This window comes from Podarcis muralis, chromosome 9 (assembly GCF_964188315.1).
Source record: "Podarcis muralis chromosome 9, rPodMur119.hap1.1, whole genome shotgun sequence".
NCBI lineage: Eukaryota > Metazoa > Chordata > Lepidosauria > Squamata > Lacertidae > Podarcis > Podarcis muralis.
This window is the reverse complement of record NC_135663.1, coordinates 44,011,905-44,144,430: the sequence shown is the minus strand read 5'-3', so window position 1 is coordinate 44,144,430 and position 132,526 is coordinate 44,011,905. Positions and strand designations below refer to the sequence as shown.

The window sequence follows — 132,526 nt, the reverse complement described above, 5'->3', positions numbered from 1 at the left end:
TTCATGAAAGAAACACATACAATTACAGAGCATCCACGCCCCCCAAAATATTCGCCATGCACCCCAGAGCCTAAGAAGGGAGAGGGGTTGGGGAATCACTAGAATAGCATATTGTGTGCCAGAATATACAAGCTAATCATATTCCCATGGCATCCTATGCAACAACAATGCGGTTTCTATAAAAACACACACGCACACTGAACTGAAAAGGAAAGGAATGGAACTGAATTCCTATTTATTTGAGCCAATCTCTCCTAGGATCTCTTTGGCATGTGTGTGAGCACATTTCTCTTTTTGGAGAGAAGGCGGGAGAAGGAGTCTTTATTGATTTCTTTTCCGCTCTTACTGGCCCACCCAAGTACATTCAGGCTGGAAACCTGTCGCCAAAGAACCGGCTTATTAGTTCAAATTCACGTGTGACTTGAAGCCCCAGCAGCACCACAGGTCAATAATAATATAATGAATTAATAATAAGTGCTTTTTTCTAGAAAAATAGGCGCCGGGACTCACCATGAAGTTACAGTAAGTGCCACACTTTTTAACAACAAAAAATAAGATATTGGTACTCAAAGTACCCCCTCCCCCGCAAATCACTGATTAATAATAATAATAATAATAATAATAATAATAATAATAATAATAATAATTTTATTATTTATACCCCACCCATCTGGCTAGGTTTCCCCAGGCAGTTTACCCCACATTGCTTCCTCATGTCACCAGGGCTTTCACAAGCCCCATGGGTATGCCATGGAGGGGACTGGCAGATCCCAAAGAAGTGGGAGAATGGATCAGGCAGTCAGAACTGGGTGACCCAGGGAAGTGCCTGAGCAGGATGGAGGAAGGTCAAGGCCTCAAGAAAGGTCAGAGCTGGTGGAGCTGGCTTGTGATTAAAAAAGTCAGGAGCTGGATCCTGGAGAAGGTTCAAGCAGGCTGTCAGAGAGGTGTCCCACCTTGTGACGTCAGATGCCTCTAGTCAGGCGTCTCCTAAAAGGTAGCTGTCATCACTCCCAGCCCCTCCTGACAGGAAGGAGCCTCCCTCCAGCAGAGGCACCTGAGAGGAAGTTGGAGACGTGAGCCAGCACCTCTGTCCTTGTTGGGAATCAAGCCCATATCAGGAGAAACTGGCAACTCTCCCAGGCACCCGGCTTGATCTCCTGTTGACCTCCCTGTCTGCATTCCCCAGCAAGATCCAGGCTAGGTCGCAATAGGCGATCCTTCCCAGCGTGAGAAGAACACCCCCCCCCTCTTTCCTGCCCCCCCCCCGGCAGGGGAAAGAGATAGACAGAAACGTATTTACATGCCTTTATTTCTGTCTTTGCAGCGTTACAAACAACATGACTGCTCTCTTCAAACTCCAGCAGTCGAGAGAGAACAAACACTTCCTGTCCAGCTCATATTACACTCTGAGCTAATTCTGGTGCCCTCTGCACTGTGAATTGACTGTCCCTCTGTTTCCCACGGAACAGTCCCAACGTTCCATCATGTGATGTTTTCAAGCTACCAGCAGCTCACGGCTGCATTGCTTCTATATCGTAACAGTTCTCAAGGACATGGAGATTCCAGCATTGACATAAATGAACCTCACAGACCCAGCCCACTGTATAAAAGGTAGAGGTACCCCTGCCCGTACGGGCCAGTCTTGACAGACTCTAGGGTTGTGCGCCCATCTCACTCAAGAGGCCGGGGGCCAGCGCTGTCCGGAGACACTTCCGGGTCACGTGGCCAGCGTGACAGCACTGCTCTGGCAAGCCAGAGCCGCACACGGAAACGGCGTTTACCTTCCCGCTTGTAAGCGGTCCCTATCTATCTACTTGCATCTGGGGATGCTTTCGAACTGCTAGGTTGGCAGGCGCTGGGACCAAGCGACGGGAGTGCACTCCACCGCGGGGATTCGAACCGCTGACCTTTCGATCGGCAAGCCCTAGGCGCTGAGGCTTTTACCCACAGCGCCACCCACGTCCCTAGCCCACTGTATAGCAGTGCCCATTTGCTTGCCCAGAGCAGAAATGCCTGTTATTCACCACACTGAGATTTGTGCCTGCACCACTCTTCAAAAGGAAGAGGTAATGGCTGGGAAGCTTCTTGGATCAATGTCTCTACTTGCACTTAACCTTGCAACTCACCCTCAGGGCATTTAATCTTTGCCTTGCCTATGTACCACTTATATTTGTGCATTGGGCAGAAAGATAAGCAAGAACATTTGTGCCGTAAAAAGTTACAGGATTTCAGCAGAAAGTTATGGGCTATGCACTAATTGGAAATGAAATGGTCTGGCTGCCCCCAAAACGTTTGCAGGCACAAACATGACTGAAAACAGATTTGTGTGTGAGTGGCCAGAGAGCATTACGAGCACAAATAATAAAATAATTTGTTTTGAAGGGAAGTAGTTCTCTCTGCAATAGAAGAATTAGGCACTTTGTGTGAATGTGAAAGATGTCACTAAGGTGCTTGGTTGAACAATACTGCAGAAGGGAAAATACTGAAAATCTGGAGAAAAAAACTAGAACACACATAATGATGCCAAGAAGTATTATGTACCATCTTCTGGTCAGAGTGAAGTATAACAGACCAAGGAAATCCCCAAACCAAGCACAGAGAAGAAAACACACAGAACATGCAAATGTGAATTTGTTCTTTGTTCAAATACACATCTAGTATTGAGACTTGTTTGAAAACTGAGACAAATAAGACAGGGTAGATACAGTAAACATATGAAGTTTAGTAAACACAAATGTTCACGAGAAAGACTTCATAGGTTTAAAGGAATTTGGGCAATAAACTAAGTGTTAGGAGTCACTCCCAAACCTGGAGGTTGTACAGTAAGGCAAATTGATTTTTATTACAAATAATGAATATTATGGAGAACAATAACTGGAAACAAATCTATTACTTTTATTAATAGATAAAAGGAGAAGAGCAGCGGAGAATATAGGATTGTTTCTGAAATACTGTCATCCAAACTTTTTCTCCCCCGAAGAATAAAATTCTAGAAACAGCAGAGTGGAAAGCAAAGATGTTTGAATAAATGCCTGTGTAGTTTTTTACCTCTCTCCTGCATACAAACCTGAGATATGGTCAAACAAGAGCTGCATTCGCTCATTGACCACCTTCAAGCAATAACATGCTCATGGGTGGGCAGATAAACGGGTCTCTTACCTCTGTACAGCAGGATACCACCCGCACCAAAGTCAGAAGCTTATACCCTCCCACTCCAGCCTCCATTCAGACAAGCAAACAACATGATGACAGTTCAAGAACACAATCCAGGCAGGCAAAAGCCCTTCAAGAGGGTACAGAGCAGGGTCTATGAAGGGTATTGGCCAGGGGAGTGTAGAGGGCCCAGAGGCACATTTGATCCCCAGGCCTAAGGTTTCTCATCCCTGATGTATATTCTCAGACACTAGTTATGGTCAACACCCTCGTTTTCTGAATGTTATAAAGGAACAGGAAAACATAGCTCAAATTCCAATATATATATCTATTTATTTGTTGCATGGTAAACATGAAAATGTCAGACTACCTTTACAATTATTTTTTTTTGCCAACAACAAGTGCAAAATATAGCAATCATTCAGTAGTTTGCAAATATTTATTTATGAACATTAACTACATTGACACAGTTAATTTAGTAAAAGAGAATAGAAAGGCTCATCCCAGCAGATTAAGAAGAAGGGGAGAAAAAAAGCTTCCTCTCTCAAATCTAAATTTTTTCTAACACCAGACTAAGAAAGGTTTTTTAAAGGAAACAAATATTAACATGTGCAAATACTCCTCTTCCGGTATTTTTCCTCCCAAGGAAGTTCTACTCAGCAGCTCATTAAACCAGTTTTTATGGGTATGCTTCAGAAGAAACTTAACTTCATATATCCAAATACTTTACAAACAGTTCTATCCAACTCTAATGGAAACTTTATTCTTTTACAAACTTTGAATTCTAAATGGATACATTGTTCTTTACAAACATTCAAATTTGTGGCCTTCATCTTTAACCTTTACTTAAATATATATGCTTCACTTACATATAAAATAGAAAATGCATTCATTTTGGGAAGATAGGGCCGTTTCCTCTAGCACACAGCTAGGGCGCAGCCGGCTTGTTCTTGGGCTCCAGTTAAAAGCATCATATAGCTTTGAATTTGCAGAGGGTGTTAAATCTTCTAGGCTTAACCAAAAGTTTATGGTAGTTATGTGCATTTGTCAAGTGCTCCTCCTTATATTTCTGCTGGGAAATTTATTTGGTCTTCTTTTCCACCATGCACTCTTGTTTCTCCAATTTCTCTCTGTAAGAATTGTACTGTGAGTCGGTACCAAACAGTTTATCCCACCACGTGAAGGTTGAAGCATAGTTGCCAATGAAGTTCATATGGTGGAAGTCATGGAATCGAGCCCCAGCATAGAAAGGCACCAAATGCAATGGATTCAGAGGAATGTCGTAGCCGCTAAGGAGAGAAAATAAGAGAGAGGAGAATTTACAATACAGATACAGAAGACACTGCTCGCATTTCCATTCAAGTGAAGCATTGCTAAAATCAGAAGCAAGTCCCACTGAGTTTAATGGGGCTTACTCTCTTGTAAGTGGGTATAGGACTACAACCATAGACATTTACCAGTTTCCATATTAACTTGGTTGTAAAACCCCTGAAGTTCCTGGACTATGCAACTGGACAGCATACTTCTGAAGCTGTAGAAGTAACATCCGCCATGTGGTATTTAAAATGTGTTTCTTACTTCTGTACTGATGATACATGCTTTATATATAGTCCCTGCAAGGAGGTCATGTAAATATCTTAGCACAAAGTGTCCACAACACTATACCAAGCAGAGGAATGAAATAGCTGAATAATGTGGGCTCTCTCTCTCTCTCTCTCTCTCACACACACACACACACAGTCTGGATTCATAGCTAGATTTTGCTGGGAAAGTATTCAATAAATCGGGGTGGCCAACCTATGGCTCTCCAAATGTTGTTGGACAACAACTCCCAGCAACCAAAAATTATGGTTAAATGTTCTCTCTAACCATAATTTGTTTCACTTGTTCAGACATCACAAGGAATTCTAGTTAGCTTAACATTAAAAAGCTTTCTATCTGCAATAAATAAATAAATAAAATAAAATATTTCATTTATAGCCTTCCCATCTGGCCGTGTTGCCCCAGCCACTCTGTATCTATCTTTGACATGTGAAAATAGAGGGGAATAGGGAGCATGTGAGCCTAAGGCTCATTTAGGTAGCATAGTTTCCAGTTGTATCTTATCATTTCTAGTTACATCTTAATCATACTTAATAGAGCAGCTTTTATGTGGAACTTAAGGTGACCCTACTTGCTCAAAGAGTATCAAATTAGTTTGTAAGCTTGTCATCTAAAGAATCACGTGCAGTAGAATCCTCTGAATGTTTATGCAAGCTCTACTAAAGTCACTGAAACTTACTCTAAGGTAGGTATGCACAGGATTTCAGTCTTAAATACATGCACTTTGCATAAGGACATTTAGAGGAAATCCTGAATAGTTAATAGATTTTTTTTTTTTTTTTAAGTCATTTGTCTAGATTTTACCTGGTGACTTTGGGTGGTATTCAACGAAGTGTGACTTAGAGTACACCTAGATGACTAATTTAGGTCTAATACCCCAAGTAACATGTTGTTGAATACAACCCTCTATATTTCTGATGAATATGACCAGACTGAACAGCGAAAGTAGATTACCTGTGGACGTCAATGGTCTCCAGCAAGCGACAGATCACCCATGCCCACAGAAGAATCACGTGATTGCAAAACACCATTATTCCAATGAAAAACCCACCTCCAAGGATAAGGATTTCCAGAGGGTGTGCATATTCAGCTTGCATTCCAAACGGAGCCTATGAAAGGAGGAAGAGGGGAAAAAAGAATGCTCTTTTGTATGCCAAGACATAAATATACTTTACAGCTAACCTGAAATGTATACAGTGGGTTACAAACTTAATTTGTTTCGGAGGTCCGTTCTTAACCTGAAACCGTTCTTAACCTGAGGTACCACTTTAACTAATGGGGCCTCCTGCCGCTGCTGCACGATTTCTGTTGTCACCCTGAGGTATAGTTTTTAACCCGAGGTACTACTTCTGGGTTAGCGGAGTCTGTAACCTGAAGTGTTTGTAACCCGAGATACGACAGTACTTCCTGCATGGCCAGATTGTTCTAGCAGAATTCTCCCCCTCTCGCACTCAGATCCTGGTTTTAATGTTACATACAGGTAACAGAGGAATGAGTGAACTGCATTTAGCTCCACTCCAACTCTTTATGGCTACAAATTCTGGACTGCCCCTGAAACACTATAATTTCACTAAACCATGATTACTTAAGACGACAGAATAAGAACCCCCTGTAAAATATTCAGAATGGAAGCAAATCGTAGCTTATATGAAAACTTTACAGTGATGCTTTCCTCACCTTCAGATCCCCCTGAAGAGGTTTTCTGAGTCTTTAGTCTATGCTCCCTACTGAGTGTTATTTCAGTAATAGAAGCTAGCTATTCAAAAAAGCAATTGGAGGGTGGTTGTTAGGGAAACCACCCAATGTAGATTGAAACCTTACAGGTGGGCTTTAGCTCAGTAGTACAGCACAGTGATGCAGAAGGACTAAAGTTCAGTCACTGGTCTCTCTGTTTAATAGGACCTCAGTAAGTCAGGAGACTGGAGAATTGCTGCTGGTCAGACTTCACTACAAATATACTAGGTCAAAGTGGGTTATGTTCCTAACCTACATAATCATTATCAGAATAACAGACAGAGATCATTTGTAGGGGAAACCAGCTGAAGGGATTTTTGTATTTTATAGCCAGTCATTGGTGGGTAAGAAGTTAGACATATTCAGAGCACAGCATTTAAAATGGCAAACTATTTTGAGCGATCAGTTTCGAAGTCTGTCCAACTACAGCAATATTAAACTCTTGATGAAAACAGTTTGCTAAGCGTGCTGTTTTCTCTTCTCCCCTTTTAAAAAAAGAATAGCTAATGTATGCCTAGTGCTTTTATATGCTCACAGCATTACAGCATTAACTAGGTAACCTTCACCAAGAATTTAAAGCAATACATACCACAAACTCATGATGCACTTTGTGGATGTACTTATATATTCTCTTGTGATGCATCAGCCTATGCACAAAATAATGCCAGGCATCCTCAATCACAGAACATCCAAAACATTGAGAAAGTAGCACATACCTGGGGGGGGGGGCAGGGAAAGAGAAGCATTTGTTAAGACAAGAACCATAGATTAGGACTCCCTGTCTCCCAACCCAATTTTTGCTTTTGCAGTTCTATATCTGACTATAAAACCAGTTTTTCTTGTGTTGGAGAAAAATGTTATCCAATAGCTTGCAAGGCAGCAGCAGTCTACAAAGAATTGGCAAAAGTATATTTTACCATACACATAACCTTTGTACACAACCACTTTATTAGATAGGGAGGATAAGAGTGGCTTAAGAGATTACATCGTACACAAACACCGCTGTTGTGTATAATGCAATACACAAGGTTGTGTTGTGTGTCAAGCAACATTAATCTTAGAATAATTTAAATTGCTATAGCTGTGACCTACTTTGTATTGAGCATAAGATTGATAATTTATATTATTATTATGCTCAATATGAAACACAACACAGCCTTGTGTATTGCATCATACGCAACAGTGTATTGCTGACAACCAAAGTAGGTCACAACTATAGCAACTTTTAAAGACCTATAAAGAAGGCATGCAAGTAGAAACCAAGCTACCATGTACAATAGATATGGGGATAAAAATATAGCCTAAGTTGTAACATATGGGAAGATTCATAGTTACAGATGGGGGAAAGGTGTATACTGTATTCTGTTTGCTAATGAATGAAAAAATGCAAGTTGGAATTGTCAACTCTGGTGACATTGCTGGAAGCAAATCAGTTGTAATTTGTTGTTTTTCCCCCAAAAAGTTTTATAAGTTTTCCAAATTTATAACAAACATATCAACAAACATAAAAAGAAAAACACCAGAAAACAAGCAAGCAAACAAATATGCTAACTGTAGAAATTCCGCTTTTGTTATCATTGTTAGGTGACTTCCTCAAATCCCCCTGGCTGAGTTTCTATATAAATCATTGTAGCAGTTTTCTAAAACTAATTTCACATAAAATTTACTTAATCCATTAACATCTTTCTTTCTTGCAAATCATTTGTAATTTGTAATGATAAGAACGCTTTATAGGGAAAGCTCAGCTTGAAAATGACTGACTACTAGAAACTTATTATTATTTTTCTGTGCAGAACTTTTAGAAATCTTCCATATGCTGAAGTGCAGTGCTTGATCATAACAGGATTTGAGAAACACTGCATTTATTGAAGTACTTAACTGCACAGAGCTGTTTAAGTGAAATCCATCTACTTACCATCTTGGCATGCTTTCCCAGTCATAAGGAATATTAAAATATTCTGTGAAGTAATAGGTACCAAGTATCAGAGGAAACTGAATAAAAAAGTGATTGAACATAAGTGCCTTGAAACACTTCCATTGTCTTTCCCAGGTTTCTGGCTTATCCTGTAAACAAGAAATAAAAGTATTTTATAAATAGAAGTAGAATATTCCAAATTAATAGTACTTCATACTAAAATAGAAGAATACCTAAATTAACGGTAACGGAACATCAGCTTTGTCTTATTTGACACTGTTTCAACTGATATTGCCCCAAAATGCAGCAACACTGCTGCCTGCGATTATCAATGTTTCCATTAATATCAGATATACATTTCAATGTTGATTCCCTGTCAATTATCATCCTACTCCAGGTGTACTTGGGGTAAGGCGAGAGATAAATATTAAAGTAGTGTTAGAATGCTCAGATTTTTGTCTTTCAGCCCGGGAACAGTACTGCCATTTGGTCTGAATTTATTGTTAATGAATCAAGATTACAAATGCTATTTTCAAGTCAAAAGGAAACAGTTATGGTATGCATAGATCACAGCATCTATGGCATCAGAGCAGGGATGAGTAACCTGTGACCTTCCAAACATTGCTGAACTCCAGATTCTGTCAGCCCCAGCCGGCATAGCCCATGGTCAGGAATGAGCGAAGCTCATATATCTGGAGGGCCACAGGTTTGCCCACCCCTGAAACAGTTTGGAGCCTGTACTTCGTTTCAAGAAGGCTGCAGGAAATCAGCACAGTAAAGTAATCATGGTTTTATAACAGACTTCTGGGCTCCGGATCTCATTAGGAAGAAGGATAGTATGATCTATCTACCTTTTTAGTAGAAACTGGATTGAGAAGGCACCAGAATTCTATATGATACAAATTTCACTGACTTATTATTAAATACAGTGGTATCTCGGGTTACAGACGCTTCAGGTTACAGACTCAGCTAACCCAGAAATAGTACCTTGGAATAAGAACTTTGCTTCAGGATGAGAACAAAAATCGTGCTCCAGCAGCATGGCAGCAGCAGGAGGCCCTAGCTAAAGTGATGCTTCAGGTTAAGAACAGTTTCAGGTTAAGAACGGACCTCCAGAACGAATTAAGTTCTTAACCCGAGGTACCAGTGTATTGCAATACTCCAAGCTTTATGTTATTACATATATACCATTCAGGTATCAGGGTGTATGTCACTCGAGCAGATTTCACACACCGTTACTATTAAAAACAAGAGTGCCCAGGACTGATGCTGTATACAGGGGCCATGTTCTAGCTTAGTGATGGATAGCCTGAAGCTTTGCAGACTGCTCCAACTCCCATCAGCCCCTGCCAGCATTGCCAATGGTCAGAGATGACAGGACAATTTGGGGGACCACTGGTTCCCACCTGTGTTCTAGCCACTCTACAAGCTTCAGTGGGGGAAACTATCAACTGTACAATGTTATCTCCTTTCTTCATTTACTAGCTAAACAATGCAATCCTATGCATTGCTTAAGATAGAATCCTACACCAACTAACCTGTGAGTAAACCACAGTGACAATCACATCTGAGCAACTGTCACTGTGGCTTACTCACAGGTAAGTCTGTGTAGCGTTCCAGCTTAAATACATTTTTAACATTACCTCTTGTCCTTTGGGGTAGTGTGCAGGATAACAGTAAACATCTAGCAAATAATACTGTTATTTAAATAATACGTGGTTAAACTTGTTCAGATGTTCCACTTTCTACAATAACATATCAAAACATACACAAACACCCTATTTACTTGAAAGCCTGCAAGTTAGAGGCCAGACTGTCTAGGGCCTTTGCCTCATGCTTTTCAACAGTACCACCCAGAATTCAGGTTGGAAGTCAGCAATACGTACTCACAGATAGCTAAACTAAATATTTATATAAGAAATTAACCAAAATATGCATTATAATTATACAATCACATAAATAAGTGTAAATTGTTCCATGTTTGTTATAAAAGCAGAGTAAAGCATAAGATCGGGTTTTTTCTATCCTCTGAAAGAGGCTGCTCACAAAAATGTCACCAGTCGCAAGCTGGCAGAATATGGGAAGTGAACTCATGATCTGGGGGGCTCCAAAGTTATGCCACCTGTTGGAGCCATGTATGACACCAGAGCTGGAATTTTTCATACTAGACAACACTCCATCTTACCTGTTGTATTTTATACTTTTGCATGTAAGGTATAAACTGAAAGATAAATCCAGGCAAACATATTAAAAAGTAGGAAAGTTCATGCACGAGAAGTGATCCCCAGGTTGCAATCTGGTATTTGGTGTAGTTATTCAGCATATATGTCCAAGCATTTTTAAATGGCTGTTGTAGCGGATTCTCAGGCAAGAAAGAGTCTATATATTCTACAGCCAGGTAGGCAGAATTCAGTTTGCCAACACTGTCGTTAGTTGCCATCGTTCAGTTCTGGAACATCACACCCGTAGCTTCTCTGCAGGATTCTAGGAACAGTAAACAGACATCATGGTAAAGACACCATAACCAAAATGACATCGGCCAGCAACACAGTGTGCAGATGTTGACTTGCATAAAAATAGTAGGGGACAAGATCTATCCATTTCCATACTAGACAACAGATATCGCTGCATGCCCTTTGTCCTTGTCCGGTAGGAGAAGAGATTAATTCATACCTGCTTGCGCTGTATACATTGACAGAATCTCCTCTACCGCCTGACAAGAAGGAAATGTGCTGCTGCTTAATTAGGATGCCTTGGCCATAAATTGATCGATCATGCTAGTTATCTCTTACATAATAAAAAGTAAATTGAAAGCCCTGCTTGAAACTACTAGGATTTACCTCGAGAGAGCATCCAAGGTTTAACTACAAAAACAATTACAGTGGTACCTCATGTTACGTACCGTCCCCCTTACGAATGCTGCGGGTTACGCGCTCCACTAACCCGGAAGTAGATCTCCCTTGTGCGACCCTTGCCCCAGGACGCAAGCGGAAGTTGGGCTCCGGTTTTGTGGCAGCAGCAGGAGGTGCCATTAGGGAAAGTATGCCTCATGCTATGAGCGGTTTCGGGTTACAAATGGACCTCTGGAACGGATTAAGTACGTAACACAAGGTACCAGTGTATCATCTTTCCCTTCCTGATATGAACAAAGGACAGGTGCCAATGTTTACGTACCAATTTCAGTCCAAACCAATTCTTACCTATGTGGCATTGCTAATGCATCAGATTGAACAAAGTTTTTATAAGCATTCAATATGGGAGGTATAAGATCAAATTACATGCTTCTGGGTCATGTGGCCAGTATGACTAAGCCACTTCTGGTGAACCAGAGCAGTGCACGGAAATGCCGTTTACCTTCCTTCTGGAGCGGTACCTATTTATCTACTTGCACTTTGACATGCTTTCGAACTGTTATGTTGGCAGGAGCAGGGACTGAGCAACGGGAGCTCACCCCGTCATGGGGATTCAAACCACTGACCTTCTGATTGGCAAGTCCTAGGCTCTGTCCTAGGCAAGTCCACAGCAGCACCCGCATCCCTCAAGCATTCACATACATGCTTTCAAATGTATATGTGTAAGTTTGCTTAACCTGATGCAATAAAGTAACTCTTAATAAAGAGGAATTAAATGATGTGCTCTTCTAATTATTCAGTCAGGGCAAGAATTTAGGCTTGCCGGATAGAACAATCCTGACCCTCCAGAGTGGCCAATGGTCAAAGATGACAGGAGTTGTAGTCCAGCAACATTTAGAGAGCCAGAGGCTACCCATCCCCAATATGTGTGAAAATCAACTAACATTAAGAGTGCCACTACAAGAGAATCCCAATCCCACCTCGGCAATCAAACTGAGTGACTGCAGGCTAAGGTACCTGACCAGGGGAGTGAAATCCTTATCATGGCTACTCTGCCTTTCTGTACCTCAAGCCTTACTTTGTTATGCTCTTGATATTCAGGTAAATCTGTTTGGAGGAAGTTTATACCCCCCTCTTTGTCCAGCCAGGTACCAGACCAGACTGGCAAGTTACTAAAGTCTGAAATGATTGAGGTCTATTATTTATTTATTGCACACTTTTTTTTACATAAAAAGTAAACTCAAAGTGAACTGCAATGTATCAAATAACTTACCCAATCTATCTGCTATAATTATGTAAATTTCAACCTCCTAACAGTATCAGTAATCTATTCTTCTACCCAAATTACACGTTAAAGGGCGCAGGTGGTGTTGTGGTCTAAACCACTGAGCCTCTTGGGCTTGCCGATTGGAAGGTCGGCGGTTTGAATCCCCGCAACGGGGTGAGCTCCCATTGCTCTGTCCCAGCTTCTGCCAACATAGCAGTTCAAAAGCATACCAGTGCAAGTAAATAAATAGGTACTGTGTGACAACAAGGTAAACGGCATTTCTGTGAGCTCTGGTTTCTGTCACATTCTGTTCCATTGCATCAGAAGCAGTTTAGTTATGCTGGCCATATGACCCAGAAAAGCTGTCTGTGGACAAATGCCGATTCCCTCGGCCTGAAGCAAGATGAGTGCCACAACCCCATAGTCACCTTTGACTGGACTTAACGGTCCAGGGGCCCTTTACCTTTTTGTTATTACAAGTTAAATAAAAGAGATAAGACAGCTCTGCCTGCAAGTTTGCTTTCCAACAGCGCAACTCGATAGGGAAAAGTAATGGGGAGGCATGAAAAGCAAGCACTGGAGCAGTTATTCCTTTACTGGCAGACTGAGGGGGCCAGGCTGGTCTTCCTAGTTGCCCTGTGTACCCCTGCTAGTGACAGAGGCCAGAGCATGCCACCCACTGGTTCCTGTACAACACAAGACTATGACTGAAAGCAGATACACCCTAGCTCTGTGAAGCAAGACATAAGCATGCAAAACGATGAAACCTTATAGCACAATCTCAAGGATGTTTACTCAGCAGCACATTTATCTAATTAAACTGGGCTAATATTGTAGGATACAGTGGCTCGAGCGTCAGACTAGGCCAACTCCCTGCTCAGCCACAAAGTACATTTGATGTTCTTGGTCTAGTCATTGTATTTTACTTGTTATACCATAAATTTTCTATACTGCTTAATTATAGGTGGGAACCACTAAAGTGGTTTCCCACTATCCATCCTAACCCACCTATCCCAAAGTTTGGTTAGGAACAAGTTGCAGGAGGGGAATGCCTTCAGCTTCTTGGAAAAGAGCCGGTAAAAAATTCTTAAAACATGCTACCTCATCCATCTTAAAAAACTTACATAAAAACTAGACAGTCCATCAGTCAGGCCTGGCCAAGCTCATCAACCACAACAAACTAATAATATAAACTTTCAAGCCATGGTTTGCTTTCCTGTTCTACCAGGCAAGCAGCACTAGGCGAATCAAAACAGCGAAAATCGAAAACAGGCACCAGGAGAAAGAAATGCCTTCTCCTATAACTCACCTGGGCCAAATAACAACAACTAATAAAAAATAAAAATGCATCTCCCGAACCCTTAACTTCAGCTTTTGTCTCTGAGAGAGAAGTCGGTGAAGGGGGAGAGAAATAAAACGGAAAGTCACAAAATAACAGGACTGAGCGGCCAAGAAATGAATATTTTGGTGCCCATAAACAAAATGTAAAGGGGTTGCGTTTGTCGCCTTTTTCGGGTGGGGGTCTCCAAATGCAACCAATGAAAGGAGCACCCCCTAAAACAACCCGCCCCCCAAGGCGCCTCCGCACTCCATCCTCTTACCTGCGCCGAGGGATGCAGCAGCTCTGCCCACCGACGCTCCGCGACAAGGCCAGGCTCCCTCCGCGCCGGGTCCTCAAATACGCCTCCTCCATTGGCCGCGGAAGGAAAGCCCGCCCCGCTGCCGCGATTGGTGCCGCTCGAGAGGTCGGGACCGTCAGGCGTGCGCCGAGCAGGTCTCGGCGGGCCCCCATTGGGTGGAGGGATGGCGTGAGATTGGCCGGCCAATGGGACGAGGTGCCAGTTCACTGACGAAGAGGAGGGAGAGGAGCGAGATGGGTGGATGGAGGGGACGCGGGGCGGAAGGTAGCTATGCAAACTGCGCGGCGGCAGCACGTTCACCTGCTTCTCCTAATATCGAAGGATCGCAGCCTCTGCTCACGTGGTTTACTTCCAAGGAAAGCTGGGCATAAGACGGCAGCTTTCCGATGCAGCTTAGCTCCCCTGCCTCGCACTCCAAAATAAACCCAAAAGTAATGTTTGGTATTGTTTTCGGTTCATACAACCCCCCCTTCCTTTTGCTGGAGAAAAATTCAGATTATTTTTTTAATGGTACATGCGGAATCGCTTTCACGTTTCCCTTTTTTTAAACTGCCCATTTCATTGCTATAACCCAGCCTGGGACCTTATGGTACGGAGCAATTAGGTAAAAGGTAAAGATACTCCTGCCCGTACGGGCCAGTCTTGACAGACTCCAGGGTTGTGCGCCCATCTCACTCAAGAGGCTGGGGGCCAGCGCTGTCCGCAGACACTTCCGGGTCACGTGGCCAGCATGACAAGCTGCATCTGGCGAGCCAGAGCCGCACACGGAAACGCCGTTTACCTTCCCGCCAGTAAGCGGTCCCTATTTATCTACTTGCACCCGGGAGTGCTTTCGAACTGCTAGGTTGGCAGGCGCTGGGACCGAACAACGGGAGCGCACCCCGCCACGGGGATTCGAACCGCCGACCTTTCGATCGGCAAGCCCTAGGCGCTGAGGCTTTTACCCACAGCGCCACCCGCGTCCCCCACGGAGCAATTATAAATGATAAATAAATGAGAAAATCCCTAAGCCCATAGGTGGTCTGGTTCCTCTTGGCAGTGCCGGGTTTATGTACAAGCTAAACAAGCTACAGCTTAAGGCCTCACTCTCTTGGGTCCCCCCAAAAAAAATTAAAGGAAAAAACACCTGGATGTAAATTTCCAAAATATGATGTATAAAACAAATAAAATTAAACCAGCAAGAGTGTTTTGTGTTGTGTAGGCTCCTATGATGTAAGTAATGGGCTTCGCCTGCTAGCCTGCTCCCTAAAGTATCACATATAAAGGGCCCTATCATCAAAGCTAAATCTGGGCTTGCCTCTTGGGGCTTGGTCCTAAGTACTGGCAAGTGCTTCAGATTGCAGCTGTTCTTGTTCAACAGCAAACACAAGTTTGGTTACCTTATTCTCTGCTTTATGCCAGGAATCTACTGCTATCTTCCACATGCAATCACTGAGGCCAGCAACTGGCATTTATATATTATAAATATAGCATTCATTCAGTAGTTTGCAAATATTTATTTATGAACATTAACTACATTGACACAGTTAATTTAGTAAAAGAGAATAGAAAGGCTCATCCCAGCAGATTAAGAAGGGGAGGAAAAAAGCTTCCTCTCTCAAATCTAAAATTTTTCTAACACCAGACTAAGAAAGGTTTTTTAAACATGTGCAAATACTCTTCCACCAGTATTTTTGCTCCCAAGGAAGTTCTACTCAGCAGCTCATTAAACCAGTTTTTATGGGTATGCTTCAAAAGAAACAACTTCATATATCCAAATACTTTACAAACAGTTCTATCCAACTCTAATGGAAACTTTATTCTTTTACAAACTTTGAATTCTAAATGGATACATTGTTCTTTACAAACATTCAAATTTGTGGCCTTCATCTTTAACCTTTACTTAAATATATATGCTTCACTTGCGTATAAAATAGAAAATGCATTCATTTTAGGAAGATATGGCCGTTTCCTCTAGCACACAGCTAGGGCCCAGCAGGCTTGTTCTTGGGCTCCAGTTAAAAGCATCATATAGCTTTGAATTTGCAGAGGGTGTTAAATCTTCTAGGCTTAACCAAAAGTTTATGGTAGTTATGTGCATTTGTCAAGTGCTCCTCCTTATATTTCTGCTGGGAAATTTATTTGGTCTTCTTTTCCACCATGCACTCTTGTTTCTCCAATTTCTCTCTGTAAGAATTGTACTGCGAGTCGGTACCAAACAGTTTATCCCACCACGTGAAGGTTGAAGCATAGTTGCCAACTGAGTTCATATGGTGGAAGTCATGGAATCGAGCCCCAGTATAGAAAGGCACCAAATGCAATGGATTCAGAGGAATGTCGTAGCCACTAATGAGAGAGAGAGGGGAGAATTTACAATACAGATACGGAAGACACTGCTTGCATTTCCATTCAAGTGAAGCATTGCTAAAATCAGAAGCAAGTCCCACTGAGTTTAATGGGGCTTACTCTCTTGTAAGTGGGTATAGGACTACAACCATAGACATTTACCAGTTTCCATGTTAACTTGGTTGTAAAACCCCTGAAGTTCCTGGACTATGCAACTGGACAACATACTTCTGAAGCTGTAGAAGTAACATCCACCATGTGGTATTTAAAATGTGTTTCTTACTTCTGTACTGATGATACATGCTTTATATATAGTCCCTGCAAGGAGGTCATGTAAATATCTTAGCACAAAGCGTCCACAACACTATACCAAGCAGAGGAATGAAATAGTTGAAAAATGTGGTCTCTCTCTCTCTCTCTCTCTCTCTCTCTCTCACACACACACACACACACACACAGTCTGGATTCATAGCTAGATTTTGCTGGGAAAGTATTCAATGAATCGGGGTGGCCAACCTATGGCTCTCCAAATGTTGTTGGGCAACAGCTCCCATCAACCAAAAATTATGGTTAAATGTTCTCTCTAACCATAATTTGTTTCACTTGTTCAGACATCACAAGGAATTCTAGTTAGCTTAACATTAAAAAGCTTTCTATCTGTAATAAAAAAATAAAATAAAATAAAATATTTCATTTATAGCCTGCCCATCTGGCTGGGTTGCCCCAGCCACTCTAGAGGGGAATAGGGAGCATGTGAGCCTAAGGCTCATTTAGGTAGCATAGTTTCCAGTTATATCTTATCATTTCTAGTTACATCTTAATCATAATTAATAGAGCAGCTTTTATGTGGAACTTAAGGCGACTCTACTTGCTCAAAGAGTATCAAATTAGTTTGTAAGCTTGTCATCTAAAGAATCATGTGCAGTAGAATCCTCTGAATGTTTATGCAAGCTCTACTAAAGTTACTGAAACTTACTCTAAGGTAGGTATGCACAGGATTTCAGTCTTAAATACATGCACTTTGAATAAGGACATTTAGAGGAAATCCCGAATAGTTAATAGATTTTTTTTAAAAAAGGTCACTTGTCTAGATTTTACCTGGTGACTTGGGTGGTATTCAACGAAGTGTGACTTAAGAGTACACCTAGATGACTAATTTAGGTCTAATAATTTTACTATGTCTACCCCAAGTAACACTTTGTTAAATACAACCCTCTATATTTCTGATGAATATGACCAGACTGAACAGCGAAAGTAGATTACCTGTGGACGTCAACGAGCGCCAGCAAGCGACAGATCAGCCATGCCCACAGAAGAATCACGTGATTGCAAAACACCATTATTCCAATGAAAAACCCAGTTCCAATGATAAGGGTTTCCAGAGGGTGTACATATTCACCTTGCATCCCAAACGGAGCCTATGAAAGCAGGAAGAGGGAAAAAAAGAATGATCTTTTGTATGCCAAGACATAAATATACCGGTAAAAGGTAAAGGTACTCCTGCCCGAACGGGCCAGTCTTGCCAAACTCTAGGGTTGTGCGCTCATCTCACTCTATAGGCCGGGAGCCAGCGCTGTCCGCAGACACTTCCGGGTCACGTGGCCAGCGTGACAAAGCCACATCTGGCGAGCCAGCGCAGCACACGGAACGCCGTTTACCTTCCCGCCGGAGTGGTCCCTATTTATCTACTTGCACCCGGGGGTGCTTTCGAACTGCTAGGTTGGCAGGCGCTGGGACCGAACAACGGGAGCGCACCCCGCTGCGGGGATTCGAACCGCCGACCATGCGATCGTCAAGTCCTAGGCACTGAGGTTTTACCCACAGCGCCACCCGTGTCCCTTAAATATACCGGTACTTTACGGCTAATCTGAAATGTATAGTGGGTTATGAACTTAATTCGTTCCGGAGGTCCGTTCTTAACCTGAAACCTTTCTTAACCTGAGGTACCACTTTAGCTAATGGTGCCTCCTGCCGCTGCTGCACGATTTCTGTTCTCATCCTGAGGTATAGTTTTTAACCCCAGGTACTACTTCCGGATTAGTGGAGTCTGTAACCCGAAGCGTTTGTAACCCGAGATACGACAGTCCTTCCTGCATGGCCAGGTTGCTCTAGCAGAGTTCTCCCCCTCTCGCACTCAGATCCTGGTTTTAATGTTACATACAGGTAATAGAGGAATGACTGAACTGCATTTAGCTCCACTCCAACTCTTTATGACTACAAATTCTGGACTGCCCCTGAAACACTATAATTGCAGCTGGTAGCATAGAACCATGATTACTTTAGATGACAGAGTAAGAACCCCTTGTAAAATATTCAGAATGGAAGCAAATCATAGCTTATATGAAAACTTTACAGTGATGCTTTCCTCACCTTCAGATCCCCCTGAAGAGGTTTTTCTGAGTCTTTAGTCTATGCTCCCTACTGAGTGTTATTTCCGTAATAGAAGCTAGCTATTCAAAAAAGCAATTGGAGGATGGTTGTTATGGAAACCACCCAATGTAGGTTACAGGTGGGCTTTAGCTCAGTAGTACAGCACAGTGATGCAGAAGGACTAAAGTTCAGTCACTGGTCTCTCTGTTTAATAAGACCTCAGTAAGTCAGGAGACTGGAGAATTGTGCTGGTCAGACTTCACTACAAATATACTAGGTCAAAGTGGGTTATGTTCCTAACCTACATAATCATTATCAGAATAACAGACAGAGATCATTTGTAGGGGAAACCAGCTGAAGGGATTTTTGTGTTTTGTAGCCAGTCATTGGTGGGTAAGAAGTTAGACATATTCAGAGCACAGTATTTAAAACGGCAAACTACAGTTGTACCTTGGGTTAAGTACTTAATTCCTTCCGGAGGTCGTTCTTAACCTGAAACTGTTCTTAACCTGAAGCACCACTTTAGCTAATGGGACCTCCCACTGCTACCGCGCCGCTGGTGCACGATTTCTGTTCTCATCCTGAAGCAAAGTTCTTAACCCAAGGTACTATTTCTGGGTTAGCGGGGTCTGTAACCTGAAGCTTATGTAACCCGAGGTACCACTGTATTCTGAGTAATCAGTTTCAAAGTCTGTCCAACTATAGCAATATCAAACCCTTGATGAAAACAGTTTGCTAAGCGTGCTGTTTTCTCTTCTCCATTTCTACAAAAAGAATAGCTAATGTATGCCTAGTGCTTTTATATGCTCACAGCATTACAGCATTAACTACGTAACCTTCACCAAGAATTTAAGGCAATGCATACCACAAACTCATGATGCACTTTGTGGATATACTTATATATTCTCTTGTGATGCAGCAGCCTATGCAGAAAATAATGCCAGGCATCATCAATCACAGCACATCCAAAACATTGAGAAAGTAGCAAATACCTGGGGGGGGGGGCAGGGAAAGAGAAGCATTTGTTAAGACAAGTATAATAGATTAGGACACCCTGTCTCCCAACACAATTTTTGCTTTTGCAGTTCTATACTGACTATAAAACCAGTTTTTTTTGTGTTGGAGAAACATATTATCCAATAGCTTGCAAGGCAGCAGCAGTCTACAAAGAATTGGCAAAAGTATATTTTACCATACACATAACCTTTGTCCACAACCACTTTATTATATAGGGAGGATAAGAGTGGCTTAAGAGACTACATCGTACACAAACACCGCTGTTGTGTATAATGCAATACACAAGGTTGTGTTGTGTCAAGCACCATTAATCTTAGAATAATTTAAATTGCTATAGCTGTGACCTACTTTGTATTGAGCATAAGATTAGTAAGATTGATAATTTATTATTATTTTTATTAATCTTACTAATCTTATGCTCAATACAAAGTAGGTCACAACTATAGCAATGTAAATTATTCTAAGATTATTGGTGCTTGACACACAACACAGCCTTGTGATTGTATTATACACAACAGCATATTGCTGACAACCAAAGTAGGTCACAACTATAGCAACTTTTAAAGACCTATAAAGAAGGCATGCAAGTAGAAACCAAGCTACCATGTATAATAGATATGGGGATAAAAATATAGCCTAAGTTGTAACATATGGGAAGATTCATAGTTGCTGGTGAGATATTTTGCTACTTTCCCCCCTAAGGAATTAGTGAGAAATGTTTCAAATACAATACAGATGGGGGAAAGGTGTATACTGTATTCTGTTTGCCAATGAATGAAAAAATGCAAGTTGGAATTGTCAACTCTGGTGACATTGCTGGAAGCAAATCAGTTGTAATTTGTTGTTGTTTTTCAAAAAAGTTTTATTAGTTTTCCAAATTTATAACAAACATATCAACAAACATAAAAACAAAAACATCAAAACAAACAAACAAACAAACAAACAAACAAACAAACATATATCCTAACTGTAGAAATTTCTCTTTTGTTATCATTGTTAGGTGACTTTCTCAAATCCCCCTGGCTGAGTTTCTATATACGGTAATTCATTGTAGCAGTTTTCTAAAACTAATTTCACATAAAATTTACTTAATCCATTAACATCTTTCTTTCTTGCAAATCAGTTGTAATTTGTAATGATAAGAACACTTTATAGGGATAGCTCAGCTTGAAAATGACTGACTACTAGAAACTTATTATTTTTCTGTGCAGAACTTTTAGAAATCTTCCATATGCTGAAGTGCAGTGCTTGATCGTAACAGGATTTGAGAAACACTGCATTTATTGAAGTACTTAACTGCACGGAGCTGTTTAAGTGAAATCCATCTACTTACCATCTTGGCATGCTTTCCCAGTCATAAGGAATATTAAAATATTCTGTGAAGTAATAGGTACCAAGTATCAGAGGAAACTGAATAAAAAAGTGATTGAACATAAGTGCCTTGAAACACTTCCATTGTCTTTCCCAGGTTTCTGGCTTATCCTGTAAACAAGAAATAAAAGTATTTTATAAATAGATGTAAAGATAAAGGTAAAGGTCCATACGGGCCAGTCGTGTCCGACTCTAGGGTTGTGCGCCCATCTCACTTAAGAGGCCGGGGGCCAGCGCTGTCCGGAGACACTTCCGGGTCACGTGGCCAGCATGACAAAGCTGCATCTGGTGAGCCAGCGCAGCACACGGAAACGCCGTTTACCTTCCCGACAGTAAGCGGTCCCTATTTATCTACTTGCACCCAAGGGTGCTTTCGAACTGCTAGGTTGGCAGGCGCTGGGACCAAGCAACAGGAGCGCACCCCGCCGCGGGGATTCGAACCGCCGACCTTTCGATCGGCAAGTCCTAGGCACTGAGGCTTTAACCCACAGCGCCACCCGCGTCCCTATAAATAGAAGTAGAATATTCCGACTTCCGGGTTGGCGCCATCGATTAATGGCAGATTCCCTCCGAGCTCCGGAGGGAATCGGCTCTGCAGAGCTGGGTCTTGCCGCTGCGGCGACGTAGGGACCCTTAAAATCACAGGCGCAGAAGCCTGTGAGCGTAGTAAATATGGAGGTCTGGCTGGTAGAAATATGGATCCTGTTGGGCCGGAGCTTCTTCGAGATTTGGAGTTTAACATCAAGGACTATCAAAAAGACCGGCAGAGAGGAACTGAGAGAGAATTGAGAGCCTTGGACGTGAGATCTCCAGATTTTTGTCTTTCAGCCTGGGAACAGTACTGCCATTTGGTCTGAATTTATTGTTAATGAATCAACATTACAAATGCTATTTTCAAGTCAAAAGGAAGCAGTTATGGTATGCATAGATCACAGCATCTATGGCATCAGAGCAGGGATGAGTAACCTGTGACCTTCCAAACATTGTTGAACTCCAGATTCTGTCAGCCCCAGCCGGCATAGCCCATGGTCAGGAATGAGCAGAGCTCATATATCTGGAGGGCCACAGGTTTCCCCACCCCTGAATTAGTTTGGAGCCTGTACATTGTTTCAAGAAGGCTGCAGGAAATCGGCACAGTAAAGTAATCATGGTTTTATAACAGACTTCTGGGCTCCGGATCTCATTAGGAAGAAGGATAGTATGATCTATCTACCTTTTTAGTAGAAACTGGATTGAGAAGGCACCAGAATTCTATACGATACAAATTCCACTGACTTATTATTAAATACATTGGTACCTCGGGTTACAGACGCATCAGGTTACAGACTCCGCTAACCCAGAAATAGTACCTTGGGTTAAGAACTTTGCTTCAGGATGAGAACAAAAATCGTGCTCCAGCGGCATGGCAGCAGCAGGAGGCCCTAGCTAAAGTGATGCTTCAGGTTAAGAACAGTTTCAGGTTAAGAACGGACCTCCAGAACGAATTAAGTTCTTAACCCGAGGTACCAGTGTATTGCAATACTCCAAGCTTTATGTTATTACATATATACCATTCAGGTATCAGGGTGTATGTCACTCAAGCGAATTTCACACACGGTTACTATTAAAAACAAGAGTGCCCAGGACTGATGCTGTATACAGGGGCCATGTTCTAGCTTAGTGATGGATAGCCTGAAGCTTTGCAGACTGCTCCAACTCCCATCAGCCCCTGCCAGCATTGCCAATGGTCAGAGATGACAGGACAATTTGGGGGACCACTGGTTCCCACCTGTGTTCTAGCCACTCTACAACTTCTGTGGGGAAAACTATCAACTGTACAATGTTATCTCCTTTCTTCATTTACTAGCTGAACAATGCAATCCTATGCATTGCTTAAGATAGAATCCTACACCAACTAACCTGTGAGTAAGCCACAGTGACAATCACATCTGAGCAATTGTCACTGTGGCTTACTCACAGGTAAGTCCGTGTAGCGTTCCAGCTTAAATACATTTTTAACATTACCTCTTGTCCTTTGGGGAAGTGTGCAGGATAACAGTAAACATCTAGCAAATAATACTGTTATTTAAATAATATGTGGTTAAACTTGTTCAGATGTTCCACTTTCTACAATAACATATCAAAACATACACAAACACCCTATTTACTTGAAAGCCTGCAAGTTAGAGGCCAGACTGTCAAAGGCCCTTTGCCTCGTGCTTTTCAACAGTACCACCCAGAATTCAGGTTGGAAGTCAGCAATACGTACTCACAGATAGCTAAACTAAATATTTATATAAGAAATTAACCAAAATATGCATTATAATTATACAATCACATAAATAAGTGTAAATTGTTCCATGTTTGTTATAAAAGCAGAGTAAAGCATAAGATCGGTTTTTTTCTATCCTCTGAAAGAGGCTGCTCACAAAAATGTCACCAGTCGCAAGCTGGCAGAATATGGGAAGTGAACTCATGATCTGGGGGGCTCCAAAGTTATGCCACTTGTTGGAGCCATGTATGACACCAGAGCTGGAATTTTTCATACTAGACAACACTCCATCTTACCTGTTGTATTTTATACTTTTGCATGTAAGGTATAAACTGAAAGATAAATCCAGGCAAACATATTAAAAAGTAGGAAAGTTCATGCAAGAGAAGTGATCCCCAGGTTGCAATCTGGTATTTGGTGTAGTTATTCAGCATATATGTCCAAGCATTTTTAAATGGCTGTTGTAGCGGATTCTCAGGCAAGAAAGAGTCTATATATTCTACAGCCAGGTAAGCAGAATTCAGTATGCCAACACTGTCGTTAGTTGCCATCGTTCAGTTCTGGAACATCACACCCGTAGCTTCTCTGCAGGATTCTAGGAACAGTAAACAGACATCATGGTAAAGACACCATAACCAAAATGACATCGGCCAGCAACACAGTGTGCAGCTGTTGACTTGCATAAAAATAGTAGGGGACAAGATCTATCCATTTCCATACTAGACAACAGATATCGCTGCATGCCCTTTGTCCTTGTCCGGTAGGAGAAGAGATTAATTCATACCTGCTTGCGCTGTATACATTGACAGAATCTCCTCTACCGCCTGACAAGAAGGAAATGTGCTGCTGCTTAATTAGGATGCCTTGGCCATAAATTGATCGATCATGCTAGTTATCTCTTACATAATAAAAAGTAAATTGAAAGCCCTGCTTGAAACTACTAGGATTTACCTCGAGAGAGCATCCAAGGATTAACTACAAAAACAATTAGAGTGGTACCTCATGTTACGTACCGTCCCCCTTACGAATGCTGCGGGTTACGCGCTCCACTAACCCGGAAGTAGATCTCCCTTGTGCGACCCTTGCCCCAGGACGCAAGCGGAAGTTGGGCTCCGGTTTCGTGGCAGCAGCAGGAGGTGCCATTAGGGAAAGTATGCCTCATGCTATGAGCGGTTTCGGGTTACAAATGGACCTCTGGAACGGATTAAGTACGTAACACAAGGTACCAGTGTATCATCTTTCCCTTCCTGATATGAACAAAGGACAGGTGCCAATGTTTACGTACCAATTTCAGTCCAAACCAATTCTTACCTGTCAGGACTGGTCGTTGTCCTCTTCAGATCACCACAGAAACGCTTCTTGTTCTTTTATAAAACTTTTTATTGCGTATTAACAAAACATTCTTATAAACAGTTCTTAACTATTATTCCTCAGAGTCACTTCTTTCAGATACCTTCTGAGCTCTGCTTCTCCATGACCAGCCACTCTCAAAATGGCGAAGGCGCCTTTCCCTTCGCTTTCCCGCTCTTTTTTCTAACCTCCTGGCTAGAGCTGGCTTGTATCTCCCCTCCTCCGAATCTGAGCTAGAACTTAACCCTTGCCTTTCCTGTGAACAGCCGGTCCCTCCCTGTTGTTCCTCTTGCTCCCTTCTATTAGATTCACTGCTCTCCTCCCCCCCTTGGGGAATGCTTTCTCCCTCTGATAAACTGAAAACCTCTAACTCTTCCCTGACATCACCCCCTCCCCTAAGCCCCCCTTCCTCCTCCTCGCTCTCCTCTGTTTCCGAAGGACCAAACCCTATGAACTCTTCTTCCTCGCTATCTGTCTCTTCAAAAATTTCTTGAAGATGCCAGTTCTGGGGTTTTGGCTTGTGGGGATATCTTCTATGAAATTCTCTCTGCAATTCTGGAACGTTAATATTTTCTGCTGGTTCCCATGAGTTCTCAGACTCATCTAACCCTTTCCATGCAACCAAATACTGTAATTTCCTCCTACTTATTCTCGAGTCTAATATTTCTTCCACTTCGGTCTCCGCTTCACCCATCATGGTGGGAAAAGGAGGTGGTTCCCTTGAAATTTGATACTTATGTGCTGGTACAAACACTGACAATAAAGATCTATGAAATACAGGGTGTATTCTCATATTTTCAGGCAAATGAAGCTTGAAAGCGACTGGGTTAATTTGAGCCTTTACTTGGAAAGGTCCCAATCTCCTTGGTTCTAGCTTTTTACACTTCCCTCGTATTGGTAGTCCCTTGGTAGACAGCCATACCCAGCTCCCTACTTGGATTTCTTCCCCAACTCGCCGGTGCCTATCTGCAGCTTTCTTGTAAGCCTCTTTAGCTTCTTCCAAATCCTCTTTCAATATCTCATGAATGCACCTCAACTCCTCTATCATTTGTTCTGCTGCTGGTACTGCTAACTGCTCCTCTTGACCTGGGAATGCCCTTGGGTGCAAGCCATAGTTTGCCACAAATGGGGCTCTGCCCGTAGACACATGCATTGCATTATTATACGCAAACTCTGCTAGACTCAACTTCTCTAACCACCCGCTCTGCTGATAACCAGCATAACACCTCAGATATTGTTGTAGTGTTGCATTCGTTCTTTCAGCTTCCCCATTGGTTTGCGGGTGTCTCACTGACGTGAGGCTTAGCTCCACATCTAGTAACTGCATTAACCTCTTCCAAAATTGTGATGTAAATTGGGCCCCTCTATCTGAAATGATTTGTGATGGCATACCATGCAACCTAAAAATATTATCTAAAAACATCTTTGCAGTTTCCTGTGCGGTCGGAATTTTGGTACATGGTATGAAATGTGCCATCTTGGTTAGCATGTCAACCACTACAAAAATCACTGTTTGCCTGTGCGATGACGGTAGATCCGTTATAAAATCCATAGACACCACATCCCAAGGCCTTCCTGGCGTGGGCATAGGTTGCAACAACCCTGCGGGAGCTGCTCTGGGTGCCTTGGCTCGTTGACATACTTCACAACCTCTTACATATTGTGTTACTTCCTCCCTCAACTTTGGCCACCAGAACTGCCGTGTGATCTGATACAGGGTCTTTTCTCTACCAAAATGTCCTGCAGTCGGGTTATCATGATGTTGCCTCAACACTTTACCTCTTAATTCACCTGCAGGTACATACAGCACCCCTCTCCTGTACAACAATCCATCTTTTTCTTTGAAACCTTCCTCTTCCCCTCTACCTTTTCTCAGTTCCTCCATTTTCTTTTGCGCAAACTCATCTGTTACTGTCAATTGCTGGAATTCCCTGCCGTCCACTACTACGGCTGCACACCCCCACTGATCCGATCTCAGCATTTCTCGCAACTTGGGAGGTGCTTCCCCTTCCATATACTCAGGTTTGCGCGATAGCACGTCTGCACGAATGTTTTGATGCCCAGGTATGTACTCAATCCTAAAATTAAACCCAGCAAAAAACTCTGCCCACCTAATTTGCCTTTGGTTTAGCTGTCTAGCAGTTCTCCAATACTCTAAATTCTTATGCTCTGTTTGTACCACCAGCTGATGTGATGCCCCTTCCAAAAAATGTCTCCACACTTTAAAGGCAGCGTGCACAGCTAAAAGTTCCTTATCAAATATGGTGTAGTTTTGTTCTGATTGATTTAATTTTCTAGAGTAGAATGCACAGGGTCTCCAGTCCCCTTCCTTGTCCTGTTGCGGCAGAATGGCCCCAATAGCCCTGTCAGAGGCATCAGTTTCTACCTTTATACGCTTACTTGGATCTAGGTGCATAAGATATTTTTCTGAAGCAAACACCACCTTTAATTTATCAAAGGCCTTCTGTGCTTCCTCAGTCCATCTGAATGGCCCCTTGCCTCTTAGACAATCAGTGGCGCTGTGATTTTGGAGTAATTACCTATGAATTTACGATAGAAATTAGCAAATCCTAAAAACCTCTGTAGATCTTTCTTAGTTTTAGGTGCCTCCCATTCCACCACTGCCTGAACTTTACTGGGGTCCATGTGCACCCCTTTGTGGGAAATGCAATATCCCAGGAACTCCACCTTTTGTGTGTGGAATTTACACTTCTCTAACTTCACATATAACCTGTTGGTCCTCAATCTCTCTAACACCTGTGTGACATGTTTTACGTGTTCCTCCATACTTTCACTATATATTAAGAGGTCATCTAAATAAGAGACACAGAACTGATCCAGTATACCTGCTAAGACGTGATTGATGAAGGTTTGAAATACCCCTGAGCCATTTTGCAAGCCAAAAGGCATTACCAAGAATTCAAATGCACCATACTTAGTACAAAAACTGGTTTTCCACTCATCCCCTTCTCTGACCCTTATCAGTTTATATGCTCCTCGTAGATCAAGCTTGGTAAAGACTTTGGCTGACCTTACTCTCTCTAAGAGGTCATCTATACGTGGCAGTGGGCACACACGAGGCTTCATTTGACTGTTAAGGATTCTGAAGTCACATACTAATCTTGGTGCCCCTTCCTCACCTTTCTTTTTGACAAAAAAGACAGGAGCACCCCCAGAGGCCGTAGACTCTCTAATAAAACCTCTCTGCAAATTCTTTTGCAGGAACTCCCTCAATGCTGCAGATTCTACTTCCGACATGGCATATATCTTGCTTGGTGGCAACTGTGCCCCAGGGACTAGATCTATCTTGCAATCATAGGGCCTATGTGGTGGAAGTTTATCTGCTTCTTTTTCACAAAAAACATCCTGATAAGCCATATATTGTGATGGAATCTCACTTTCATTCCCCATCAACTTCCCTTCTACCTCTGTTCCCATTACTTCCACCGAGATTTTTCCCTTTTGCCCCAAACAATGTGTCATACAATATATCGAACAAAAAACCAAAGATCTTTGATGCCAGGCAATCACCGGATTATGACGATTGAGCCAACTCATGCCCAGCACCATTGGGTGCCCAGCTAGTTTGGTCACATGAAATGCCCTGGTCTCTGAGTGATGACCCATATCCATTCTCATTGGTGGAGTCTCATAAGTCACTTCTCCTGAAAGTAGCGGTCTGCCGTCGATTGTTTTCACTCGCAGTGGGAAACTCAAAGGTAACAAAGCGATTTTGTGTTCCTGTACCAATTTCTGGTCTATGAAATCTGCTGACGCTCCTGAGTCTAACAACGCCTCTACCTGGATGCTGTGTCCATTGGGTAGTTGTAGTTGCACCTTCACCGTTAGCCCTGGGATAGGTGGTTCCGTGTGAGAGCCTTCTATTGCTTCTCCATCCGGCTGCAAGCTCCCATTTCCAGCTGGGGACATTCGTTTCCCTGATGCAGTTCCTCTGGGCAATTGTCGTCTCTCATGTCTGCTCCAGATAGAGACTCCCATCCTTTACGATTGTGACATTGTCGTGCTAGATGCCCTTGTTTTCCACAGACAAAGCAACGCCTTGCATCTCTTCCTTTCCCTGCATTTCCTCTTACCATGGAAGAGGTAGTAACTGGGAGGGGTCTGGCTGCTCCTAATTCCATGGGCTCTGGCCGCTCTCGTCCTGTCACGTTGCCCGCTCTGCTCTCTGTACTTTCGATAATATTATTTTCCCGCCACCGTGGTCTCCATTGTTCCTTCTTTTCACTAGCCCTCCATTCCATGCGTAGGCTCAATTGCAGGCACGTTCGGACCAGAGAGTCCAAGGAACTAGGTTCTGGCATTTGGGCCAATTGGTCTAAAATCTCATTATTCAGTCCTTCCCTAAAAAGGGCTGCAACTGTTGGGGAATTCAGATCCCATTTTAATTTCTGCACCAGCAAACTAAAGTTGGACCAATAAACTCCCACAGTGTCTTTTCCTTGTCTCATTCTCAACATCTGCCTAGCTGTGGTTGTTTCATGCGCAGGGTCTAAGAAAATCGTGTCTAGATACTGCAGAAAAATTTGTAGATTTCCTAGGGCGGCATCCCTCCGAGATATGAGGGGTATAACACAGTCCTTAGCCCTCCCTTCCAAGAAATTAATCACATAAGCAACCTTCTCTTGCTCAGATTGAAATTCTTTATCCTTTATCTCAATTATGTAAGAAATTTCTGTCTTGAAAGCCATGTATTCAGAGCTTTCTCCCTTGAAGCTACGTGGACGTACAGTAAATGTTTTACTCACTCTATCTCCACACGTCGATTGCAGCATGGTTCTATGTTCTCCCAGTGCTGCCGATAGTACGTCGACTTGACTTTTCAACTGTAAGTTCTGTTGCCATAAGTCCTGTAATGTTAGCTGGAGCGCTGGGATTTCTCCTTGCCCAACTGGCGCCACAGCTCCATCCATTTTGGTTTCTCCTTCTTTACTTATAGTGAAGAGGCACAGAGCAGAAGGTATTCTGTCAGGACTGGTCGTTGTCCTCTTCAGATCACCACAGAAACGCTTCTTGTTCTTTTATAAAACTTTTTATTGCGTATTAACAAAACATTCTTATAAACAGTTCTTAACTATTATTCCTCAGAGTCACTTCTTTCAGATACCTTCTGAGCTCTGCTTCTCCATGACCAGCCACTCTCAAAATGGCAAAGGCGCCTTTCCCTTCGCTTTCCCGCTCTTTTTTCTAACCTCCTGGCTAGAGCTGGCTTGTATCTCCCCTCCTCCGAATCTGAGCTAGAACTTAACCCTTGCTTTTCCTGTGAACAGCCGGTCCCTCCCTGTTGTTCCTCTTGCTCCCTTCTATTAGATTCACTGCTCTCCTCCCCCCCTTGGGGAATGCTTTCTCCCTCTGATAAACTGAAAACCTCTAACTCTTCCCTGACATTACCTATATGGCATTGCTAATGCATCAGATTGAACAAAGTTTTTATAAGCATTCAATATCGGAGGTATAAGATCAAATTACATGCTTCCGGGTCATGTGGCCAGCATGACTAAGCCGCTTCTGGCGAACCAGAGCAGTGCACGGAAATGCCGTTTACCTTCCTGCTGGAGCAGTACCTATTTATCTACTTGCACTTTGACATGCTTTCGAACTGTTATGTTGGCAGGAGCAGGGACTGAGCAACGGGAGCTCACCCCGTCATGGGGATTCGAACCTCCGACCTTCTGATTGGCAAGTCCTAGGCTCTGTGGTTTAACCCACAGCACCACCCACATCCCTCAAGCATTCACATACATGCTTTCAAATGTATATGTGTAAGTTTGCTTAACCTGATGCAGTAAAGTAACTCTGAATAAAGAGGAATTAAATGCTGTGCTCTTCTAATTATTCAGTCAGAGCAAGAATTTAGGCTTGCCAGATGGAACAATCCTGACCCTCCAGAGTGGCTAATGGTCAAAGATGACAGGAGTTGTAGTCCAGCAACATTTAGAGAGCCAGAGGCTAGCCATCCCCAATATGTGTGAAAATCAACTAACATTAAGAGTGCCACAACAACAGAATCCCAATCCCACCTCAGCAATCAAACTGAGTGACTGCAGGCTAAGGTACCTGACCAGGGGGGTGAAATCCTTATCATGGCTACTCTGCCTTTCTGTACCTCAAGCCTTACTTTGTGCTGCACTTGATATTCAGGTGAATCTATTTGGAGGAAGTTTATACCTCCCTCTTTGTCCAGCCAGGTATCAGATATACAGACCAGACTGGCAAGTTACTAAAGTCTGAAATGATTAAGGTCTATTATTTATTTATTGCACACTTTTTTTTACATAAAAAGTAAACTCAAAGTGAATTGCAATGTATCAAATAACTTACCCAATCTATCTGCGATAATCATGCAAATTTCAACCTCCTAACAGTATCAGTAATCTATTCTTCTACCCATATTACACGTTAAAGGGAGCAGGTGGTGTTGTGGTCTAAACCAGTGTTTCCCAACCTTGTGCCTCCAGCTGTTTTTGGCCTACAATTCCCATCATCCCTTGCCACTGGTCTTGCTAGTCAGGGATGATGGGAGTTGTAGTTCAAAAACAGCTGGAGGCACAAGGTTGGGAAACACTGGTCTAAACCACTGAAGAAGAAGAAGAAGAAGAAGAAGAAGAAGAAGAAGAGGAGGAGTTTGGATTTGATATCCCGCCTTTCACTCCCCTTCAGCAGTCTCAAAGTGGCTAACATTCTCCTTTCCCTTCCTCCCCCACAACAAACACTCTGTGAGGTGAGTGGGGATGAGAGACTTCAAAGAAGTGTGACTGGCCCAAGGTCACCCAGCAGCTGCATGTGGAGCAGCAGGGAAGTGAACCCGGTTCCCCAGATTACGAGACTACCGCTCTTAACCACTACACCACACTGCTCTCTTGGGCTTGCCGATTGGAAGGTCAGCGGTTTGAATCCCCGCAACGGGGTGAGCTCCCATTGCTCTGTCCCAGCTTCTGCCAACATAGCAGTTCAAAAGCATGCCAGTGCAAGTAGATAAATAGGTATTGTGTGACAACAATGTAAATGGCATTTCTGTGAGCTCTGGTTTCTGTCACGGTGTTCCATTGCACCAGAAGCAGTTTAGTTATGCTGGCCATATGACCCAGAAAAGCTGTCTGTGGACAAACGCCGATTCCCTCGGCCTGAAGCAAGATGAGTGCCACAACCCCATAGTCACCTTTGACTGGACTTAACTGTCCAGGGGCCCTTTACCTTTTTGTTATTACAAGTTAAAAGAGATAAGACAGCTCTGCCTGCAAGTTTGCTTTCCAACAGCGCAACTCAATAGGGAAAAGTAATGGGGAAGCATGAAAAGCAAGCACTGGAGCAGTTATTCCTTTACTGGCAGACTGAGGGGGCCAGGCTGGTCTTCCTCTTGGTCTTGGGGTTTGGACTGGGTGTTCATCAGTACGCAGATGACACCCAGCTCTACCTCTCCTTTAAATCAGAACCAGTGAAGGCGGTGAAGGTCCTGTGTGAGTGCCTGGAGGCGGTTGGAGGATGGATGGCGGCTAACAGACTGAGGTTGAATCCTGACAAGACAGAAGTACTGTTTTTGGGGGACAGGGAGCGGGTTGGTGTGGGGGATTCCCTGGTCTTGAATGGGGTAACTGTGCCCCTAAAGGACCAGGTGCGTAGCCTGGGAGTCATTTTGGACTCACAGCTGTCCATGGAGGCGCAGGTTAACTCTGTGTCCAGGGCAGCTGTCTACCAGCTCCACCTGGTACGCAGGCTAAGACCCTACCTACCCGCGAACTGTCTCGCCAGAGTGGTGCATGCTCTAGTTATCTCACGCTTGGACTACTGCAATGCGCTCTACGTGGGGCTACCTTTGAAGGTGACCCGGAAACTGCAATTAATCCAGAATGCGGCAGCTAGACTGGTGACTGGGAGTGGCCGCCGGGACCATATAACACCGGTTCTGAGAGACCTGCATTGGCTCCCAGTACGTTTCCGAGCACGATTCAAAGTGTTGGTGCTGACCTTTAAAGCCCTAAACGGCCTCGGTCCTGTATACCTGAAGGAGCGTCTCCACCCCCATCATTCAGCCCGGACACTGAGATCCAGCGCCGAGGGCCTTCTGGCGGTTCCCTCATTGCGAGAAGTGAGGCTACAGGGAACCAGACAGAGGGCCTTCTCAGTAGTGGCGCCCGCCCTGTGGAACGCCCTCCCATTAGATGTCAAAGAGATAAATAATTACCTGATATTCAGAAGACATCTTAAGGCAGCCCTGTTCAGGGAAGTTTTTAATATGTAACGCTGTACTGTTTTTAACACTGATTGGGAGCCGCCCAGAGTGGCTGGGGAAACTCAGCCAGATGGGCGGGGTATAAATAATAAATTATTATTATATTATTATTATTATTATTATTATTATTATTATTATTATTATTATTATTCCTAGTTGCCCTGTGTACCCCTGCTAGTGACAGAGGCCAGAGCATGCCACCCACTGGTTCCTGTACAACGCAATACTATGACTGAAAGCAGATACACCCTAGCTCTGTGAAGCAAGACATAAGCATGCAAAATGATGAAACCTTATAGCACAATCTCAAGGATGTTTACTCCGCAGCACATTTATCTAATTAAACAGGGCTAATATTGTAGGATACAGTGGCTCGAGCGTCAGACTAGGCCAACTCCCTGCTCAGCCACAAAGTACATTTGATGTTCTTGGTCTAGTCATTGTATTTTACTTGTTATACCATAAATTTTCTATACTGCTTAATTATAGGTGGGAACCACTAAAGTGGTTTCCCACTATCCATCCTAACCCACCTATCCCAAAGTTTGGTTAGGAACAAGTTGCAGGAGGAGAATGCCTTCAGCTTCTTGGAGAAGAGCCGGTAAAAAATTCTTAAAACATGCTACCTCATCCATCTTAAAAAACTTACATAAAAACTAGACAGTCCATCAGTCAGGCCTGGCCAAGCTCATCAACCACAACAAACTAATAATATAAACTTTAGAATTTCAAGCCATAGTTTGCTTTCCTGTTCTACCAGGCAAGCAGCACTAGGCGAATCAAAACAGCGAAAATCGAAAACAGGCACCAGGAGAAAGAAATGCCTTCTCCTATAACTCACCTGGGCCAAATAACAACAACTAATAAAAAATAAAAATGCATCTCCCGAACACTTAACTTCAGCTTTTGTCTCTGAGAGAGAAGTCGGTGAGGGGGGAGAGAAATAAAACGGAAAGTCACAAAATAACAGGACTGAGCGGCCAAGAAATGAATATTTTGGTGCCCATAAACAAAATGTAAAGGGGTTGCGTTTGTCGCCTTTTTCGGGTGGGGGGTCTCCAAATGCAACCAATGAAAGGAGCACCCCCTAAAACAACCCGCCCCCCAGAGCGCCTCGGCTCTCCATCCTCTTACCTGCGCCGAGGGATGCAGCAGCTCTGCCCACCGACGCTCCGCGACGAGGGCCAGGCTCCCTCCGCGCCGGGTCCTCAAATACGTCTCCTCCATTGGCTTAGCAGGTCTCGGCGGGCTCCGATTGGGTGGAGGGATTGAGTGAAATCGTCAGACCTTGTGGGCCGGCCAATGGGACGAGGCGCCAGTTCACTGACAAAGAGGAGGGAGAGGAGCGAGATGGGTGGATGGAGGGGACGCGGGGCGGAAGGTAGCTATGCAAACCGCACGGCGGCTGCACGTTCACCTGCTTGTCCTAATAACGAAGGATCGCAGCCTCTGCTCACGGGGTTTACTTCCAAGGAAAGCTGGGCATAAGACGGCAGCTTTCCGATGCAGCTTAGCTCCCCTGCCTCGCACTCCAAAATAAACCCAAAAGTAATGTTTGGTATTGTTTTCGGTTCATACAACTCCCCCTTCCTTTTGCTGGAGAAAAATTAAGATTATTTTTTTAATGGTACATGCGGAATCGCTTTCACGTTTCTCTTTTTTTAAACTGCCCATTTCATTGCTATAACCCAGCCTGGGACCTTATGGTACGGAGCAATTATAAATGATAAATAAGTGTGAAAATCCCTAAGCCCATAGGTGGTTTGGTTCCTCTTGGCAGTGCCGGATTTATGTACAAGCTAAACAAGCTACAGCTTAAGGCCTCACTCTCTTCGGGGCCCCCAAAAGAATTAAAGAAAAAAACACCTGGATGTACATTTCCAAAATATATAAAAAACAAATAAAATTAAACCTACATACAGCAAGAGTGTTTTGTGTTGTGTAAGCTCCTATGATGTAAGTAATGGGCTTCGCCTGCTAGCCTGCTCCCTAAAATATCACATATAAAGGGCCCTATTACCTTACGTAGCTTAGGGCCTCATCAAACCTAAATCTGGCCTTGCCTCTTGGGGCTTGGTCCTAAGTACTGGCAAGTGCTTCAGATTGCAGCTGTTCTTGTTCAAGAGCAAACACAAGTTTGGTTACCTTACTCTCTGCTTTATGCCAGGAATCTACTGCTATCTTCCACATGCAAACAGTGAGGCCAGCAACTGCCATTTATGTATTTTTTAAAAGTTACTGCCTGCCCTTCATTATTGTCAGGGTTTGGTGTGATGTAACAAATTGCAATCTTAAAAATCAATTTATAGAACACACTGTCAGGCTGAGAACTAAAAACAGACGGGTAAAACACTCATTAAAACCCATAAAAGTCAGTAAAAAAAGTCTCCTCTCTCATGAAGTGTTTGTCCCTTATATAGTTGTAGGGAGAAAGCACTCCACAAACAAGGATGCCATGCTGGGGAAGTTTGCATCACCACTTACGGTAATTAGTCTCTAACAGATAACATAAAAAGATTCCCTCTGCTGATCTTGGAACACAGATAGGTTCAGTATTTCATGTATTTGAGTCACAAGCTCTCAGAGAAGGTGCAGTGTTTTAGATATTTGAGTTGCAAGCTATTTAAGTGTGTAAAGGTGCACAGCCATTTAAGGCTATAAAGGTGCAGCCTTGACTTAGGCTGGGAAATGAATAGATGGCCAATGCAGTTGTCTAAAGGTTAATGTACAGTGGTACCTCGGGTTACATACGCTTCAGGTTACAGACTCCGCTAACCCAGAAATATTACCTCGGGTTAAGAACTTTGCTTCAGGATGAGAACAGAAATCATGCGGCGTTGCAGCAGCAGCGGGAGGCCCCATTATCTAAAGTGGTGCTTCAGGTTAAGAATGAACTTCTGGAACAAATTACCGGTAAGTACTTAACCAGAGGTACCACTGTACTATGATTCATATTGGTTGTATAAGTCAAAACTCTGGCAGCCACATTTTGCACTCATTGACATAAACTAGACAGACCACGGCTACTTTTAAGCCTCCCTGCCAGAAACGTGTCCCAAGCGTGTTGTCACTGAAGAGTTAACACCATCCCATCCTCATAATGCAGTTCAGTGATGTGGTAAACAGCTCAGAGGTATTTCACTTGAGAAACCAGTTTGACAGTGACAGAATGCTTCTTGATTTTAAAAGGAAAGAACACTCATTTGGAGTGCTCTTAAGGGACTAGCCTTTTCTCTGACATCTAGTTTTCTCTGAAGGGTGGACCTGCATGTGGATAAGGAGAAACATTCAAACATGAGCTTGTAAGTGGTACAGCCCAGACACAGTTTACCTCCCTCTAAGAATCAGGCTAAAGAGGAGCCATTATTTCATATAACATATGCTTAAGTTACAGACTGCAATAACTAGTATATCAAGTAGTGAGCACTTTTCCTTTTAACACAACATTTCTTCAAAAAAATTTTTGTCTGGTGTGGAATGTAGTTATCACTAGTCATCAGGCATGGTAGCAACCCAGAACCTTCATGTGCAGCTGTTTCACATGGCCAAGATTTCAGATGGGGCAGCTCTCATAGCAAGCTACACATACGGACATGTCCATTTCTACACAACTTAAAGGTCTAGGAGTCCTGTTATATTTTGCATTTCGTCTCCCTATTTATACCCTTTCCTGTTTGTGAGGTCCCCATATGCATGTGGCTGACCACTGCTTCAACATTCTTCCCTACCATCTTATATAAAAACATCTTAATCAAATACCAATTTTATCCTTTCCCCCCGATACATACACAACATTCCTAGACAGCTTGTTGTAGCACTCCCTTGCTCTTAGTCAGAAGTTCCTAATGTTCAAAATACAGTGGTACCTTGGGTTAAGAACTTAATTCATTCTGGAGAGCTGTTCTTAACTGTCAGGACTGGTCGTTGTCCTCTTCAGATCACCACACAAACGCTTCTTGTTCTTTTATAACTTTTATTGTGTATCAACAAAACAATCTTATAAACGGTAAAAACAAAACAAAACTATTCTTCCTCAGAGTCACTTCTTTCAGATACCTTCTGAGCTCTGCTTCTCCGTGACCAGCCACTCTCAAAATGTCGAACGCGCCCTTCCTTTCGTTTTCCCGCACTTTTTTCTAACCTTCTGGCTAGAGCTGGCTTGTATCTCCCCTGCTCCGAATCTGAGCTAGAACCATAGGCGCCGACTCCATGGGGCCTGAGGGGGCCCGAGCCCCCTCAAAAATTCGTTTGGGGGGGCTCTGCCCCCCCAATAATTTAAGAAAATTATTTGGGGGGGCGCGAGTCCAGAGGGCCCAGCCGCGTCGTGCCCTCGGCCCGCCCCTATTGTCAGAGGCTCAGCGTGGAAGTGTTAACAAAGTTTCAGAGGGGGGAGCGAGTGGGGGGGACGCGGGGAGGGGAGGGGGTCCCCGCTTCTCCGGCCGCCTTGCAGAAGCGGCCACCGCCCGGCGGCTCTGCCTTTGCTCGCAGGCCTGCCTGGGGGCTCCCTCGGCTCCAGCGCTGAGCTGGTGGCCCCGATCCCGGGAGCAAAGAGGCGTCGCGGGAGCAGCTAGGCCTGCGCCAGGGCTCTGACCCGACAGCTTCTCCGGCTCCCCAAGCCGAGGACAGCTTCGGCTGTGAAGCTGCGCCTTCCGGGCTGGCCCCTTCTCGGCTGGGCCTCGCCTCTCCAGCTCCCGGTATGTGTGCTCCGTGGTGGTCCCCGCTCCTTCCAGACCCTTCCACCGCCCCCTGCCAAACTGGCTGTAGATACAAGAAGGGCAGCTGGGGTGGGCTATAGAGGACACTGCCTCCCCCTGCAGGGCTCATCTCTGGCAATTGGCTCAAGGAGCCCCCTGAGTTTTGGCATTGTCTCTCCGCCCCCCCCCCCCCCCCCGCTTCTCTCCAGGAGCTTTATGGAGCCGCCTGGATCGGGTCTGCTTTGGAGGAGGGGAGCCTTCCTTGACCAGCATGGGCCCCCCCAATATTTTTTATAAGTCGGCGCCCCTGGCTAGAACCTAACCCTTGTCTTTCCTGGGAACATCCCTGTTGTTCCTGTTGCTCTCTTCTATTTGATTCACTGCTCTCCTCCCCCCCCCTTGGGGAAAGCTTTCTCCCTCTGGGAAACTGGAAACTTCTAACTCTAACTCTTCCCTGACATTAACCTGAAACTGTTCTTAACCTGAGGTACCACTTTAGCTAATGGGGCGTCCTGCTGCCGCCGTGCCGCCACCGCGCGATTTCTGTTCTCATCCTGAAGCATGGTTCTTTTGCTCCAAGCAAAACATACTCAGTTCATCCAATCTGTCTTCCCAGACAGTTATGAAACAAAAAATACCTGTCTTGTTGAAGAGGGACATTATTTCATCACTTTTACATTAAATAGAAGTCCCAAACTTTAGGAAAAACAAATATGCAAAGTTTTATTAAAAGAAAAGAAGTCAAAATGACAATAGTTTTGGTCATATTTAAAGCATCCAGGAATTGTTTGTTTACAAACATTTTCACATACAGGAAGTACATAATTAATAGCAGCTAGTTACACAGGAAAAGTTTTAAATGCCATGCAAGTAAAACAGAGCTCCATACATTCATTATAAACCTGCCATTATGCCCATGCCAAGTATTAACCCTTATGACAGAGTTAAGAGAGATAAATCAAAACATAACAAAAGAGATCTTGGTAAATAGAGATCACCAATACATTAGTTTAAAACATTTTGGCATTACACTTGTTTCATGAGCATTGTATTGTATGTTTTCTGTGGCATTTGTTAAAGCATTGGTAAATATCAAAATATACACCTCTGTTTTACAACATAGTACTGGCAAAATTCAAAGTTCCGTGCAGAGTATAAATAGTATCATCAAGTTCCAAACAAGTATAAAGAAAGTCTACTTACACACACACTTAAATATGCACACAATAGTAATGTAACCAAAGATGATTTATAAAAGCATCCAGATTCTTGTGCCAGCTTGTAGTACTAAGCTGGGATTCAATATTCCTCCAAAAACCAACAGTTAATGGATATTTTTTTTCTTTGGAAAAAAGACACCAGGAAACACTATCTTTTACTTAAAAAAAAAAATCCAGTCAACCATGAGACACATGATTGGTCCTTAAGGAATTTTGTCCAGAAACCCAGCAAATCCAAATTGTAGTCAACACAGCCAGCTACATCTCAGTCAAATGCTGCTTTACATCAAATAATGCTACACATTGCTTCAAACTGGAATAATCTTCATTTTCATCCTTAATTGTCGCAGGCCACAGCTTCCAACATGTCTCAATGTGCTACAAGTTAAGAAGTGACTTGATGCTCAACCACTTCGACATCACTTGTTAAAGCTTGCTTCTACTGCATAATCAAGGTAGGGAGAAATCTTTGCACCAACTCACAATGGCTTGTCAATAACTGTAACACCTACAGAAAGAGAGAGAAAGCAGGACTTGAACTCTTATTCAGAGAAACATTCCTATATGGTTGTTCTAAAACTACGTAATTCACTTTATCGTGTTAAAACAGCCATGTAAAAATAAAGATGTGACTGGATTCTGTGGCTAGAAAGCAGGACTGATCCTAGAGTGGAGTTATGGAGTTTTGCTTCACATACATATTTCCCCCTGAAACTAAAACATTTTCCCTGAAGGGGGCTTTATTTGCTGTGCTTTTTGCTGTAGTGGGTCTTGGGCTATAATTATGTTTTAGTTCTAGGCTGGATGTCTGCTTATTTGCTATCTGTATTTAGTGAGCTTCATTCACCAAATAAAAACGAGTACAATTTACATTAAAACTGTAAAATAGCATCAGAAAACCACCAGTGGCAAAGTTGCCAAAAAAAACAACAACCCCAACAAACATAATGAAAATGATTTACAGGTGGTACATGACCCCAGTCAAGCTTGCAAAAATTTACCATTCGCCCAATAATAAATGCTGGAAATGTAATGAGACTGAAGGTACTTTTTATCACCTTTGGTGGACCTGCCCGAAGATTAAAGCCTTTTGGGAAATGATCTATAATGAAATCAAGAAAGTCCTTAAGTGGACTTTTCCTAAGAAACCTGAGGCTTTTCTCCTGGGCATGGTTGGCCAATTGGTGTCAAGGAAGGATAGGACGTTTTTCATGTATGCTACTACAGCAGCAAGAATTCTTCTGGCAAAGTATTGGAAGACACAAGAACTACCCACTCTGGAAGAATGGCAGACGAAGGTGATTGACTATATGGGACTGGCAGAGATGACCGGCAGAATCTGCGACCAGGGGAAAGAGACAGTGGAAGAAGACTGGAAGAAATTTAAAATATATCTTAAAAATTGCTGTAAAATTGAGGAGTGTTAAGATGTTAAGGAACTAAGAAATAGAGAATTGCAGCTGTAATCAATAAGTTAGAAAAAAGAATCTAATGAAAGTGATTTAAATAATTAATTAATTGGAGGAGTTGCTGAAGAAATGTAAAACAAGGATGCAGAAAAGGGGAGGTATGGGGAAGTCCGGGAAGTAAGGTGTATGAAAATAAGATTATGAAATTATACATGTTTATATGTTTGTATGTTTTTGATTTGTGTATTGTTTGTTTTTATTATGTGTTTGGAAAATCAATAAAAATTTATTATAAAAAAAACAACAAAAAACAAACAACCAAAAAACAACAACAGCACAGAACATCAGATCATAGCAAAGTAGAAGGGAAGACATCTACCCGGTGTGATTTTCTAGAAAAATAGGTGCCGGAACTCACCATGACCACCTCCCTCCTTCTCTTAGAATGGCAATAGCGCCCACCTGAGAGGTGCTGGACTTGAGTTCCAGTGAGTTCCAGCTGAAACAAAGCCTTGCATCTAGTCAACTAAAGACCTGGGTGAAGAGGTGTGTGAACTAACTCAGAGAGGAAGTCATTCGACAACCTGGAAGCCACCACAGAGAAAGTCTCTCCTGTCTCCCCGCCCCTCAAACCATATTTTGCCTGCACTGCCAAAATGACTTCCCAAACTGATCGCAACACTTAGGCAAGCTGATGTGGTAGGAAGTGCTCCTTCAGGTATTTGGAGCCCAGGTTATTTAAGCCTTTAGCAAATTGGAAACCAGTGCAGATCTTTCAAAGCCAGCATAATACATGTCAGGCTAGACACTCAACAGTAGCCTTGCTGCTGCATTCTACATTAACTGCATCATCTAAACAGTCTTCAAGGGCAGCCCCACAAAGAACATATTGCTAGTCTAACCTGGAAGTTATCAAAGCATACATTGCTTTGGCCAAAGAATCCCTTCCAAGTGGGACTGTAGCTGGCGAACCAGCCAGAACTGGAAATAGGTATTCCTAGCCATTGAAGCGAACTGTGTCTCAAGTGACAGTGATGGATCAAGGAGTCCTGCCCCCCCAAATGCACATTTTCCTTCCAGGGGAATGCAACACCTTCCAGAACTGACCATCTCCCTATATTCTACACTTGAGAACCTGCAGCACCTGAATTTTGCCTGGATTAAGTTTCAGTTTAGTACTCCCCATCCAGACTACTACCATCTCCATACAACTGACAAGCACCTGAACTGCTTATCCTGAGTCAGAGGCAACAGAGAGATAGATCTGGTTGCCAACTAACTCAACATCGCCTTAATACATCTCCCAGTGGATTTCTATAGGTGTTCAAAAGCATCTATAACTAATGCTCTTTGTATGGATTTTGTTTCATTATTTCTGGTTTATTCACATTTTATCTGTAATGAAATTGTCTTACATGTTGTTTTTTATGGACGCCGCCCTCAGAAAGCTTTGACTCTTAAAAAGGTGACATATACACAGTGGCGTCGCAAGGGGTGTGTGGTGCGGTGCACCCCAGGTGCCATGTCTGGGGGGGGTGACAAGAAGGCAACCCGCTGCAGCCGCATGTGGAGGATCCTCCATTCGCAGCTGGAGCCGTGAGTAGAGGATCCCGGCGCCAGTGGCAAACTGCTATGTACAGCGTGTGTGCAGTGTCGCACGCATGCGCTTTACGCAATGACGCCGCACATGCACTGTACATAGTGGTTTCCGCCGGCGCCGCTCAAGCGCCTTACAGATGGCGGTGGGATCCCTCCATTGCCACTACAGCCGCATGTAAAGGATCCTCCGTTCGAGGCTGCAGCTGCGAGCAGGGGATCCCAGCACTGTCCGTATAGCGCTGGAGCACCGGCAAACCGCTATGTACAGTGCACATGTGGCGTTGCTACGTATGGCACATGCATTATACGTAGCAACACTGCACATGCGCCCTACGTAGCGATGCCCTGCCCCGGGTGTCACAACGCCTTCGTTCGCCCCTGCATATACATATTTTAAATGAGCAAATATAAAGATGAGAGCTTGGTTTTCACCGCATACAGATGTTATCTGTGCTTAACTCCATTTATATCCCATCCATCCTCCAAGAGCTTCTAGACCCATTCACATAATACACGCTCACTGAGGGAGCATAATGCAGTCCACCTGCCCCTTCATTAACCTCCAGAAAAAGGGAGAAGACTCCTCCTTTTTAACTTATTCTTTATTACCTGCATAGCTTCTTCCTGTACTCATACATGACGATACCACCGTCCACTTATCTGTTGTAGGGTTATAATATTCCACTGTTGCCAAGTTACAGGAACCATCGTCTCCTCCAACTACATATAAGAGCCCATTGACAGCACAAACCCCTAATACAAAGCAGAAAAATAGTGTCAGCGCCTGGTTTCTTAGCTTACCAGGCCTCATTTGGTGCCAGGAGGTTGTAAAAAAGAAGCATTAAGGCCTTTCTAAGTGACAAGCTAAGTGCACAATTATTTATTTGATATGATGGGAATACCCCAATGTAGCATTTGAGGCTAGTGGTTTATCAAAATTCAAAACTGCCATAATTTTTGTCTGTTGTTATTTAGTTCTATGGTGAAAGTGGCTGTGTTAGTGTCATATACTGAATTATGTTAGATTTCTCATTACTCAAAGCAAGGTCCTCATTAGATAAATAACCTGGGGGGCAGATGTGGAAGCAATTAAAGCCCAAGCGAGTGTCATTTCTATTTTCAATGCTATATTAAAAGTTCTTTGAAGGCTGTAATATTTACCTGCATTTCTCCTACACATGTTCATATCTGCCACCTGTTTCCATGTATTGATGGTGGGATCATACACCTCAACACTTTTTCTGACTAAAGGACCATCATGGCCCCCTACTGCATACAATAAGTTGTTTAAGACACCAACACCTGAAAGGAGGGGGGGAAAGCAAAATGAGTTAACGTTAAGAAAAAGCATAAATCCCCACTTCTGGGGTTTTAGCAAGTACCAACAAAGTACCAAGGGGTGGGAGGTGGGAATCAAAAAAATTCAGATGCAATGAAAGTCACATAAATACTGTATTACATTATACGTTCACAGGCACCAACACATTCACAGACACGAACACACACTTAGTATGTACCTAGAGCTTGAGAGTTTTGAAAAATGTCTTCACACTTTCCCCCAGCAACTCTTACAGCCACCTTTAGGTCAGTTTGTTTATCCCAATATTACATGGTTTGCTGGAGCTGTGTGTGGCTTTGTTGAAGGTTCTATTGAGTTCATCAAAGGGGCAAACTTTAAACTAATGAAATACTGGCCCACAGCTGACTCTCTTACAGTGCAATCCTTTGTCCAGTGCAATCCTATGCTAAATTACACCTAGACAAGTGTGCATAGGATTGCACCTTTAGCCAATATGCTATGCTAGTTCTTGGTCTTGCAAACCTTGATGCAGCTCACAGGAAGGAAATACTGTGGGGTCCTGCAACAGATTCTATAAGCTAAAAAACATAACATGCAAGAATAAAAGGGCAGCGTAAGCACTATACTAGCAAACAAACTGTAGAGTTGAAGTGAGGCACATCCTTGCCTTCCTTCGCCACCAGTCAGGAAACCAATGGCCCCTGGGAGAAGCACTCTCTACCTCTCGGAAAGAGCATCATGGGAGAGCAATCTAGCCCCATCGATCTGCCAGAGGAGGAGAAGCAGCTCCTCCAATCATTACTTTCTCCTTCCCACACCATTTCCCCCCTTCTCAATTTGTATATCACTTAGTTGCAGCAATCTCTCAGTGGCATACAGGAAACACAAAGCAGCAAGACTAAAAGTGAGTCAAAACTATAAAACCAGAATTCAGCTTAAAAGTCTGCAGGAATAAAACAATGTCTTCAGTAGGCACTGAAAGCTTAATAGGGAGGGGGGGGGGTCCTGTCTGATCTGGAAAAGAGTTCAATAAAACTGGGCCCACTATACTGAATGCATGGCTCCTTGGTAATAAGAGTCGTGCATCCAAGCCATGGGGGACCATTAACAGTGACTCCCTTGAAGACCTCAGTGACTGAGCAGGGATATAATGGGTCAGGTGGTCCATTATGTACCTGGATCCACATTGTTAAGGGCCTTATAAATTAATACAAGAATCCTGAACCTGGTCCAGTAGCATATAGGCGGCCAATGCAAGCTTGAACACCGGGTTTATGTGCTGCCGATAGTCCGACCCTATCGACTGTCTAGCCACAGCATTCTGCATCAGCTGCAGCCTCTGCACAAGGGATGAGTGCACTGCAATAACTGAGTTTTGAAGGTACCAGTACATGAATCTCAATACAAATTTAACCAATCATCATCATCACCATTATTATCCAGGTCCAAGAACAGCCATAGTTGGAGGACTAACTGTTGCTGGCAAAAGACACTCCTAGCCACTGAGGCTATATCTGAGCTTCCAGCAACAAAGATGGATCTGGGAGCACCCCACCCCACAAGCTCTGAACCTATTCTTTCAGAGGGAGTGCAACCCCACACACAACTGGTCAATCTTCAGAACACAGGAAACACCAACCCATCTTCCAAGGATTCAGGCTCAGCATACCGGCCCTCATCTACTCCACCACAGTGCCCAGTGGTGCAAATTGAACTGGACACCAAGTACTGAATGGGTGTAATCCAGACGTATGCAAACAAAATTATGTTTTCGCAAGATATGCTGAACCAGAAATTGCTTTTTCAAAGCCACTGGCATTTAAGAGTTTGCTGCTGGGAGCTTCCAACATAAATACTTAAATTGGGATTCAAAAAACAAAACAACCAAAGTCAGATTTTTCAGTGAGTAGCTGTTAGATCATACCAAAAACCTTTGAAAAACAAATAAATGGGGGGCGTTAAACCAGCAATTTAAAAATTAGCTACAAAGAAAGATTATCTTGAGAACACTTCCTGATTGCAACTCACAATGTCAGTTCCTTCCAAAGAAACTGATAGCAATCGATCTTTGGAAGGTACGCCTACCCGTCACCCCACCTTGAGAATGGTAAAGCATGAATGGTGAGATGACTCTCTTCAATCCTGCAATTCAAGCTAAAATCTGATCAGAGCGACATCTCATATTCCAATAAATGCAATTATTTCCTGGTCCATATATAGCAATAAGTGTGGGGGAGGTGCAGGAACAAGTTCAAGCAACAGTAAGACAGCTATTTGGATTTTGAAAATATGTGTACCTGCCATGACTAGTTTAAACCCCCCCCCCCAAAAAAATTGGGATTCCTTGCATTTTTTTCTATTTGACACATAGAGTTCTCATTTAAGTTTGCTTACTCACCTGCTCCGCTACGTCTAGTGCCCATCTCTGCAACATAGCTCCATTCATTTGAACTGTAGTTATAACACTCCACTGTACTAAGGCACTGACGTGATGCACCATCATAGCCACCGACGGCATACAGCATACCTGGAAAGAGGATTAACAAATTCTGCATATACAGATACACCAGTAGATGATAGGTCAACCTTCCCGAACCTGGTGTTGCCCAAGTGCTTTGGACCACAACTCTTGTCTTTCCTGACCACTGATCATGCTCGGTGATAGAAGTAAAAAGCCCAAAAATATCTGGTGGGCCCAAGGTTGGAGAAGGCTGCATTAGATTTGTATGATGTGCATTTCATGGAGGATTAAACCTAGAAGCCTTTGTGTTAAAAGGGGTGACTGATCTGAATGAGAAAGTAGATGCTTCCACATAAAATAGTTAAGGTTTGTGCTCTGTGTAACTGAAACAATGCAAAACCATTTAGCATGGGTGTTTGCATTTGATGCTTTGTGCTAAATGGGCTTTTCTCAATAAGGGTCTATTTTGAAGAGAACTTGTCAGGTTCTACTCAAGTCCTTTTTTGTGAGGTTTGATGGACTCACACTTGAAGAAGCTGAATGAAAGCAAGGCAGCCTTATCTGAGCTGTCTAGTTCAGATAGGTTGTGGTTTAGTTTAAATCATTCATACATTTCAGAAGAAACAAATACTTTCTCTTTAAATAATCTTTTAGACATTTCTCTTTCAGTCATATTCATTTAATTCAAGATTTTTATTTTTATTTTAAAACATGAGCAGTCATTTAAAAAATGGGACTATTCAGCTTCTCAGCTGGCCAATAAAATCTGACTACTATAGCTGTTTCTTAATATAGCAGGCAGCACACTGCCACTTTCTCCTTGGCACAAGGGAAGCAAAAAATTAATAAAATAAAGATAAAAATACTGTACTAAGGTGGTTAGGAAAAATTCACAGAGAACACAGCAGAGGGCACTCCTGGGTCTGACAAATACTTCATCTGAAGATGGAGTTAGACTGAAAAGACTAGTCTGCTTTGCAAAGTGCTTGCTATGAACATATGGTGTATTTAGGAGTTAAGCTTGTGAACAGCTATTAGTCACATGGACACCAGAACCAATTTAGTCTTAAGAGGAGACCTTACCTCCAACTACACCTACACCAACACTACTTCTCCTTGTGTTCATTGGAGTTACATGAAACCATTCATTAGTCTTCATATTATAGGCTTCTACTGATGATAGACCTGTAACAAAGCAGTACACAAAGCTATGAAGAAAGAAGGTATTATTCATTCGTTTCTCCATGAACTATTAACAGAAATTAAGAACTTATGAACTCTTTTCTATCATTAGCTACAGAGATGACCGTGAGCTTGAGAGTGCTCGTCTCACTCAGATGAATTACTGCGTGTTGTGTTTTCATTTTTATAAGCACCATTTTAATAGTGCAAAACAACTTGCTGGGACTGATGGGAATTGTACTGCCAAGCATCTGAACAGCGCCAAATTGGTGAGGTCTGATCTAGAAGACTGTCATCTCACAGTAAGAATGCAAAGTACAATATGAATGAAATGCTCTATACCTGTACTTCCATCAAATCCTCCCACAGCATACAGAAGTCCGTTTAATACAGCAGCCCCCAAAGTGCTTCTTCTGTCTTGCATGCTAGCAACACTTGTCCATTGGTCCTTCACGGGATCATATGAATCCACCGTACGAACCCTCAAGGAGCCATTGAAACCACCAACGGCAAAGACAAGACCGCTCATGTATACCACTCCTGAAAGAGAAGGTTCTACATTTCAGGCATTGGTCTCTGCAGACCATGTATGCTCTTTTGTTTAAAGACTGCACACATAAAAAAACCATCCTTCTTAAAAGGAAGTTGTTGGCATGGAGTTACCTAGCTATGTAAGCAACACTATCAGTTTAAGCAGCTACCTGCTCTGCATCTTCTAGAAGGCAGCTCAGCAACTTGGTGCCACCGTTCTTCCTTAAAATCGTAACACTCCACACTGCGGATAGCTTTGGGTGCTTGTCCTCCGACCACCACCATCAGCTTCAAAGGAAGAAACACCTCGTAAATAACCTAGTTGCTTATTCACATGAATGGAGACAACAACAATGGAAAATTGATCATTTCTTACAAGTTGCTATTCGGTGTCTCAGAGTAGTTTGTCATGGTCTTTGGCTAGAGCAATAAACTTAGGAACTATTCACTTATGCATACCCATCATGTATCAGAATAGCATCTTTGAACTTCCTGTATTCCCCTTTTCCTTTTGGAGACTACTTCTGCCAAGACGACTCTCAGGAGAAAGAGTTCCACCACCAAAGTACACAGGGATCAATAAGGAGGAGATATAGTCCTATAGTTTGTCTAAATTCACTTACTGGATTGTGGTGCCCCTCTTCCTACTGGTATGTGTGTGTGTGTGTGTGTGTGTGTGTGTGTATGTCCCATTTGACTGTCTTAAATTAGTCCAAAATCAATGTATTTTCAATAAGACCACCGCATAATTAAATCCATCTGTTACATCTCTGCTGAACGTTCTCTTCCCATAATGCAATGCAATACTAAATGGCAAACCAGGTAGCCAAGAGTGATGGGTCTTACTTTTGGAAGGCAGGCTGGTGTTCGCAGCCTTGTTCGTGTGGTCTTCATCAGAGCCCTTTGCTCAAGTGGCAACAAATGGTACTTCATCGCTTCAATGAGGTAATCCTTACACGCACTGCTGTTTTTAACAAGCGGTTCCTCTTCGACTCTCTGCGCATTAAACATGTGGACAAAAGTCTTAACAAGTACTGCTACACAACAGGTGCACACTAATATGTTGGCATGTTCATATCAAGATTACCCCTATGCCAGCCCTCTTAAGAAAGAAAATACAAGCCCTTTGGATCTGTTCAATAAGAAATGTAAGCATGGTGCTTCCAAAATTTTTGGAACCCTATGAAGAAAGGGCATTTCAAGAGGGTAGATGCCTACAGGCTAGAAACCAGAATATAGAGATAAGCACAGAAGCTGTATACCTGGCAAAAAAAAAAGCAGTTTGAGTGTCACTTGTTATGTGTGCTTTGGAGTTCTGTCCTATGCAAAGACATTTCAGTACTTTTCTGAACAAGATCAAGGTAACTTATTCAAACAAATGAAAACAAATGGGCTCAAGGAAAAATGAGGTGAATATTGCCAACTTCCTTCTGCATGTCATGCAGGTTCAAAACTCACTCCCTGGCACCTCCAGGTAAAGATGGGATTGTCCCTTATTAAACTCTGGAGAGCCCTGCCAGCTGGACCAAAGTGACTTCATTTAAGCTGGTTTCCTACATTCCTAGGGCAACAGCAAATATTAATTCCCTTCGACAGAATATCAAGGAAAACATAAACCAGTACGCAACTGTTCTAGTATAGCTGCAGATTCAGATTCTTAGCGATAAACCATTTAAGGCAGGTCACTTCAAATTTAGGTGTAGGGTTTTCTGGATGGGGTTTTTTGTTTTTTGTTTGCTAGTTAAGTTGATGAAGTGATTCCTCCAAATTAACGGAGCCTTACCCTTTCCACTATTAAATATTTTCAAAAGTTACACACTTGCCAAAAAGCACGACACAAACAAGATAAAAAAAAAAAAAGACCCGGTTGTAACTACCAAGATCAGAACGTTGAGCAGATTGGTAAAACCTTACAAGAAGTGCTACCTGTGGTTAAGCGATTCTGTCTCCTTAATGGTAAATATTCTGTTCCTATGGCTAAGTCTGTACGCTTAAGGCTGTACAGAATAAGAGAGAGGGCGTGCACATTAAATGCTTACTTTTTACTTACCTGAACCAAATACTCTCGGGAGAGCAATGGCAGGCGGACATGTTCCATCAGGCGTGCCATGAGCTCTTGTCGCACATCTTTGTCGTGGTTGACCCATGCGATTACCGCTTCAAACACCTTGAGTAACAAAAGGACACACTGTGAGTTTTGAATATTTTTGTGCGGGTGGGGCAACAGGGCAGATTCACATATTATTCTCTCTTAAGAAGCCCTTCTCTGCGAGCGCTGTAATTGAGAATGGAGAACAGACACCCTTCCACCAGGGGTCAGTAGCACAGGAAAGGAGCCACAGCTGCCGCCCATACTCTGTGAGTTATCCTCAGCAGGTCCTATCCTTTTAAAGATGCCAGTAGCCTTCTCACTCTCTAAATGGTTAAAAAGGGGTACCAAGCCCAAGCTGCTTCCCTCTCTCACCCCAAGCATCTTGCTCCTTTTGAAAGTGGCTTCTCTCCTCTGTCGTCTCTTCTCCAATCACCTTCAGCTTCTCATAAGCCATCAGGTGGATGGAGTATATTCTCACCTCCCTAAAGGAATACTGTGGCTACTGAGGATCCTCAGTCCTTGGACACAGCTACATTGGCAAAGAAAAAGCGCTTCGTATGCACTGTACAGTGGTACCTCTTGTTACTAGCTTAATTCGTTCCAGAGGTCCATTCTTAACCTGAAACCGTTCTTAACATGAGGCGCGCTTTCATTAATGGGGCCTCCTGCTGCTGCCACGCAATTTCTGTTCTCATCCTGAGGTAAAGTTCTTAACCCAAGGTAATACTTCCGGGTTAGCGGAGTCTGTAACCTGAAGTGTTTGTAACCTGAGGCATTTGTAACCCGAGGTACCACTGTATATGCATTATAACACTGTGATACCTGACGGCGCTTTGGAGTTCTGTTTTTGCCAACCCAATTTCTCATATAAAGTTTACAACGCGTTTCACCGAAACGCTTCTTTGATGTGTCTGGATCCAGCCCTTACTGAGGTTCAGCTTTTCGATTAAAATGTTTGTGTTTTCACAAGCCGCCGGAGTGGAATTCAGCATCGTGCTAAGCTGATCCTTTCATCGGCACAGGAATTTCTCCTTGTCAGGTGAAATGATTAATCCTCTGCTCTCCCTGCGAGTTGTTCGGGGGGTGGGCATAGGGCATGTGGGGCATGTGTGCGGAAGACGAGAATTCCCCCAAGGATGCCAACAACTTGGTGTCGTTGTTTTTTAGTGGTCTCCGGTTACAAATCTTGTCAGCGCTTACCACTTGAGTTAGAAGGATTATCTATAAAATTCCCATACTGTGCTAAATATATCTGCAGTCTATGAGGATGCTTAATAGAAGTCCAGTTCAGTTTGCAGCTAGGGTACCAAAAGATCTGCTGAGGATTTAATTAAAGGATAAGAGTCATGCAGCTCTAAAAGCAGGCCGAGATGTGGGCTGACAGCACTGCGCCACTGCCAAGACTCAGAGAGTTGGACAGTGATGCTGCAGTAGCGTGTCAGCCCTCACCGGGGGAAGAAACCCACACAGGACATGGGCATGTGGCAAAAACAAAACAATCAGAACAGCTTCTCCATATGCCGAAACTCAGCACATGCTCTACTTAACCTACATCTCAGCCCACATTCAGTATCATATGATCTTGCTTTGTAGGCCTATGTGTATTCCAATATCTGCGCTATCACTGTATAATACTCATTTTTAGGTAGGATGCTTTAGCTGTACTTCAAGGAAAGCCTTGAAGTTGGCCAACTGTAATGCGTTGCGCATAGGGCAACCTTTCAAGATGGCCCCAAACCTGCTACTGGTCCATTTCCAAAGCGCTGGTGCATAAGCATATAATTTGAAGCCCTACCTACTCAACTTCGGACCTTGTGACCTGAAGGCTTGTCTGCTTCCATATGAAACACCCCAGGCACTAGGTTTTTGGGTTTTCCCCCTCCCCACCCTCATTTTAGGAATGGGTACAGCTACCATCTGTGGTTAAGGAAACACCGTTTTCTATTATAACAACTTGCTTTTGTAGTTCCTGCACTCCTGGGAGGTTCACCTACGTAAATGTATTTCCAGAGGCAGGTGTTTTCCAGTTATCATCATCTGAAGACTTCTTATCCAATAAAATGTATTATTACTATTACTAACATTTATATACCACCTTTGTCTTTCAAAGATCTCAAGGTGGTGTGCATGGTTCTCCTCCCCATTTCACCCTCACAATAACCCTGTGAGATAGGTTGTTGTAGATGCGGCGCATGAATGAAGGTTCCATCGTATCTGATTAGACCTTAAGATTCTTTAAAGCAGCTTTCAAACTGGGAGAAAGGGACCTTACCTTTTCCTCGGATGCTATTGTAAGTTTGTCACTGGATATTAAGCTGCACACCTGTTCCACATCGAGGTTCAGAAATTCCTCACAAAGTACAACTTCAGTAAAGTGCTGCTCTGTTTAGAGAGGGGAAAAATATCTTTGAATGCACAGGCACACACCCGTGCGATGCAAGTTAAGAGGTACTGACTCTATAGAAGCAAGTGGTTTCCACTGCAGTGACTACTTGCTGGGGCACACGACGGCAAAATGAGGAAAGCACATAGTTCATATATAGTAAATGCACATATATGAAGCATTCTAATACAATAACTCACCACAATATCATTACAGCATTTGGGATAATATTATTTGATATTCAGGTGAATGGGTGGATAGAGCTGTAGCTGTAATGGCACACACCAAAGAGGAGGAAGCAGGCTTGGCAGAGCCCTGAGCTTTGCAGACGTACAGAAGTTCTGCTAAAAATACCCAAAGGGCAGAAACAGCCCAATGAGCACCGAGTATGTTCAGTGGACAAAAAATTGCTGACTGTTTGGGGAGGAAGACTTTTGCCTTGTTCATAAATAAAAAGTTGATTTAAATGGACTCTGGCCCCTGAATGGCCAAGGCAGGGCAGCAGGAGTTGGGCTCTTTGGCTAGGGGAGGTATTTTCCTTCTGTCCATCATTGGAGGATTTTTGCTTTTTTTTTTTTTAAGTTGAAAGGGCGGCAGAGGCAAGTTAGTACAACAGGGCATTGTGCACCTCCGGGGTGGCTTGATCAAGGCTGGGAGGAATGAGACAGAATGTTGGGAGGTGGAGGAAATGGCTGATCAAGTTCTTTGAGAGCCAGTGTGGTGTAGTGGTTAAGAGCAGCAGACTCGTAATCTGGGGAACCGGGTTCGTGTCTCCGCTCCTCCACATGCAGCTGCTGGGTGACCTTGGGCCAGTCACACTTCTCTGAAGTCTCTCAGCCCCACTCACCTCACAGAGTGTTTGTTGTGGGGGGGGGGGGGAGCTGCTTTGAGACTCCTTCGGATAGTGATAAAGCGGGATATCAAATCTAAACTCTTCTTTGGGGTGGTTTGTGGTATACAGAAGACAGGAGGCCTCTCTTTTGTAGGCTTCATGATTTGGATGCTGTAAATCTACCTGTGGGGGCTGCCCTCCAGGGTAAGACTCTCTGGGGTTTGGACAGTTGGTGAAGACTATGAGGTTCTACGAAAGGCTGCAACTGAAATGTGATTGCAGTATTGCCAGTAGGTGGTGGTGACAGGCCCTTTTCCTTGGCCTTGCTGCTGCTGAACCCTGAGAAGGAAACCAGATGGAAGGGGAATAGAATACCTGGAAGAAGAAGAAGAAGAAGAAGAAGAAGAAGAAGAGGAGGAGGAGTTTGGATTTGATATCCCGCTTTATCACTACCCGAAGGAGTCTCAAAGCGGCTAACATTCTCCTTTCCCTTCCTCCCCCACAACAAACACTCTGTGAGGTGAGTGGGGCTGAGAGACTTCACAGAAGTGTGACTGGCCCAAGGTCACCCAGCAGCTGCATGTGGAGGAGCGGAGACGCGAACCCGGTTCACCAGATTACGAGTCTACCGCTCTTAACCACTACACCACACTGGCTGGCTGGCTGAATGACACACTAAACAGGAGCACTCCACACTGCCAACCTTATGTTGAAGGCCCCACTTGCCACATGGCAATTCAACAGTTTAAAGGGACCCAATCTGATTAATGTGATATTCAAACACAGTAGCCGCGTTCTCAACAGATTCTGCAGCAATTCAGCCTAGGTGATTGGCAAGTTGCCCCTTTCGTAACATCTATGCTCTCTCACACTCAGGTTCTCAGAAACGAGAAAAATAGGAAAAATAAGGAATCTGAAGCAGCATTGTTATGATCAGCCGTCTGTTTAGAATGTAGTTCGTTGCCTAGGAAATCTTGTTAACTCTTTGAGGCACCTCCTTTTGTCATGAAAGAGGAACAGATAAATGAATTATTTCGAATAATATGTTCTGAAATTATATAAATTATATAAGCCCTACAGCTGAGCGGAGGAAAAGAAAAATGTGTGCTGTTGAGATGGAGGGAGAAGCCTTCCCCAAAGACAAAGATGGGGAAGCACCTGTGGCCATTCGGATATACATGGGCTTCATCCCCTACCAATAATGAGCAGGGATTGTGGCAACTGTAGCCTAGCAACATCTGGAGAGCCATGTGTTCTCCAACCCTGGTCTATAATCATTGGCAGCAGCCAGGAATTGAATTTGAGATGTTTATGTATACAAAGCACATCCGCTAATTCTCAGCTATGCCTCCAATCTTGTTTGAATGTTCTAAGCTGCTCAGAGGACCCAGTCAGCTTTCCTATGGTTTCTTGTGGGGTTACCTACAGGAAGGAGGGGAACCCAGAGAGCTGGAGAGCCCTAAAGGAAAAGGAGATATTTCCCTCCTCGCTACCTTGTATCAGCCGTTCAGGCAAGCCATTGCCTCAGATCCAAACAAGTAGCAGAGCCCGTCAAGCAGTTCAGAGCTCAACTACTCATTTGCACTGCCTTAGAACCTGACTTGACTAAAGACAAGGGATCTTCTCTCACATCCTCAAACTTCAGCTCTGCCATTGATCTGCTGCCCCCAAATGCTAGAACAACTGTTTGGGTAAAATGCTGAGGAGCAGAGTTGCAGTAAGAGAGACCTTTCCCCAGCTTCCAGCCCTTTACCCAAGATACTGCTGCATGCAAGTGTGCACAGGCTATATAGGTCACAGGGAGAAGTCCACTGAGACTGCTCCTCACCCTAGGCTATGGTGGGGACCCTCTCACTCATGGGCCAATCTTACCCTGCTAGGGTATCCAAATTGCCCTGCAAGGCCATGTCCCTCCCAAGCCTCATTCACCTACCCATCAGCTAGAATGACCTGGGACATCATCTAATGAATGATGGTTGAGGTTATGCATTTACCACACACACCTATTGTCAGGGAAGAGAGTTGTATGGAATCCTCTGCTAAAAAGGGGGGGGGGACACTTGTTTTAACAGTTCCTTGCAAGGCACTTTGTTCTCCCAACTTTGGGTCTTCAAAGCACCTTGTGCCAAAACAACTGTGAGGTCAAACTTGACCTGCAAAGCTTATCATGATAAGGAGACAGGGGCTCATGGAGCCAAAAAGGTTCCCTATAGCATTGGGGCTTGTCTACAGAGCATCTGGGAGAATTTTTTTTGGATAAGGTTAGAAAGCCCTAGAAGGCTTGGGCTGCATAGACTCATTTTTTTATACTGGTGCCTAAAATTTTAATGTGGTTTTAATTTCTGGTTTTAAAATCCACTCGTTTCCTAGCCGCTTTGTGATTTTTTACCCTTGCATGTGCAAAAAGTCAAGGCAGTCAGTTCTAAGACTTTCACATTCCCCAACATTGTAGCTCAAATTCCCTCTTGTGCAAGCAATGTTAAAAGGCTGCCACATTAGAAACAAAACCACAGTCCAGCCAGGTGTTTTCTTTTAGAATTGGTGTCGCACTTGCCTGCATAAGTGTTGGCCTTGTTCAGAAGATCTGTGCATGCATGCATGTCAGCAAAAGCGCGAAAGCCTAAACAGTTCACAGGATGAAGTTGGGTTTCCAGAAAATCACAGCAGCTCTTCTTTACATCCTGCAACTGCAACAAACTAGCTGCCGGGAGAAGTACCTACGATAACCAAAACCAAATTCATGCACACATTGCCAACATCAACAACAACAAAAAGAAAAACTTAAGGCACATGTATTAGGAGAAACATTAGAATGGTAGAGAATATGACCAACAGAGGTCTGCATTTTAAAGTCACCACCTTAAATTTACGGTACTAGTGTTGACTGTGATGCTTGCTGTTAGAAAGTTTTAAAAACCCTGTATTCTAGATAAGTTATGGCTGATGTTTCTATTCATTTTTTATCATTCTGACTCATTGGCCTTTGTATCCAGATGAGTTGCCTAGGATTGGGTCACTGCAAAATGCAGTTGCCCCTTTTTTCATATGAACTACGATGGGACAACGCTCCTTCTATTTTCAAAGGTTTATTCATTCTTCTCCTACTTCTCACTGTAGGATTTAATCATATTAGCACAACAGGGCTGGCATTAAAAAAAAAATGGTTAGTGTTTAAGAGGTTGACATTGATCAGCTTCATTCCAAAGCGCTATCCAATTCTGTATTCCAAACCCCTTTATTTGATTGACTCAATGAAATCTAAGTAAGCTCACAAAATGGGCTTCTTTGTATACATTGCATTTGCTGTTAGCAGTTGTATACGGTATTCACTTTTAAATACAGAAGCCACGGAATGCTAGCTTCAACTGGAACACATTCAAGAAGACAGACACCACTGACTTTACTGCACTTAATTCATCTGCCCTGCACAGAGGATGCTTCCGGGTTCCCAAGGGCTCACTGAACCAGCAGAGAACTGCAGAAATGCCTCAAGCAGAGATCCTTTGCGTTTGCACTGCTTGTCTTTCAAGAAAAGCATGAGTCAAGATAAACAGCTGTAGTGGTGGGTGGGTGGCAGTGCAGAGGGCTAAAAATAAATTTCGACATCTGTAGCACAAAGCTAATGCTAACACTTTACATTTCACCCAAGAAAGCGATTAGCCCTCATTCATTTCAGATGTAGCAAGTCGTTCCTAAAAATCATTTACAAGCCACATGCTTCCTGAAACAAGGCCTTTTTAAAGCGATCAACTTTTTTTTTTATAGCTCTGCTTGAAGTCCAAGCACTGTTTACAGACCAAGCGTGTGGCCTTGTCTAAAATGTTCCCAGCTGCCCAGCACACTCTCCCTCCAAACAAATATTTACACTCAGTTCTGTTCCAGGTTATATGCTCTTCTCTGGCACCATATGTATAAAAAGTGAACTGTGCCAGAAAAAAATACATAAGCACAAATCAGGAAAGGATCGAACCCCACTTAGGTGCAGTTTTCAAGGCAGAATTTGCCATTTATACACATGGGAGCTCTTAAAAGACTTGCACCCTTTGGATCTTGTTTAGGGAAGTTTTTAATATTTGATGCTTTATTGTATTTTTAATATTTTGTTGGGAGCTGCCCAGTCAGATGGGCGGGAAATATATATATATTTGATGCTTTTGAATTATGATGCTGAGGAGACTCTTGAGAGTCCCATGGAATGCAAGAAGATCAAACCTATCCATTCTTAAGGAAATCAGCCCTGAGTGCTCACTGGAAGGACAGATCGTGAAGCTGAGGCTCCAGCACTTTGGCCACCTCATGAGAAGAGAAGACTCCCTGGAAAAGACCCTGATGTTGTGAAAGATGGAGGGCACAAGGAGAAGGGGACGACAGAGGACGAGATGGTTGGACAGTGTTCTCGAAGCTTCAAACATGAGTCTGACCAAACTGCGGGAGGCAGTGGAAGACAGGAAAGCCTGGCGTGCTCTGGTCCATGGGGTCACGAAGAGTCGGACACGACTAAACAAGTAAACAACAACAACAAATACACACACACACACACACACACCCAGCAGCTCCCTCCCCAGGCCCCTCAGGCTCTCCTGCTCCCTGACCTATCAGTCTATCAGTGAGAGTTGTTAGGCAAGTGGATATGAGAGGTGCACTTTCTCCCAGTGAGGCCTCACATTTTTGGAGCTTCATTCCCAATAGCCTTTTAAAATCTTCAAAAGATGCATTTCTTGAAGCCTGTGCTTGGCTGAATTGTGCTATACCATGCAAGTTAATACATTAGCAGAATTTTAAAAAACACTTGTAATGTGATAGATAATGTTTAAATTTGGAGGTAATTAGAGATAAAGATTTTATGGACATGCATGAATGAAAATAATACAAAGGAAGCAAGGCAAGGAGTAGAGGGAAGTTGAGGGATTCAAGTAATCCCACAATGTGGATTTAATATTGATTGTGTATACAGTTGTTATAAATGTTTTATTTTATGTTTTTCTCTTTAATGTAATGATTTTGTTGTTTTTTGTGGAAATCAATAAAAATATTATTAAAAAAAAAGAATTGTGCTATACTGCACTTGGTAAAGAATTTTTTTAGCTGCTGCTGCTTTGAATCTGTGTGTGGCTTTGTAATTGTGTTTCATGTGTGTAAGATGCCTTGCAAAGGCAGCATGCCCTGAAAAGTATTAAAAAATACTTTAAACAACATTCAACATTCCTTAGAGTCTTTTTAGTAGCTTTTAAGACAGATCTGTGTCTTTCTACTGGCAATCACACAGGTTTTCTTAAGTCCACTCACAAGACACACACACACACACACACACACACACACAGCTGTCTCCCTACTGTAAATTATTTTGTAAAATTACACTTCCCATTGTAGATGTTACCTTAAAATAGCTTGTGCAGAGGGAACGTCAGACTTATTAGACATTTATATTTCATATACAGGCCCTATTCAGGTGTTCAGTCTCCTCACAAGTAAGCAAAAGATGAGAGAAGCAGGGGTACAGTTTAAAGCCCTCCACAAGTTTGAGGGGAAAGGTCTGGAGCGGGAAGCCACCTTCTAAATCATCACACAGGGAGCCTCCAAGAATAGGAGGCAACCCCTCACTTCAGATCTTCCCCCTGAAACGCATGAAGGATTCTAACCTGGGTAGCAATGACACGCCAGAGGGGGTGCGGGACATGACAGCACATCCTGCTTTTCCTCACCTTTCCTCAGTCCTATGAGGAGACTGAACACTTGAATAGGATGACTGTGTACCTCCGGCAACTGCCTCCCGATCTCCCACAGCCTCACTCTTAATATCTGCCGCAGCTCCAAGAATTTGGGATAACACGAAGTAATAATTTAGAACTAGAAACTGCATAGCAGGGTGCAAGGTACTGACTTAGCTGTCGAGGTTTAGGCTGCAAGCCTAAACACATTTATTCACTTCGAGAGTCAAGGTCCAGTGAAGTCAATGGGAGTTACATTTGAGAAAGCCTGCCTAAGACTGGGCTGTTGGGAGTGATGTCCTGCAAGAGGCAAAGATTATGCAGCTCACTGGACGGTAAAACGTAGCCTATTCCTTGCATTTGCTCTTTGACGGTCTGAATACTAAAATCTTCAGATGTCCTCTCTTTACCAGGGAAGGGTCCTTCTCAATTGTGGTGCCTCAATTGTGTGATTCCCTTCCCAGCACCTACTCCAAATTTGTTTTGGCACCACGTGAAGAACCTTGTTTTATCTTAGCTGGGTTTGCTGCTATTGATTTTCCTACTTTTAACACATTAGGCTGCACCCAATGTTGCAGCTCTGCTGGTGCATGGGAATTCCGTATGTTCAACAGACTTCCTCTTCCATCCCTTCAGCTCCCTGAGCACCCTCAAAATCAGGTCCAGAGCAATTGGGGGGAGGGAGGGGGAGGAAGGGAAGAGAAGAGAGGAAAAGGAAGTCCTGTTGCCCCATTGGAATCCTGCTGGTGCAACACTGGGTGCAACCCAGTATGTTTTAATGAGCTTGGAATTTTATTGGAAGGGTGGGGAGAAAATCCCTAATTAACATCAACAACAACAGACTGAATCCAAACTGAGTTAGTTGCTGTGAAGTTCCACTCAAATGAACAGGACTTAAGAGCAAGTCTATATCCACCCCAGTATGTATAAGAAGAAACTAAATGAATGAATGAATGAATGAATGAATGGTATTGCAAGTATTATTATTACCTGTATGTCACACTGAATTAATGGTATATTATAGTTCAAAGAGGAACGCAGGTGGCGCTGTGGGTTAAACCACAGAGCCTAGGACTTGCCGATCAGAAGGTCGGTGGTTTGAATCCCTGCGACGGGGTGAGCTCCCGTTGCTCGGTCCCAGCTCCTGCCAACCTAGCAGTTCGAAAGCATATCAAAGTGCAAGTAGGTACCCCTCCGGTGGGAAGGTAAACGGCATTTCCGTGCGCTGCTCTGGTTTGCCAGAAGCGGCTTAGTCATGCTGGCCACATGACCCGGAAGCTGTGCACTGGCTCCCTCAGCCAATAAAGCGAGATGAGCGCCGCAACCCCAGAGTCGGTCACAACTGGACCTAATGGTCAGGGGTCCCTTTACCTTTTATAGTTCAAAAGGAGCAGGTGGCGCTGTGGTCTAAACCACTGAACCTCTTGGGTTTGCCATTCAGACGTTTAGTGGTTCGAATCTGCGCGATGGGGTGAGCTCCCATTGCTCTGTCCCAGCTTCTTCCAACCTAGCAGTTCAAAAGCATGCCAGTGCAAGTAGATAAATAGGTACCACTGCAGCGGGAAGGTAAATGGCGTTTCCGTGCACTATGGCACTTGCCACAGGGTCCTATTGTGCCAGTAGCGGTTTAGTCATGCTGGCCACATGACCCGGAAAGCTGTCTGTGGACAAAGGCTGGCTCCCTTGAACTGAAAAGCGAGATGAGCGCCACACCCCATAGTCGCCTTTGACTGGATTTAACCATCCATGGGTCCTTTACCTTTTTTTACCTATATTATCGTTCAAACACACCCATAAATATATGCTATAAACTCTTCTATGATCTCAAAAGTATATCCTGTCTTATCAGATCTCCCTTCTCCTCAACCTGCCTCCCATTTAGACTCTGGTGTTGCATTACGCCTAAAACCACAACAGTTCAACAGTCCTAACACCTCAAAGCAGCTACCAATTAAACTGAACCAGACTAGGCCTAGGAAGATCACTTTCGGGGGTGGGCGGTAAAGCTGGTCTCAGTCAAAATAGTGTGATACTACTCACAGTAGTTTAATTCTATGTCAAATGGATCAAACCCATCCCAACAATTAAGGATTTTTTTAAAGCCAGCAAGCTATTAGGTGTTAAAAATCCTTAATTGCTGCCGTTGAAAGTGTTGACTATGCAACAGCTTGAGACATTTTCTTGCGTTTAGTGAACATTTGGCCAAACAGTTTGTCAGAAATGCTACATGCTGTACCAGATAATGAGTTGAAAGATACTGGCAAGTCATACCTAACAGGAAATAGGACTCAAATTGCAAAGGACGAGATCATTAGATCACTGGTATTACACACACAGCATTTGCATACCGCAGTAATGCACAGCAGCTGTTTGGGGTTTTTTAGAGAATTGTATACAATTCTCTACCATCAAGAAGGAGAACAGCCACAGTGCAGCCTGCTTGTTCAGGTTGCAAACAAAGGGAATGTGGCATATACATGAACATCTGAAGCGAAGGAGCATAAATTGATGCCCATAAAGGCTGCCAAATCTAATGCTTCTGGAATCAGTTGCAGAGACCCTCAATTTGTAGCCACAGGATTCTAGTTTCCATAATTGCAGCTATACCTCTTCTCTATCATCAAAGTCCAGCCTAGTGTCTAATAAAACACACTTTGAAGTATACACAGTGTAGCCTCCTTACACTAAATTTTTACTAAATTCTATGGAGACACCCAATGTGAGTTGCCTGTAGGGCTTACCCAGAGCTCAGCTGTCCTAAAAAACAGAGGCACTGCTTCATTCCAAAGTCCACAGTGAAAAAGCACGACAACCAACACCTGTCAGGATGAAATGCCAGGTAAGGAGCTTTCCACCTTACCTTGGGTGGGTCAAAACAGCTCTGCTGTACTGGCTCAGTCCTAAACATGGAAACCCACACATTTCATCTCCATTAGCACAATCAAGTAAACAATTACTTTTAGCTGTAGATGGATATGAATTAAGAGTTTCATAAATGAATAAAATGTAAGGTTTTAATTACTTCTAACCCCCTTCCTCATTCAGGGGAAATAGCCCCCCCACCCCATTTTCATCACTCTTTGCAGAGACTGCATATCCCTTGGAGAGTTATCTACTCTTTTGTAGAAGACAGGCTGCAAGTACAAATATAAGTAAAACGAACTGCTTATAAAAGAGCTTTGGCGATGGGGGATCTCCATGTAATCAATGCATTAGGTACCAATCCCAATGACTTCGGAAAGACATTTTGCGGAGCCAAAGCACTTCAAATATGTGAAAACGAAGAAGCAACTTGTAAGTGCAACAGAATACCAAATGTTGGCTATATAATATAAGTCATTCTCTTGCTGACTGTGTGTGTGTGTGTGTGTGTGTGTGTGTGTGTATGTATGTGTGCGCATGTGTATATTATATATGCAAAAACAGCTGTGTCAACACTCAGGACCATATTAATATGATGCTGGCAGTTCTGCATGCTTTACATGTGGCTCTCCCCTATTCACATAGGGAGTGGCAATCAAATATAACAGAAAAAGAGGAGCACAAGTGAGAGGCGCTGTACTCTCGCTGTACCCACTGTTCACCTCCCTGCAGCTCTTAACAAGCACTTTTCCCTTTCCCAAACAGACTTCCAGCATCAAAGCTTAGCTAAAAGGAGGTGGTTTGTAAGCACTTGAGGGCTACAGGAAGACAGGTCATGCACCCCTTCTGCGCTTAAAAACGAGACCTACACCTTCCCTCCTTTCAGTGCAACTGGCCAGTTGGACTAGATGACCCTCGGAATTCCTTCCAACTCTACTATTCTATGATCCTACATTGGTCTCAAAGCGCCACATCACAACTCTAACTGAAAAACATGCACAGAGGCCTTCCAGGCAGAAGAATCTTTAGGCAGATTTGGAAACAAGCTTGAGTTAAAGGTTGACTACACCAGCTGCCATCATTAATACTGTGTTAGATACTGCGATCCAGATGGATACTCAGGAAATGTAATAACAGCACATTGGACGGCTTATTATTGCAGTATGTAGGCTGGAATCAGAAACAGTATATAAAGCTGAATGAAGAGTGTCCATGAATAATGGTTGATGTTGCTGCACCAAGATCTCTGCTACTCTTACATGCCACAGTTTACCCTAATAGTTCAAGCATGACATTTACCACCTCGGCTGAGCCTGAGTACTGCAAACGCTGAACACTGTACACTGAAAGATTAGTAAGGCAAGAAACCAGAGCTTGCAAAGTGAAACCCAAATCCCTCAAATCACTTGTCAGGGAACTGCCATCGGAAGGACAGGAGGTGCAAAGGCTCCCTCAGGTTGAAAGAGACGGAGCAGCTGAAGAGGGAACCAGTAGGGGGCGAGCAGGAACTTCCAGGGAAAGTGAGTCGGAGGGGTGGCTCAGAGACGTTTCCAGCGAAAACAGTGGAGAGGTCTCAGGACCTCCTATAGGGACACCCACGCCTCGCCGGAAACTGTCACGCAGAGAGTCCAGAAGACGTGTTTCCGTGAAAGAGCTTTTATGTTGGAAACGTTTCCGAAAGCAACCACTTTCGGATTCTACTAGCGATTGACGCAGCCATGCCGGAGGGGCTCCGTCACAGGCAGAGGTTTGAAAACCTGATCAAACTCTGAGGGACTTGCATTTTACGCACAAGCAGCTCATCATCCCACCACAGCAATCCGAAAGTCTCTGAAAGCCAGCTTGTGCAAGCAGCGGCATCATGAGCGACCCAGCCGGAACCGGAGGAGCAGGAGCAGCTGGAGGAGGTCCAAGCCTGGAAGAAAGGTACAGGGCGTTGGAGATCCAGCTGGCCATGCAAACGGCGAGGCTTGAGGAGAGGAGGGCTCAGGATGCAGAAAAGGGAAAGGAGAAAACCACCTCGATAGCCAGAAAGGTGCCAGGATTGGTGCAGAAATTCGGGGGAGATCCCAGAAACTATCATGCCTTTAGAACTGAGATGCAATACGCTCTCAACCTGCAGTATGATGACTTCCCCGACGAGGAATCGCGAGTGGCTTTTGTAATTGGCCATCTCGAAGGGGGGGCGAAGGATTGGGTTCGACCCCTGATGGCAGTGAATAATGAGATACTAAAGGACACGAGGAAGTTTTTTCGTGCCATGGACCTGATGTTTTCCAGTGACATTGAGCAGGGGGTGGTACGAAGGCAGTTAATGGCTTGCAAACAGGGGAGCCGATCTGTCCGTGAGTACTGGACTGAGTTTACTATGCTGATTCATAAATTGGGGTGGGACCTATCGGCGGAACCCATCCAAATGCTTTTTGAAGAGGGGCTTTCTTCGGCCGTTAAAGATGAACTTTCCCGGGGGCCAAGGGCGGAGTCTATGGACCAGCTGACCAAATCCGCGCTGGCCATAGGAGCGCGCCAGGAAGCGAGAGCTTTGGAAAGGCGGGAAGGGAAAGGAGAACGTTGGAGGGAACTGCGCATTCCGGACATTCCAGAGCCACCTTTCCCACCGGCAGAGCCGATGGAAGTTGGAACAGCGCGGGCGCGCGCAGTTTCAAATCCCAGTGAAGGGCGGAAGAAGGAGGGAAAGAGCGCCAAGAAATGTTATCTCTGCCAACAGCCAGGGCACTTTGCCAGAGTCTGCCCACAAAGAAAGGAATGGCAAGGGATGGCAGGAGCTGTGGGGGAAAGGGAGGAGGAAAACAAGGAGCAAGTAAAAGCCAACGCCTGGCTGCCACCGTTGGGGCACAGCAGCCAGGCCAAAGAGCAGTGAAAGTGCCCACGCCAGAACCACCCAGACCTGCTTTAGTGATAGAAGTGTCACTAGAGCTGCCAAATGGACACCCCCTACAGGTCAAGGCGCTTTTGGATTCAGGCAGCTCCTGTAATTTTATGAGTAAGGAGTTTGCAGCTGAGCACCAGATACAGACCATCCCTTTAAGTAATCCCTTGCAGGTGACCACGATTGATGGCAGAGAGCTGTTGGGAGGAGAAGTTAGCCAACAGACTGTCCCGATGATAATGAGGGTGGCAAGGCACACCGAACGGATAGCGTTTAATGTGGCCACCTTGGGAGGAGCTCCCATCATCTTAGGGATGAGCTGGCTGGCGCTACACGATCCGCTAGTGGGCTGGCATCAGAGGGTGGTCTCCTTTGGGTCAGCGCATTGCCTAGAACACTGCAAGCAGGGGAAGGTTCAGGGCGGAGACAGAGTCACCCTAGCCGGGATGGAAGTAATGGGCAGAGGGAAGGTGCCCCCGCAATACGCAGATCTGAGCAACGTATTCAGCGAAAGGGAAGCAGACAAACTGCCGCCGCATAGACCCTTTGACTGTCAAATCAACCTACTCCCTGGGGCCCAACTCCCAGTGGGCAAGCTGTACGCCATGTCCGACAGGGAGATGCAGGAGCTGAGGGAGTTCATTGACAAAAACCTGAAGCGAGGTTTCATCAGAGAGTCCCGAGCGGTGGGGGGCAGCCCAGTGTTTTTTGTGGACAAAAAAAACACAGATAAGCCGAGACTTGTGTGTGACTTCAGGGCCTTGAATGCAGTGTCGGAACCCCTGGCTTTCCCTATGCCCCGAATTGATGACATTTTGACCAGGGTAAGGAAGGGAAAGATTTTTACAAAGCTGGACCTGCGGGGGGCGTACAATCTGATACGCATAAGGAAGGGAGATGAATGGAAGACCACCATGTTCACCCCTTTGGGAGCCTTTGAATACCTCGTTATGCCCTTCGGTCTACAAGGAGGCTCCGCGTGCTTTCAAGCGTTTATTAACCACGTTCTGGGGCCTTTGCTCTACAAGAACTGTGTGGCCTTTTTAGACGACGTGTTGGTGTATTCGGAGGATGAGGAGCAGCATGTGAGGGACGTTCGAGAAGTGTTGGGCAGGCTGCAAGCCAACCAGCTGTGGGTGAAACTGGAGAAGTGCCAGTTTCATACCAAGGAGGTGGAATTCCTGGGGTACCGCTTGTCAGACAAGGGATTGGCCATGGATCCAGGCAAGGTCCAAGCGGTACTGGAATGGAAGACACCGAAGACCAAGAAGGATGTGCAAAGATTCTTGGGGTTTGGGAACTTTTATCGGAAGTTCATCAAGAACTTTGCCCACTTGACGGCGCCCATCACCGACTGCCTCAGCAGCAAGAAGAAATTTGTTTGGACGGCGGAGGCGGAGCGAGCATTTGAAGAACTGAAAAGGGCTTTCGCCTCGGAAGAACAACTTCTGCATGTGGATTTACGAAAACCCATGAGAGTGGAAACCGATGCGTCCGACCGGGCGGTAGGGGCGGTACTTCTTCAACCGGGGAGGAGTATGTCAGAGTGGAGACCGTGTGCCTTCTTCTCGCGGAAGCTGAATAAATCCGAGAGGAACTACACGGTGTATGACAGGGAACTACTTGCCATTCACGAAGCGTTCCGGAGGTGGAGACATTTATTAATTGGGGCACAACACAAGGTGCAAGTGTGCACCGACCACAAGAATTTAGAGTATTGGAGAACAGCTCGAGTGCTCAACCAACGACAAGTGAGATGGGCACAGGAATTCTCTAAATTCAACTTTGAAATTTGTTATGTGCCAGGTCCAGAAAACGTCAGGGCGGACGCTCTCTCACGCAAACCAGAGTATTGGGAGGGGGAGGGGGCGATTGAAGAGAGACATGTCATCCCTGAGGACCGCTGGGTGTGTGGGGCGGCGCTGGTGGGGCAACGAGAACTGGTAGAGGAAACGGAAAATGATGAATATGCCCAGGATAAGCTCAGAGGACTCAGGGGGGAGGGCGAGAGCCCCGAAGGTTTTGAGGAAAGAAATGGGGCATTGTATTACAAAGGGGCACTGTATATACCCGAAGGTGAATTGAGGGGGAGAGTACTCAAGCAGTTGCACGATAGCCCCACGGCGGGACATTTTGGGCAACACAAGACCATGTGGTTGGTTACCAGGGAATTCTGGTGGCCCAAGGTGAGGGAAGATGTAAGGGAGTATGTAAGAGGGTGTGACCAATGTCAGCGAGCCAAAGGGGAAAGACGGGCGCCGGCAGGGTTATTAGAACCATTACCCACACCAGAACGGCCTTGGGAGGCGGTATCAATAGATTTTATGACGGATCTGCCGAAGTCCAAGGGGAAGACAGCCATCATGGTAGTAGTAGACCTGTTAACAAAGATGTGCCACTTTGTAGCATGCTCACATGCAGTCACAGCGGAAGAAACAGCGAAGTTGTTTGTAGAACACATCTTTAGGTTGCACGGGGCTCCCTTGAGGGTGATCTCAGACCGCGGCAAACAATTTACTTCCAGGTTCTGGAGGAAGCTCATGAGCTTGCTGCACGTGGAAGTCAATTTTTCAACGGCCCGGCACCCTGAAACCAACGGGCAGGCGGAAAGAGCAAATGGCATTCTTCAACAATATCTGAGGTGTTATGTCAATGACAGAGAGAACGATTGGGTCGAAAAGTTGGCGCTGGCAGAATTTGCCTACAATAATGCGGAGAATGTGTCCACAGGGATGAGCCCCTTTTTGGCTAATTACGGGTGTCACCCCAGGGCATTTCCAGGGGAGGGAGGGGAGAGATGGAGCGTTCCAGCGGCTGAACATTTTGTAGAAGAGATGGAAGCGATCCATCATCAGCTCCAGCTCAACTTAGAAAGGGCCAAGGCACAATATAAGAAGCAGGCAGACAAGAACAGAAGGGAAGGTGAAACCATAAGGGTGGGGGATCAAGTGTGGCTGTCAACCCAAGGGTTGCCGTTCAAAGGGGGTTGTAAGAAATTGAGGCCCAGAAGATTGGGACCCTTTGAGGTCATTCAGCAGGTCAACCCGGTGGCTTTCAAACTCCGGTTACCCAACCACATGAAATTGCACCCAGTGTTCCACAGGTCGTTACTGTCACCATACAGGGGGGGACGTGAAGGGGAGCACGTCAGGGGACCAGCCTTGGAAGAGAGGGAACGCAGCAACCATGTAGCGGAAATCCTCGATTCCAGGTGGAAGGGAAATCAGGTAGAGTATTTGGTGGCGTGGGAAGGGGAACCGGAGTCAGAAAACACCTGGGTGACTGCAGGGGAGGTCAATGACGAGGTTTTAACAGAAACGTTCCACCAAAGATTCCCTAGGAAACCACAGCCGGTAGAAAGGTTTAGGAGGGAGTACTTCGGCACCACCGACGAGGAACAGGAAATGGAAGGATTCACGGAGTCGGAGTTGGAAGAGGGAATAGACTCCGAAGACGAGGAGTATCGAGAGACGAGGGACAGTAGCAGGTGGAGGGAAGTGTTCGAAACTTCGGACGATGAGGAAGGTTCTTTCAGGGGTTTTACTTCCTCCCAGCCCGGAGGGGAGGAGACGGGAGGGGGTGAAGGGGGCCCTGGAGGGGAGGTGGATGTCAGGGAACTGCCATCGGAAGGACAGGAGGTGCAAAGGCTCCCTCAGGTTGAAAGAGACGGAGCAGCTGAAGAGGGAACCAGTAGGGGGCGAGCAGGAACTTCCAGGGAAAGTGAGTCGGAGGGGTGGCTCAGAGACGTTTCCAGCGAAAACAGTGGAGAGGTCTCAGGACCTCCTATAGGGACACCCACGCCTCGCCGGAAACTGTCACGCAGAGAGTCCAGAAGACGTGTTTCCGTGAAAGAGCTTTTATGTTGGAAACGTTTCCGAAAGCAACCACTTTCGGATTCTACTAGCGATTGACGCAGCCATGCCGGAGGGGCTCCGTCACAGGCAGAGGTTTGAAAACCTGATCAAACTCTGAGGGACTTGCATTTTACGCACAAGCAGCTCATCATCCCACCACATCACTAAAGAGATGGGCATCTGATTTCTGGTAAGCGAACAATCATTTTTCCTAATCTGTATTGCAGCAGTCATAGCTCACAGCAGTTCTGCAGCAAGTGAGGATGTGGAAGTACCAACCCAAATGGAACAGTGATATTATTCTGATTAAGACTGCACTAGGGTCTTAAGTACATTGTTGCTACACTTAGGCAATGCTATTGTGACATTTTAAGTCTCATCATTATCTGCCGAACTAAGGAAATCAGCTTTCAGGTCATTAAGTTTTGCCAGGAACCAGGCTGGCCGAAGACATTTTGCAGCCCACGGGGAAGGACCCCTCTCTCTATTCCAGATACAGAAGCTGACCAGACTGGTGGCTAAATCTTATTTCACGACTGGTGATAGGACAGTATCTTCTATTGCAGTCAGATAGCAGGCTAGCTTAGGAGGCACAAAGCAGGCTGCATAACACACACACACACGCACGAGAGAGAGAGAGAGAGAGAGAGAGAGAGAGAGAGAGAGAGAGAGAGGTACTTGTTCCCTGACCCTCAGCAGAGGGTATTTACAGAAAAAAGCTGTATTACAGGTCAACATACAGAATGTACCCCATGTTTGGATTAATCATTTCTAAAGAAGGGCAATCTGACCTCTGTTATAAAGAACCAATTAATTTTCTTTTAGTAGCAGCATGCCCAGTAGTGGCACAGAATTGGAAGCGACTGGAACATCTATGTATTTCTCATTGGCAACAGAACGTATGGTTGATTGCTGCATCAGATAAATTAACCAAGAGATGACATGCATTGAATGATACAAATGATGTAGACGATTTTGCTGAAATATGACATCCTTTAATAAAATGCTTTACTGATAATCCTGAAGAATGGCACGGACTGGACTTTGGCAAATTAAGCAGACTGATCCGTCCTGGAAGCGGGGGCAAACTGAGTTTTGTTTTTGTTTTGTAATTGTTGTTGTATAATGGAAATCAATAAAACAACAACAACAACAACAACAACAACTGGGTTCATTTAGAAAGCTGGCTGATTATGCCTATTTAGTTAACAACCTGGACAACTAATAAACCTGTTCCTGTGTGTGTGTTTTTGAGCTCCTCTAGAATGCAGAACAAATATTTGCTATTTATTTAGCTGTTGCTGGTCACTTCAGCAGTGAGTGCAATGAATGCATGACAATTTAAATATGATAGATACCAATATGTATATTTGACATCCATATTCAAACTTTGCCCCTTTTTGCTACACTAGAGCTTCTGACGTGCATCAGCAAAGATTTATACCCAAATGCAGCGTATTTAACATTACCCTTTCAAGCCACTGCTTTCTCAACTGTTTCCAAGGCTGGCCATTATATTTGATCTACAATTACTAAACGGCTTGTTGAGGACTGTAAAACAGCAGGTGACTTTAAAGTGCAAGTTCTGTATCCGTTATTTTGAACAAGAAAAAGAAGTGCTATAAGATCACATAAATGCTATTAAAAAGCACACATCCTTCTTATGACTAAGATGCTAAAAATAAATGTCATTACCCTCACAGGGGTGGGGGAGTGCCTTACTTTTTGTGTCATTATGCATACCATTAAAGGATGAGTTGACAGTATCCTCCTACTCACCTGTACATTTTCCTCTGTAAGCTGAATTTCAGCAGTGTAAACATATTCAATAAGCATCTTAAGGGTCCATCCATCAACTTCCTTTATTCGAACTCTCTTTGCCTGACTCTCGCTCATTTCACCTATAATACATGGTTGTATAGCTCTGTTAATTTAATCAGATACTGGCAATTGGCATCAACATGTTGCAGTTCCAGGTGGCTTCCTCAGCACAAAAACTTTCCTCTAAGAGAAGAGAAAGGAAAAGCTTATTCTCCAGAACGAAGCTATATAGATCAGTGTGTCTCTTTTCGGAAGACACCCCCTCATCCCCAATAAAAACCACGAAGTGCTGGAAAAATATTTTGAATTTATGGAGCAACCATCAGGTTTAGCTATGCTTCCTGCTATGATCTGCACAAAACTTTGAAAACCTTGGATGCCAGTCTAAAATGTCTATATTTGTAATTCCAGGTCTAAAAACTTCATGGGTTCATAAAACTCAGCACTTGACAACTATGCAGAAAGGGCACCAAAGCACTCATACAAACTGGAATAACGACTTGATACAATCAGCTTTCAATATATTTAAATGATACCAGTAGAAACTGCCTTAGAAAATTGTAGCAGCCCACAAGGAGGATTATTTGCAGCAGCATTTGATTCACTGTCTCTCAAAACAGTTTCACCTCTAGCCAGAAAATAGGGAAATATGGTGTCAGCTTGTGGAGGCTGAAAGGCTGGTCATGAAGACCATCTGCAGTGCCAGCACAAATATTTGCAAGAGAAGAGGATTCAGAACAAGACCAGAAAAAGCCAGTGCCTCTAATAGCAATGAAGTTTGTCCAAGGTATATTTAACTGCTTCTGCTCTGGTCTTTGACCACAATAAAGATATTGATTGACTGCTTCTGCTCAACAGCAGGCAAAAGCCTACTGCAACCTGTAGTACAGCCCCAATGTAATTGGGCTGTACCCAACATCAATCATACTTAGTTGGATACAGCCCATTGTGCCTGGCAGGTGTAGCCAACATGGTGTTGCTAGACTCCAGCTCCCATCAGCCCTGCCTGCTGGCATAGAGGCTAATGGGAACTGGAGTTGAACAACATCTGGAGTATACCACGTTGGCTACCCCTGCAGTATGGGATAGAATTACAAAACAAGGCAGATGAGATAGGAAGGAAATAGACTCCGAACTAGAATTCTAGCCAGATAGTCAATAGTTTGGTCCTTTTAGAATATGTTTTCTGAGCTGGCATATAAAACTCCCAGACTCTACACATACATAGGCAACAGAGATGCTAAAACTCCTGCCTGTGAAGCCAGAGCACATAACCCAATTGCAACAGAAGATGGGACAGACAGAGGTGAATTTTTAAACTGAGGGGTTGGTTTTTTTTGCTGTTCTCTTGCTGCCATTGTTAATTATCCCATTGCATATCCCATTTTTTACTTGGATTACATCTGAAAGCCACCATGGTGGACCCTCTGAAGACCCAAAGATGGATCATAATTTTCTAAATAAAAATGGCGTGTAAAGGGAGACCAGAGCCATCAGGGAATGTGTTCAGCCACACCCACAGCCAGTCATAACAATGGACTACCTAGTATTTGATTACACACATCAAACAAAAGCAGTTAAGCTGACAGAATAATCTCTAACTTGTATGAGAACTCCATATTTTTCTTTCATCTATCTTTTAAGAAGACACCTGAATTCAAATAATGCAGGTAGTGATTGACTTGGTCTGAAAATAAGAATTCCTAACGTAAGAAACTTTAGTATAAAGGGAGAGGAGTCTTAGTCAGAGCTTCAATACTAACACTTTCCTGATGACTGACTGAATATTTATCTTAAACGACACTGAAGTCATCTAAAGAAGAGACGCTGAATCTGTGGCCCTCTGTATGAGGCTGGGCTACAGTTCCCATCATTCCTGGCCACTGGTCATGCTGGTTTGGAATTCAGAGCACAACAGCTGGAAGGCCATCTGCACACCAACCCCAAAGACAAATGCAACCATTCTTGTGCCCTGAAAACCCACTAACATTTCAGCCTTAAACACACAGCATAAGCAGTGCAAGGAGAGAGAGAAAAGGAGAAAACCCCCAGCTGGCATTGATAATTTATGGCAAGATATACAGTCCAGCTGTCACTTAGAGTTATGCAAAGAATACTAAAACATGAACTCCAGCAATAAGACGGCAAAGTCATTAAGTCCTCCATGCCTGTTAATAGCTTGACATTTTCAAATATTGCAACTGATGTCTCAACACTCTCTCACCCCCAACCCCTCCCAATTCCATTTCCGCTGCAGTGTGTTGACCTTGTATACTCATTTAGATATGCTATAGCTTCAAGATGTAAGAAAAAAAGTAGTACAGTACCTGTAAACATGGCATGGAAGTATGGGCTGCAAGCTGCTAACACAACTCTATGAGCTGCAATTTCCATGTCTTCAGCTACTATTGTCACATCACACAACAAGTTTTGACTATGTAGAAAACGAGAAAAGAAGAGGATGAGTTGTGAACAATGCAGAATCTGGAAGAAAGCAAACATCTACTGTCTGTTTTGGAAAGCTGCTTGTGTGCTCTGTATTTGGACCCCTCTTGAGATATCATAACCAAATTCTGTATGGTGGTGCCTGAGATCAAGGAAAAGGTTTTTATCTATGTTTGGATACAATCATATGCCATTCTGAATTCAGATGGAAGACTTTTTAAAACTGCACTGGTTTTAACTTCTAATTTAAAAACTGCATTAATTTTTTTGGTTTCTTAGAATTCCCAAACAGCACCTGCTGTGAAGCTGCTAATATTATATACTCTCCCCAAGAAGCTTTTAAGATATATTTAATTTCCAGATGCATTTCAGAAAGTATAACCATTACCCACATTGATGAAAGTTACCAATTGGGAACATGGAGTTTTGCTAAACCCCACCAATATCAGTCCCCACCCCCCTGGATTTTAAAAAATAAAACGAGGAGAGTGCAGCCAAAGTCCAGAAGCTTACTGCTCCTCTTGGTAGTGATGATGCCACTATTAACATGCCTCTCTCAGCTTATTTTTATTGCATCACATCTGCATCTCTCCACTAATCACACCTTCATCTTATTAAGAACTATTAACTTCATTGGTATTCCTATTTTACAGATGGAGAACCAAGGGCAAAAGACAGCTAGCTGCCTGTCCAACATCACACAATGAATCTCAAACTCAAAAATATTGACCCAATGTTCTAGTCACTGAATTAGTACCATACATGGTTTCACTACCTGGACCTTTTCCCTAGATCCCTCATTCAATCATTTTATTTGTATGCCACTTTTTCCACACACAAACACCAAGCTCAAAGTGGCTTACAACAAAGAAAAAGGACGCATTTTAAACATACACTACAAAAAAACAACAAACCAATTTCATAACACAGCAAAACAATAACATAACAACACTTTCATAATAACATAGCAAAACACAAGTTGAATTCAAGCCATTCAAAAGACGGAAAATTTGTTATTGGGGTGTGTTCAAAGCAGGAAGAGGCAAGACAGATGGCAGAATCACTTGCAGGATGGGTGAAGCTCCGAGAGGCAAAACAACAATTTATTAATATACAGATAGTTTCATACTATTTGCCAAGATTCAATTTGCCTACAAATGGAAGAAGTTGAACATTAAGTGTGTCCCTCCAAACTGAATTTTAAAGAGGCAAATGAACTCAAGGACATTTCGTTTAAAAACATGAGGGCAAGGAATTTCTGGTTGTGAGGAATGAAATGTATGCAGAACACAATACAGCGACCCTTATTTTTGCTGGGAGAAGACCTAGCAGACAGCACACTGCAGACTGCAGTCTGTGCACAGAATAGCTGTGCACATTTGTGGATGTCAGACTAGTTTACCCTCCTGTCCACGCAAGATGGCAGGTCCTAATCAAGCTTATTCACAAAACCCTAAGACTTACAAAGCAGGTTTGCATGTTATATGTGTGACAGTGTCCTCTTGCGACAACTAAGGAGAGGCAAGTCACCTGCCCTAGCTCTGGAGAGCAGCACCTGCTCATGAGCAGTCTTCATCCCTGCAGATATCTACATTGGCACAAAGTTTCCAAAGTGGGGAAAACCCCATCCCCAAATCCAGGGCTGGCCCCAGTCATTGTATGAGAATCTCTCCATGAATATAATGGGTGAAGAAGTCTCATAATGCAAACAGGCTAGAAGTTACCAACTAATTGTATTACTTCCAAACAAAATCAAGGTGCCATGAGCCAAATAAGGGGGAGACACTTGTGCCACTCCAGGCATGGGTGCACAAGACTTTGAACAAAGGATGTGGGAACTATACACAAAAAGAGTAGAAAAGTGACAGGTGATGCTGTTACTATGCCCCTGAAGTGCCCCTGCACCAACACCACCAACTAGGCTCAAAAACAAAACCATTTCTTACCATTCTATCCCATCTTTCGTCTACACTTTATTGTCACAGCAACTATCCTAATAGGGATTATGGGATTTATCTCACGGCCCAAGACAGTTCTCATAACTTTCTTTCCTATGGGGCAGGTTATGCCCCATAGGGCTGGCCCAAAATCACCCAGTAAGCTTTAGGGTTTTGGGGGAAATGGAAGGGAGGGGGGAGGACAGCTTGGGGCCACAGAGTTCCCACTGCTTGAAACCAGCCCACCTGTTTTGCATAGAGTTTGTAGCAACCCACATTTAAGGTGCAGAACTACCACCATGAACGGATACAGAAGTGTAGGCTTCTACATATGGAAATGTTTATCTAGATGCAACTCACCTTAACCCGCCCCCCGCCCTGCTAAAAGAAAACCAACTTTCTTTAGGGAGCTGCTTTTGAGGGGAAGACAGTTGTGCATGCAGAAGAGAATCTCCAGATCCCATCTTAGGACATGATGCTAGCCTGTACATCCCATCAATGGCAAAGCTCAGTGAATGACCAGACAAGCAATCAGACTATGTGTATATCAAGAAGTAGTACCTTCTTAATTCATTCATAACTTTGAAAGCGTTCTTCATATGCCAAGGATTCACTGTAACAGGACAGTGCTTTTCAGTATTATCATCTTTCAGATCCAGAGGTTTCTGCTGGCACAGTTTGGTACATCTGCAAGTAAGAAAGGCTGGTTCATTAACTGTCTGCTGGAGAGTTTGTCACCAACATGGGCTAAAAGGTTTTACCACCTAAATTTCTGCAGCTTCCGCATCACCGCCACCTGAAAAAGGAAGCCAGGTGCAGAACTTTACTTTGACCAGGCCCTCAACACTCAGGACAAACAACCCAAACCTCTGAACTATTTAGATCCATGCATATAAATGCTCCAAGACAAAACCCCCCCGATATTTAATCAGATTAAATTACTGATAGCAGATCAAAACAGTGCCAGTTAAAAGGAGTCGCTCTGACGGATACTTACTCAAGATGTACTAACAGATTGCAAGGAAAGAGGCCAAAATGATGTGCTCTTTAGCCAAATCTAGAAAAAAGCCCTAGTGCCATGACTTACCTGCACCTGCAAATGATACACTATAGTCCAAACATGAGCGCCAATGTCCTTCCCAAACCTGCTTGCCTTCCGATGTTTTGGATTGCAATTCCATCATCTCTAACCATGCTGGCTCGGCCTGATGGGAACTGTAGTCCCACAACATCTGGAGGGCTGTGCTAGTATGACGACACATGGGCCTGATATCTCACACTACTTCATTTGAGGAGACTTCCCCCTGCCTGCCAATCAAGGCAGCAAGAATGGCCACTGACAATATCTCATTATGTTCAAATGGAGCTGCTCTGTAACCCAAGTCATCACATATTAGCAACTGCTCCAAAGGTCAGAGTAGAGAGGCAAACACACAAGTTCGAGCCACTAGGTACCGTGCAAATGCATCAGGATCAGATTGTCCTTCCAACAAATCAGTCCTAAAGGTCACAGTGAATGTCTGCGACAAAGTGAGTCAATCAATCAGTGAATGCAGAGCCTTCTCGTCAAATGTCTGTATCCAAGCACCAAAGAGATCAAGGGGAAGACAAACTTGGCCTTTCAAAGAAAATAGATCAGCTCAAACCATCATTCTTATTAACTTTTTAAAGACATTGTTTTCTAGTCATTGCACCTCTAGTTACCAAAAGTCTCTCATGCTGCGGAAATTGCCTCTATATATCACCAAGTCCATTACATTAGGGGAACATGCATGGTATTTTATTTTTTATTTTTGCAGTTGCTCAATATCCTTTTCTCTTCCTGTCCTTTTTGAGGCTTGCCTGCCTGGATAGCTCAGTTGGTTAGTGTGTGGTGCTGATAATGCCAAGGTTGCAGGTTTGATACCCATACGGGGCAGCTGCGTATTCCTGCATTGCAATGGTTTGGACTAGAACTGCTCTGAGACCTATGAGTATAGGGCAGTATATAAATTCAGTATAGATGATCCTCAGGGTCCCTTCCAATTCTATGACTACTCTTCTATTACTTCTTTGAGCTTAGTGCCAGTTCTGGAAGAGAACCCATCCACTTTAAGAACTTTTACAGTGGATCAATCCAGCAAGCACCACTGCTTGCCCAACCGGCGCTTCCAGCTACAGGCCATCCCAGTGCAGCCCAACTTCTGAAAGTTCAACAGTTCTTCAAAAAACTGCAAGGAGGTGCAATGGACAAGTTCGAGCACATAGAAGACCTTCGAGCAGCAAGCGACTAATAAGTCTAATAAATGAAATGAAAGGTGCTAGCACAGTGTGGGTAAGGTCCCAGCAACCATCTTAATTTGCTAAGAGACTTAAATCTACATCTACACACATTAGTTAGTATGCCTTGTGACACTGCCCTTAGTTGATATATGGTTCTTCAAGCATGCTAAAAATATATTCTAATGCAAATTAATATACTGTATTTAGCTTTTAACAATAAAGGTTAATACAGTGGTACCTCGAGTTACAAACACCTCATGTTACAAACGCTTCAGGTTACAAACTCTGCTAACCTGGAAGAGTTACCTGGAGTTGAGAACTTTGCCCCTGGATGAGAACAGAAATCGTGTGCCAGTGGCACAGCAGCAGCAAGAGGCCCCGTTAGCGAAAGCATGCCTCTAGTCAAAAACAGTTTCACGTTAAGGATGGACTTCCGGAACAAATTAAGTTCATAACTAGAGGTACCACTGTAATGTAAATGAAGTGTATGCTACTGAGCTGTCATGTCTTAGAAGTATTTTAAAGTAAAAACATTTCAGAAGTATCAAAATACGAATTTCCACATAAAGTTTTTAATATGTTTGAATATAACATGTAAACAACATGAAGTGTGCCTTGTTTTCCTGAACAAAGCACTTCATTTCAAATAATTCTGGCTACTGAGTGGAAAATTAAATACTCCAAACAGCACATAAAACCAACAATGACATGGTTATTTTTTAAAAATAGCTTTGCTAACTGAATATATCTTCAACATGCTAAAGTAGATCTTAGCTAATTTAGGACAGAAAATTTAGGACAGAAAAAGTTTCCAGAAAATCCGCATTGCTGTGAAACTCTTAAAGAAAAGTTACAGGTAGTTAGCTTGTGTACATATGGACCCCCCCCCTTCTGCTTCAATAAACCATTTTAAGAATCAAGGAAGTGCCCCTGCTCTTAACTACTTAGTGGCTCTGTTTGTATGACAAAAGGCCCGGAGTCAAACTTTATGAGACACCAAAGAACATGAGCCCCAGTTTTGCCAGTTTCCCCCCCTTTCCAGTAGGGATTATCTTTTAATACACGGGGATTACACTGTATTGCATCCTATTCTCAAAAAACGGTCCAATAACTCATTATAAAAGAAGTGGTAACATACAATTGGCACCCTCCTCTTTCTCATTCCATCCACTATTCCAAGATTCAAGCCTGATAAACAACTTAACATTTATCAGTGTTGCATTCATGGTTGATTATAAGACAACAGCCAGCGGGATGCTCCCCGCTTCCCGCCAAGATGCTCAGTCTGCCGTGCAGGAAACGGAAGGGATCTGTTGCCATTTAGACTAGAAGACAGACACTTAACTCTTAGTTTGGGGACACGGCACGTGCATCTGCTTTCACATTCCTTACAACACATATACAGTGGTTACCTCGGGTTACATACGCTTCAGGTTACAGACTCCGCTAACCCAGAAACAGTGCTTCAGGTTAAGAACTTTGCTTCAGCATGAGAACAGAAATCGTGCTCCGGCGGTGCGGCAGCGGCAGGAGGCCCCATTAGCTAAAGTGGTGCTTCAGGTTAAGAACAGTTTCAGGTTAAGTACGGACCTCCGGAACGAATTAAGTACGTAACCTGAGGTACCACTGTATATGGGTAGCAATATGTCTTTCTGTAGCTCCACTGACCTCAGAAATCTTTTAATATAATTCTTAGAAGCCTACCGACTAAGAGGCATCTGGCAGGCCACTATGGAAAACAGGATGTTATTCTAGATAAGGTGTGAGGGACCTTTGGCCCTCCAGGTATTGACGAACTACAACTCCCATCAAACCTAGCATGCATGCCTAGAGGCTGAGGACAATGTGCACTGCAGTTCAGCAACAACTGGAGAGCCAACGGCTCCCCAAACCTGGACCTGGTGAACCACTGGTCTTAATATGCACCTCATCCATCCATCCCTTTTCTATCATCATGCACAATACTGTCTGTCCCAGAAGAGCTTCTTCAATCTAATGTGACAAACAACAGGCTCGCTTCCCCTTGGATTAATTGCTTCAGCGGATTCTTATTTTTTTTTATATAAAGATTTTATTACATTTTCAGTTACAAAGTCAGAAACATGTAAGACATATTAGAAAGAAAGAAAAACAGAGGGGGAAAAAGATAAAAAATCCAACTTTCAGAGACATTTTTACATTACCAACTGGACTTCCCCACATCCCCCTCACCCTGCGTTCCTTACAGTACACGTATCAGCAAATTATTCCCTTATTTCATATCATATTTGTATCTTTCAGATATCATACTTCGAAATTTAAAATACTTTTTGTCAATGACTTATGTCCTAGGGTAAATATAATTTGGTTTAAATTTCAACCTTTTTTTACTTAAAACTTAATTTCCTAATCACTGAATCTAGTTGCTAAAGCTAGAATTTCCAAATCATGCAAGTTCTTAACATTCATACAACTTATGTTTTTGTAAATAGTCCTTAAATTTTTTCCAGTCCTCTTCAGCGGATTCTTAAACTTGTTCCAATACATTTCACCTTCCTAGCTTCAAGAAACAGGACTTTGGAGGAAACTTAACAAAACTCTTCTTAGAATCTTTGGGGATCCCACAACCCTCTGGCAATTTTTTTTGCTGATACCCACCATTACCTGAAGCACTTTACATCCATTATTTGGATGTGTAATTCTTGAACAATTTAGGCTGGTTATTTATTCATACATATAGCAGGATGCAGGTGTAGTTAGTTGAACTGAGGTCCTAATGAAATTGATGGAATGGAACAAATTAGTCATATTTGGTTGTCACTGAAATTAGGCAGCTTAAGTGCAACTAACTTCACCTGGATCCAACCCATAGTCTCTTTTCCTGTGTTCTCCATTCCCTCCAAATCATACAGGAGCAAATAAGCAGCCTTGTCTGTTTCATTCCCATCTCCCCCTCCTCTCCAAACTGTTCCCCCCATGTTATTGAGATTTCCACTACCCCCAAAAACCTTACTCTTCTGTAACTCAGGCTAGACCAAAAACCTACGTGGAAAGTGGCAGACAAGTGGGAAATATGGCATTTTATTTTATAATATATTTACGAAGCAGGAAGATCCAGTTAATAAAATATTGAACATTAATATACTACCCAAAAAAATAAAAACAAGGAAATAAATATAGCCACCCACAGACCCTTGCTGGCTCTGGGTTGAGTTAACTTTTCTTTGAAGGAGGTCAGTACAGTAGATGCTCTACATAATGAAGACTCCAGGTCGGGTCTGAAATCCTGAAAACTATTGCCCATCAGTGTATATGCATTTCTGAGATGGCCAGACCGGATGGTATAACTCAGTACTGTATATTTCTATGTTAGGACAGCAACAATCACAAAGTTTCAGAAAGCAGCATCAGTAATTGTTTGAAGCCTGGGATAATAAGGTTTTGACACATAAAGCTCGAACAAGGCACCAGGTGAGAGCATTCCAGAGTAAAGGCACCATCACAGAGAAAGCCCTTTCTCTGCTTATTGTCATCTAACATCTGACAGCAGGGGCATGCATCAGTAGAAGGGCCTTTGAGGATGCTCTAACCTGCCTGCTGAGTCTTTTAGCTATGGGCAACAGGTCTTCACTTCTAGCACCTCACTGTGAGGGGCACTGACTTAAACTGCAAACTCACACTGCTATCAGGACCTCTTTCAAAGCAGCAGTTGAAACATATTAGGGTGCATTTTCCTAATCTTTCAATACATGGGTGTTAGAAGTAGTGATCAAAAACCAGAGGGGCAGGGGACAGAATAGTTATTTCAAGCTAAAGAATTAAAGTGATTGTGCAGAACAAAACTACAACCCTCACAGGCAGAAACCATCATTCCTATACGCTACCCAGCACACTGCAAGCGCCAAACACACTACTATTCAATAGAAAATTATTACTAATTCAAACAAAAGAACAAACAAGGATAAACTGGTTCTTCTCTTGCTAGCTTGCCCCCAGCCCACATTAGGATTTAAAAAGAGCACATACAGACCCGGTAAGTGTGAAGGGCAGACAAACAAGAAAACGCCTGCCTGAAAGCTGCTCCCTTTCACTTAGAATGAATGGAAGTGTTCCACAAAATTAGACTACAGGCTACCTCAAAGCAGCCCATACTTACATTAAGGCCAGGGTCCGGTTTCCAGAAAGTGTTTTGGCCTGGAACTTACAGATTCCACGGGCAGTGCTTCTGAGCACGTCCAGAGTGCATTTCTGTTTCCAAACACTCGGCCAGCACCCAAAGCTGTGGGACCAGGGAGCATCCCTTCCACGCCCGAGAGCATCGCCCCAAAGGCGACCCTTATATACCAACCCCACTCCCTTTGCTCTGGGGCGCCTGCGGGCTGGCCTCTGGGGAACAGGAAACAAACTCTGCCCGTGCTCCGGGGCTCCAAAAAGCGGACCTTGGGCATTCCCAACCGGCGGCGGGGCCGAGGCCTGCTCCAAAGTCCACTCTGTCGAGGTGGTGGTGGTGGATGCCCTCTCCAGGATCCCTCGCACCGTTATTACGCGCGGCCCAGCCCAGCGCCGCGCCTCTCCCCCCCGGACCCCCATGCGCGCCCAGCCCCGCCGCGCCGCTCACCCCAACGGCTGCAGCAGCAGCATCTCCATCGCGGCGGCTCCTCCGCTCGGGCTGCTCTCTCCGGGGAACGCGGGCACCGCGCGCCGGCGCCAGCACCATTCCAGCCGCGAGCGCTGGGACACCCCCGGCAGGTCGCCCAGAGGGAGGCAGGCGAGGCGAGCACGGCGCCCCCACCCACGGCGGCAGCAGCAGCGCCTCCGCCGCCTCGTCCTCCTCCGGCGCTGCCCCGCACCGGCGTGCAGACGGGGTTGCAGCTCCTGCGCCTGCCGCCGCCGCCTCTGCTGTCCACGCTTTCTCCCCAGATTCCGCCAAGCCGGCACTTCCGGGGTCCTAGCCCGACTATCCTAACAGGAGGAGGAGGAGGAGGATTGGGGGCGGGGGGGGGGTGACGCGACGTCAGCGCGCGACTTGGTGCGGGGTGGCGGGGAGAGAAGAGAATGGCTCCTACGCGCTCTCCCCCCTCCCTGCGCGGTCCTGGAGGCGCGGCGCGGGCGCAGTTCGCGATGGCGGCAGCTGGCGCTGGGGTGGGAGCGGGGCAGCGAGGGGAAAGGCGAGGCTGGGGGGGATCTTGCAGTGGAAGGCGACTCTCTCCTCCCCAGGGGTGCGAACTACAATAAAATATCAGGCTGGGGGAAGGAAATAAGCCCCGCCTTGCATAATCGATCACAAGACACGGCGCACCCCCTCATCTGAATGGCAACTGCCGGGGGGGGGGGGGCTTGGCCCCTTCAGATACAGTATTTTATTGGGGGTGGCAAAGGGACCACGACCACTAGGAGTTGGCTCCTATGCCCCTCCCGTTTGGAAAACTAGGAGGTTGTGGGGTGTGGTCTCTCTCTGACCCCCTTTTCCTTATGCTTCAAAGTTTAGATGCAGCCATGAATAGCCTTGTCCAGCTTTGAATCAGGTTGGTGGGCCCTGTACAATCATAGAATAGTAGAGATGGAAAGGGACCCAAATGGGTCAGCTAGTCCTACCCCCTGCAATGCAGGAATGACAGCTAAAGAGTCAGCGTTGATCAAAGCTGAACCAAATGCTGGTTCAGGAAAGTTAGGAGTGCAGGAAGCTGCCTCATAGCGAGCCAGACCAATGGTCCGTGTAGCTCAGTACTGTCTACATTGCGCGACAGCATCTTCCAAGGGCCCAGACAGGATTCTCTCCCAGTCCTACCATGAGATGCTGGGGATTGAGCAGGGACCGTGTTCATGCAAGACAGATGCTCTTGTTGGTTGTTCACATCTGTTTGTCTCAGGAGACAATGGAAGAGTGTGCCTGTAACCGTTGGAGAATTACAGTGCCTGCTGTGGCTGTAGAGACCAATAAGGGAGAGAGATGTTTTGTTGCAGCTGGGGTAGATGAAGATTTATTTTCTCTGCTCTCCTCTCAGCGGTCATTCCTCCTCTGGTCACTGCTACGGATGCATGACCTGACTGTCTGTCTCCAGGCCCTGCAGTTTTCTGTAGGGGATTCCCACACGACAGGCTTGATGTTGCCAGCCTTCGTGTCATGTTTGCAGACATCTGTGTAAGACAGAGCTGGTCTGCCAATGAGCCCAGTGCTTGAAGCCAACTCCTCCTAGAGCACATCCCTGGGGATCCTGCCATCTTCCTTTCTGTGGACATGAGCACGCCAGCATAGACGTCACTGGAGGGTGAATATGCTAGGAATACAGGCTTGGCACTCTTTGTTTGAGACTGTCCTGCCATGTGATTCAAGACAGATGCTCTGCCACTAAGCTATAGGGCCCTTCTCCAAACAAACAGGGCAACTTGGTGGTCAGACGTGGACTTGATGGTGGAAATAACACATCCATGTTATCCACATCTGTCTCCTTGCCTGCCCTTCAGTTATGTTTTCCCTATGTTATATTTCATACGGCAAGCTCTTTAGGGCCGGGACCTGCCCTTCTGCATGCATGTCGCATACATAAATAAAATCAGGAGAGTACAAATGGATATTTCCTTTGTATTTTTAACCACCTCAGGCATGTTCAATTGCAATAGTAGCTTGATGATGTGTCATGGCAGAATACAGATATGAACCTTGGATTGCAGTAATAAACTTGGTAAGGGATAAGGCTGATGTGGGGAACCTTTGGCACTCTAGATGTTGCTGAACCACAACTCCCATCAGCCTCAACAAGCACAGATTGCAAGGCCATCTATAGAGATAGAGACTACATCACATTGCAAGTCCATCTATAAATAGAGAGAGAGAGAGAGAGAGAGAAGTCCCTAAGATGGTTGGATTGTGCCTTGTATGCCTCCTGGCAACTCCTGCAGCCAAGCTGGTGCCAAACATATTGCTCTGCTTTCCTTTGAACCACATCAGTGAAGACAAGAGTGGTGGTCTTGTCATCTAGGCAGCCTAGGACCTCCATACACACTGCCCAGACTTGTGACCCCTGTTCTTTCAAGACAGATGGCTGCCAACAATTTTACATACAGAGAAAGAGTCCCACTTATTTCTCCGATTGCAACTTGTTTTAAACAGTTGCTAATACAGTGGTACCTCCGGTTGCAGACGGGATCCATTCCGGAGGCAGCTATCTCCATGCATGGCCTGGGTCAGCAAGTTAGTGGAATCAGGCTCATGAGCAGTCACCTCAATTTTTGACTAGTCTCAGTCTGTCTCTATGTAGTTAGGCAAGAAGGATTATGATAGTAATCCCATATCAGTGTCCACCTCTTCATCATTGCTGTAAATTCTTAGGCAACACTATTACAGGGCCAAATATAGTATCACAATAGCAAAGGTTCATTCGCCTGGTTGTCTTCCAATATGGTATCATCTGTCAGCAACACCCTTCTGCAAACTGCATTGGACAAACCAGACAATCTTAAGTACAGTGGTACCTCTGGTTACGTACTTAATTCGTTCCGGAGGTCCGTTCTTAACCTGAAACTGTTCTTAACCTGAAGCACCACTTTAGCTAATGGGGCCTCCCGCTGCTGCTGTGCCGCTGGAGCACGATTTCTGTTCTCATCCTGAAGCAAAGTTCTTAACCCGAGGTACTATTTCTGGGTTATCAGAGTCTGTAACCTGAAGCGTATGTAACCTGAAGCGTATGTAACCCAAGGTACCACTGTACTTACCTTAAAGTGACCATTCTTGCACAGATAAACTTGAAAGGAAAACCCCAGCGTGAACTGTTGAATTACAAGTTGGTTTTCTGTCACCTACGGCTTGAAGCAAAGATGACACAATGATGTTACAGGTGTTAATTAGTTCACAATGTCAGGATATTTAAGTTATCAGTAGTGTTTTGTGATTGCTTAAGCATTGAGATAATTATCACAGTCTCCTGCATTTCATATCCCTGCGGCTTAGACATGCTGGCCACATGACCCGGAAGCTGTCGGCGGACAAACGCCGGCTCCCTTGGCCTATAGAGTGAGATGAGTGCGCAACCCCAGAGTCGTCCGCGACTGGACCTAATGGTCAGGGGTACCTTTACCTTTTATCCACTAAATTAGGATCATATGTCATGTGTCTTTGTCTATGAAGGCAGAAGCCATAATACATTTGATAGTAAAGACTATGAAAATCAGATCAGATGCCACAAGAATCTGTGTTTTAACTACTAAATTGTTAATGTCCTTTTAACTTTATACAAATATGCTACCAGTGAGAATATTTGCTTTTTCTTTCTGTGCCTTGTGGGAAATCCTTAGCATGTCTTTTTAGAAGTAACTCCCACTGAGTTCAGTGAGACTTATTTGCAAGTAAATTATGTTTAGGATTGCAACCTCACAGGTAACATTCAGGTGTATGGATCACAATACTTTATACACTAGTTAACTGGGTTGTGCTTTTTTAAATAAATAAATAATAACTAAGTCGACAGTAGGAATATGCACCACTCTTCAGTTCATAGAGCACTCTGTAGCAGCTTACTCCAATAAGAAATGCAATACTGTTAAAATAATAAGATTATAAAATAATAACCAATTAAGCTGTATAATCTAGAAGAGTAACAGAGCCATACACTAAAAATTCTGTTGGGTGGTGGTGGTATTAATCTGTCCAACAGACAGGAGTGAGCCAGTTGAGTTAGGTCATTTCACATGCTGCAGCTCCACCAATGAGAAGCCCACCCACTTCACCCCACCAGGGGAAAGGACAGAGAGTGGGACCTCCAATGAAGATCTCGGATTTAACAGTGCAATCTTGTGCATGTGCTATTGGAAGTAAGTTTCATTAAGTTCAATGGGGCTTACTCCAAGGTAAGTGGGTAGAGGAGTCCTCTTTTAACTAATGTGACAAATTAATTTATGACTTACAGTAAATTCCATTGATTTCAATGGGAACTAAGTGCAACTGACTTAGTCTGGATTTCACCCATAAGATATAACACAGCATCCAAATAGTTGTAAACAAAGTTCCTTAACCTTTGGTGTACAATCCTCCAGAAGGAAAGGGATACATAATTTTCATGTGTGTCAGGCTTTTGATACCCTATCCCAGGGGTGTCAAACTCAAATTCATCGGGGGCCGCATCAACGGCCGGCGCCGCTAGAGGGCAGACGTTCTCTGGCTTGTAGGCTGCCGCGCATGCGCTGAAGAGGCGGCTTTCTTGTGTCAAAAAAAAAAAAGCGAGAATAAAAGGTGAAGGCTGGCGGCCGGCGGCGGCTACACGGGCCACATGACGAGGTCTGGCGGGCTGGAATCGGCCCGCGGGCCTTGTGTTTGACACCCGTGCCCTATCCTATAAGTATTTATAAACAGCAGTTGACGCTAGGCAAGGTTATCATGTAACATGCATTTATACTGGATCCTTTCCTCAACGTGTTTAATAAAACTGATCGTGGGTATAATATATTAATTTCTAAAGGAAAACATAAACCTGTCAGATTTTGTAAGGTAAAGGGACACTGACCATTCGGTCCAGTCGTGACCGACTCTGGGGTTGCGGTGCTCATCTCGCTTTATTGGCCGAGGGAGCCGGCGTACAGCTTCCGGGTCATGTGGCCAGCATGACTAAGCCGCTTCTGGCAAACCAGAGCAGCACACAGAAATGCCATTTACCTTCCCGCCGGAACGGTACCTATTTATCTACTTGCACCTTGACGTGCTTTCAAACTGCTAGGTTGGCAGGAGCAGGGACCAAGCAACGGGAGCACACCCCGTCGTGGGGATTCGAATCGCCGACCTTCTGATCGGCAAGTCCTAGGCTCTGTGGTTTAACCCACAGTGCCACCCGTGTCCCATCAGATTTTGTATTTATGGCTAAATTAATTTTATATACAGCATTTACAAGCTATTTATTTATTTAATTAAATCTACCGCCCTTCATCCGTAGATCTGAGGGCGGTTCACAACATAAAAATACAATATAAAAACGCAAAATGCATGATAAAAAAAACCCAAACAAACCAATAACCCTTCCCACCCCCTCCCACAAACACATTTAAAAGGGGTGTAAGATGTTAATCAGCCAAAGGCCCGATTGAAATGGAACAGTTTTTTTTTTTGCCTGGCAGCTAAAGGTGCATAATGAAGTTGCCAACCAAACTTCCCTGAGGAGAGCATTCCATAAATGGGGAGCCATTGCAGAAAAGGCTGATCTCAGGGTCCAGGGTAAGTTCCTATATAGATTAAATTAGTGTGTGTGCATGCACAATATAGTGCCATCTCGTGGTCAGTGGATCGCAGTGCTCTTTCTGACAAGAAGCATTCCATTTTAATCTCTTTTTCACTGGCATGATCCCCTCCCCTCTAAATAACTATCGAAATACGCATGACCCCCACTTTTGTTTTATTTTAAAAATTAAAGTGAACAAAACGAGACATCTGTGAATATATTTCTCAAATCAATTAAATATTATGGAACAGTCGGTTTCAATGGGGGGGAATGGTTTTAAGGCTGCAGTCCTATACTCTCCCACTAGGGAACAAGCTCCATCAGACTCTGTTGAACTTACTTCAGCTGCATGTCAAGTGACTTCTCGAATATAACCCGCAGTAAATTGGAAAGATGCAGATTTATTTATTTTAGAGATCAGCCTGAATATGAATGTTCCTAGTTATCAGCACAGTGGTCTTCCTCAGAAAGTGACAGAAAGTGGGTTTCATGCTATGCAGAGGATTAGAATTATATGGGGAAAGGCACCTTTCTTTATTTGAACAACAATCTCAACTTTCTCAGTTTTTGAGCAGAATTTTACTAATAAAGAATTAAATTGAAAAGCAGCAATTGTAAAGTACTACTTAAGAATGGTTGGCATGCATTATCAGTGGTTCTGACTATGTTGCCAAGAGCCTTCCTGTCAACCACTATTTATCTTACTTTATTTAATATGTTTCTAGGTCTCCCTTCATCATTCCAGGCCCCAGAGTGGGTTCCAAGCCCTGTCTGCTGCCCTGTCTTCAGGGCAGGAGTTGGCTCTTTAAGACTCTGAAGTCCTTGGTGAATGGCTGAAGGGTGGAGGAGGTAGGCTGCTGACAAGAGGCTTAAAAGGCCCCGGTCTACTCCAACCTTTATCAGAGTAAGCTGCTCACCTGAAATAAATTAAAAAATTGTCCAGTAGCTCCTTAGAGACCAACTAAGTTTGTTCTGGGAATAAGCTTTTGTGTGCATGCACACTTCTTCAGATACACTGAAACCTATCCTGCTCACCTGAAGTTTGTGTGTGGTCCTGCAACTTCTGACCTGCCTTGCCACCTCCTCTTTGGGCTCCCAATCAACTATAAAGGACCCCTGACAGTTAAGTCCAGTTGCGAAACGACTCTGGGGTTGTGGCGCTCATCTTGCTTTACTGGTTGAGGGAGCTGAAGTTTGTCTGCAGACAGTTTTTCCAGTTCATGTGGCCAGCATGACTAAGCCGCTTCTGGCGAAACCAGAGCAGCGCATGGAAGCGTCATTTACCTTCCTGCCTATTTATCTACCTCGGGTTAAGTACTTAATTCGTTCCAGAGGTCCGTTCTTAACCTGAAACTGTTCTTAACCTGAAGCGCCACTTTAGCTAATGGGGCCTCCTGCTGCCGCCGGAGCACAATTTTTGTTCTCATCCTGAAGCAAAGTTCTTAACCCGAGGTACTATTTCTGGGTTAGCGGAGTCTGTAACCTGAAGCGTATGTAACCTGAAGTGTATGTAACCCGAGGTACCACTGTACTTGCACTTTGACGTGCTTTCAAACTGCTAGGTTGGCAGGACTCACCACGCTTAACAAACTACAAATCTCAGTATGCTTTGCGAGAAGCTGTGAGCGTTCAATGCGGTACCATAGCGCCTTAAACGTGCGGCGTGTGAACGCGGCTGTTCTCATCTCCCTGCTGAGTAATCAGGAGGAACCCTCATTTAAATAACCATTGCTTCTTTAGCGCCATCCTTGGCATGCACTTCGCCTGCAAAAAATATACGGTAATACAGTGGTACCTCGGGTTACATACGCTTCAGGTTACACACTCCACTAAGCCAGAAATAGTGCTTCAGGTTAAGAACTTTGCTTCAGGATGAGAACAGAAATCGTGCTCTGGCGGCGCAGCGGCAGCAGGAGGCCCCATTAGCTAAAGTGGTGCTTCAAGTTAAGAACAGTTTCAGGTTAAGTACGGACCTCCGGAACGAATTAAGTACTTAACCCGAAGTACCCCTGTAAATAAAAGTCTCAAATCCAATCTGTAGGTCGGGCTGGCGTCCCTGCAGAGCCGCTGCCAAGCCGCCAGCACTCTGCACTCGTCCGCTTTGGCCAGGCGCATGGCCACGCCTCCCCCTCGTGCCACGCCTCTCTTCGCTTCTCCGGCAACCCAGACAGGGAGGCGGAGCTTCGAAGGGAAAAAGAGACCGCGAGGCGAGGGAAACATCCGTCCAATAGCGTCGCGGGCGGAGGTTTGGGCGGAAGCAGCGCTGCGTGAGGGCACGGGAGGGCGGGGCGTCCGCTACACCTGACAGCGCCGCGCGGGAGACGGGCGTGGAGCGCGTCGGGGCCGGAAGCAGCTGCGGAGAAGATGGTCGGCGTGTCGAGTGGGGCTGGGCGGCAGCAGCAGCAGCCGCGGCAGCTGGATAACGTGAGTCGCCAGCCGCTTAGGGGTCCTGCTCCGCGGGCTGCACAGGGGAGGGGGAGAGGCGGCTTTGGGGTGGAGCGGGTCGGGAGGGCGCGTGACTCGGGAGGGCTTCTGAATTGCCCGGCGCGCCTCTTTGAGCCCCGTGGCTGCTCCAGTATCCCCGAAAACGGAGCGCTTCCAAGAGTTCTGAGGGCACACGGTTCTTCCCTTGAACGGAGAGTCGTCGAATTGCAGCGTTGGGAGAGGGACCCCGAGGGTTATCCAGCCTAGTCCTGTGCAATGTAGGAATCCTGCTCATAGCCGTCCCTGGGTGGGCTCGAACCGCCGACCTTCTGCCTCGCAGCCAGATGCACTGGCCCACTGCGCCACAGTGTGCTTTTATTGCATTTATATCCGCCGCCCCCTCCCCAGCGGATAGAAGGTGGTATACTGTATTAGTGGTTCTGCTCCTCAGTTTAATCCTCCCCACAACAACCCCGCGAGGTAGGTTCGGACTGAGAGGCAGTGTCTGGCCCAAGGTCTCCCAGGGAGCTTCGTGGCTGAGTGGGGATTTGCACCCTGGTCTCCCAGGTGTTAGACCAGCACTGAAGCTGCTGCACCGCAGCTGTTGGCCAAAGAAGGCGTGGACGTTTATAGACTCCACCGCAGAGATTTCTATCACACGCTTGCTTTTGCCTCGAAAACCTCAGTTCCTGCTTCCAGTTGTGTGGAAACTGTTTTGATTGTGAGGGAAACGATGGTTAGGAAAAAGTCATGTTAAAACTCCTGAAAGCCATTGAGTCCTGTCTGCTTACTGTCCATTTGGAAGTGCATCTTTTCATAATGTCTGCCAGTTACTTGAAGTGCTCATTGAATTCCAGCACAGCAGCCCCAAAATATGGCAATTTCAGTCCTATGCTTCTATTCTGTGAACTTCTTGCTTTGAGGGCTTTAATTATAAAGTTGATTGCCCACCCTTTGTATAGGGAGACACATGTCTTAAAGAATTTGGGTCCTAAGACATTTAGGGCTCTAATGGCAATGAAGAAAGTACTTAAGCTTTGTTTAAGCTTGTTAGTTCTCTGAATGTTATGTCAGGGAAGGACTCTGCAACAGGTAAACTATTGGGAAATCTAGTAAAGGGGTGTTGACCCTAACAGTAGAATCGGCTCCTGAGTTGAGAAGTATCTGTGGTTATTTTGGTTTTTTTTAAATAAAAGTATTTATATTCTGCTGTTTTGCAAAACATCAGGGTGGTGTATAAACATATAAACATTTAAAAGCAATTGGGGGACATATCAGACATAGGCCTGTCAGCATAAAAGTCCTCAAGTCTCGTGACAGTCATGCAGTTACTGGGCCACAGTTAGAAACAGACACCAGAATACTCGTAGTAGGGTTGGAAAAGAGGAAGTGTTTGCAAATATTTCACTCAATTCTAAAATATTGTAGACATACATTCATACTTACTTTGCCAAACATTTACAGTGGTACCTCGGGTTAAAGACTCCGCTGACCCAGAAATAGTACCTCGGGTTAAGAACTTTGCTTCAGGATAAGAAGAGAAATTGTGCGGCGGCAGTGGAAGGCCCCATTAGCTAAAGTGGTACCTCAGGTTAAGAACAGTTTCTGGTTAAGAACGGACCTCCAGAATGAATTAAGTTCTTAACCCGAGGTACCACTGTATTAGACATTACAAGTATAGGCCATCATAAAACAGCCATACATAAAATTTTGAAATATATACTAATAAACAGGCATGTAAAATATATAATGAGGATTTTCATTGGGATTTCTTCCCACTAAATAGTGCCATTCGCCACTCTGAGAGACTATTGACCAAACTCAGCCACCTTTGCAGTTACTTCCAGGTTAATGTCAGACAGATGGAATCTGATATTTTCATTGTCCTGCGATGTTAAATTACCCCCAAAAGGACTGTAGAAAAGAATATGTTCTACAGTGTCCAGCACATTCAAATCAATGTCTATCACTTATGGGGATGTTTAAATATCTGCCCTTGACAAAAGCTGGGGGGGAAACATTCAATCGGGTTAACATAAAGGTCCTGTGTTGGACTGGAATTATTATTTTTTATATATAAATGACCCTGTTATCTGTTGTATTTAAACTGTAGAACTTGGGGGAGCAATTTTTATTTACAGCTAATGGTAAAAATGCTGGAAGCAATTTTCAGCAATGTTACAAATATATCTTTTATTTTGGGTTTAAATGTTCAAAGCAAAGCTAAAAATGTGTTCGCATTGCAGAGTTGTGTTTGTTGTAATGGCTGCCTCTTGAGTTTGCGAAAGGTGGGATTCCGAGGCTCTTAAAGAAGACCAATCATTTTAAAACTGGTGGTTGTTGGAGGAACCATGCTCTGTCCCCTTAAAAAGAACTTGGTGGAAAACTGCAGTATTATGTTGAAATGAAGTTTCATTAGGAAATATAAAACTATCTTACATTTTGGGGCATCTGCCTATCTCTCTAGAACCCAAGGGAGGGCTGTTTTTTTTAAAGCAGAGAATACAAAACTTATTTACTCCATTTGTTGAAGAGAAAATTAGAAGTGTGTTAAGTAAATTTGTTTGGGTGATATTCAACTAAGTTTTACTCAGAGTAGACCCGCTGAAATTAATGATGGAAGTTAGATCCATTAATTTAAGTGAGTCTACTCAAAGTAAGACTTAGTTGAATATCACTCTTGATGTTCTGTTAAGCAGACATTACTATTGAGCCTTCTACAGTTACTATTGGGATCTCTATTTCTGATGTTAAGGTATGAGTGTTGCAGCTTATGTAGCCCACATGGTATCCATGCCCAAGAAGAAGGTTATTGTCTGGGCTGGCAGAGCCCTGTGGCTTCCTAAAGCAGGAATCCTAAGGGAGAACCCTCAGAACAGCCCATTGAGAACACTGGGTGCCTGTGGCTATGCACTTCTGGCTGTTGGTGGGTGTGCTGTGCATTGGCTGGCTGACAGGAGCACTCCACTCTGCAACACTTCACACAGGACTGAAGCTACATGGTAGTGTTCCTCGTGTAATATGGCAGCTGTCCATGCAATGCATATACAGCTCCAAATAAATATTGGGGTACCTGCATTGACTAGACAGGAGTTTAATTATATTTTTAAAATGCTAAATTAAGTGCTGGCTAGCTTTCAAAAGGGATGCGGGTGGCGCTGTGGGTTAAACCACAGAGCCTAGGACTTGGTGATCAGAAGGTCGGTGGTTCGAATCCCCGCGACGGGGTGAGTTCCCATTGCTCGGTCCCTGCTCCTGCCAACCTAGCAGTTCGAAAGCACGTCAAAGTGCAAGTAGATAAATAGGAACTGCTCTAGCGGGAAGGTAAACGGCGTTTCCATGCGCTGCTCTGGTTCGCCAGAAGCAGCTTAGTCATGCTGGCCACATGACCCGGAAGCTATCTGCGGACAAATGCCGGCTCCCTCGGCCCATAGAGCGAGATGAGCGCCGCAACCCCAGAGTTGGTCACGACTGGACCATTAATGGTCCTTTACGACTGGACCTTTACCTTTCGCTTTCAAAAATTGTATAGTGAATTTTGCCTTCTTTAGTGCATTATATCTTCAAAACCTGAGGATCACAGTGATCATACATTGGAGCTTCTGAAATTTGAAAGTGGGCATTTAAACTGAATTATTAGGAAATATTTTTATCTTCCAAATACGAGCAGTTTCAATGTTTAAAACAAGTTTGAAGTGCAAGGAGACTATTTTACATGTGGTGCTAAACTTGCATGGGGTTGGTTACCCATTAAGGTAAATGTTGACTTCTGTGCTAATTTAGATAAGATTGAGCTGTCTTTGGGAACAATAAAAGAGCTCAAGTGATGCCTTCTAAAGTAAACTTGCTTGAATTTTTCAAGGACTAAACTAGATCACATGCCTTTCTCATTCCTTTTTACTAAAACTGAATTCTTTTTACTAAAACTGAAGTAGTTTTCCATTCTGGCAGGACAATGCCAAAAATGCTTGTGTAGGACAGGAAAAATGAGTTGGGCAATTATCCTGTGATTATGTGTGATGTTATTTCTTAAAATTTATACAAAAAAAACCCCTCAATGGTTTTTGTTAGATAAATGATCTCCTAGGCATCCCTTCTATCTCATTGCACTTTACGAGTTCTGCTTAAGTTCCTATTTAAAACCTTAAATGTAGATGAACACATTGAAAACCACAAATTAGCTTAAGCAAGTTCATATTCACGTAGAAAAACTGCACTGGTGTTTGTGCTAAACTAGTGTGGGCAATATTTGTTGCCAGTTCAGGCAATATTGCTTACCTTCAATTTATTGGGACTATTTCACATTGGTCAACCCCAGTTCTTTAAGAACTGGTTTGCAAAAATAGACTACACTCTTTCAAAAACAGACCTGTACATGGGGGTAATTCCCACTGAGTACAGTTCCAGTTCCCATTGAGTATTGTTCCAGTTAAGCATACATAGGATGGTGCTGAGAAGATTTAAAAAACTTGCTTGCTGATGTAGCTTGCCTGTGTAAGTTAATAAAAAACAACAACAACATGTATGCAAAGGTTGATGATTAAACTGTCTCACAATTGTTAAACTTCTCTTGGTTTTCTGTTTTGAACTCTATGTTGCTAAATCTATTTCAGGGATCTGTTTCAGAGATAACACAGAGCATGGATGACGACCCTTTGCTTGATGCACCGCTCCTTCCACCTCATGCATTGCATTCCAGGATGTGTCCAAGGTTCCACGCCATACCTACAGTCGGCATTGCCAATATTTTGCTGCTCATGCATGTAAGTTGCCGATGAGTTATTTGGATAAATTCAATGATGCAGAGGTGCAGTTTGCCCCCAGGCCTTGAGTTGAGCGAGCGAGTAGCAGAGCTGGCCTCTTCCTCAGGCATCTCCTGTGCAGCCACTAGAGTAGCTCTTTCCCCAGCAGACAAGTGTGACGTGGCTCTCCTCCTTGGCCACTTAAAAGGTGGAAGGGTCAGCCCAGTCAGTTTCCTGTGAGCCCTCTCCAGAAGTGTGCTGTTGTGGTCGCATGTTCTGTCTGTCCCTGCTCTTTAAGGCCAGAGGGTGGCAGCATGTAGAGCAAGTGAGATGACAAACCAAACTGATGCACCTGGAAATTAGAAAGCACTAAGGCATGGATGAAATCTCAAAATACGTTGCGGGCAGCAAGTTGGGGAAAGCTGTTACTGCCCAACCTTTATCCCTAGAGTTGTGTTGGCTTGAGAGGCAAGCAGACAACAATTGTGTCTATGTCCCTGTCCCATATACTGATGCCATCCAACTCCCTGCCCTTTGTGACCCTAGTCAGTGAGAATCAAGCATTTATAGCCCTTCCTTCCAGTACCAAACTTAGTGGCACCATGCTGATCAGTAGAAAAGTGAAATGGAGCTGCCCCAAAGCAGGTGTGTGTTTCTGTTTACCGGGACTTCATAAGCACAACAATACTGCTTTGTTAAGAACCACCTCCCTCCCCCACCAAAAAAAAATATCCTGCTGGAGAGGGCTATGCAATCAAAAGTCCTCCCCTAGAAACAGTCAAAGCTGTCTTGGTGGCAAAAGCAAGAGGGGATAGGGACTGTTCCTGTGGAGAACTGGGATAATGCACACACCACCAGCAGCTGTAATGGCCAGGTGGCTCCCACTCGGATTAAAGTACTTGCATTAAGAGTTGGTGGTAACAGAATGGGCAGCTTCATTTTGTGCTGTACTGCTCAGGTTGGGGGTCACCTTCATTCCCTTCTGCTGGCCACTGTTTACCAGCCCCAGAGATTCCTTTGGGGGAAGGCTGAGCTCACAGGCATTTGCATGTGCATGTGTTACTTCCCAGCATTACTGTGTCAATACTGGGATAGCTCAGTCAGCAGAGCATGAGACTCTTAATCTCAGGGTTGTGGGTTTGAGCCCCACGTTGGGCATAAGATTCCTGCGTTGCAGGGGCTTGGCCAAGATGACCCTTCTGGTCCCTTGTACCTCTACAGTTCTATTATTCTAATAGGCTGGAGGTTGGCTTATATTTTTCCTTCCTAGTGGGAAAGCTTAAGAACGTACTATGGGCTAATGATGCCATATCAGCAATAGAAAATGGTTATGAATCTGTAAAATAAAGTTAGAGCAAACCTGCCAGGCTTGGATGTGTTTGACTTTGATGATGAGCATTTGAAATTTCTTTCTTTCTTTCTCTTTTCTTCCTTAGGTTGCTTTTGTTGTTTTGGCTTTTCTGGCAGGGATATTCTGCTCTTACCCTGATGCAAGTGGAGATATGTGTCCTCAGCATTACACTTACCCACTTAAAGTGCAAACTGTTATAGTTACTGCCAAAGTAATTCTCTGGATCCTGTATCTGTTTCTCGAACGGTATATTCACTTCCACCATAGCAAGGTCAGAAGGAAAGGCTACCTCCAGATCTACAGAGCCACAAGGCATCTTAAGAGATTTCCACTCCTAATTCAGTCTACAGGTGAGCCTGAACCTACTGCCTACTTGTCAATCTCTTGTTTGTAAATATGAATTCTTCTACTGTACATGCATGAAGCATCTCACATGGTCATGACAACAGTGCAGTTCTAGCTTTCGCTGCATCTTTCTAGTATTTGGTCTGACTTGGACAAGATGAAGCCTTCAAGGTAAGCCAAGATTTATCAGTAATTTTTGTAATGCATTTTGTATTCAGTCCACTTTGTTCCTTAATGTATACCACATCTCTCCTCTAATAGCTCAACTGCAGGTACCATAGCTGCCAAAAAATGGCCATTTGAGGTGTTTTGCTCCAATAGCTATCAGGAATTGACTAGTACATTGTGACAAAATGTGCCATACTGTCCTAATAATGTCCTGGGTATTCCTTACTGTAGTTAGCTCAAAGGGGGGCACTGGCTCTATGGATCAAGGAAAGAGTGGGTACTTTAGCTTCTACCCTGATCACAATAGATGGCGGTGTGGTAGGAATCTGAGCACTGTAGGATAATAATAATAATAATAATAATAATAATAATAATAATAATAAAAATAAATAATTTATTACTTATACCCCACCCATCTGGCCGGGCCTCCCCAGCCACTCTGGGCGGCTTCCAACAAAATAGTAAAATACAGTAATGCATCAAACATTAAAAGCTTCCCTAAACAGGGCTGCCTTCAGATGTCTTCTAAATGTCTGGTAGTTGTTGTTCTCTTTGACATCTGGTGGGAGGACGTTCCACAGGGCAGGTGCCACTACCGAGAAGGCCCTCTGCCTGGTTCCCTGTAACTTGGCTTCTCACAGTGAGGGAACTGCCAGAAGGCCCTCGGCACTGGACCTCAGCGTCCGGGCAGAACGATGGGGGTGGAGATGCTCCTTCAGATATACTGGACCGAGGCCGTTTAGGGCTTTAAAGGTCAGCACTAAGACTTTGAATTGTGCTCGGAAACGTACTGGGAGCCAATGTAGGTTTTTCAAGACTGGTGTTATGTGGTCTCGGCGGCCGCTCCCAGAGTTACAGCCTCAACCTGATGCTCAGAAAGCAGAAGTACAATAGAAGTATGTTGCAGTATGTAATAAGCCCATTGCATGTTGACATTTAACAGATGGTTGTTCAGCCTTGACTTGAAAACCCCCAGCATGGGAGACCCCATCACGCCTTTAAATAATCTGCTGCATTGCTGAACTGCTCTTGCAGTCAAGAAGTTTCCAGCCAAAATCTGCCTTCCTTTAACTTAAATCCATTAGATGTCTGGTGCCCCAGAATTTAGTCACTTTCTTCCTCTAAGAAGCAAATATTTGAAGAGCGCTATCATGCCCTCTATAATCTCAGATAGGAACTGAATAATGAGTAATTCATGAACAAACCAAGCCTTGGTCAAAAGCCTGCTTTTGCTCAAATTGAAATGGTGGGCTCTTGTTGAGTTATTTTCCTTCTCTGTCTACTGATGCAAGAAATGTTCAGTTAACAGATTAATGAATTTTCCATTGTTTTTGTAACAACCAGAGTGGGGACGCAAGTGCCTGCATATTGATTGAAAACTCTGGGCTTTAATACTTAAGTAGAGCTGCTTTCTTTTTGTGCAGTTTGCCCTACTTATCAGGTTGGCCACAGTAAGGCTGCAGTGTTTAGAAGTGGCCACTAGGTGGAGCTCTGGAGATTTAATATGAAAACTCACACTATAGAAGTAGCTTTTGGCTAGATAGTGTTGGTTGTAAGGACAATAGCTTTTCTTGCAGTATACAGTAATGATTAGTGCTTGAAGCACTGTGTGGCTGAAAAACTTTAGAACATGTCTGTGAAAACTTGAGGGCAAAATGTGAGGTCGAAACAGTAATCCTTAGTGACTTCAGCAGTGTAGTAGTGGGAAAGCCCTCGCCATTTGACCTGTGAGGCCACTTCAGCTAAGCCACATGCATGTGCCCCACACCTGATAGGGGGTAGGTAAAGACATGACTTGCTTGAAAGTGAGTTTTGCAGTCACCATAATCAGAGTTCCTGCAAGGCCTTTGCAAACACCCATCATGATGGGAGCTTTGCTAACACAGCAGACCAGCTGATTAACTGTTCCTTTGTGCATGCAATTTGATTCCAAAGGAAACTGGGTTCCCTGATGTGTGCAGGACTTGGCCTGTCAAACATGGTGCACGGGTGGTGAGGTGGGTAAGGATCTCTGATCATAGGTGTGTTAAGAGAAGGGGGAGAGGAAGGGAACAGTCTAATACAGACATCAGCATCTTACTGTCAGTCATATGTTCTCGGCTGCAATTCCCAACTGGAAGGCATCAGGTTGGCGAAATCTAGTCCAATGGATAAATGTAACTGGTACTTCAGATGTGTTCTTAGTAATCCTCAGCCATACATACTGTAAAACATTTTACCTTAAGTTCAAACTCTGCATCTTCTTGCATGCAATTGAATATACATTTGCTAGTGACAACTTGGAAACATCTTCCATGCCATTTAGCTTGAACAGAAAACTGAAAAGTGCAGCTGAAATAAACACAAGGGTCTGTTCCTCTTTCTTATCCTATAGTAAAGCCACTGGTCATCTAAGTGAGGCTGTGCGTGGTTGAGAATGTGCTCAGTGCCTGTTTTCACTCATGACCGAGAGAGTCAGCTGGTATGACTATTGGTTCAAAGTTAATGCTGGTTTATGTATTTGGGGGTTATCTTGAGCTATCTGGAAGCTATCTAGACGGCTGGGTTTCTTAACCTGTCTCATCTGTGTCTTTTAATAGGTAATATAGCTTTACTGCTGATCTTGTCAGCGCAACATTCCTTTCCTGATCACAATAAAATGTATCTCTGCTTCATCCTGGGAATCTTGAGCGTGGAACTACTATGTTCGTTGATATGTGTGGTTGTCTACACAGGTAAGAGCAGCAGGATTGCCTTGCATGTATAAGCCACTTAGACTGGCCACTAGGCTACAGAATCACCTCTTTATTTTTCTTCAGATTCATTGCTAAGATTAGCTTGACCCAAGGGGCCTGCTAAGAGTTAATAATCTGATAGCTTGGATGGTTGTATCTTCGCTTAATAAGGCAATACAAGAATGGGCCTTGTGCACTCATATGCAGCTGCTTCAATCCTGCCTTTATGTTAGTAACCAAACAAGCTGGGGAGTCTTAATCTGCCTAGTTTCTCTCTATTCCTGTTTTTGCCCCATCGAGAAATCTGTGTTTTGGCCAAGACCTGGGGAACAGCTGGATTTCACACTTCCGTGGAAGCAGAATTGGCCATTGTCAGATTCTCCTCCCCAGCAGCCTAAAACCTGCATGGCATACATTTGTATGTTACTGCCTCTCACATTTCATCTTGAAATTCTTGGCAAATGCCGACTCAGTGGCTTCCCTGCCAGCCACATTTTCTTCTTCCATTTCCTCCTTGCTTTGATTGCCCATCTACACTGATGAGTTCTGGGGAACTGAAACATTGTGCACTATGTGAGAGCCAGTGTGGTGTAGTGGTTAAGAGCGGCAGACTCAATCTGGTGAACCGGGTTCGCGTCTCCGCTCCTCCACATGCAGCTGCTGGGTGACCTTGTCTCTCACTCCCACTCACCTCACAGAGTGTTTGTTGTGGGGGAGGAAGGGAAAGGAGAATGTTAGCCGCTTTGAGACTCCTTTGGGTAGTGATAAAGGGGATATTAAATCCATTTTTTTAAAAAAAATAATTTGTGACATTTTGGTTGGGGTAATAAAAGGGCTGCCCTAATACGGATTTTGACCACAGTTTACTGGTTTAAACATAACAGGAAACAGCAGTGAACTGAGACTTCCCAGTTCACTTGGGCAAGGGGAGGAGGAACATAGCTCCATGTGGAAGTATGAAGCTTGTTCATACATTGCCTTATAAAGTCTTGATAGGGTCATCCCAATATGGCTTAGAAGAATAGAATTGGAGAGTTGGAAGGGACCCCCAAAGGTCATCTAATCCAACCCCTTGTAATGTATGAATCTTTTGCCCAATGTGGGGCTTGAACCCACGACCCTGAGATTAAGAGTCTCAGGCTCTACCGACTGACCTATTATCAGATTCAAGTTTGTACAATCTTATTCTGTTGATAAAGTGTGTATTTTTAACAATGTGCATAGCTACTTGACGTCAGATAAATGCAAAGAAGCTGAAATGCATTCAAGCATTTCTAACTTCATTCTACTGCATTGATCCAAAATTCCCAGATGGAGGGATAGAGTTCTTTGCCCGACGCTAAGACGTTGTTTAACACTGTCCTATCCCAAGGGTTTTGGGCAGTTAATAGTGTAGAAGAGAGGACACACAAAATGCAGCTGTTGATCTAGAAATCTCTCGCTTTGCAGTGAGAGCCATCTTTGTGGAGGAGCAGCTGTTTTGAGGGGTTTCTTGCCTGGCACTGATAGGCAGCTGCGTCTCTGCCCATGTAGTGCAAGGCTCTTCATTTTTGTATGTATGGCAGCCGTGGAAGGAGGCAAGACCCTGTTTCTGAAAAGTGCCAGCACAATTGACAGAACTTGAGGTCTGGACCGCAGCCTGATGTCACCTGCAGGGCAATGCAGTTCTTGAGCCTCCTCCCTCCTTTAGGAAGACAGAAGTTAAAGCTGCCGAACTTCACAGTGTTAGCAGGGAGGCAAGAGGGAATCGTGATGCGTTGTAAAATATTGCAGAGAGGAAACGGTGGCAGTGCTGCTGATTTAAGAGGGAGGCCAGGGAGACTGCATTGACTTTCGGCCGTGCCAGCAGAGCAGCTCTTGGGTGTAAATAATTGATCTGTCAGCTCCTACATTAAAGGAGTGAGCTCTTCATGTTTTTAAAGAGAGGAGAATTCGTATGATGGTTCTGTGCTGGCCTTGCTGCTTTCGGAGGCCCCCTGATACTCCACACAGATGCAGGCCCAGTGTGGTGTCACAGTCCAGGCACAAGCACAAAGTTCACGGGCTTCCAAGACCACAATTTACGTGTGATGGCCGCAGATAGTGGCCACATCTGGATGATTAAATCCTGTCTTAATAAGACAGAACACATCCACACTTTGTGCACACATCCTCTGCGCTTTCTTCTGCATGCACAGGGAAACCCTGGGAATTAGACAGCTCTGGGTTGTTTGACCCTTTAATTAGTTCTCTTTTTTGCCTCCTATAAAAACTACACAAGACACTCTCTTTTAATGTTTAAATAGCACAAAACCTTTCCTTAGTGTACTTGCATTTGCAGATTAAAATATACAATGCGGGTGGGTGTTTCAGAGGTGTAGCTTGGGTGGTGGTGGGCACTGGCTTATGTGGCCAAGCCAGCATGTGTAAGTCATGGTTTAAAGTTAGCTTTTGCTTCCTTGCTTGTTGTTCCTGGTTCTCACGTGACAAGAAGCTATAGCTAACTGCAGTGGCTTGGCATACTGTCCAGTTTGCACAAAGAGTGGATTAGGGGACTGCATGCAGATGTATGGAGCGTGTACACATCCTCCAAATTAAACGAGTAATTTGTGTAAACCAGGTTCCATTAGATCAGGCACCCCCAAACTCGGCCCTCCAGATGTTTTGAGACTACAACTCCCATCATCCCTAGCTAACAGGACCAGTGGTCATGGATGATGGGAGTTGTAGTCCCAAAAGATCTGGAGGGCTGAGTTTGGGGATGCCTGCATTAAATGCACACATGAAAGTAGATCTAGCTGGGGAAATGAAGTTGTCGTTTTTTCTCTGAAGGCACATAACAATCCCGCTACTTCTTTGCCATGTGTATTTTGCCTTTGCCTATTGTAAAAGTGCCTGGGAACCTCTATTCAAAATCCACCTACAAATGGATGAGATGGGATTTGCTGACAGTGAGCTCCCTTGACTCTTTCCCATTGGGCTGTTGGCATGCTCCACTTGCAAAAGAACAGTCAATAATTTACTTCGAGCTCCCAGGAATTCCTTTGTAGCCATGTCCATACACTTGCTTCTTGCCTGACATCATGTATAAAGTCAGGAATGGGGCAGCTGGGCATGGTTTGGAGAAAATGGCCAAATTGGGACCCGTGTTGGACCTAGTTAGAGTGGTGGGACCTGTGTTAGAGTTCACAAGTGGAACCTACAACAAAATGTTGCAGTCCTTTTGCTCAGGGTTTGTGTCGCTTCATTTCCCCTTCCTGTCTTTTTTATTTGCACAACACCGCACACATTCAGTGAGCATTCTGTGGCCACTGGTTGCCCTTGATCCTTATCGGACTATTTTGTGGGCCTTGCCCCTATAGGTGTTTTCTAAAGACTTTATTTTTCTTCTGTTAACCTTGATATCGTCTGAACCTCTTGTGTGTTGATGCCCCTGCTTGAGCTACATGAGCAATGACACCCTTGCCTGAAAAGTCAATTTTTTAAAGAGAATCATCAACTTTCTTATCTTTTCTTGATCTTTCTTTTACCACCAACCTTCCGGAATGAAGTAGTTGTATATCTGAACCCTTCAGGACACCTGTTGGGTTACAATTGCCTTAAATGTCCTGGAATGCATGTGTTGGGGTAATCTGATCCGGTCATGAATAGCTGAATTCTGATGTTGTTGAGAGCCAAACTCAGCTGATTACTTTACAGCTTGCTGACACATCTGCCTTGGTTATTCCTCTGATCAGTCATGCAACCTGCTTGTACACAACAGGTGGTCTAGTATAGTAATTCTATGGGGGGAGATAGGAGGGGGGAGAGAAGAAGAAAGTTCCTATTCAAAAGGAGATGCTGACTGAGTAGATGAGAATGAAGCATTGTGTTGACAGTGGAACTCTCTTAAAAAGGAACTTCCTCCACCATCTTTTGCCAAAGAGATCAGATGAATTTAAGCATTCCGATTAGGGACGGTTGAAGGGGACTCGCCAAACCACATTAACTGGTCTGTAAAATTAAGCCACCTATTATTATTTTTTTGTAACTGGCCGAAAGTGGTATAAAACATGCCATTTCACACTGTCACACTCATTGCAAAGATGATCAGTTTTTCCCTCTTGGGCTTCAGCTCTCAAGCATTGTTTATGGGTTTGCTATGGGTAGTAAATCTGCCTAAGTAACATATTCAGCTGCACATTCCCTGCTTTCTCCTATTTTCTGCTTCTCTTCCTTTTCCTCTTTTTCCCCTATGCTCATTTGTCAGCTTCTCTAGGCAGAGGCCTGTTGTACTGAATGTAAATCAAAACAACAATATCAGTATTCTAAGCAGACCTAAAGGGATGCAGGTGGTGCTGTGGGTTAAACCACAGAGCCTAGGACTTGCCGATCAGAAGGTTGGCGGTTCGAATCCCCGCAATGGGGTCCGCTCCCGTTGCTCGGTCCCTGCTCCTGCCAACCTAGCAGTTCAAAAGCACGTCAAAAGTACAAGTAGATAAATAGGTACCGCTCCAGCGGGAAGGTAAACGGCATTTCTGTGTGCTGCTCTGGTTCGCCAGAAGCGGCTTAGTCATGCTAGCCACATGACCCGGAAGCTGTACGCCAGCTCCCTTGGCCAATAAAGCGAGATGAGCGGCGCAACCCCAGAGTTGGTCACGACTGGACCTAATGGTCAGGGGTTCCTTTACCTTTAAGCAGACCTAGGAACACAACACAGGTCACTCAACATGCATTGGCTGTGGTCCAGATGTGGAAAAGTAGGATATTGCATGTTTGTAACTCAGGTCACCTATACCTGGCTCATGGAGCGTGTTGTGTTCATGTATGGAATGGAGCCAAAAGGAAAGTCCCATCTTGTAGCAATCTTCTTTTTCTTTTGTGGTGGAGCAAATGGTAGAACAGAAATGGAGAACCCCCTCCAGGTGTGGTTGGGACTTCCATCAGCCCCAGCCAGAATGGTCCAGAGGTCAGGAATGATGGGAAATAAAATGCAGCAACAGGTGGAGGGCCACAGGTTCCCTCTCATTATTCTAGAAATTACCGTAAAATGGTTCTGTATTTAAAAGTTTTCAGGAACTGGCAATTTATAGTTCCGGTGTCAGACTGCACACACTGTAGCTTTCCCCTTTTCTAATTACAGTAAAGGTAAGCAACTTTAACCGGGCAAAACCAAGACCTGATGTCATAGAAGAAGAGCAGATGTATGCTTATCCTAATCACACTACCTCAGAAGTTGGATTCAGGTAACATCTCCTGTTGCTCATTATTCCTCCTGTGCACTTGGTAACAAATAGCATTTATTGGAAAGATGAAGTCTGACTTCTTGATAGACGCCAACATAATGTTCTGCACCATTACTGAGAGTGTAACCATAGATATCACTGGTATTTGTGTAGCTTGGTACTGTCATGGTTAATGACATGCTGGACTTGATTGATGTACAGTTGACAACTCTGTATGTGGCTTATCTACATAAACACTTTTGGGCTTAGCTGCGTCCTCAGAATTGGGAACTCTGTTTATCCACTACTTTTGTTAATTCATTTGTTCCTTCCTTGGTGCATATCTGAAGACACAGTGATTGTTTCATATGCTTGGAAGACACTTGGTCCAAATAGATATATGACAGCTGGCAGTGGCTGTGGTTATTGAAGGTTCAAGAAATAAATGCACACATAACCTGTTGAACCAGTCAAATATGTAAGCCACCAAAATGGCGTAACTGCATTTAACAAGGAGCTGAAACTATAAGTAATATTGCTGGACATATCTTGAGATTTCTATATTCCACCAAATATATAACTTTTTAACACATATTTGTCTTCATCATAAAGCATAAGGGTTATTTTACTAAGAGTCGGTGTAAGTGTTTTACTTGACTTTTTAATAGGCGTTAACAATGCTCCTTTGTTCTGATTATTTGAGATTTCTGTATTCATTGTGTTAAGGTAACCGTGTTCCACCTTGGGTGGTCTGTTCCCCAAAAGGCATCGTATAACTAAACAAATCTGAGATCAGTATGTAAATGCATTTTGGGAATAGGAGGGTGTCCAGTAGGGGGAAGAGTTGCTGTTGCTTTCTTAAGTTTCACATGGTTGAGATGGAAGATGATAATGTTCTGTAAGTAACCGTGGTTTGAATTTGTCTTTTAGGGAAGCCTCAAGCTTGGAAGAAGTAGTTGAGAAACAAGGAGATGTGATAGAATACCTTAAACGACACAATGCTCTACTGAGCCAGAAGATGCTGGCTTTAACATCCCAGCAGGGCAGGGGCTAGCCGTGGCCAGGGAACAGTGGCCAAATAGTGTTAAAAATGGCGGACTAACTTGAATATTGACTCGTCCTCTGACAGCAGCAAACACATCTTACTCAAGTTTGCAGTGACAGATTTCCAGTCCTGGTTCTGAGCAGCTGTCGGACCTCATCTGGCTTGGTGCTTAAAGCTGCTTGGTTTTTAAAGGACACTTTTATTTTTGAGATCCCCCACCCCCACAAAAAAATCCCTCCTGTACAGAGAGCTGGCATTAACCAGGGGGGAAAACACCTTAATCAGTTGTCTGTTTGGTTCTTTCAACTCTCTGATTTGAAAGTGATGCAGATTTCCAAAGATTTTAGCCGTCGTTTTGAATGCCATCTTTCTTCAAACCAGTATGAAGCAAACACCTGAGTATCAAGTATCAAAATATTAATATTTTGTGCATTTATTTGGTAATTGGTAAGGCCATCAATTAAGGATTGTTAGTTTCTATACTGCAGCTGCGATGGATGACCTCACAGTGGCAACATCCCATAGGAAAGGCTGCTGGGTGTCACAACTGACTCCGGGAGACTTTCACCAATGTAAGTGCACGCATGATGACAAGTAGCACTGTAAATTCAGGGACTGATCCAAAGCGGTATGGAGACGACACTTAGACAAGTGGGAAAGAGAAGTGAAGCATTCAGTAGCTAGTCCCAAGGCAGTTGTATAGATGACATTTCAAGCATCACTCCAGACAAGGATGGCAAGATGAGGCTGGCAGTCTGAGAAGCCAGTTCTTCTGGCTTGTTCACGTGTTGCATTATCACATGTTATAAATGCCAGTATCCTGTTGTCAGCAAATGGTTGCATACTGAAAATATGTTGTTCACTGCCTCCAACTTTTTCCTTTTCTTTTCTGCTTATGCCTCTCTGCTTGTTTTGCTAGCTGGAAATAAGTGAGAATAATTAAGGGGACAGTGCATGGGCATAATGTAAGAACCTGCATGTTAACAAGCTACGTGTAAAAGTATTTCAGGGAGAATTGAGTACCTCTGGTCCTCCTGATGTTGATGGACTGTAGCTCCTTCAGCCCCAGCCATCATGATCAACAATCAGGGATGATAAAAGCTTCAGTCCAGCAACATCCAGGGGATCACATGTCCCCCTTCCCTGGCCACCAAGGAGTGTCCTGCTTAAAAAACAGTTCTTAAATTCTTCTCATGGAAAACTACTTGCATATCTAATCCTTCATATAGGATATATACACAAACAGGAAAACCCCCAAAAATTTGCATCACAGTGATTCACACATGCTTCATGGCGCTGAAGTTTAGAAACAGATAAAAGTAAACTATCAAAAGCATTTTTCTTACAGTGTTGACATACAGTTTGAATCTGCCATGATGGTTGCTGCAAATATTTCACTTTACAGGATAGTATCCAGTGTCTGCTGTCTTTGAAAATGTCAGCATTTCCTCCCCTGAAGCCAAGTGGCTCACAGAAGTGTTTATAGGTTCAACTCTGCTTTGAATGTATTTGATTGAACTCTGTAGATGCTAATCGTTGGGACGCATTCCCCCTTTAAGTTCCCCATCCAGCTACAAACAGCTGTCATTTGTCTGCTATGCCACTTTGCTGCCAACAAAGGCTGGGTGGTTTTTTGTTTTCTGTTGTTCTTTTTTGTATATCTTAGTCAATATTTCTGTAGAAAGACAAACACTTAAACAGGAGGATTTTCCAAACATGTGCTGCGATCTAGTTTAGAGAGAACAAAAGCATACCATTCTGTCACACTTCATGCAAACAGACTGTTAATCCACCGCTCAGTGAGAGATGTATATAGTATTGTTTAAGGGACAGTATAGAAAAACTGCAACTGGCTGCTTCTGACACTTGACATGTTCTTTCCTTGTTAGCTGTGCCTTAAACACAGTTGGGATTTTATTAAGAAGTGGAGGAAGAAATATGTATACTTTTCCTTTTTTAAAAGGACACTCAGGTTTTGATCTGATTTGTATGTGACTCATTCTCTGTTTTGTACTAAATGTGAAATAATAAACGCAACAAACCCTACTCACTTTAGTCTGCTGCTAGCTAAAGGTAAAGATTATTGTGCTCTTGCATTGGGGTAGAGCACTTGAGACTGGAGGTCTTCGTAAACGCCTGCTGGTGTGTTGTTCTTGCCATTGAGTCTGGTAAGTCACAGCTAAGTGCCTAGAACCATTAGAAAGTCACACTAAATTGAAGGCTTGAGTCAATGTCAGAATATCGAACCTAGGGCACCTGTGCAAAATCTGCATATCATGTAGAACCCAGTTGTTAAATCACATTTTCTGTTGACATCAGCCAGGTCTACTCTTTTAGCCTGTTAAATTGCATCGAACCCATTTACCTAGAAGCATCCTCTAAATGCTTTATTCTGAAATTATTGGCTAGAAAGATGACCCCTGGAATAGCATTTGCATAATGGGGAAAACTTTGCATTCCAAAAGTTGGAAAGCAACAATTGAGTTCGACTTGCTTTCATATATTTACTGCGGTTTTTACAATGTTTTCTCTATAGCAGCTAGATATATTAATTGGAAGCAAGAATTCTCTCAAGGCAGCTATTGTGAGTTGTGCATAAATTAAATATTGGCAGAAGTGAATATTGACCCACCCCATTGCTGGTGGGGTTAAAGGACAATGCAAAACTGGATTCTTGCATTAAATGACTCGTTGGTACAACTTTGCTTATTGTTGTGTCCCATAGACGAATTAGTATCATGCAGAAATAAAATTTAGCAATTGGGATAGCTGCCTGCATGGGGAAGGATTTCATGATAAAAAAAAGTACGGTTTGCCTTAGTTTTTTTTCTAATCTTAAGAGAGAGAAAATGGAAACATCCGAAGGTGTCATGAGAAGTAGATATTTTTTAAAAATAAGTTTGCCCAACATAATTTGAGTTCTTTTATCAATGTTTATAACTTTTTAAAAAGATAACTTTAAGAGCTGAAAGCTTGAGAAACAGTGGGGAAATGTCAAGAAAAGCATCATTTCTCCATGGCACCTATTTTCCTTCATTGTGTCTCCCCACTCCTGGTGAATTGTGCCGGTCTTGCTGGCTGGATTGATTTTTTCATATAAAAAAATCTGTGCCATATTGTTTCAAGGCCTTAAATGGGAGCGCAGCCTGTTCAAGAGATGTCCATGGAGCTAGGGTCAAAACTTTTCCAGTGAAGGGTAATTAAAGGGAAAAGCAATCTGCCTGGGGAAGGCTATCAAATAGCCTAATCCTGAGATAACCCCAAAGACATGAAAGCAGTGTCACTGTGGGAACTGGTTCAGTACCTCTGGTGCATTACAATGTGTTTGGAGATGAAACTGCCTATGAATTGATTGCTCTTCCTGTGCGTAAATATTAGACCATGGAAAACACTTGATCAGCATGCAAATAGAAGTCGATACCAGCTGACCTCTCATTTGCTTGAGGAAAATGGAGGTCTTTCCCAGGCCTGCAAGCCTCTTGCAATTGGAACCATATCCTGGTGGGAATAGTCCCTTTGATCCCAGCGTTTTGAATGCTTGTACATTACTCCCATTCAAATAGGCCAGCTTAGGCCTTTGCAGTCATAGCCAGTGGAGTGGAATGGTTATGAGTGTTGGACTAGGACCTGGGAAACCAGTTTTCAAATCCCCACTTGGCCATAAAGCTCATCTGGTGACTTTGGGCCAGCCGCTGCCCCTCAGACTAGTCTACCATGCAGGGTTGTTGGGGTTAATCGAGATGGGGAAGAACCACTTACACTACACTGAGGTCCTTGGAGAAAAAGGTGGCATATAAATGCAGTAAGTAAATAAGCCCTTCATACAATTGGCATCAGTTGTGCTTGGTGGCATTGCCACCCTCCTAGATGAGAAGAATCTCTGTGGGATCAGAGTTCTAATTATGCCAGGAGCCTTCAGGCTCTCCAGTGTGTGAACGTGGAGCCAGCAGGGGATGTGATGGAGGGTATGCAGCCAGCAAGTATGCAAAAGGAGAATGACTCTGACCTTATTTATATATATTTAAAGCTTATGATTGCCTAGTCCATGAAAAGTGAGACTGACGGCACAATCCTATCCTTATCTGTCCTGAAGGTCCATTAAGCTAAATGGGACTTAGTCCTCAGTGACTGTGCACAGGATTGCAGGTTAAAAACAAAGATTTCTTGCACAGGCATTAGCATAGGATCCACTGTGGAGCTTCCTTATTGCATTATATAAACACCTTCGCTTTTGGATCAAAGCAAGGCCAGCAGTGTCCTGTATTCTGTTCCCATAGGTGCCTGTGGCAAGCCCCCAGGCAGAATCTCAACAGCTATATCTTATTTACAGTGAATGAATGCATTGCAAGCTGCAAAATCTGATCAACGTTGTTGCTTCTTTAAAAAAAGAAAAGAAAAATTAATAGCATGATTTAAGCTATATTTTATTTAGCTACATCAATTATTAAAGTTTACATTGATCCCTTATGAAATTTACAAATTAGGCAAATATTTCACTTGTCTTTGGATATGGGCAATTTCCATGTACAGAATACAAAATTTTTAACAAAATTGTACAAAGATTAATATGAGAATGCTATTTGAAGTACCATTTTACAACATATACAGTTACAAACATGCTTTAAGGAAATAATTGAATCCCAAAGTAAGTTGTAAACAGGTTAAAATTAGTACAAACCAGTAATACTTTTAAGGAAGACTAGGTTGATCTGTTTGATAAGACCCCGGTTCTACTAAGCTAGCGTCCAGCATAGCTTTGGCATATTTTCCACTGGTGTGAGTGGAAGATTCAGTCATGCTTGTAAGACTTTCCAGTTAAGGCTGATCATTACGGTATTTAAGAAATTTTCCACTTGAAGTATTCACCTAGTAATGTCAACAGATATACTAGTCTTGAAAGACTGGGAAAGGTGATAGAATAACACTAGCTTCAAACATCCAATATGCATTTTTATAAATATTCCAACGAATCATGATGTTTATGAAACAACGGCTTCTTTCTTGCATATTGTTAGCTGGGTGTTAAAAGATATACAGACATGTGAATAAGCACTATTAATATACCAATAGTTTGGGTTTTTGTTTTTTCAATGACACACAACTCTTCTAATATTGTGAAGTTTGCTTTCTGGTTACCGGTGTTGATGTGTAGAGAAGAATGGTGATCATATTGCACTGATGATTCTCCAAAGTCCAGAAGAGGGTCCCTAAGTTCTTCATTGCTTTTATTCCTGCTTAGAGAAACCCAAAACTCCAGTGAAGCTTGTTTCAGCGGGCCTCTGGTAAGATTTTTTTGAATGTTTCCAGGTGATGGTTTATGGGACACCTATATAGATTACAACAGTGCCGCTATCGAATTTTGTCATTTGCACATCTCCATTCCTTTCGCCAGTCAGTTGGTGGAAGCTACATTTGGGGGAAGAGAAACCAGACAAGATTTTAAAATAATTTTATTAAGGTGGTCAACATTTTTTTATATCCTCCTCCTAATAGTTTCTACTAGCCTTTATTGGCACAAGTTTTAAAAAATGTGATGCAAGGGTGATTTGGCTGCGACCTGTCACTCCATTGATTGGCATGTTTGATTAGACTGATCTGGCTAGCTTGGTGGGTGTCCCCTTCCGCTCCCTGTGTGTGTGTCCCCCCCCAAAGCCGAACACTCGGTGGAAGAGAATGACCATCCTAGATACGGTTCTTCAATCAAGGGTATACAATAGCTGCACTCCCTTGCTAAAACCTCCAAACAAGCTAAGCTAACAGCCAACTCAGGTGGTCAGGGGGTGATGATTACATTGCCAACCAGGGCCACAAAAAAAGAGGTAGCTATCAGCAGGCTCAGGAAAAAAGCATTGCCAAAGTACAATTCTTCTTATTAAAAAATTTGGCACTAACACCCCACCCCACCAAAACCCATCTCAATGAGGATCAGAGAGGCTTAGAAGGCATTTGAATGTTTAGAGCAGGGGTCAGCAACCTAAGGTCCATGGGCTGGAAGTGGCCCGTGAGCCGTCCCCGAACCGAACTGTCTGCTCATGTGCTACGCTAAACTGGTGCAGAGACTCGCTTCCGCAGCGCCAAAAATTCCGCAGGCACAGGTGCCAGAAATTGTGCGCGCAGGTGATCCGGCCCAGAGGGATCTCCACGGGACCAATCCGGCCCAGACAAGATAAACCTTGCTGACTGCTGGTTTAGAGTCAGTTGTGAAGAAATTGACAGGAGATGGGGTAGGGGTTGAATGGAGTTGGGTACTCCTGGTTGGTTGACACCTTGACAACTCCTGTTCGAACCCCACTTGTACACATATAGTCCTCAACTTTTAAAAGAGGTAGGGGGAAGAACAGTTTTTTGAGAACAGTTGAACTTTTCTCAAAGCCAGCAGCAGCAGCTGACTTTCTGGTGCCAAGGAATTCATACCCCAGTCATAATAAACTTTACATCTGTTCTGTGATTGCAAAGAGTTATAAGGTATGAACATTAAAATATTATTATCCAAGGAAAGGACATTTTTCTGTTCTTAAGCTGCTCTATTCTGTATAGCCCTGCATTGTGTATCATTTGCTGCTTTGAAGAGATCTATTCAACTACAGAGAATTGTAGCCATCATGAGAGTTGTTTTCAGTGGAAATTTTGAGGTTTGAGTGCAATAGTTGTAGGTTTGCTTGCACAAGTCGATTTGGTTCAGGTAAACAGGATGCATTTGCCCCATCCCCTGACCGGTTTAGAAACCAGTTAAATAGGTACATTATTCAAACAGTGGTTGCTACCCATAGATGCTTAGAGGAGCCTAAAAGTCTGACTGTGCTCACTTGAGACCCTTGGAAGGGTAATACTTGAGCAAACATACAAAGTGCTGCATTTCCAAAAGACTTTGCTTGTGAAACAGGTGGAAATTCTTGTCTGTAACTGACAATGTTGTATCCCTGGGAAATACCACTTTTTCTAATATGATCAGCTAAATAGTCCCCCATATAGTCCACGTTACAAATAAGAGGCTATGCTAAAAGGCCCGGTCCCCACTTTAAAAACCAACTCCAAGCAAATAGAAACCAGTTTGAAATTTTCAGTGTACATGTCCTACACCTTTAATAGTTGTGTAGAAGAGAGAATTTCAGAGAATTTCCTGAAATTCCCTCTTGAAGGTGCAGAAGGCCTGTCCTCCCATTTCATCTGGCTACCCAAATAAATCATTTTCTGCCTCTTTGCTCTTTCTTAAGGCAGGTCCAAACGGCAGGCCTAGTGTGATTATTCCTCCTTAACATATGTGAGAGTGGATCCCAAACTGCAATCTTAAGGGTTTACGGGAGATAGAAAACATGGGTGAATCTTCTATTTCTGGAAATTTAAGTTCCTTCCAGTGTCCTTGTACCATAACACCACTCTAGATCATAGCCATTTTAGGTCCATTAGACCCAAATGAGAGCCCTTGTATAAAAATATGAGAAGGTACAATCTCTATGGAGTCTGGAGTTTTCATGATACTCGTGCCCCCAGAACTGCAGCACAAATCCAGCTTTAAAGAGGACGTCCCTCTATGTGATGGGCTGCCTGGTCTAAGTCTAGCTTAAAGGTTAGGACTTCAAGAAGGGAGAGCAGGAGGGGCCTGGAAATGACCCATCAATAGCACCAGAAAACAGAGCAGGCACATAGGCCACTACAGTGAACTGCATTGTATTACAATTTAAATGACACTAATTGTTTCTAAATTTGTATGCAAATAAATTAGTATGCACACATTTTATGAAAACCTGTTGTTTCTTTCATCCTCACTTTCTCTCCTTTTGTGACACTTTCCTATTTTGGGGCAGTCCTTAAGCAGTCTTCCTACTTGGTAAACTCCTTGCTAGCAGGGATTTGACTTGTCTATATAACTCTGTGAGATGCCATGCTTGCTGCTGACACAGTGTAAGTATTATTAATAGCATTTCTGTTCTCTGTTAAATTCAACGGAGCTTCCTTCCATCTGAGTGCCATGGCACGGCTATGACCTTTTATGCCTCTGTATGTCTGTGGGAATTCATCCTCAATATCCGAGAGCAGGCCAGGATTTCAAAACACATTATGAATCTGCTGCTGCAGTAAAAAGTCTGAACAAAGTAGCACAACACGATGACCAATAACAATGGCACTAAACACTATTTATAGACTAATACAAATGATCAGAAATTGCAACTAAAGTCTCTAAATCTAAATAATTCAAAAGGTCGATATATACATAATCTGCAGTAAAAAGTGTAGCAGGAGATACATTCTTTTTATAATCTTAATCCCAAAATTAGGCCAGTGCAATGACTGAATGCATTTGAGAGCTGATTATTTTCCTCCCCATTAACAGGTAAAACATTTGTGCCCATGACACATTTCTTAAAATTGGGCTAGTTTTTTTGTTTTAAAAAGGAATATTCAAAATGTCAGTAAATCTTACATTGACACACAACTCTTTTCGCCAAGACTGGCAATTTTGTAAGAATGGACATTTCACTTATTGCCATTCAGTTAGCTGAAAGTATGGCCTCTGAGCCTCATGGGCTGTCATTGGAACTGATATGTGTGATGAATACATGTGAACAACCCTTAGCCAGTAGGAAGTATAAAGCGGAAGGCTTTTCTGGAAGGCCTAGCTGCATTTCATCTGAAGGTGCTACTGCCTGGGAAACAACAAAGATAAGCTCAACCGTGAATACGGCTGACATGGAGAACTAGATGACATTGGACTCCAGATCCCATCATCCCCAGCCAGCATGGGCAGTGCTTAGGGGTGATGGGAGTAGTAGTCAAACAATATCTGGAGCAGGAAGAGCTAACACGGAGCCCTTCAGAGCCTCCATATCATTGGGCCATGCTGACTGGGGTAATGGGAGTTGGAGTCCCCTGATAGCTAACCCTGATCTGGAGGGTCAACAGCATCCCTGCTCTAGTGGATTAATCAGTACTTGTTGACCAGTTCAGAACCACAGGCAAAGCTTAGACTCAACCAGTGTTAATTTTGTAAGAATCTTAGCACTCCTGGGAGTGTTCAGCTTGAAAATGTATGGATTCCATGCAGACAAATGTACAACAAAGAGCATGACCCACATAGTTGTAGGGGATGCGCCATGCAACTTTTGCAGACAGGTTTGAAATCTTGAACTCTGTCCCCACCCCTTCCCTGGCACTCCAAAACGCACATTTCAGTTGTTCAGAATATCTCTAGACCAGGTCATGGTTAAAGAGCATCTGTTTCTGCTCTGTTGTTAGGGCAGAGCAGTTTCCCCAAACGGAACTAGCTACAAAATAGCTTTTAGTCTTGCAAACAGATATTCTGTAAGGAGGGATGGGAAATCCACCTAAGTGCATGTTTATCACCCAGACTCCATACTATTAACTTGCATGCATTATGCTTCAAGGCGCATTAGAGATTGTCTCTGCACACAGTCATGAAACACTGGAAGTGGGGGAAGGAGACGATTGATTCCATACTCGGAAACACTTCTGAAGCTAGTGACTCGAGGAGTCTGCCTCCTCCTAATTCTGATTTCCACAGTGCCCCTAAACCCCAAAGTGCTGAGTGAGTGGATGTGGTCACTTTGGCTCTCACTTAATCTGCCACCTGCTGTAATTGACACACAGGTGGGTCTTGCCCCCTTTTTATCATTCTAAAAAGGCACATTTCTTTAAAAAAACAACCAGTGATGTAGCTGGCCGAGATCTTGGAAAAACTTAACATGATGGAGACAAAGCTTTTAAATACATTTGGTACTTCCAGCACCACATATAAAACAAGGTGTTACTTTCAAGGAAGAAACCTTATTATTTTGTTGTTGTTGTTGACGACTGAGGCTTCTTGAGACTTGCAAACATCAACTGTTTTCTGGTGGGTGTCTTGGTTGTATCTCAGTGCAGGCTGTTTGGGGCCGAATGAATGCCCATTGCTTTAGAATCACTTATCAAATTCCTTCACCGGCTTCCTTTGTGACTAAGCCTAAGTGTGTATAACTGAAATAATCCACATTCTTTCCCTGTTTACTCCTGCCTCTCCTCCTCTCACCCTTCCTCTCCTGGCTCTCTGATAGTGAATGGTAGATTCAAGGCAAACAAAAGCAAGTGCTTCTCTGCTCACAGTTAAACCTTGGGATTCGCTACCAAGAGATGCAGTGATGGTCGCTAACCTGGATGGCTTTGAAAGGAAGTTAGACAAATTCATGGAGGATGAGGCTATCAATAGCTACTAGTCGTGGTGGCTATATATTACCTCCAGCATCTGAATACCAGTTGCTGGGGAACATGAGCTGGGACTGTGCTATTGTGCTCATGATCTGCTTCTGAGCTTCCCATCAGCATCTGGTGGGTCACTGTGGGAACAGCACACCAGACAGGATAGGCTTTTGGTCCAATTCATCAGGGCTTTTGCACCACAGACTTCTTGTTAGCCTTTGAGACAGCGACTTGTAATCTTCTATGCTATAAAATGGCATGTGCATTAAGTATTTTTTATTTTTATATCCTATTGCTCCTCCCAAGAAGTCCAGGGCAGCACTGATGATGCAATATATATATATATAAAACAGACAAAGAAGAATAGTGCTGAAAATGTTTTGGATGCATTTCATTTTCTTCCCAGCTTTCATGCAGGTAGGTTTCACAAAACTTACGGCACTGTCAGAAACGCAATTCTGACTTCGGCTGAACTGCTTAGCAAAATGTAAAGTGTCCTTGAAGGGCCAGTTGCTGTCCCTTAATGACACTCACTCCTGATTAGTCTTGCTAGTTCCAAGAAGCTGACATTTTGAGAGAATTGATTTTGGGGCTTATAGCCTGTGTCATTTTTTATTTATCACAGCCAAACTACCTAAGGCTATGCCATTATCCTGATGTATATAACAAGAGGCGCTGCCAGATGCAAAGCTATCAAGTGCATGTTTTATTCATCTGCAAATAGTGTGCTTCTCTAAAAGGCAGTTTGGGCATCCTTTTGATCCTTGCTGTGACATATTTACATGTCCTACCTGTGTGCTTCTGGAGCAGTGGAAGCATCTGCATTTATATGGTGCCCTCTAGACTAGAGAGCATTGATCCTTTGCACCTCCTATTCTCTAACCTGCTGAAGCCCCGCTTGGGTTCAAAAGTGCTACTTCAGCTTTATACCGCGGAATGCAATCTTAAAATCAAAGAGCTCTCAGGTTCACAATGCAACAGCCTGCTCCCGACTCTTTTGAATAGGATGGCACATGAGCCCCTGCTATGACAGGCTTGTTAGTCGATGCCCCCTCGTGCTTTGTCTTTCTGCTGTGCTAGAATAACACAGCTGCTCCTTGGGACCTCACATCAAAGGACCTTTGAGTTCTTCCCGCTTAACAAGATCAATCTAGGTGATACCTTTTTAATTAAATAGGGAGCAGTTCCAAATGGTGGACTGTCCCCAACACTAGTCCTCCTCATTCAATTAATGAACTGAAATTTGCCATCATGCTGGATAAAACCCTTAAAAAACCCCTACCTCTTAGCCACTACACATATTTCCCTGGGATAGCTACACAGGCCTGTGGTTATAGCTCTACCAGTGGTGACTCCACATGGAATTGAAAGTCGCATGCACACCGTAATTTAAAGCACATTATTCCCCTCCCCAGGAATCCTGGGAACTGCAGTTTCGCCCTCACTGAGCTAAAATTCCCAGCACCCTTAAGAAACCAGCTCCTGAAATCCTTTAGGGGAAGTCATGTGCTTTAAATGTTCAGTGTGTACATTCAGAAGTGTGGAACCCACAGATTCCCCATGCCTGGTTTATAGAGTGTCCATTCAGCAAAGTTGGCTGTTACAGAGCTAAATGGTAATGGCTGCCTTTGGGTTTGTTTGTTTTTTTAAAAAATATATCCTGTTTCTTTAAGAACAATCTGGCATGAAGAAATCCACAAAGTTAATGTGCTGTACATCTCCGTGTAAATTTCTTAGTGATAATTTTAATGATTTATGTAGACCGCTTTGAGGCTTTTTCTACAATCAAACAGTATAGAAGCTTTACAAAGTCAACAAATAAAATAAATGCCAGGAAAGCATTCCCTGCCACATGGCTGTGTATCATGCTGCTGTGAAAATAATAGAAGGGCATGACAAAATCTATTGAGAGTCTTCCCACATGAAGATCAGATCCTTGACACAATTTCACATGAATCCTGCCATAGGTTGACTCAGGGAGGGTGGAAGGAATCTTCTCGTAATAACACTGAATACCACCAGACACCTCTGGGTGGTATTCGACCAGGTCATACTCAGAATAGCCCCACTGCAATCAATACGTTTAAGTTAATTATAACTCACTTTAAATCCACTGATTTCAGTGGGTCTACTGCACTATGACTGATGCTACCCTCTGGATTCCACATACTCCAGGTAGATCCAATTTTTATAGATCGTGTCTACCTTATTCTTAAGCGAGATAGACTTGTTGGATGGTTCTGCCCAAGGGATTCCATCTTTCAGGTTTTATATAATAATGAATTATTATCACTTTCATGTGCAAGATTGGGGGGAGGGGGTGGAAAACTGCAAAAAGACAGCAGGGCATCAAATGGGTCCCATTCTCTGTGCAGCTTCAGAGAGTGAAATAATTGACAGAGAGCCCAGTACTACTCACTCATTTGGAACCGTGCCCTGGAGTTCACATAAAACAAGAACTTTTATTGTGCTGTTCCTCCCCCCCCCTCCTTGAGTTCATTCCCACCCCCACTGCTCCCTCCCTGTTGCTCTATTTTCAGAGCAAATAAAATCACAAAGAACGGAGGCCAAAGGAAATTGTTTGCGGTCTGAGGTTAGCAAAATGCCCCCGAAACCATTTGGAAATGAATGCATAAGTTTGCAAACGGGCATATTTCCTGGTGAACACATTTGGCATTCCCCTACGCTGTCCCCAAAACAGTGCTGGAGGGGCAGCCTTTGACAGTCGCATCCTACTGGCGCCTGGTTTTATTACCAAACCCTTATGAATGACCCTTTGCCTAAAATTAGCCCAAGCATCGTAGGGTTTTTGGATACCTCAGGGGAAGGGCACTCTGGAATGAAGGGGCATGCATCTCCTGTGGGAGCAGTGATGTCTGTGGAGTTTTCGCCTGGAGGCCACATTAGCTGGAAGACAGGAGAGAGAGAACATGAAAAGAGCAAGATGTCAAAATGAATGGCAGGTAAACAATAACGGTTGATGTTCTGAAGCGGCATAAAGCGTGTCTGCTTTCTGCAAGATGTTATTTCCTGCACTTGTGGGATCCCAAAGTATAAAATTCCAATGTAGCAAGTCTGTCTTCTTCCAGAAGCACTCAGCTTCCCATCCCATCCCAGAATTTGCCCAATTTTTCAGAAGTCTCAGACCATTGTAAACTGCAGGACCTTCAGCTGTCTGTGGTTCAGCCAGTACCTCGGGTTACATACACTTCAGGTTACAGACGCTTCAGGTTACAGACTCCGCTAACCCAGAAATAGTACCTCGGGTTAAGAACTTTGCTTCAGGATGAGAACAGAAATCGTGCTCCAGAGGCGTGGCAGCAGCGGGAGGCCCCATTAGCTAAAGTGGTGCTTCAGGTTAAGAAAGGACCTCCAGAACGAATTAAGTTCTTAACCTAGGGTACCACTGTACTCTTATGGCACATGTCCTATATACATTTCTATTCAGAAGTAAGTCACATCTGAGTTCATAGAATCATACAATTGTAGGGTTGGAAGGGACCCAAGGGTTATCCAGTCCACCCCCCTGGAATGCATGAATCCCAGCTAAAGCATCACATCTAAACCTATGTGGATTCTGCACATTTGTTCATGTATTGAATATCATGAAATCTACACCTGGGCACAAAATATGAAATTGTGAGTAGTTCAGCATGGCTTAAGTTAAACTGTCATCCTAAGCAAAACATTCTAGGGAGTAAGGCCTAATGATCACAGTGGGGCTGGCTTCTGAGTCAGCATGGATTGTCCTGAATGTTCCCTGGAATTTAATGGAATTTTAAGAAGTGTTTATACTTGGCTGAGTCGTGTTCTTTGATTTTAATGCATGGAACAAAAGTGTGTGCAAGAACTCTTAATATCCATTCAGGGTTTAATTGTTTTTTTTTCCGCTTTCAAATTTGTAAGCCACTTGGAGAGCCATTTTATATGGAAAATGGGGATTTGGTAAATAGAATAAATAATGGCAGAGGAGACCTGATAAATATCTTTTTTCAAACAAGATACAAAACACTTTTGCACCCAGAACGAAACTGGGGCTAATAGTACGTATGGAGTTCTCTGAAAAAGGCATGCCACTTTCATTGACAATCTAAATATTTTTTTATTTCATACAATTTACAAATGGATTGATTGGAAAAAAAGAAACCCTCAAAGCAGTTTATAAAAGAGACCATGTTTAGGGTCCCTCCAGACATCTCATTTATTGCACATTCATGGCCATTTGTGTTCACAATGCTCCTGAGGCAGTTATATGTGATTCCACCTTCATACCGCTTCATTTCTAATCAGAACCTATCCCATAACTTCCGACTGAACTCCTACAACTTGTTATAGCATCCTGGTTTATTTTTATTCCACTTTTGTTGACAGCAGTAATGTGGCAGCACTGTGGAAGCACTGCAGAACAAACTAAAGCAGAATAAACCCAACACTCATTATTGAGTCGAGAACATGTTGCAGAAAATGACTGCAATAAAACACCAGTGGTGGGGGAGATATTCAGAGTAGCGCCATCCTAATCAGCCAAAGAGCTGATGTAGTACATTGTGGTTATATCCTGAGCTGTGCACTTGTTCTAGTCTCACCTTAGACATACATTCATTGTGGAGACAGACAAAAAGTTAAGTCAATGGCCATCAGAGAGGAAAGGCAAGAAGAGGTGGTGGCTGAATCAACCCTCTCCCCCTGTGGCTGTAATAGTGGCCTACCTTACAGGGTTGGCATGCAAAGCATGTTAGAACACTTAGGGGGAAAGTGCTGTATAAGTACTAAGCAACACTACTGATGTGCCTTTGAGCCTTTCAGTGCTGGAAAGGTGGGGGAATAAAGTTCCCAGACCAGTGTAGTGACTAAAAGCCTAGTTTTGGATGTGGGAAATGCTTAAAGCTCAGTTCTGATGCTCAGTAGGTGGCCTCAGCAAGCCACTATCTTCCAAGAGAGTTGGGAAGCTAAAATGTTCTTCTGTGTTCCTTAAAGTCAAAATAACAAATGCAATAGTCTTCTCAAAGCCTCTGGAATGGTAAGGTGGATAGAAAACTGCTCTGACTGTGAGCACATCTTCCTTATTCTTACTGTAGGCCTCCACCTGTTTATGCAAACCCAGGTATGTGCAAAATGATCTAGAAAAGCATACTAAGTACGTAGATCCCTTTTTGCCTGCTGCTCAGTTAAAAGAAGTGCTTTGCAGGATGGAAAACTCAGGTGACTTCAGGGCAACTCACTCCCTTAGGGAATATTTTCTGAATTCACCATAGAGGAAGTCTGCCTCTTCATCTGTGCACCAAAAGGTGGCTCACAACTCAGGCTACTTGTTGTATGCCCTCAGTTCCATTTTGGCTTTCTCCACCAGAGAGGACTGGGAATGTACATTCCCGCCAGCTAGTACTCAAGCAATGCTCCTTTTGCCTAAGGCTTCCGTCTACTCCAAGCTAATTGCTCCAGAGAGTTGTATCAGTCAAGCAAAGGAGACTACCGCAGAGTGTATGGTCTGGGAGCTGTCAGCTTTACTTAGAAAAGTGAATCTGCCCTCTGAAAAGTGGGGAGTGGCGGGGAGGGCAATTATGCAAATATCTTACTCCTCTGGAGAATCAGTATATGAGATGATGTGATTTCACCCATCTCTCTGTCAATGCTCTGTTAAAAATTGTTGAAAGCTGTAGGAATCTGGGAGGGTGTCAGGAGGTTATAAAAAAAGAAGCAAAGTCGGACCTCCCCTTGCCTGATGAACGTAGTCAAATAACTAATAAATCATCATAGGAATCAATAAAGCAGCAGTCCGGGCAGATATTAGCCAGATATTATAGGGAATGGAAAACAGTGAAATAATTGCACACACGTAGGAGAGGAGTCACGAATATTTGCACAGGGACATAAGCTGCATAACACAAGCTGCCCTCTTCAGATGTTTACTCATAGGGTTACAGCACATAGAGATGAATTAACCCATCTACATTTACACTTTGCACTTCTTTCACGACTTTATTGTGGTAAAATCTTCCTACCAGGCTAGTTAAATGTAGCATTTAAATGTAACATCTTGCACAAGCCCTGGAGGAGCTGATGTGATCATGAATTCTTTATTTGCCATCTTCTCGCGCGCACGAAAAGAAATGGCTTTGCACTGAAATCTCAAAGTGGCATGTCGTAGGCGCAGCATCTCTTAAGGAAGCCATTCTCTCTTTTTGAAAAAGAGTTACGGCTGCAAAAATAATACTATGGGAGGCGAACAGCTTTTTTTAAAAAAAAAAAAAGGAAAAGAAAGCCTGGCTTCTAACGTAGCTGCCCCAGAAATCCCCATACACACGCTGGAGATAAGAGACAGCTGAGACGGGGAAACGGAGTCCGATCACAGGGTTCCTTACCTGGCCTCTGTCCGTCGATCAGGAGCACCCCAGCCAGGAGCAAAAACCAGGTCAAAAGGAGCTGCTGGAATCTCATTTTGGCAGACCGGATCCGATAGTATTTGTAACACTTGCAGCCAATTTGCAGACACCCTCCCGGAAATGTGTCTGCAGTATCTGTGGCTCAGCTCACATTCTAATGGCAAGCTTTCGAAATGAGCTCCCAGCTGCCTTTTTCAGCAAGGTTAATGATCATACACAAGGCAAGGTTACTGGTTCTGCACTGTGGTCAGTGCCTCCCTCTGTTTCCCTCTTTTTTCCCTTTTTGTCACTCCCACTTATTTTCCATAAGCAAACAACAGGAAGAAAAGCCCCTGTAAACTGCAGCTTCTGTAAACGTCCGTGAAAGAAGCAGCCCTACGAACAATGGTCCAACAACTTCCCTTTCGATTCATTCCAAGGCAAGGCTAAATATGCAAAGCGAGCTCTAGCCTCCCTCCTCCCATTTGCAACTGTTTATGCTTTGCTGCGTTTGCCCATGTTGGTCCCACATGCGAAAAGCCAGGGAAGGGACAGGAAGTCTTTCCTTTGTCCACCTCTGAAAAGGCATCCTCAAGAGGACCAAAAAGCATTGTGGGCCCCTCTTGTGGAGCCCCCCACCGCCCCCCACCGCAAATCTTTATCCCTTATCAACTAGCTGCAAAGTAGCATCTATTCAAAGTGAAAATGTAAGCTGTTAAATGTAATGTGCCTCTTCTGTAGGGGCAAGTATTTTCCTTCCATTCAGGAACTGGGATTTCTGGGCTTGTTTAAATGGGTACTGACTGCAGGATTGTCTGAAAAGTTGTTGTTGTTTAGTCGTTTAGTCGTGTCCGACTCTTCGTGACCCCATGGACCAGAGCACGCCAGGCACTCCTGTCTTTCACTGCCTCCCGAATTTGAAAGGCTGGGCTGGATGAATCCCAAGCTGGAATTAAGATTGCCAGAAGAAATATCAACAACCTCAGATATGTCTGAAAAGTAAAGGTAAAGGGACCCCTGACCATTAGGTCCAGATGTGACTGACTCTGGGGTTGCGGCGCTCATCCCACTTTATTGGCCGAGGGAGCCGGAGTACAGCTTCCCGGTCATGTGGCCAGCATGACTAAGCCGCTTCTGGCGAACCAGAGCAGCGCACAGAAACGCCGTTTACCTTCCCACCGGAGCGGTACCTATTTATCTACTTGCACTTTGATGTACTTTCGAACTGCTAGGTTGGCAGGAGCAGGGACCGAACAACAGGAGCTTACCCCATTGCGGGGATTTGAACCACCGACCTTCTGATCAGTAAGTTCTAGGCTCTGTGGTTTAACCCACAGCGCCACCCACATCTGAAAAGTACATCCCACTAAAAGCAAGCAGACGCTCCTATCCCCACTCCTTACCAAGTCATAGTCTGCATTTCGGCACAGATCCCAGACTTAGTACCATCACCAAAACGTGCCACCTGTATTATGCCACCACTTTTAATGCTTGTAGTGTAGATGTCTGTTTTTTAATGTATGCAGCGTTTTAACTCTCTAACTTCTTTGCAAGGCACTTGGATAAAGTCACTTGGCTCCATAACCAGCTGGATGCCACATTTTTGGCAGTTCCCAGAGAGGTGTCCAACACAACATCTTCTGTGATGTCATGGGATCAGTTTCAATTGATGCCTCTTGATGATGTTGACAACATGCTTGCAACGCTGTAACAACAACAACAACAACAACAACAACAACAACAACAACAACAACAACAACAACAACAACAACAACAATTTATTTGTACCCTGCCCATCTGGCTGGGTTTCCCCAGCCACTCTGGGTGGCTTCCAAAAAAGATTAAAAATACATCAAAATGTCACATATTCAAAACTTCCCTAAACAGGGCTGCCTTCAGATGTCTTCTAAATGTCAGGTAGTTCTTCTTCTCTTTGACATCTGGTGGGAGGGCGTTCCACAGGGTGGGTGCCACTGCCAAGAAGGCCCTCTGCCTGGTTCCCTGTAGCTTTGCTTCTCATAGTGAGGGAACCGCCAGAAGGCCCTTGGCGCTGGACCTCAGCGTCCAGGCAGAACGATGAGGGTGGAGACACTCCTTCAGGTATACTGTACCCAACCATGTTTTCCTTGAGCCCATCTTGGCTTATTAAAGCTAAGGGGGCATCAGTGGGTGGGACCAGAGTTGGGAGCAGGCTCATGTCCACCAGTAAAGACTCAAATGACCTCAGGGGCTACAATTGCCTTTTACCAGCTTCAGTTGGTTAAGACACCTACAGCTATTTTTGGACCAGGATAGCCTGAGAACTGTCATACATGCATGAGTAACCTTCATACTGGATAACTATTAACATGTTCCATGTGGGCTGCTGCCCCAATATTAGCCTGGAAGCTGCAGCTCGTGCAAAATGCTCCTGTTCAGCTACTGGGGCTGACCATCACCACCGTCATGTCAGGCTGCTGTTGGGAGAATTGCACTTGCTAAATTCAAGGTGCTGGTACTCGTGTACCCTATGCAGTTTGGAACCAGGCTACCTTAAAAATCATTGTGATTTTTTATTGCGATAGCACTGGGGCAGCATCACAGAACAACTGACAAAGCAGAATAAATTCATCACTATCATTGTATCAAGATTTGTAGAATACACCCACAATTTAAAACAACAACAACAACAGTGGAGAGTTTCTAGGTGAGAAAGTACGTGCTTGAGATCTACTGCAATCCTGAGCCAATGGTCTCAGGATCTCTTTGCAGTTGCTATAAAACTGGCTGACTGTTGCTAGAAATTTGTAAACCAAAAACGCAAGGAGAGCCAAGTGGAGAAACAATGGCTGATTGCCAGATTAAATTTCAGGTTTCTCTTTGAAAGACGTGTTGCAATCTATTTAGAACTGTTTTGCTGAAGCAGCCAGTCTTTCAGCATAACCTAATATAACCTGCAGATGTTCCCTTTCAGAGGTGCTGTGCCTCTAACAGCTTTATGGCAGCCAGATAATAATAATAATAATAAAAACTGGAGTATTGCCAACCTGGGACAAGGTGCACTTGTTGAGTTTGCTTCATGTCACATTATTGGCCATTAGAGAGGAAAGGCAAGAAAAGGTGGTGGCTGCATTTTAGAGTGAGAGCAATCTCGTGCACAGGTGCATCACATCATTAGTTGTGGAAACTGGCTTCCATCTCAGTCATACAATTACCCATGTCTGGCTTCCCTCTTAGGAAAAGGACCATTATAGCTTTGCAATTTCATTTGCATACCTTCGGGTTGATCAGGGGAGGATGGAATATGGACTGCCTGCGTTCCTTAGCCATCTTTCTGATGACTCCACAGCCACTGTATTAATTTAGCTGAGAGGCAGCTGACCATGATAGGAAGAACAGCCTGCTTTGCATATAATAATCATTCAGCGTTACATGCATGAATGTGGGGCTCATGTGCTCGCCCCTGCCTTCTCTTCTTCTGGTAAAAAAGGTAAAGGTAAAGGAACCCTGGACAACTAAGTCCAGTCAAAGGAGACTCTGGGGTTGCGGTGCTCATCTCGCTTTCAGGTTAAGGAAGCTGATGTTTGTCCACAGACAGCTTTCTGGGTCATGTAGCCAGCATGACTAAAACTGCTTCTGGCGCAACGGAACACAGTGACAGAAACCAGAGTGCATGGAAATGCCATTTACCTTCCCACTGCAGCAATACCTATTTATCTACTTGCACTGCTGTGCTTTTGAACTGCTAGGTTGGTAGGAGCTGGGACAGAGCAATGGGAGCTCACCCTGTCATGGGGATTCGAACCACCGACCTTCTGATTGGCAAGCCCAAGAAGCTCAGTGGTTTAGACCACAGTGTCACCTGCGTCCCATCTTCTTCTGGTACAGCTGTCAGATCAGAATCTTCCACTTCTGTTTTTAACTAACTGTGGTTACTTGCTATCTATGTTTGAACCAGGAACTGTGTTTAACCTTAATTGTTGTTCAGTTTAGAAGTAGAGGATCTGAATCATAGAACTGTAGACTTGGAAGGGACTGTGGGGGTCATCTAGAGCACCCCCCGCAATGCAGGAAACTTTTGCCCAACACAGGACTTGAACCCTTGATTAAGAGTATCGGGCTCTACCAACAGAGCTATCCCAGGACTGTGGACATCCAGATGTCACTGGACTCCCCTCACGCTTGGTCATTATGGCCAGTGTTCAGGGATGAAGGGAATTGTAGTCCAGAAACATCTGTAGGGCCTGATCCCTGGTTTAGTCAGTGACACAAAGCAAAGACCATTCACCATAGTTTGAAGGGCTGGGTTTTTTTAAAAAAATCAGTTATATAAACTTTTAAAATCACAAACTAAAGAAGCAACAACTACAAGCATATGCAAAAAGGGTAGGGAAATACAAGGGAGAAAAGAAAGTGTCTGATCAAATAGCATCCTTGCACTTGCAAGCATTGCAAAGTCAATATTTCAATACATTTATTCATTGGCTCTCCATTATCAAGTTGATTTTCTGCTGTAGGTCAGTTTTGATAAAACAACGGTATTCCATATTTTACTATACAATTTGGAAATCTATGGATCAACTGTTTTCTTCCAGCTAGCTGCTATGCACATTTTGATGCCAGCAATTTCAAGGCCATTTTCATTAACCAATATAATTATAGTATTTTAGGATTTTGTGGTATTAGCCAGTCATCTCATGAATCAAATTTAAAACATTAGTCCAAATAGACTGCATTACCCCAAATATGCAGGAAATCTGCATGGACACCCTCACCTTGCCAACAAGAGTTGTCCACCAAGTTATAAATCTGACTTCACTTGCAAAGGAGTTACCGTAGATACCACTGAGACTATTTTAAAAAGCTTTTTTAAAAAGATCAATGGACACCCATTTAGTCCACATATACCTCCATACACAGTCCCATTGCTTGAGTTGGACCTCTTGCCTCAAATCTATTGCTCATTTTTCATAAAAGTACAATACCCCCCCCTCTCTCAGCTGTTCTATAATAAAGCATGAAATTGGCTTATAAGGGCTTTGCTTTTTATTGGGGTTAGTGTCCTTTCTAGTCTCCCATTCTGTTACATTTCTAAATGACCTCTAGGTTGGTAGTCATCACTGCCTCCTGTGGGAGTGAGTTCCACAGTTTAGCTATGCATTGGATGAAGAACTACTTTCTTTTATCCATCATGAATCTTCCAACACTCAGCTTTATTGGACCTCCATGAGTTCTAGTGTTATTAGAAAGGGAGAATAGCTTTTCTCTCTTCACTTTCATCATGCCATGCATTATTTTATAAACTTCTATCATGTCACCTCTTACAGTGGTACCTCGGGTTAAGTACTTAATTCGTTCCGGAGGTCCGTTCTTAACCTGAAACTGTTCTTAACCTGAAGCACCACTTTAGCTAATGGGGCCTCCCACTGCCGCCGGAGCACGATTTCTGTTCTCATCCTGAAGCAAAGTTCTTAACCTGAAGCACTATTTCTGGGTTAGCGGAGTCTGTAACCTGAAGCGGATGTAACCCGAGGTACCACTGTACTTGCCTTTTCTCTAAACTAAAAAGTCCCATACCTAACAATCTTTCTTCACAGATGAGTCGTTTCATCCCCTTGATAATTTTGGTGGCCCTTTTCTGAACCGTGTCCAACTCCTTTTTGAAGTGAGGCGACCAAAACTGTATTCCAAATTTTACAAGGCGGTGAATATTGTGTTTCCCCTAGTCCCTGCCCCCATTAGTTCAAAATGCCTTTACATGTGCTCACAACAAGTACATTAACACACAGTGTCTTTCCTGGCTTTATAACTCCCAGTTCTAGCAACTGACCAAGAAGATAAAACTCTTGGCAAACTTGTAAAATTTGGGCCATTGATTTTAGTAGACCAAGGACCAGACCCGTTTAACTACAGATGTGATTCATAAGGAACAGGAGCACATTGCCCTGCTCTCTCCTTCACTCCTGAAACACAAAACCCTCTCTATGTTGTAGGATGTGCTTGTGCAGGCCAGTGTCCTTCATGACTCCAAGTCTTTGTTTTCTGTCTAAAGAGGAAGACAAGTGGGGTTTGCAAATGCAACTGAAATGCTTGTGTATTGCTCCAAATTATTATAAAGCAACACTATTATCTAGAAATCAAGTTTGCATATTGAGCCAAATATGAGGGGTGTCTATTAGGGTCAAAATATCTACATTTGTAAAAGTCAGTCTTAAGCATCCACTTTCCTGAATTCTAGAAACAATTGCAACTCTTGGCTTAAGGTGTCAAATACATTTTGCATATGAATCTTCCCTCCAGGTTTTATTCGAAGTACCCGATAGCTTGCTCAATTGAGCTTTGCCTTCTGTGAAAAGGTGTCCAGCACCTGCTTCCTTAGACCTACTGCCGAGTTTCTTTGCTAGGCTTTTCTTCCTCTTTCTCAGAAGGACCTTCTAATATTGCCATCACAGGTGAAAAGAGTAAAACAGCAGTGAGTTATTACCCTTTCAGTTGCTTCTAAACCTTTGTGGAAAACTTTGAGGTGGATTATTCACTAGATGTGACTGTGAAGATCTGAGTTCCTCCTTTCCCAATCTCTGGAACTCCCAGCGTATTGAAATTAGGCAGTCAGCCTTGTTAAACTGTTTTAGAAGCCTGCTGAAAGCTTCTTTTTTTAAAGTAAGCACTTTTACTGATTTTATCTGTGTTGTAAAGATAATTATGTTAAGTATATATGTTCTTTTTTAATGTTTTTGTGGATTTTAGCTATGTTTTATCTACAGTTCTCTTATGGACACCACTTAGAGACCTCTTCGATTAAGTGGTTAATAAATCTTCTTAAATAAATCAATAAATACATATGCAGGGAAATACCATTTAATATTACTAGATAGTATTAATACAGTATAGCACTGTATACAAAGCATTGCACATGAATTCTTTCCATTTGATCCTGAAGACAACCCAAGCAGGTTTGTCATTATTAACCTTGTATTGGTTGAACAGAGATGGGTTTCTCTGTCTCCATCCAGCACTCTAACTACTCTACAGCACTGGCTCATGACAGATTTGTTTCCTGAACGTGTGTTCTCAGATTAAAACCCATCGCTCCATATAGAATGGGTTCATTGCATTGCAAACAAGACCAACAACATTGCACTCCAGTCAGCAATGGGGTTTGCAATATGGTTTCACACTCTTCTTGGACTTGACTGCTAACTATGTACTGATTCCAATACTCACTTTGTAAAAGGGGGAGAAATCCAGCCTTAATAAAAAGCATATTGCAGAAATAGCTAAATAGTTGTGGAAAGAGGCGATAAACAAATGGCAAAGTAAGAAAAAGAGAGAGGGGAAAAATCAGTGTATAAGACTTTGTGATTTTGTTCCATTATTTTTATTTTTTTACAATTCACACCAAAAGGATTTCTAAGATGGGCTGGTCTGCCAGAGTGGGTACAATCCACTTTTTAAACCATACTGTGCTGGGGGTGAGTCAAGAGTGAAGTGGAAACAACAGGGCATTTCTGGAATTAAAAACCAATTGCAAAAAGCCCTTTGTGTGATCGCCTGTTATGGAAATATGTATTTTGGCAGGTTTTTTAAAAAGCTGAAGTAGCTCTTATGCCCTCGAGCCTTTCCAGCTGGCACCATAGTACAACCTAAGACAATTACCTTGGTGAAATATGAGCTGAGAAAATACTATAAAGGCTCCTGTCTTGCTTCAAAACCTCGCCAGATCTGATTAGGTTTCTCCCCCACCACAACATGACCAAAGGAATTTGTGGTTTTCAAGTGGGATGATGGCAGATCCTCACTTGGAGAGGCACAACTGCCTTCGCCCTTCCTCTCTTCTCATTGACCAGCTTCTACATGCAAACAACCACTTGGAAACAAACCGCGCGGAGCAGGGAGGTTGTTTCCCATGGCCAGACTTTTGTGGGAGTAGAAACCCAAACAATCCCACGAGGGAAACTGGTTTTTGTACAACACATAGGCAAACTTGGGGGAGGGGAAGAGTAGACTTCCAGTGGTATGGATCAGTTAATGCCCTGCACTGCAAGGTGTAAGGCAGTTGAGCTTGGTTTGGGGACTAAATTAGGATTCCTAACTAGCTCAATGTATACAAAAAGTATACATTTTCTACAAAAGAGACACACTACCTTTGATTCCTTTTGGCGTCTGTTCCATGAGGAACCGTTCCTGTGGGGTTGTCATGAACTGGCTGGACAACGGGGGGGAGGAAGAGGATCCCGGTGGGAGATCTAGCTGGGACTGGGACACACTGGGGCAAGCAGGGGCTAGGGAAGGAATGGTTGGTGTAGGAGGAAGTACTCACAGGATGGCGAGGGGGTGGGGGTCAGTGCACAAGAGCCAGAGCCGTAGGACACATGACCACATCCAGAGTGGGCCCTGTCCTCATGAACACGGCAGGCTCTGAGGTGTAGGGAGCAGCAGGAGTTGTGCTCTAGGAGGCTGGAGACAGGCAAGGGCCTACAGCCCAGCTCCCTAGTTGGCCAGGTGTGGCTCGCTAGCTCTGGGAGGAGCTGTATGATTCCTCCAGCTGGAGTAGGCTTGGAAGAGGTGATGGCTGGGTCACCTGCCTCATGAAGCCCAGCTGCTGCAATCATCAGGCAAGGCAGAAAAGGGCAGCAGAGCTGAGCTGCTATGTCTGCTTATCTGCCCAGGTTGATGGACTATTGGCTTCAATGCGCTTGAACCCCTATGGGACTGTGCTTCTGGTTTGACTCTGGACTATATCCTGACTTCTAACTTGGCTTACTTGGAGTGGCCTTGGACTGTGTTTCCTGGACTTTGCTTGTGTGGATTGACCCTCAGACATTGAACGTTGGGCTTGGCATACTGGGTTGCTGTCAGGTAGGCCAAGAGTTCAGGCCAAGAAACTTCTCACACCACTGAGTCTATGAACACATATTTTGAATGGGTCAGGAGACAGAGTGTTAAGATGCCCCTTCCTACACAACCAGTTACCCAGGTAGGTGTTGTCTACATTTCTTGCCTACCCAGTGCTGTGATTGATAATGGTAGAAACTATTTTTGGCCCCCTCACCACCTTATTAATCACACCTATATCTAATTTCTCTAGTACAGCCTTGCCCAACCTGGTGCCCTCCATATGTTTCGTAGCACCAACCCCACCATCCCTATCCATTGGTCATGCTGGCCAGCCAGATGTTGTTCAAAACATCTGGAGGGCACCAGGTTGGGGAAGGCTGTTACAGCTGAACTGGAGCTACCAGAAGTGCCTCAAATATTTTCATTGATTTTGGCAGGTTTGTTATGATAAAGTTGGGGGACACCTTTTGTCTGCCTGCCTGGGTGACAGTGCAGCTGGTTTTTTGTTTGCAGTTGGTTCTGGCATGTTCTGTATGTTGCATATTTGTATATCCAATGCTCTCTTTTTGGATGTTTTGAATGTTGGCTGTAAGCTGCTTTGGGCACAGCTTTGGCATATAAGTAAAAATTCTCTTATTTATTATTTGTGGGAATTAGAGCCATTATAAAAGAGGATGGGGTCCAATGGCATGACGTGTGCAATCGCCCCTCTCCTGCTCATAAGAGCCAACTCCTAGGGGTCAAGGTCCCTTCAGCTTCCCCCAATAAAATCGTAGTGGAGCCCCCCCCCCAGTTGATGGGCAGTGCCATTCAAATGGTGTGCGTGCACCACATCATGTGATTGATTATACAGGGCAGAGCTTACCTGTCCCCCAATATTTTATTCAGGTTGGTACCCCTGCTCCTACTCTACCCCTCAATCGATGCTGTCTTGATCATGGAGCCAGCCAGCCAAGGGTGCCTTTTTGTTCCAATTCAAAAATGGTTGTCCTTGGAGTGCCAGCATGACCTCCACTGACTCAAATGGTCCTTGGCTTTATTGCTAAATAACAGCATGTGTTAATGCATGCAAATATATGCAGCCAATGTTCCTTCTCCAGAATGTTTAAAGGCCCATTGTGATAAAACGTCTGCTTACATTATGAATTACATTTCATTTTATTAAGTACTTTGCTTTTAAAATCATTAAAGATTAGGGAGACCTTGCTTTTTAAAAATTCCAAGCACTGTAAATTTTGCTGATTTTTGTGGCTAAAGTTGTCCAGGCTGTTGACAGCTGACTACAAGAATCTGGCTACACGTTAATCAATAGTGTGATAACGGCTATGTAAGCATTCAGCAACCAGTCCAAATTGTGCTGACATCATAATTTGCCGTCAGCACATATGAGTTGTGCAAAATTCCCTATTCAGCATTAAGAGGACCCTCTTTGAGGACACTGTGCTGGCTTACTAGAAGCAAACAATAACTGTGTTTCACTTAAAGTCTCTACTCACGAACAACCATTAACTACTTGAAGTGCAGCTTCTGATGTGACACATTGGCCTGGTTTGCATAACACAGTAGGTCAAATTATGATTTACTGGGATCACATGAACACCCTGCCTTTTCCCAGGTCCCCCTTGCTCCTGCACTGCGATGAGCTAAGCAATAGTTTGATCTAGAACAGGGGTCAGCAACCTTTTACAGCCATGGGCCAGTCCACCATCCTTCAGACCATGTGGTGGGCCGGACTATATATATATTTGGGGGGGGGGATGAATGAAGTCCTATGCCCCACAAATAACCCAAAGATGCATGTTAAATAAAGGACACATTCTACTCATGCAAAAACACGCTGATTCCCGGACTGTCCGTGGGCTGGATTGAGAAGGCGATTGGACCGCATCCGGTACCGGGCCTTAGGTTGCCTACCCCTGATCTAGAATGTCGGACAAACTGGGGCTCATGGTTAAGGCCCTTCTTCAGTAGTGATGGGCGCAGGGCTGGACCTTCCATGAGGTAGAGTGATGTTTCACCCTGCATGTCCCTGGTAGAGATCGCCAGCGCACCTTCTGGGGAAAAGTAATCCTCCTGTTGACATGCAGAGGGCCAGGAGGCCAGCTGGCAAGCCCCAGCTGTGTCGTCTCCTTCCATCTGCCCGTGCTTCAATGTAAATCAGCGACCCGGACTTCAAAAGTCAGGGCACGCTATTAGCAGAGTGTACTGCACACACAGAATAGGCATGAGGCTTGTGAAGTCATACTCTAACTACAGATTTATTAAACATAAATCAGAACACGTCGTCTCTCTCTCATGTCATCTCAGAGAGAACAGGAAAAGCAAAAGCTATACACAAGCGGAAGTTCCCAGCATACTGTGCTGGAATGTAAACAGACATGTGACATACAACAGTCTCATGCCTGTTCCTTAAGGTGGAATGGAAA

General features: G+C 43.9%; 5 protein-coding genes across 10 annotated transcripts; 1 reads left to right on the top strand and 4 right to left on the bottom strand.

The window, feature by feature from the left end:
* Nucleotides 1-3,461: 3,461 nt before the first annotated feature.
* Nucleotides 3,462-14,252, bottom strand: LOC114604246 (methylsterol monooxygenase 1-like). Its single transcript, XM_077934142.1, has 6 exons — nucleotides 14,125-14,252; nucleotides 10,590-10,888; nucleotides 8,405-8,553; nucleotides 7,079-7,205; nucleotides 5,710-5,864; nucleotides 3,462-4,442 (listed from the first exon to the last, which is right to left on the bottom strand). Exons 2-6 carry the CDS (start codon nucleotides 10,842-10,844, stop codon nucleotides 4,235-4,237), a joined length of 894 nt encoding a protein of 297 aa, XP_077790268.1. The 5' UTR covers nucleotides 10,845-10,888; nucleotides 14,125-14,252; the 3' UTR covers nucleotides 3,462-4,234.
* Nucleotides 14,253-15,644: 1,392 nt separating this feature from the next.
* On the bottom strand, nucleotides 15,645-34,363 carry LOC114604004 (methylsterol monooxygenase 1-like). 3 transcript variants are annotated; one of them, XM_028743670.2, is made up of 6 exons: nucleotides 34,230-34,363; nucleotides 23,794-24,092; nucleotides 21,209-21,357; nucleotides 19,724-19,850; nucleotides 17,752-17,906; nucleotides 15,645-16,488 (listed from the first exon to the last, which is right to left on the bottom strand). In XM_028743670.2, the coding sequence occupies exons 2-6, from the start codon at nucleotides 24,046-24,048 to the stop codon at nucleotides 16,281-16,283; spliced, it is 894 nt and encodes a 297-aa protein (XP_028599503.2). In that variant the 5' UTR covers nucleotides 24,049-24,092; nucleotides 34,230-34,363; the 3' UTR covers nucleotides 15,645-16,280. The 3 variants fall into 3 exon arrangements, with proteins under 3 accessions (XP_028599503.2, XP_077790267.1, XP_077790265.1); XM_077934141.1 differs by lacking the exon at nucleotides 34,230-34,363 and adding an exon at nucleotides 33,937-33,957; XM_077934139.1 differs by lacking the exon at nucleotides 34,230-34,363 and adding an exon at nucleotides 24,511-24,756.
* Nucleotides 34,364-38,486: 4,123 nt separating this feature from the next.
* Nucleotides 38,487-81,526, bottom strand: KLHL2 (kelch like family member 2). Of its 4 annotated transcripts, none has more exons than XM_028745261.2 (15): nucleotides 81,175-81,526; nucleotides 74,877-75,002; nucleotides 72,261-72,367; nucleotides 69,892-70,013; nucleotides 55,353-55,515; nucleotides 51,856-51,965; nucleotides 49,542-49,658; nucleotides 48,338-48,487; nucleotides 47,662-47,779; nucleotides 47,303-47,515; nucleotides 46,862-46,963; nucleotides 45,716-45,844; nucleotides 43,179-43,319; nucleotides 42,627-42,770; nucleotides 38,487-39,517 (listed from the first exon to the last, which is right to left on the bottom strand). In XM_028745261.2, exons 1-15 carry the CDS (start codon nucleotides 81,201-81,203, stop codon nucleotides 39,489-39,491), a joined length of 1,800 nt encoding a protein of 599 aa, XP_028601094.2. In that variant the 5' UTR covers nucleotides 81,204-81,526; the 3' UTR covers nucleotides 38,487-39,488. The 4 variants fall into 4 exon arrangements, with proteins under 4 accessions (XP_028601094.2, XP_028601092.2, XP_077790263.1 ...); XM_028745259.2 differs by having other exon boundaries at nucleotides 47,303-47,500; nucleotides 81,175-81,523; XM_077934137.1 differs by lacking the exon at nucleotides 74,877-75,002.
* Nucleotides 81,527-89,029: 7,503 nt separating this feature from the next.
* Nucleotides 89,030-106,776, top strand: TMEM192 (transmembrane protein 192). The gene is made up of 6 exons (XM_028745262.2): nucleotides 89,030-89,182; nucleotides 93,796-93,945; nucleotides 95,361-95,625; nucleotides 98,368-98,502; nucleotides 103,604-103,706; nucleotides 104,616-106,776. The coding sequence occupies exons 1-6, from the start codon at nucleotides 89,123-89,125 to the stop codon at nucleotides 104,737-104,739; spliced, it is 837 nt and encodes a 278-aa protein (XP_028601095.2). The 5' UTR covers nucleotides 89,030-89,122; the 3' UTR covers nucleotides 104,740-106,776.
* A 2,357-nt stretch (nucleotides 106,777-109,133) lies between these two features.
* APELA (apelin receptor early endogenous ligand) lies at nucleotides 109,134-121,726 on the bottom strand. The gene is made up of 3 exons (XM_028745263.2): nucleotides 121,284-121,726; nucleotides 117,739-117,828; nucleotides 109,134-110,136 (listed from the first exon to the last, which is right to left on the bottom strand). Exons 1-2 carry the CDS (start codon nucleotides 121,357-121,359, stop codon nucleotides 117,740-117,742), a joined length of 165 nt encoding a protein of 54 aa, XP_028601096.1. The 5' UTR covers nucleotides 121,360-121,726; the 3' UTR covers nucleotides 109,134-110,136; nucleotide 117,739.
* Between the last annotated feature and the right edge of the window lie 10,800 nt (nucleotides 121,727-132,526).

Excerpts from the sequence above, each read along its gene's own strand:
- LOC114604246 (XM_077934142.1), bottom strand. The coding sequence starts at position 10,844 with ATGGCAACTAACGACAGTGTTGGCAAACTGAATTCTGCCTACCTGGCT. Across the intron at positions 8,554-10,589 it reads AAAAGTATAAAATACAACAG|GATAAGCCAGAAACCTGGGA; the intron begins GTAAGATGGAGT and ends TCTTGTTTACAG. Across the intron at positions 4,443-5,709 it reads GAGACCATTGACGTCCACAG|CGGCTACGACATTCCTCTGA; the intron begins GTAATCTACTTT and ends TTCTCTCCTTAG.
- LOC114604004 (XM_028743670.2), bottom strand. The coding sequence starts at position 24,048 with ATGGCAACTAACGACAGTGTTGGCATACTGAATTCTGCTTACCTGGCT. Across the intron at positions 21,358-23,793 it reads AAAAGTATAAAATACAACAG|GATAAGCCAGAAACCTGGGA; the intron begins GTAAGATGGAGT and ends TCTTGTTTACAG. Across the intron at positions 17,907-19,723 it reads AAGTGCATCATGAGTTTGTG|GCTCCGTTTGGGATGCAAGG; the intron begins GTATGCATTGCC and ends CTGCTTTCATAG.
- KLHL2 (XM_028745261.2), bottom strand. The coding sequence starts at position 81,203 with ATGGAGATGCTGCTGCTGCAGCCGTTGGG. Across the intron at positions 51,966-55,352 it reads CAAGGCCAACACTTATGCAG|AGCAGCACTTTACTGAAGTT; the intron begins GCAAGTGCGACA and ends CTCTCTAAACAG. Across the intron at positions 45,845-46,861 it reads TGGTGTAGGTGTAGTTGGAG|GTATGCTGTATGCCGTCGGT; the intron begins GTAAGGTCTCCT and ends TCCTCTTTCCAG.
- TMEM192 (XM_028745262.2), top strand. The coding sequence starts at position 89,123 with ATGGTCGGCGTGTCGAGTGGGGCTGGGCGGCAGCAGCAGCAGCCGCGG. Across the intron at positions 89,183-93,795 it reads AGCCGCGGCAGCTGGATAAC|GGATCTGTTTCAGAGATAAC; the intron begins GTGAGTCGCCAG and ends AATCTATTTCAG. Across the intron at positions 98,503-103,603 it reads ATGTGTGGTTGTCTACACAG|TAAAGGTAAGCAACTTTAAC; the intron begins GTAAGAGCAGCA and ends TTCTAATTACAG.
- APELA (XM_028745263.2), bottom strand. The coding sequence starts at position 121,359 with ATGAGATTCCAGCAGCTCCTTTTGACCTGGTTTTTGCTCCTGGCTGGG. Across the intron at positions 117,829-121,283 it reads GATCGACGGACAGAGGCCAG|CTAATGTGGCCTCCAGGCGA; the intron begins GTAAGGAACCCT and ends CCTGTCTTCCAG.